The sequence below is a fragment of the Oryctolagus cuniculus genome, chromosome 16 (genome assembly GCF_051225735.1).
Source record: "Oryctolagus cuniculus isolate XC-2025 breed Fujian yellow rabbit chromosome 16, ASM5122573v1, whole genome shotgun sequence".
NCBI lineage: Eukaryota > Metazoa > Chordata > Mammalia > Lagomorpha > Leporidae > Oryctolagus > Oryctolagus cuniculus.
The window spans coordinates 5,423,686-5,535,794 of NC_142882.1; the positions used below are offsets into that span (position 1 = coordinate 5,423,686).

Here is a 112,109-nt window from a genome sequence, read left to right on the forward strand (position 1 = left end):
ATCTCTTCCCTCTCTTATTCCCACTCTTATGTTTAACAGGGATCACATTTCAGTTAAATTTCAACACTTAAGAATAACTGTGTATTAATTACAGAATTAAACCAGTCATATTAAGGAGAACAGACCAAAAAAACTACTAAGAGGGATAATGTATTAAGTTGTTCATTAACAGTCAGGGCTATGCTGATCAAGTCACCATTTCTCATAGTGTCCATTTCACTTCAGGAGGTTTCCTTTTTGGTGTTCAGTAAGTTGTCATCGATCAGGGAAAGCATCTGGTATTTGTCCCTTTGGGACTGGCTTATTTCACTCAGCATGATGTGTTCCAGATTCCTCCATTTTGTTGCAAATGACTGGATTTCGTTGTTTCTTACTGCAGTATAGTATTCTAAAGAGTACATATCCCATAATTTCTTTATCCAGTCTATCGTTGATGGGCATTTAGGTTGGTGCCAGGTTTTGGCTATTATGAATTGTGCTGCAATAAACATTGGGGTGCAGACTGCTTTTTTGTTTGCCAACTTAAATTCCTTTGGGTAAATTCCAAGGAGTGGGATGGCTGGGTTGAACGGTAGGGCTATATTCAGGTTTCTGAGATATCTCCAGACTGACTTCCATAGTGGCTTGACCAGTTTGCATTCCCAGCAACAGTGGGTTAGTGTCCCTTTTTCCCCACATCCTCGCCAGCCTCTGTTGTTGGTAGATTTCTGAATGTGAGCCATTCTAACCGGGGTGAAGTGAAACCGCACTGTGGTTTTGATTTGCATTTCCCTGATTGCTAGTGACCTTGAACATTTTTTCATTGTCTGTTGGCCATTTGGATTTCCTCTTTTGAATAATGTTTATTGAGTTCCTTGGCCAATCTCTTAAGTGGGTTGTTTGTTTTGTTTTTGTGGAGTTTCTTGATTTCTTTGTAGATTCTGGTTATCAACCCTTTATCTGTTGCATAGTTTGCAAATATTTTTTCCCATTCTGTCGGTTGTCTCTTCACTGTCCTGACTGTTTCTTTTGCAGTACAGAAACTTCTCAATTTGATGCAATCCCAAATGTTAATTTTGGCTTTGACTGCCTGTGCTTTTGGGGACTTTTCCAAGAAGTCTTTGACAGTACCTATATCTTGAAGGGTTTATCCAATGCTCTCTAATAATTTGATGGTGTCAGTCGTAGATTTAAGTCTTTAATCCATGTTGAGTGAATTTTTGTGTATGTGTAAGGTAGGGGTCTTGCTTCATGCTTCTGCACTTGGAAATCCAGTTTCCCCAGCACCATTTATTAAATAGACTGTCCTTGCTCCAGGAATTGGTTTTAGATCCTTGATCAAATATAAGTTGGCTGTAGATGTTTGGGTTGATTTCTGGTGTTTCAATTCTGTTCCATCGGTCTATCCATCTGTTTCAGTACCAGTACCATGCTGTTTTGATTACAACTTCCCTGTAGTATGTCTTGAAATCTGGTATTGTGATGCCTCCAGCTTTGTTTTTGTTGTACAAGATTGCTTTAGCTATTCGAGGCCTCTTGTGCCTCCGTATAAATTTCAGCACCATTTTTTCCAGATCTGAGAAGAAGGTCTTCGGTATCTTGATTGGTATTGCATTGAATCTGTAAATTGCTTTTGGGAGAATGGACATTTTGATGATATTGATTCTTCCAATCCATGAGCATGGAAGATTTTTCCATTTCTTGGTATCCTCTTCTATTTCTTTCTTTAAGGTTTTGTAATTTTTATCGTAGAGATCTTGAACGTCCTTGGTTAAGTTTATTCCAAGGTATCTGATTGTTTTTGTAGCTATTGTGAATGGAATTGATCTTAGAAGTTCTTTCTCAGCCATGGCATTGTCTGTGTATACAAAAGCTGTTGATTTTTGTGCATTGATTTTATACCCTGCTCCTTTACCAAACTCTTCTATGAGTTCCAATAGTCTCTTAGTAGAGTTCTTTGGGTCCCCTAAATAAAGAATCATATCATCTGCAAAGAGGAATAGTTTGAGTTCTCCCTTCCCAATTTGTATCCCTTTAATTTATTTTTCTTGCCTAATAGCTCTGGCTAGAACTTCCAGAACTATATTGAATAGCAGTGGTGAGAGTGGGCATCCCTGTCTGGTGCTAGATCTCAGTGGAAATGCTTCCAGCTTTTCCCCATTCAATAGGATGTTGGCTGTGGGTTTTTCATAGATTGCTTTGATTGTATTGAGGAATGTTCCTTTCATATCGAGTTCGCTTATAGTTTTCATCATGAAAGGGTGTTGTATTTTATCAAATGCTTTCTCGGCATCTATTGAGATAATCATATGGTTTTTCTTCTGCAGTCTGTTAATGTGGTGAATCACATTAATTGTTTTGCACACATTAAACCATCACTGCATACCAGGGATAATTCCCACTTGGTCTGGGTGGATGATCTTTCTGATGTGTTTTTGCATTCTATTGGCAAGAATTTTATTGAGGATTTTTGTGTCTATGTTCATCAGGGATATTGTTCTGTAATTCTCTTTCAATGCTGCATCTTTTTCCGGCATAGGAATTAAGGTGATGCTGGCTTCATAGAAAGAATTTGGGAGGATTCCCACTTCTTCGATTGTTCTGAATAGTTTGAGAAGAATTGGAGTTAGTTCTTCTTTAAATGTCTGGTAGAATTCAGCAGTGAATCCATCTGGTCCTGCGCTTTTCTTTGTTGGGAGGGCCTTTATTACTGTTTCAATTTCTATCTCAGTTATGGGTCTGTTTAGGTTTTCGATGTCTTCCTGGTTCAATTTAGGTAGGTTGCATGTGTCCAGGAATCTATCCATTTCTGACAGGTTCCCCTGTTTGCTGGCATACAAGTCCTTGTAGTATTTTCTGATGATTCTTTTTATTTCTGTGGTGTCTGTTGTTATGTTTCCTTTTTCATCTCTGATTTTATTGATTTGGGTCTTTTCTCTGCTTTTTTTTTTTAGTTAGTTGGGCCAATGGGGTGTCAATTTTGTTTATTTTTTCAAAAAACCAGCTCCTTGTTTGGCTGATTTTTTGTAATGTTTTTTGGATTCAATCCTGTTGATTTCTTCTCTGATTTTAATGATTTCTCTTCTCCTACTAGATTTGGGTCTGGTTTGCTGTAGGTTTTCTAGATACTTGAGGTGAATTGAAAGCTCATCTATTTGGTGCCTTTCCAATTTCTTGATGTAGGCACCTATTGATATAAACGTTCCTCTTAACACTGCTTTCCTGCGTCCCATAAGTTTTGGTATGTTGTGCTGTTATCCTCATTTACTTTCATAAAATTTTTGATTTCTCTTTTGATTTCTTCTATGACCCATTGTTCATTCAGGAGCATGCTGTTCAATCTCCATGTGTTTGTGTATGCACTAGGGATTCCTGAGTTGCTAATTTGCAGCTTCATTCCTTTATGGTCTGAGAAGCTGCATGGTAGGGTTCTAATTCTTTTGAATTTGCTGAGACTTGCTTTATGGCCTAGTATGTGGTCAATCCTAGAGAAGGTTCCATGTACTGCTGAGAAGAATGTAAAATCTTTAGCTGTAGGATTGAAAGTTCTGTATATATCTGTTAGATCCATTTGGGCTATAGTGTCGTTTAAATCTACTGTATCCTTGTTGATCTTCTGTCCTGTTGATCTGTCTATTTCAGAGAGTGGAGTATTGAAGTCGCCCAGGACTATTGTACTGGAGTCTAAGTCTCCCTTTAATTCCCTTAACAAATCTTTTAGATAAACTGGTGCCCTGTAGTTAGGTGCATATACATTGATAATTGTTATATCTTCCTGTTGAATTGATCCCTTAATCATTATATAGTGTCCCTCTTTGTCTCTCTTAACAGTTTTTGTGGTAAAGTTTATGTTGTCCAATATTAAGATGGCTACGCCTGCTCTTTTTTCATTTCTGTTGGCATGGTATATCTTTTTCCAGCCTTTCACTTTCAGTCTGTATGCATCTTTGTTGGAAAGATGTGTTTCTTGTAAGCTGCAAATAGATGGGTTTTGTTCCTTAACCCAATCAGCCAATCTGTGTCTTTTAACTGGACAGTTCAGGCCATTAACGTTCAATGTGACTAATGATAAGTGGTAACTTTGCCCTGCCATTTGCCAAAGATAAGTTCTAATATATGTTTTGAATTCCCTGTGATCTTTTGCTGTGAGGTTTCCTTCCTTTACCTTCTTTCATGTTAATTACCATGTTTCTGTTTTTCTGTGTGTATCTTTAAGCATCTTTTGCAGGGCTGGACGATTGGCGACAAATTCTTTCAATTTCTGTTTGCTATGAAAAGTCTTTATTTCACCTTCATTCACAAATGATAGCTTTGCAGGATATAATATTCTGGGCTGGCAGTTTTTCTCTCTTAGTACCTGGGCTATATCTCACCATTCCCTCCTAGCTTGTAGGGTTTCTGATGAGAAGTCAGCTTTGAATCTGATTGGAGATCCTCTGAGAGTAATCTGACGTTTCTCTCTTGCACATTTTAGGATCTTTTCTTTATGTTTCACTGTGGTAAGTTTAATTACCACGTGTCGTGGTGAGGATCTCTTTTAGTCGTGTTTATTAGGGGTTCTGTGAGCTTCCTGTACTAGGATTTCTCTGTCCTTCTCCAAACCTGGGAAATTTTCTGCTAATATCTCACTAAAAAGGCCTTCTAATCCTTTCTCCCTCTCCATGCCTTCAGGAACTCCTAGAACCCGAATGTTGTTTTTTTTAATAGTATCCTGAAGATTCCTGACAATATGTTTTAGATTTCTAATTTCCTCTTCTTTTCTTTGGTCTGACTGTATCCTTTCCTGTTCTCTGTCTTCTAAGTCCGATATTCTCTCTTCTGCTTCACCCATTCTGTTTGTAAGGCTCTCTATTGTGTTTTTCATTTGATCTATTGAATTCTTCACTTCATTATGATTTCTCATCACTATCACAGTTTCCTGTTGTACTAGTTGTTTCATTTTGATTCCTCCTTAATATTTCATTTTCACGAGAGAGATTTTCTATCTTGTCCATTAAGGATTTCTGTAGTTCAAGAATTTGTTTTTGAGAACTTCTTAATGTTCTTATCAATTTTTTGAGATCTGCTTCTTGCATTTCTTCTATCTCATCATCTTCATAATCTTGAATCGGGGTGTCTTTTTCATTTGGGGACATATGGTGACTTCCTTGTTTTTATTACCTCGGTTTTTGCATTTGTTATTTGGCAAATTGGAGATATTTGGTTTCTTCACTGTGGTGCTTTTTCTTGTTATACTATGACTCTAGATTAAGTGGACTGACTGTTTTTGATGGAGCCTTAGAGGCTTGAGATGGATGTGGTCTGAGAGCTCTGTTTGGTGTGCCAAAGGTGACACTCCCAGGTTAGGCATTGCAAATCTCTCTCTCTCTCTTTCTTTCTTTTTTTTTTTGATTCAAAAGGGAAGTAATTCCGCACATCTGAAGGAAGTTGGAGGTAGTGAGCAGGCAAATGATATACCCACAGGAGCCAGAGATGGGAAGCTCTTTCCCAAGGACCACACAGGGAATCTGTTCTGCCCTCAGAGTGGGCTCAAATTCTCCTTCAGTCTCCCACTGGGTCGCCAAAGTTACGGAATTGTAGGGTCTCTGGAGAGTGCTCATGTGAATTCCTGTGAGTTCTCTCCCCCACCGTCTCTTTTTTCACAGTCTCAGCTCAGTAGCACCACAAATTTACTAGGTCCTAATCTCCTGTTAATTCGCCCCACCCACAGTCAGGTTTTTCTGCTAGGCTCAGGGCCAGTGCAGACCTGATATCACTCTGCTTATGACGTATGTCCAAGATGGTGCCTGCTCTTTGTCTTGCTTGCCCTTGAGAGGTGAGCGGAGAGAGAGAAACCCGTGTCCGTACCAGTCACCTTTTTTTTCTCTCTCTCTCTCTTCCACTTAGCCTGGTGAACTTCCCCCTGCCCCGGGGGTTGTTCCCTCTAGTCTCCTCCTTCCGTTTGCCTGCCGGTGTCTCGGGCCTTTGAGGTTCAGCTCACCTCACATTCCAGCGCTGGTGTGTTGAGTCTGCCGCTGGTGTCCCGAACTTTGGGCTCCCACACTCTCCACTCAGGTCCACTGTGAATCACGCATTCCAGAAGAGTTTCTTCTGCTGTTTCCTCCCCTACTCTTCCTTGAACCTGCAGTATCTCCATTTTTATTAAACTGTCTCTCCCCGGACTATCAGTGTGCTCCCTTCCTATTCCACCATCTTGCCTCCTCCCTTCATTTGAGGAATGAGCAGTAAATGGAAGGGCTCTTTCTGACTTGCAAATAAACAAAAATAAGTATACAGACCTTTTCTTAACGTGTGTTGCTCACTTCTAAATGATTTCCCTTTTCACAGTAAAATGCCTAACTGTCCTCTTTAGTAACAATGCATGTTTTGCTCTCCATGTCCACTGCTGAGCTCCAAGTACTGGTAGCTCACCAGTCATGCTGACTGGCCAATGTTCAAGTACTCATCTCCCATTCTCTTTTGGTGGGTCTACTGGAAATAAAGGAGAGTATCTACAGTAATTAATATCTTACTGTTGCTCTTGCTGTCCACCTGCAGGCCTGAAGGATGACCACCTGAATACACACTGTGAAGTTCTGGATGTAGTTTCCAAACTTCAGTCACTTTGCAGCTGAGGGACTCTGTCCTCATCAATCACCTGAGAGCCTGCAGTAGAAAGTCCTGGAGCAGGTACGCTTTCTTCCAGAAACACGGGGAGCGAAGCGGTGAGTGCGGGGAAGAGAGTCCCCACAGGAGGACAATGAAGAGGGAAGAAGCACCAGGAGGCAGGCTCAGGGTGAGCACACGGAAACTGCCTGGGATCACACGTGCAGAGCAGGAGATGCAGTAAATGCCAGAGAAGGAGCAGCACAGCCCCCAGGGCTGACCCTGATCAGGGAATGAGCTCCCTCTGGTCCAACTCAGAGCCCCAGGGACTGGCTGTAACTCCTTTCCTTTTCTCACTGTCTTCACCAGTTAGAGAGATGTAACAAGCTCTCTGCATATTCTCATATTGAAAACATCTAAGAAAGTGGGTAGGTAAGTCATAAAAAATTGTATTACCCCCCAGAAAAACTCATCAAATATGATCATGCTACAGAGCAGTATTTCAATTTCTGTATATTTGCACAAAAATTCATTCTATAGGATTGGGGTTGATAACAATCATGGTTGGAGTCTTCCCCCTAAGGGTCCTCGTGCCCTTTGAACAGGTTTCCATCCAAGAACTACCAGTATCTTCTGGCTCTGGTATTTACCACTGAGGACAGAAGCTGGAACCCCTCTCTTTTGCCCAACATGACTCTGAGATTTGATCACTGTCATGTCATGCACAGTGACCTAAGGACAAAGGAGAGTGTCCTCATCTGATTTCAGGGCTAGACAAAGACATCCCACACTATCACTGAAGGAGAGTGAGACCTCTACTGTAGCAGTACTCTCAGGGACAAGAATTGCAGCCCATATTGGGATACTCCTGGAACTCTACAAATTTCAGGAGAAGAGATTGTGTAAGAAGGGAAGAGAGAGGGGCCAGCACCGTGGCTCTCTTGGTTAATCCTCTGCCTGCAGTGCTAGCATTCCATGTGGGTGATAAGTTCTAGTCCTGGTTGCTCCTCTTCCAGTCCAGCTCTCTGCTTTGCCCTGTAGGGCAGGGGAGGATAGCCCAAATGCTTGGGCCCCTGACCCTGCCTGGGAGACCATGAGGAAGCACCTGGCTCCTGGCTTCAGATCAGTGAAGCTCTGGCTGTAGTGGCCATTTAGGGGATAAACCAATGGAAGGAGACTTTTTGCTCTGTCTCTCACTGTCTAACTCTATCTGTCAACTTTAAAAAAATTAAAAAAAAGAAGGGGAGAGAGAAAACCGACATTCATTTGGGTGACCTTCTCAGGTGCATAAAGAGGTGAAAAATGGAGATTTTCTTTATCCAAAGTTATAATTTGAAGAGGAAGTACTCAGAGATTGGAGTAGCCATAATTTCAGTGTTCTTAGAGAGGAGGAAATGGAAAAGGAGAAAGGGAAGTTTCCTGAAGGTCTGTGTTAGAAGAGTTGTGATATACACAGCTCTAAAACCATGGGGGATTATTAGGATGAACACTAGTTAAATTCATTGTGCCAATAGCTGGCTCTCCCAAGTCCTTGGATTTTGTATTTGTAGCAAATGGCAGAACAGGCTCTGGAATGTTCTAAATTGCATGGGCCATGATTAAGGAAAACTGATTTTCAAAGGAAACTATTATTTATTTTACAAATCACTCTTGGTGAGTTTTTGCACATGGGCCAAAATGGTTCTTTAAATTAGCACATCATTATATGATTCCCTGAACAATGTCAACATGAACATGACTTTGCACAAGGTCATGGGATTGAAAATAACTCAGCTGAGGTCTATGTGGTCAGCAGAGGCAGGATATCTAAGTGTGGACAATGGTGGAGCACAAGGCTTGGCATTTATAACTGTTAAGCCTCTTCCTTATCAAACCTGGGCATCAGCTCCCATCCCACATCAGGAAACTAACTCCAATTCAGAGCCTCAAAAAGGAGAATCATGAATGCAGAACATTTAGAAGACATCAGAATCACTTACTGGGGGGGATTCAAAAGGCACTGCACCTAGTGCAGCTGAATGATTGTCATCTAATTTTCTATGGAAATCTGAAAAGTATGTTAATATAAATAATTACTATTGGTAGCAGTTTTAAAACCAAATAGGTCTTATTTTCTGACTCTTTCCTCCATATCTGCGTGCAGACAGACTTGCAGACACTGACACAAAACTTCCTCAAGGAGAGAACACAGGTGCCCCTTGTATCTCAAGTGTTCTGCGTGTTGTGATGAACAGTCTATTTCAAGTTGATGGATAGTTCATACTCACTGTGTTTCTAAAAGGAAGAGGCATCTTTCAATTGTTGGGCACAAAATTTTATGTGTTTCCAACAAATCACATTGTAAACTTGACTTTTCAAGTATCTTTTTTTTGAAGATTTATTTTATTAATTTGAAAGACAGATTTACACAGAGAGGTAGAGACAGAGAAAGAGGTCTTCCATCCACTGGTTCACTCTCCAGGTGGCCACAACATCCCAAGTTGCACTGATCTGAAACCAGGAGCCAGGAATTTCTTTCAGGTCTCCCACATGAGTGCAGGAGCCTAAGGACTTGGGCCATCTTCTACTGCTTTCCCAGGCCACAGCAAAGAGCTGGATTGAAAGAGGAGCTGCCCAGACTTGAACAAGTGACCATATGGGATGCTGGCACTTCAGGCCAGGGCTTTAACTTGCTGCTCCACAGCACTGACCCTCAAGTATCTTTTTATTATCTATGTTACCATCTAGTGAGGTATGTTGAAAATTCTCCTTCTAAGCAAAAATGTATTTTCTGATCTGTATTCTTCCTCTTCTCTTCTATGTCATTCTTCCATTTTCCTCTGATTCCTCTGTCCTTTTCATCTCCTCCTCATCCTCTGCTCTATAAAGCTGTATATGATCTCTGCCAAACAGGCTTCTGCTGACAGTTTGAAAGTGGAAATGATATATAATTCCATCCTTTATATCTTCAAACAGGGAGTCAGTAATAAGATATGCTGACACTGGGAAATGTAACAGGTGGGGGTTTAAGGTCTAAAGCAGTTATTTTAGATTTAATGTTGTTTGATTCTGCTGTCATCAACAATGGTCTATTTGTCTTTCACGTGTCTAATGAGGCTGCTTTATACAGTCCTTCTTGCATGATTTTTCACCTGTGAAGTACATGTATACTTATCACTATCATTTTCTGCACTTAAGAACTGGGTTCTCTCCTCCAGAAAATTCAGCAAAGTAATCCAAATTATACTGTTTGAAAGAACCTGATGTTTTATGGTAGCTATCCCCATGTTTTCTTTGAGAAGAAAGAGAAGGAAATGTTTTAAAAGAGGAAGAAGGGAAATCCAAAAACACAAGGAAGCAGAATTGGGCAGAGGCTCCAACTCACCACAGGTGGATCTGAAAGCCAAGGCCACCCCCAGGTCTACTATACAGACATCCCAGAGTGTGTCCCAACAGTCTCCTTGTTTCAGTAAGTTCTCAAGGTGATTCTGAGGGTTGAAAAAACAAGGAAACAAATTAACTTCCTCTTCAAACGTTAGAGTCTCCATGAGGTAAGACTTCCTGTTTCAGAATAAATGAATTCCACAATATACTGCACAACTGAGCCTACCTATAGCACTGGATTAAAATGTCTGCATCATTTCTTTAGTTATCCAGTTAACTTTAAAACTGTTGTAAAAGTGTAAACCAGCCCATGGCAGTTTTTGTACATGTTAAAGAACTTTATTGTTCAGTTTTCATGATTATTGTGTAAGGAAGACTGATATAGATGTTCTATGCTGTCCTGGACCATGTTAATTACACTTACGATGTATTTTGGTTCCACATCACAATGATTTGTTCCCAATGACCCTATTATCCTTTCTAGGCACATTTTTTGTTGATGTTGTTGCAGTTTCCCTTTGCATTGTATTGCTTTGACAACTGTAATTTGAATCAGATCTGAAAGAGGACCAGAATAAAATATATTTTGATATTAATATACTGCACAACTGAAGAGGTAAATTTCCAGCCCAAGGGAGACAAGGTGCACTGGAATTATTTTACTTTACTGGATTACTAGGTTTCATCAAAACAGTGGGGAAGAAACTGGAAGGATTCTCCCTACTCATGATACCTCAGGGGAACTCCCACACTCACTCATCCCACTCCTCCCCAGGTCTCACAACTTGGGGCAGAGCCTGGGAGGGCCTGTTGAGCTGCAGAGCAGTGAGGAGCCGACAGGGGGCAGTGGCATGAACACACTTTGCTCCTCTGCAGCTTGGCCCTGGGAGTCATGCACATGAAGCTCCACATCCTCATATTCTGCACCAAAGAAGGAAGTGGGGTGGGGCCTCTTCTCATTCCCCATGCCTCATGACCCATATTCCTGTACAGGACATGGTTCCTGCCTCTGTCCTCTCATGAGAAACCTGTGCTCACAGTGCTGAGGCTCCTGACTTTGCCTGCAGATCAGTGTGAGAGTACTCATTATGGCTGATGTGTGGATCTCTGTGAACATCAGGTTTCACTCTAGAGGAGCTGGCCTGAGAGGTTCCACAAGAAAGAGTCCTTGGGACCACACCCAGCCCCCTTAGGTGCATTCACTGCAGTCTTGCAGGCAAGGACAAATCCATCCTCTGCCAAGGGCACCCTCAAGTGCCTGCGGGTGGTATTGACCCTGACTGAAAGGAAGGGAGACCTGGGCATTAAAAGGAGCTCCAAGTCAAGAGTTGGTGAACTGAAACATCCAAGAATAATGTAAGGGATCTCCGTGGGAACACCAGATGGCCCTGCAGAAATAAAATGTGAGTGAAAAAAAGTTCCGAAGACTATTTGAATAGGAGTTCCCTCTGAGCAATGGGATTGCAGTTGGTTTTCTTTTCTGCTTTATAAATACTTAGATCTATTTGCCTTAAGGATACTATTGAATAATGAGAACAGCCCAGTTTCACGTTAACTGCCATGCCAATGTGTATCATGCTAACCAAGTAAACAAGCCTATCATGCAATAGACAACTCATGAAATGCAAGTAAGCAAAGAATATACTATTCAAATAATACATAAACATATGTTCTAGCTATGAATGATAGAAATTATAATCAGAGATGTCATTGCCACATTAAGCCAGGACTTGGTTTTTGCATGCAACAATAAAAATTTCAGTTCCAGTGATCTTGCCTTTACACACACACATACACACACAATTGTTTTAAAATGCAAGGACTCAGTTACCAATTGACATGGATATTAGAAGATGCATATGCTATTGGCTATTAACACACATTTGAGTATGACTCAGGAAGTCTTTCTATGTTCTTAGACAACCACATAAAGTTATGATATCTCCCATGTAAGTGCTTCTCAGACTATAGGAGCTGAAGACACTGTTGGAGTGTTTGGGGAGAAATAAGTAATTCTATGAGGAACTTACTACTGTGTTTGAGATGATGGGGACATTTAAGATGGCTCAATTAGGGAAATGGCTCTCAAAAGGTGGTTGGAATCAGCATGATCTGGTTCTTCTCCACTTACCTTTTAAGAATAATGGAAATTGGAGCAGGGATGTGGTGTAGTATGTGAACTTTCCACCTTGAGTGCTGGCATCCCACATCTCGATGGCTCCAAGCCCTGGCCTCTCCACATCTGATCCAGTTCCCTCTAAGACCAAAAAGAACTCAACAACAACAAAATAAACATCCAGTTAAGAAATGGGAAATGATATCAACATGATTTTTCAAAAAGAAATTGAAATGGCCAAAGACGCTTGAAAAATGCTCAAGATCACTAGCCTTCAGGGTAATGAAACCAAAACCACAATCAGGTTTCACCTCACCTGTCAGAATGGCTCTCATATAGACATCAACTAACAGCTTTTGCTGGAGAGGATTTGGGGAAAAAGGTACCCTAAGCCACAGGTGGTCGGAATGTAAACTGATGTAGTCATTGTGGAAGACAATATGGAAACCTTGAGAACTGAACATAAATCTTCCATATGTCCCACAAACTGACTCCGTAGAATTTACCCAAACAAAATGAAATCAGCATGAAGAAGGGTCATCTGTATCCCCATGTTTATTGCAGCTCAATTCAAAATGGCTAAGATATGAAATCAACCCAGATATCAACTGATGACTGCACAAAGGAACCATGATTAGATACTCTCATAATATTAATCAGCAGTAAAAAAAAAAGAAATCCTGTCTTTTGCAACAAAGTGTAATGAATTGGAGTGAAATTGATAATTTGCAAGCCCATGTTTACTTATAGCCTTTGTATCCATTTTTTGTGGAATAGTGTTGGTTTCTTCACACCATATGTAGAACATGTTACATATGGTAGGGTTAATTTCATGAGTATAAACTAGAAAATAGTTCCTTGCAGGGCCAGCACCATGGCTCACTTGGTTAATCCTCTGCCTGCAGCAATGGCATCCCATATGGGTGCCAGGTTCTAGTCCCAGTTGCTCCTCTTCCAGTCTAGCTCTCTGCTGTGGCCCAGGAGTGCAGTGGAGGATGGCCCAAGTGCTTGGGCCTCCGCAACCACATGGGAGGCCAGGAAGAAGCACCTGGCCCCTGGCTTTGGATCGGTGCAGTGCCAGCCATAGCAGTTATTTGGGGAGTGAGCCAATGGAAGGAAGATCTCTCTCTCTCTCTCTCTCTCTCTCTCTTTCTCTCTCTCTCACTGTCTATAACTCTACCTGTCGAATAAAAAAAAAGAAAATAGTTCCTTGCAAAAATTAAGAGTGGGAAAAGAGGGGGGGGGAGGAAGCGAGAGATTGTTGACACAAGGGAGTGTTATGTGGGAGGCATCGCTATGTTCCTACATCTGTATATATGTAATTCATGAGACTTGTACACCTCAACAAAAATTTGAAATATAAACATATTGAGTAACTTACAAACAATGAAATATATTTTTAAAATACAAATGAACCAACAAAATATAAGTAATTCTTGAACAATGCAGATAGGATGAGGGGCATTTCTACACAGATAAATATATGACCAGAGGGCATTACAAAGAATGCTAATCAGCAATATGCATGGTTAAACTATTCCACACCAGAAGGAGCCACCACTTCACATTTACTCCATGGCTCAAATAAATTTCAAAATTTTCAAAGCGATGGAGAAGCCATAGGGAATTTGGAACCTTGAAACCATGATAGTGAGAAAGTTACAACACATATGGTACAGAAGACAGTTGTCACCTCCTTAGCAAATTCAACATAAAATTCATTTATGACCAAAATGTTCCACACCTAATAGTACATTCAAAAATTATAAAATACATAAAAATCTTTGTACATCAGTGCTTGTCTCCACACAGCCAAGGTTGGAAACAATGCACAAGTGAGTATATGGTTAATTGGAAACACAAAACACAATGAATTACTACAAGGAATTATCAGTTTGTCATGAAAAATGTAGATACCTGCAATAATGTGGATGCCCCCTGAAAATGCCACGCAAAATGAAAGGTCACCTAAAACCACAGAATCCAATACTTAATTTATAAAAAACCCACAGTAGCATAAATCTATGGAAACAGAAATGGATTGGTGGTTGGGTGACTGGCAAGAGAAGGAACTGAGAGTAACTGTAAATGGATAAGGAATTTGATTTGTAGTGACAAAAAATATTTTAAAATATGACATAGATGATTGTCGCACAAAAGAGTGAAATGTCTAAATGAAATTAGTTTAGTTTAAACTGTTACTTTGTTGAATTCTTTTTTCCTCAAGATTAATGGCCATTTTCTTATGTTTGGTATTGGCAAAAGTAAATTTAAAGCCAAAATTAACAATAAAAAGAAACGAACAGGTGAAAAGAAGTTTGCAGAATCCTTCTACCAACATATAATTAAAACTTGGTGTGTGATTATCACATCATTTTAGATCAATATGAAATGATATATAATTAAAATGATTTAACCTGTCTAATGGTTGCACTGAAAATATGCATTCTATATTATAAAGCCCACTTTAATAAAGACTCTAATGAAGGAAAACAGTAAACAAACATGTAACTCATTTTATTAAAATAAGAATATTACAGTGTTGACTAGCTGACAATGCAAATAAAGAAATAAAATTTTCAAGGAGAGCCTTTATCTGAGATGGGTTTGTGTTTGTGAACATAAAACCCAGGCTAAGACATTTGTACACAGTGCTATTTTGAAGAAGAGAGGAGGAATGGGGCCAGCATGGGGTGTAGTGGATATAACCATCACCTGTAACCCTGACATCCCATGTGGGTGCCAGTTCATGTCCTGGCAGCTCCACTTGCAATCCAGCTCCCTGTTGATGATCAAGAGAAAGCAGTGGAAGATGGCCTACGTCTTTCCAGCCCTGACACTCACATGGACACCTGAATTAAAATCCTTGCTTTGGCATGAACTATCACTATGCCACTGTAGATACCTTTAGAGTCTATCACCAGATGGAAGGTTTCTCCCACTCTCCCTTTCTTTTCTGTGGATTGGTCCTTCAGAACAAAAACATTTGAAGAGAAGTATAAATTGCTCATAAGGAGGTTATATTCTGCAAGTTATTTTATAACATTAGAATGCAAGGTTGGTTTCATAAATCTTGGTTTCTAACCATTGAAAACTGTGAGAGCCTTAAGAGCTACTCTTCAAAACATCTGTTTCCTTGGAAACTATTCTATCCCTTAATCCTTTCAAAGCATTCTTCTCAGGTCTTAGGAGAATAATGTAGCACTTGGGAACAAAGATGCAGCCCAGGAGCCCTGCACTGGAGCACAAGATGGAGAAGACCTCCACAGCCACCATGACCTTCCCCTTGGTGCTGTGGTAGACAGGCAGGAAGGTCACCCAGACACTGCAAAACACCAGCATGCTGAATGTCAGGAACTTGGCTTCATTGAAGGTGTCAGGCAGATTCCTGGCTAGGAAAGCCACAGTGAAGCTCAGCAGGGCCAAGGTACCCAGGTAGCCCAGGACACAGTAGAAAGCAGTGACAGAGCCCTTGTTGCACACCAGGATGATGTGGCCATGCTCAGAGTGTGCATCTGTGTCAACAAAGGGAGGAGAAGTCCCAAGCCAGAAGCCACAGAGAGCCAATTGTATCAGGGAGCAGATGGGGATAATGGAGTTAGGTGCCCCTGATATCAGCCACTGTCTCATCCTTCTCCCTGGGGCAGTGACCTTGAAGGCCAGAAGCACAGTGATAGTTTTGGCCAGGACAGTGGAAACAGCCAATGTGAACACCACTCCAAATGTGGTCTGCTGGAGGACACAGGTGGCTGTGTTGGGACGACCAATGAATAGTAAGGAGCAGAGGAAGCAGAAGATGAGGGCGATGAGCAGGATGTAGCTGAGACAACGATTGTTGGCCTTGACTATGGGAGTGTCTCGGTGCTTCACAAAGACCCCAAGAACCACAGTGGTGAGGACAGAGAAGCACAGAGCTGTGAAGACCAGGGTCATTCCTAATGGTTCATCATAAGCCAGGAAGGCCACAGCTTTGTTTAGGCAGCGGTCTTGCTCTGTGCTGGCATATTGATGATCCAGACACTTCACACACTGGTGCATATCTGGTGAAAAATGTAGAATAATGTTATCCAAAGTTCAGCTATTTCTAATTTACAAGGTCCTTCTTGAACACGCTTGTTTATTTTTATTTTATTTTTTTTGACTGTTGTTTAATATAAATTTCTAAAGTACAACTTTTGGATTATAGTGGCTTTTCCCCCATAACCTCCCTCCCACCCACAATGATCACATCTCCCACTCCCTCTGCCATCATATCCTTCTTTATTCATTTTCAATGATCTTTATATACAGAAGACCAATTTAGTATAGTTTAGGCACATAGTCCTTATTTGATTTTGAAGACAGCACACAAAAATGACATCTAGGACATTATTGGCCATCATTCATGCCCATCTCCCTCATGTTATCCAGAGTTCATACTTCACCTGCCTAAGTCCCTTCCATACTGATGATTACATGCTGTTTTTCTCCTAACAAAGTCCTAAGGCCTAGTCCCTGAGTCTACTCATGGTGATTTAAAAACATACCTTAACTTGTGTCTTGTTTGCACCAAAAAATTCCTTCTTAATGGTTTCTTCAGATTAGGAAGTGGTGATCAAGGTGCCAGAGGATTCCATGGTGGTGAGGGCTACTCTGCCCTTATACATGGTGCATTCTTGCTGCATCCTCACTTTGAACAAGAGCAAGTAGCAGCCCTTGTTTTTTTTTTAATTTTTAATTTTTTATTTAACAAATGCATTTTTTCATAGAAAGAACTTTAGGAACATAGTGGTTCTTTCCCCTAAGCTCACTCTCCCACCCCAACTCCCATCCCACCTTCCTCTCCCTCTCACAATCCTTGTCATTATGGTTCATTGTTAGTTTGATTTTATATGCAGAGGACCAACTCCATATTAAGCCAAGATTTCAACAATTTGTATCAATGCAGACACACAACATATACAGTTTGGGGGAAAATTTGCAGTTGATTCTCATAGTACACCTCATTAAGGACGGAGGTCCTACATGGGGAGTAAGTGCACAGTGACTTCTGTTGCTCCTTTAGCAATTAACACTCTTATGTATGACATCACTGATCACCCGAGGGTCTTACCATGCATTGTAAAAGCTATGGAAGCCTTTTGTGAACATAGACTAAGTCAACATTTTGACATGGCCATAAGCAAAGTGGATGCTCTCTCTGCCCTTCAGAGAAGAGAATATTTTTCTTAGATGACTGTTTCTTTCCATTAAGGACTCATAGAGATCCTCAGCGTGGGTTATTTTTTGCCAGATTCTTGGTTTTCCATGCCTGTAATGAGCCCTTGTTTTAATGGTGCTATTCACTCTGTACTCTCATGGCCTCATCAACCACCCAAGGGCTCAAGTCTGTTTTCAATAAGTATTTGTTTATTTATTTATTTATTTGTAATTTACTTGAAACACTTAGTTCCAAAACAGGAGAATAGGAGGGAGGAAGAGGGAGAAGGACAGGAGGATAGGCATAGAAGGGAGACAGGAAGAGATGGAAAAAGAGAAAGGGAGAGATCTACCTGATGATTTAGACCCCAGATGGCAGGAATAGCTGGAACTGAGCCACTTTGAAGCCAGAAACTGGGAACTTCTTCTGGGTCTCATATGTGGGTGTGGACTCAGAAACTTGGGCCATCTTATGCTGCTTTCCCAAGCATCAGCAGAGAGCTGGACTGGAAGTGAAACAGCTGGGACTGGAAGTGGTGCCCAGTTGGGATGCTAGCATCACAGCCAGAGGCTTAACCTACTATGCCACAGTACCAGCCCCAGGTTCCTACGCTTAGTAAAATGGACTGGGAGATTTACTTTGTGAATTTTGGGTGCACAGAAAGCACACAACCATCTCACTAAAGCACATTTCTCTTAGATAGCGTCTGTATTAAGTCATTCTAGGTGCAAGCACTGATTGAGAGAACACCATCAGCAGGAAGGTTTTCAAGTTCCAGAGAAACACAGAAGAGATGTACACTTGATACTGAAAGGAGCCAAGAGCCACCATAAAAAAAAATGGGGCTCCTGAGACAAACTGTTCCAGAGACGGCCTTGGGAAATGGGGAGTAAACCGGTTCACAGAGAAAGCAGTCAGCTACTAACCAGAGATACACAGAACACCTGCCTTGTAGATAAGCCCCTTCCCTACACTTGCTCAAGGTTAACAAAGAAAGCTACAAGGCACATAGCAACCTATTCCTCTCTCCTAGAAACCCCCTCCCCTAATGTATCCCTTTGACCTAGTACTTTTCCACCGACATTACCACTTTAGACTGCCATACAAGGCCCGCTACTGAAAATTATCCAATGAACTTACGCCAGCCTATAATATGTTAATTTTGTGGTTTTGCCCTTTAAAAGCTGTGTGAGATAGCTGCTCGGGGCTCCTCTCGCTTGCTTGCTGCTTGCAGCAGTAGAGGGCCCATTTGTACAAATGAAATAAATTACCTCCTGTTCTATTGCATCGTCTGGTCCGGAGTCTGTGTTTCTGGGGTCGTCACAAGAGGACACCGCTTTTGGGGTCCTACATCTGGGGGCTCGTCCGGGATTTGGGGGACCCCAGACTCCCACACTCCATCGGCCAGACGGAGGTAAGTTTGCTTATTTGTGTATTATTGTAACTGTGGTTTGTACTGTTTGTCCTTGTCTGCCAGGACGACGTGGAATCCGTCCTGGGGCGCCTGTACAGGCTCAGTACTGACTGGACCAAAGGGGAAGACAGACGTGTCGTGAGGCCCCTGGTCCAACCCTGGAGGACGCTCCAGTGGTGGTCTGGGAAGGAGGGAAAGAGAGCGTTTCCCTTCTTCAAAGGGAGAGCCTGGCCAAACGGCCGCTCCCTTCTGAAATTCTGGTTTTGGTTTTGTCTCAGTCTGTTGCTGCGCGGCTTGTGATTTCAGACGTGTCCTGAGACCCCTGGTTCAACCCTGGAGAATGCTCCAGTGGTGGTCTGGGAAGGAGGGAAAGAGGGAATTTCCTTTCTTCCAGGGGAGAGCCTGGCTAGACTGCCGCTCCCTTCTGATAGTTTCGGTTTTGTCTCGGTCTGTTGCCGCGCGGCTTGTGATTTGTGTTCTGTGTGTCACTGTTTTTGTTGTCCTTTATCTCTTACTGTCTCCCCCATCTGTTTTTATTGTTGTGTTTGATTGCTAGATGTATACTTGTATAAAAAATGTGGATTATATTCTTATAATGTGTTAATTATGTCTACCTCTCAATGCAACTCTAGGGCCAAATGTAAGGACAAATTTTTGGGCTGGAGAGGCTTGTACCTAGATTTGGCTCTGGTAACCAAGAAACTTTGCTGCCAAATGACCTTCTCCTGCTCCTTGGGAGCCTGGCCAGTTCCCAGGGAGGAGGATAAAGGAATGTTTTCTGATAAACAGGTGGGCATGCTTCATGTCTCGGCTCTCTGGCCAAGACCCGAGATGGGACGCACTGCTTGCCTAAAATCTTGGCAATGAGCCATCCTTGTCCTTGGAGGCTTTAGGGGGGAGCCGGAGCAAGCCTCTGTTGCTGCTGTTTCATCCTGGGGGAACACGCAGTCAAGCTGAATGTTAAATGTGCCCGTAATGATTACATGATCAATTGGCTACTGTGATTGAGGTGTTCTGTGACAGTCCCTTTAATGAAAAATTAACAAAATGGATTAATAACAGGACATTCAGGACCTGACGCTCTGCTTGGTATGTCATTACAAAAATCATCAAGGAGGGCTATGCCTGATAAATGAGGGTGCTATAAATGTGGGCAACAGGGACATGTACAAAAATTGTCCAGAAGTCAAAAATCAAAATAAGGCTCTTCCTGGGATTTGCTTCCAGTGCTAAAGGGAAAGGCATTGGGCCAATAAGTGTCACTCCAAAACTGATAAAGAAGGTAATTCATTAAAAAACAGAGTTCAGGAAACTGGAAGCGGGGCCAGCCTCAGGCCCTCCCTACAGGGATCAGTGGACCATCTTGCTATAGTATCATTAAAGCAATGGAGCCATGTTTATTGCAACATTCTGTTAATCTATGCTCCTTTACCATCTTTCCTGTAAATAATTTTAGTGTGCACTACAAGGCTTGCAGCGTATTTCTTGCAGATTAAAAGTAACTAAGTCTGTGCACAGCAGACAGCTAAAAAGTAATTTACTGTCACAAATTGGCGTAGTTGGCAGGATCTGCAAGTATGCAAAGCAATGCCTTTCTTTAAAAGAAAAACTGAAGTTGCATGTGTAACCTGTGATGTTCCTGGCTGAAAAGACCTTCAGTTCGCCTCTTTGGTGAAGGAATGGGCTCTCTGCTCAGAATCGAGTGAGAATTGGGATGGCAAGTTACAGAGTGCACAGCCTCCACAAGTTATTGAGGTTTTGCTATCAGTGCCGGTGGAAAAGGGGGATGAACTATAGGCTTTGGGGAGGTGAGAATGGATTTTGTTATCTGCATACTGATGCATGTGTAAGCAATTGGAAAAATAAGTACAGGATAAATATAAATTAAAAAAAAAATGCTGCCCTTTGGAGTCAAACTGCTAGGTAGTGGTAAAAAAATTATATCAAGCTCCTGTACTGCTGCCAGGGCCAACTAAGGTTATTCAGTGTAAACAATACAGAATTCCAGGTGAATATGAGGAAATATCTAAAACAGTAAAAAAAATTATCTTAGTGCTGGAGTGATGATTCCCATAATCACTAAAAAGAATTATCTAATTTGGCATGTTAAGAAATCAGATAAAACCTGAAAAATGACTGTGGATTACAGGGAATTAAACAAAGTTACTCTCCCATTGACTGCTACAGTCCCAGATACCATCATTTTAATGTAAAAGGTCACAAACATAAAAGCGTGTTCTTAATAAAAAAAGTTAAAAAAAGAAATACTTTTAAAAAATATAATTTATAAAAATTATTTATCTTAATGGCTGGTTTATACTGGAATGGAAAAAAGGGGGGGGAAGAAGAGAAACGTTTGAGCAAGTTACAGAAGGTGTGAGAAAGTCGCAAAATGTTATGAAAAGAAGAAATCTTTGGTTATTTTCTTTGACATAAAATCAAAATCTGATCCTCTGTTAAAGCAATGAGTTAAAGTAATCTATTATGTTCTCTTGATGTCTCTGTTAAATTCTAACTGCTTAAAAACAGCTATAAAAAGAACAATGATAAAATGGAGGGATCCTATCACCAATCAATGGAATGGACCTGATCCAGTACTGGTATGGGACAAGGGCTCCTAAGGGATGGGTTTTTCCATGTAACCAACATGCCTTTCTGCAATTGCTCCCTGGGCCGTGTGGCCCTGATGCTAACATCTGTATTTACAGCAGCGGATAGAGCACGTCAGTGGCGTGCTTTACCTGAAGACTACAATAACAACGTCATCCTAATAGGACAGGACACTGCCCTTGCCATGGCTGCATCAGTAGTAAGTGTTCCTGGACTGGCTTTTAGAAATAATCGTGGACTATGAAGGCTTACATGTTTGGTGACCAAAGCAATCAATCTTACTGCTACTGTGCTATCCAATATAGCCAAAGAATTGGATCAAATTCACTCAGGAGTGCTTTTAAGCCATACAGCTAACAATTATTTGCTGTTAAAAAAATCATATAAGTTGTAAATCTGTACCTGGGGGATGTTATTTTAACATTACTAACAATGTGCCATATATAGAGTCTGTTATTGATAAACTTAAGAGTAAAATGCAACATATGTTTATTACTAACCCACTATTCATTTGAAGGGTTTCAATGGATTCATTGGTTATTAATGTTGGCTGGACTGCTACTGCTTTTCCCACTTTGTATGGGATGTCCTCCGTGTGTTCTGCATTTTATGCTGACTTCCCTACAGTATGAATGGACTGAGATTCATCATTTAAAACTTCGTACCAAGCCTCCTTTATAATCAAAATAATTGATATTTGGCTGTATGTTTCATCTCTCACCTAATGTTGGGCTGGAATGGTACTCAAAGACGGGTAAGACGCTCAGCATCCTGTACCAACCTAAGACAGGGCTCTAGGCCAAGCTGCCAGAGTTACCGATGACGGGTAAGGACAGAGATGACTGAGGGCAACCTAAGACAGAGGCCATTCTCAATTTAATAAAAAAGAATATATATATATATATAAAAACCCATGGCTGGCCATGGGCCCACATGCTAAGGCCTGGCTTGCTGATCATTGGCATTAGTCCTCACGCAACAGTATCAAGCCCTGGCCACCAGTGACCGTATTGAAACCCCTCATTAACGGCACACAATTTTAAGATTAAAATTAGTTCAAAGAGAAAATGGGGGAATGAAAGGAGCCAAGAGCCACCATAAAAAAAAAATGGGGCTCCTGAGACAAACTGTTCCAGAGACGGCCTTGGGAAATGGGGAGTAAACCGGTTCACAGAGAAAGCAGTCAGCTACTAACCAGAGATACACAGAACACCTGCCTTGTAGATAAGCCCCTTCCCTACACTTGCTCAAGGTTAACAAAGAAAGCTACAAGGCACATAGCAACCTATTCCTCTCTCCTAGAAACCCCCTCCCCTAATGTATCCCTTTGACCTAGTACTTTTCCACCGACATTACCACTTTAGACTGCCATACAAGGCCCGCTACTGAAAATTATCCAATGAACTTACGCCAGCCTATAATATGTTAATTTTGTGGTTTTGCCCTTTAAAAGCTGTGTGAGATAGCTGCTCGGGGCTCCTCTCGCTTGCTTGCTGCTTGCAGCAGTAGAGGGCCCATTTGTACAAATGAAATAAATTACCTCCTGTTCTATTGCATCGTCTGGTCCGGAGTCTGTGTTTCTGGGGTCGTCACAAGAGGACACCGCTTTTGGGGTCCTACAATACCAGCTGGATTAGTTGCCACCCTTGAGCATGTTTCCATCAAGGAACACACTAGGATGCTGCCTGTAATCAAAGTCAGTCTGTAGTTCACCTTGAACCCTACTGGCATATTTCTACTTTCTTGCCATTTTATCCTTGAACATGAATTTTCTCTCCAGGTCTGTCAGTATTCTCTTCTTTTCTATATATTACCCCATTGTTGTCTGATGTCTAAACTTGCAGATATCTGCCAATATTTAGTTAGTCATACCTTTGGATATTTCATACTTTTGAGACATTACATGTGCCGTCTTTCATAGCTTCATTTTCCATAACTGGTCAGCAAAAATAACTGTTCTGTGTGTTTAATCTTGTATTCCAGCTCTACTTAACTCAATTATTGATTCACTAACCTCATTACAGCATCCCAGTATCAGCTGAAAACAATGCCACTTGTATATCTTCCTTTTTAGTAAGTTGCATGTCTTTCTTTTTCAATAATATGCACAGATCAGTCTCCTGGTAATTTCCTGCAGAAGTTACATTCTTTTTTCAACTTTGTATCCAATCTTCAGCCATAAGTTCCATGTTTTTTAGCATTCTAAAACACTCTTTAGGATTGAAAACTGATCCTTCTTTTTGGTGTTTTTGAGTTTTTTCTTCTTCCTTTACAATTCTTAGATCCCTTAGATTTTATTAAATGCCTTTCTTCAGTTATGCTAATTCTTCTTACTATTTTCTCAGGGATTATAAACTGAATTACATTGCATGCAATGCTTGGGGCATGATGTAACCTATTTAAAAATACTTTTGGATTTACCATGTTCGATATTTCAAATGTGTGAATTTATTTCAACAACAGTGTCTTACAATTTCATTTTGCACAACTATCTGGCAATATTTGATCAAACAAGTTAAGATGTTGCTGTAGAAGAAACAGAATTTTTGCACTTACCTGTTCTCTACAGGAATTCAGACAAGATTTCCTTTGCTATGTGAATGTTTGGTAAAAGCCGTCTGATAATTTTTTATCACAATAAAAGTATTGGGAATTATTTTAATAACTGTGAGGATATTTGGATTTTTCAAATATTTCTCAATATATTTCATAATATTTTTACCTGGAAATTTCTGAATTCCTTCGATATTCTTCAATGTATCACCATTAAATAATTAATATGTTCTAATATTAGTATTTTATATATCTGAAGAGACTGCCTCAGCTAATCTTGTTTTTTGTACCATTCCCTCTTACTGAGGTTAATAAAATTTGCTTGTTTCTGATTACCAACTTTAAATTCTTCCAATTTTTATTTACTTCAGTTTCCTATAATGTCCACATCCTATCTTCAAGGACTTGTGTTGAATTTGCTGTCACTGACCTTTCTTGCTATGCATAATTTTTACCATTGATGTCAGCCTGTGTTCTTTCAAAATAGATTTTATACATGTGTATATGTCTGTAAACATATGAATGTTGTTGAAGTTTCCTATTTTGAGCAACAGTGATTTTTCTCAAAGGCTAAGGTTAGCCCCATTTATGATATTTTATGAGTATTATCCCTTGATGAAATAATGTCTGATTTCTAAGATTGTTTTTCATGTAACACATATGCATTAGAGTTGTGCTTTCTCACTCCAAGCATGCGACACTTCAATTTGGTGAAAGCACTTTTATCTATACATGAACAAGAAACACAGACATGAATTTACCTATACTGTATTAGTGTATACACCACAGTACTCCCACGGATTGTATTCTGTTGACAGAATCTGTTATTATCACCAATAAGTTTTAAAAAATTAGAATAATACTAAAAATATGGTGAAAATAACTACTCATACAACATGAGCATAAATTGAAAATCTTCACAATACATGTGATGATAGCCTATTGCTGCTTCATGGAACAAATCTTAGAAATCCTACACTGCTTTATGGAGTGAATATTCTCCAATATTGGTTTCATTCATTTTTTACCACACATATAATCCTGAACTCCAACACAGTCTGCCTTCCAGTGACACTAAGTCTTTCATATGATTTCACAAACACTACATGAAGCAGAGTGTAGTGTGGGAATTTTTTTTCTTTTGAGGATTATTACTGATTAAAGGGATTAATTTCTACTGAAGAAGGGAAGAATTTTCTGAGCAGTCATGTTCCACATTTTATCTTTCCATGGAGAATTGGAAATTCTAAGAAACAGGTGTTAACTTCTCCATGAGGCTGTCACTGACTTACCTGTCTGATTGGAAATCTCATTCCCAGGACAAGGTGTGCAATCAAAACAGCAGGTAGGCTTTCCCTCCAGAGGGGCTTTCCTGAATCCAGGGCTGCAACTCACACTGCATACTGAGTGTGGAGTCTGAGCAAAATCAGATGAGCATTGGTCAGAGTTGGGATTATTACTTAAGTTCCAAGTAGAGGGTTTTCAAGTCCTGCAAACCTATTCACTGAAATGGTAAACACCTATTTCTGACACACTGACAGCATGCAATTTGATTTTCTAAAATAAATGGAATCAAAATACGTGGAGGAACGAGGGTGTGTACTGTCCATCCTCAGACACTAAAAACATAAGAAAGTATTTAGATTGGAAGAGGAGCTGTTAATGTCATTAAATGTCTTATTAATTAGCCATGTTGCACAAATCCCCATACCAGTTTGGGGGTAACAGTGTGCAGTGTGATCCTTATGAAGATTCCAACTTACCTCTGTAATTCCTGTGGCCCACTCTATCAAATTCTCAGAGAGAGACAACTGTTGGGCATGTGAAACATATGGGGAAAACTTTCCTACTTTAACCTTATGTCCAACACCATACAGAAAATTCCAAAAGTTGAGAATGTCATATTCAGCTTCCAAATTTCTTTTGTGATTCAAATTCACTAGGTCACCAGCAGGATTGGTAAATTGGAGGTTCTTGAGAAATGGGTGCAACTGAAAAAATGCATCATATTCACATGAAGACTGCCCAAATGATAACACACCAAACCCAGGTTAGAGAAAGTCTCTTTTTCTCTGTGATCACAAATAAACAAAGGAATCTTTTTAGAGCCACCAAACCAAATACAATAAAAAAAACTGATGAGAACTACATCAAAGTAAGTACAACTTCCCTCATTTTCATCCTAAAACAAGGGCAATCAAAAATATCTAGCTGTGATATTCAGAGCATTTCCAACTGTGGAGTCCAAGCTACAACACTCACTTATTTTCTCAGTGTACCTAAGACAACCATCTGTAATGCAGTTACCAGAATAAACAAGTGTGTGCAAATTATATGAGATTGACAGTAAATATAATTATTATACTGCTGAGATTGAAAACAGAATGAAACAGTCTAAGTATTGCAAATCCAAAATTAAATTGACAGGATGGGTGAGTACTCTTTAAGACACAGCATTAATGCTTAGCCAAGTTAATTTCCCACTTGTCAGTGGAACCCTGTCTTTAATGACATATTTCAGGCACAGGCTCATTTATATCTTGTGACTAGAGTAAATATACTACTCTACTTGGTTTGAACACCTGCAGAAGCTCTTAAGGGGATCACTTCAGGAGTACCTGTCAACAATGGAAACCAAGTTACCTGCCAGGGAGAAAATGCCACCTTTGCCCCCTTGTTCCCTGGCTGCATTTCTAACTCTTGTAGAAGCATCTCATGTACGCTGTGGGCCACAGCATGCACAACATTGTATATGTTGTAACTCCCATCACTCATGCTCATATCAAAATGATGTGGAGGCAAGGATTCCAAGGAGGCATTCAGTGGACAGTTCTGCAAGGTGTTGCAGGATGTCCCAGTGAATAAGCAACCAAAAGCCAGTGACCAGAATCTAGAGAGGTAAATATCTTCTGGGTATTTGGAAGGGTTAGCTGTCCGAAGAAAGTTTTTGAAACCAGAGATCTCACTACGGTGGTGTGAAAAAATGAGGGTCCCATGGAATGAGTGGAGCAGGAAATGTCCTTCAGAACTGGCAAAATCCCACTGTGAGGTCGTGACCCAAACTTTCCATGTCATTACACGTCTCCATGTTGCAAAGCTGACACCTATGAGTGAATCAGTGTCACAGAAAAGAATCACCACATTTGCTGATGATTTTATGATTTGGATGTGGTATGGCCAGCGGACTGAAGAATGTGACTTCTCAGTGGCTGGGATCAGTTCCACGAAGTCCACACAGATGCCATTCTTCTGCAACTCTACTTTCAAATCAGTCATAAACTGAATACCTTTTGGGAGGTCTGAGATGGCCAAACCCACCCAGGTCCAGCTGAAATGAAGCAGCAAGGAGACCATGCCAAGGACCAGAGAAGTGTCTTTGGGTGCCATCTGATAGAGGGAAGGAAACTGACCACTGTCACTCAGAAGCGGTTCAAAAGACCCAAGAGTCAGCTAAGGGAAAATGAAGAAATATGTGTAGGGTTATTGCCATAGTGTACAATCTTATTCCTGAAGAAATTAAGCAAATGATGGAAGTGTCGGAAGATTTTAGAATATTTCCTTTTTCTCATCTCCCACTACATGAGATTCCTAGTTCATGAGTCATTAGCCTCACAAGTTGATGAAAACATTTCTCATTTTCACTCACCCACATTTTTGCTTCAGAATAAATGTGGCTAATCCATCAATCCTCTGCATGCCTTCTCTTTAGATCACACACTGTGGCAAATGTAGAAGGTCTCTGTTGCTTAAATTTTTAGGTCTAAATAAGCCACCTAAGTTGATGTGCTTTTTCTCTTTCTTTCCCTTGCACACTCACCTGTGGAATTTTGTAGAGTTCCAGCAGTGTCCCCATTTGGATAGCAACACTTGTGCCTGATATTACAGCTACAGACTTGCTGTGTTTCCTACATGTGTTATTAGGAATGTCCTCTTCCAGTCCCGCAAGCCAGATGAAGGGATTCTCTATCACCATCATGTCACTGTGCATGACATTATAGAGATCAAATCCCAAGGTCACGTTGGGTAAAAGATAGGGGTTCTTGTTGATCTCCTCAATAGCGAAAACCAAGGCCAGAACATACTGGTAGTTTTTGGACTGAAACCTGCATGGAAGTCACAAGGATCTTTAAGGGAAAAGCTTCCAATCCAGATTATCATCTATGCTACTGTAATTACTGTGACAGATGGATGACCATGGCCAAAAATTCATATGCTCTAACCCTTCTCTGTACATTTGCTAAGGACAGAGTGTGAAGACTGCCATATTTGCAGGACCCATGTCCTCACCAGAACCAAAGCTGCTACTACCTAGATCCTGGTCTCCCAGATTAAATGATTCTGAAATATAAGATCTGTTTTTACACCATAATCTTGGGCATGTTATCACATGGCTGCCCATGCATTTTGATTTAAATCATCTCTGGCAACAGCTATATCTTTTAAGTTCTTTATTTGATTTCTAGTGTAAATTATAAATAGGCTCTGGAATGCCTTCTCTAAAGATCATGGACACCTATGAAGAACATTGCAGTTGTCAAAGAAAACATAAGGAAAGGCACATCATCTGGAGCATTGCTTCTATAAATATTTCCTATAATCACAAACTGCAATGATTCTTCATCTTATCACATCATTAAACACTTCTTGAAATAGGAGTCATATGACCATAAGGCTGAAAGTTGTAATGTGCAAAGAGAGTATCTCAACTGAAGGCTATGTGATCCGCAAGAGGATGATATCAGAGCACTGGATGGTAGATGGAAGTCTGGAATTAATCCTGAAAAATATCTTCCCCATCAAACTTACCCATCAACCACTATCACAAGCCAGGAGAATGAAACCAAATTCAGAGCTTGAAAGATGGAAAGCAGTGAAAAGGGAGGAGCACTTTAGAGAAGCCTGAAACACTCAGTAGGTGGACTTGAAACACTGGGCTGTGAGACCTCTGACTCTTTACAACTAAGACAGTCATGGATTTATTTAGAACACTAAGCATATGTTAAAGTAAATCATGACCAGTGGTATCAGTGTTTACTCCAAACAGGCCTTCTTCACTCAATTTTTCCCTACAGAATTGAACATAAATAGCCTTCCATGCAATGAACATGATGCATTTTCTCGTTTCTGGGATCTGACATTTGACAAAGAATGCAAATGTTCAGCCCTTTGTTTTTATTTCAGATGTCCTTTGTGTTGAGTCTTGATGAATAGACTAGGTCACGTACAATGCTTGTTAAGGGTCATTTTGTGCTCCAGAGGAAGTGACAGTTTTTTATTTCTTGGTTCATGGTGAAACATAATATGTATGTATGCATATTATACACCTATTCTCTCTCTCTATTTATATACAGGTGTTCTATAATCATGTTGCTTTATATATATTGTTTTATATATATATAGTTCCTATAAATATGTGCTATCAAATACTTCATTCATACTTTGTAGAATGAGGAAATTTGAAAGACCTTGCTAAATGAATCAAATAATATTCAGTTTTGTATTTCATGTATGTCTGTTCCTCTCCTCATTCTTCTACACTTCCATCAATTCCTCATGCTCTCATTTTATTCACCAGCTCCTGCCAGCACCAAAATATCTAGAATGCTCTTAGACGCACTGGGCTTTTTGAGAGTTGCCCTTTTGATCTGTTTAATGCTCTGTTTCTTGTCTCTAAGAACAGTTTATCAGTAGTTATTTTATGTTCTAAAGTTCATGAATCTAACATTGCAGGGTATAGTGTCTATTGATAGTTCAGTATTGCTTTTTTTTTCCAAGTATCATCAATACAGGTACTTTCTCCCGGGTTTGCTAAGATTTAATTTTGATCTCCCATTTGCATGGCATACATCTTGGAGGAACCTGGGCTCTATTCATAGTATCTTTTCCTGCTACTGGAAATTCACTACCTCCTGGTCTCTACCATTTCAGAGAACATTTAAATGATGTGCTGTATGCAAAAACATGGAGAATACTACTGCTAATATTGTATAAATATTTATAAATGAGATACAATGTGCAAATATCATATTAGGTGAATTCATAAATATCAATGTGAAGTGAATATTATAACAAGCTAGTATCCAAATTAAATATTTTCAGGAGAGATCTTTGGACAAATGCCTAAAATACTTCATCAGTTGCATCACTTTGGTGGCACAAACTATACTTCTCAAATCCATTGGCTTTAATGATACTGCAGTGATCTATGTCCTGATATCTACTTTCTATCAATGATCTATGCAGTGTCAACATAATTCCTGTAGCATTAAAGTAGAAATCAATTAGAAAATTAGAAAAATATTTGTGAAGAAATAAGTACGCTGTCCTAAAAGATAGTATATTGTGTAGGAATGAAATTTATATATATATATATATATATATATATATATACATTAGTATATATATAATGAAACATTTATATTTAGCTAAAAAAGAAAGTATCTGAAAGAGGATCAGAAGCAGATAAAACCCCATCTGAAATGTATTTTCCTGATAAAATGATAGACTCATGGACACATCGTCAATGTTGTGGATTACAATCATTAAAATTTTTGCAGGTATATTCCTCATTAAAATTTAATTATTATTTTATTTGTGCAAAGGTGTTGCCCTGAGATTACTTTTACCTAATAAAAAACTTACTTTCTTGAATATCTTTTCTCCTTTATGACTGCAGAAAAAATGAAGTGTTCTTATGATCCCAAATCTAGCACATATTAGAAAACATTGTGAGCACATGTGGAAGAGCTCATCTAACTCAGGTTTGTTCATTTCAATGCGTGGGTTCTCTAATAATCTGCTACTGAGGCACAATAGGCCCCTGAGCTGATGAACATGCATAGGGAATGACAGGAACATACCAACCAGACTCTCCTTCCTCTTATCAGGTAACATTTCCTGAATTATTCAAGGTGCCAGGCAAGAAGAACTGTCTTTCTCTTGACCCCACACTAACTATCAGCAATTTTTTAGGAGGGACAGAGGATGGACAGGGCAGGAACACAGAATGCATTTATCAATCATTAGCAGACCAAATAACAAGGAGCTATTATGCAAATCAAGGGAAAAGGATTATGGCAAAGAGAACTTACCCTCTGAATATTATATTATTTTTGAAATTATTCATGATTCTATCAACGAGGTATCTGTAAATGGGGAAAAAGGCAGCAATCTCAACATCTCCATCCTTGAAAAAACTCCGTTTCATCTGGAAAAAGCAGTTGTGATCATCATGACATGTCACAAGGAGATACAGCTGCAGAAAGAGCAACAGAAAAATCAAAGGAAACATCTTTGAAATCTGTGAAAAACTTTAAGACACAATTGCAGTGGAACATGCAGCGTTATGCAGGTGCATAACTAGAAAGTGTGTGTGTGTGTGTGTGTGTGTATGTGTGATTGCTTGAGTCAGGCCACATTAATACTGCTCCATCTGACTTCTTTCCACCAGTTGTCCACCCATCCATGGGGGAATCTGAAACCCTTTCTGCCCCAAGGCTTTGCAGCTCAGGTCTTCTGTCTTGGTGAAAAACACAACAAGAAAAACATGTTTGTGAATCATCCTCTTCACCCAGGTGCCAGGATTTCCTCCAAGTCCATGGATACAAAGACTCAAGGGAGAAACTCCTGCTAGCTACATTTGGTCCAAGGGCATTGTCAATAAACCACCCCATAAACAATTATGTACCTGGATTGCATCAGAGGGCATGAAGGGAGGCATCAGGTGAGGTTCTCATTAGTGTTTCAGACCAGAAATCTCTAGTGTCAAAGAATTCAAAGACCCAAATAGCAATGGGCAACCACACATTTTCTTGATGCCACACAGACCCCAAACCAATCCTGTTTACAGAGATACCCACTAGGACGTGTGGTTTTCAATAACTGTGGAACCAATAATCACCCTGAATGCAGAAGTTCCCATTCAGGATGTCAAATCACTTCATCTTTATTTGTAAAACATGAAACCCTTCCAGGTTGCTGTTAACCACAGTAATCCCATGCTGATCTGTTTTTGCACTTACAACCTTGGTTGATGCACTCATGAGAACTTGGGACTTTTTGAGTACTTCTCACTTTTTACTATAAATCTGAAAATACCAGCCAGAATGTAGATTTCAGAATATTCATGGACAATGTGTGTTATGAACCAAACATGCATGAATTTCATCAATATATATTCATTAATTTTTTGCTTAACTATTTCCCTCATAGTCATCACTTTTTATCTTCTGCATTTTTTTGGCAGGCAGAGTAAGACAGTGAGAGAAAGAGACAGAGAGAAAGGTCTTCCTTCTGTTTTTCACCCACCCCAGATGGCCACTACAGTCGGTGCACTGTGTAGATCTGAAGCTACGTGCCAGGTGCTTCCTCCTGGTCTCCCACGTGGGTGCAGGTGCCCAACCACTTGAGCCATCCTCCACTGCCTTCCCAGGCCACAGCAGAGAGCTGGACTGGAAGAGGAGCAACTGGGACAAAACTGGTCCCCCAACTGGGAGTAGAACCCCGAGTGCCAGGGCTGCAGGTGGAGACTTAGCCTAGTGACTCACAGCACAGGCCTATCTTCTGAATTCTTAATGCTGAATTTGATGTTTTTTATAGATTGGGATGAATGCTTCAAATGCAGAATTTCAGTCTTATATGGAAATATATATGCTAACTGCATAAAAGTATAAAAATCTGAGATTGTACATTTCTGTCTAAATTTAATTTTAACAACACTACCTTAAAAGTTGGTAATATTTTTTCTATTTGAGATGTTTTATAATTTCTATTGAAGTCTAATAACGTTTAGCTCACTATACAGCAATTTACAAAAATGAAAGCAAGTGGACATTTGAGTTGGTAAGTACAGAGTTCTCTGCGTGTATAGGGAACACCCACGTGAACTTACACTCAGTCTGCATCGGGAACACTGTCTCCAATGGACTTTATCCTGAACTATCTTCTCAGGCTCAACACACTTCAAATCGAAAGTAGAAATCACTATAAGCCCACTGCAAGAATAATGTCATAGCAAGCAGAAAAAGAAATAAAGCAAATCCACAACACAGAAGTGCTCTAGCACATCAGCATTCACTGTGTCAGTTCTCAGTAGCTCCAAATTAGTTATGCTTGTATGTAAAGCCTACGATGGTGCATTTTTTTTTTTTACAGGCAGAGTGGACAGTGAGAGAGAGAGACAGAGAGAAAGGTCTTCCTTTGCCGTTGGTTCACCCTCCAATGGCTGCCGCTGCAGCCGGCGCACCGCGCTGATCCGATGGCAGGAGCCAGGATCCAGGTGCTTTTCCTGGTCTCCCATGGGGTGCAGGGCCCAAGCACCTGGGCCATCCTCCACTGCACTCCCTGGCCATAGCAGAGAGCTGGCCTGGAAGAGGGGCAACCGGGACAGAATCCGGCGCCCCGACCGGGACTAGAACCCGGTGTGCCAGCGCCGCAAGGTGGAGGATTAGCCTATTGAGCCACGGCGCCGGCCCGATGGTGCATTTTTGTTAAATGTTCTGCATTATGTCCCAGCCAAGAATCCACGCATAATGCATCTTCCAGCCCTACTTAATCTGATGCAACTCTTCTGAATATAACAATACCTAGTACTTTGCTAGTTTTGCCACATATGGTAATCTACCAAGAATCTGTTTCTACCATTATCCATCTTACCTAGGATTAACACTGTTGATTACTGGGGGAAGTCCAAGATGGCTGAAGAGGGAAGGGCATACTGTTCTAGGCTAGGAGTAGACAGTCAAAGTAAGAGTGGAAGAAATGCAGTTGGAATTCTATGGAAGGAAGAAGAATGTTGTGGATCAGTGTGGAAGGTGCAGATCTGTAGTACGATCAAGGACACACACATAATCCCAGCAGCTGAGAGCCGGAGAAAGCAACAGCTTAGGGAAGGTGGGGACATCAGACTGCAGTCAGTGGCCTGGGCCATGTTTACATAACTGGAGGGAGAGCTTTCAAGAGTCAAACACTTGATAGAAATTGGGAGAATATAGCCACACCTTCTTTCAGAAACATGTTTGCAACTTATATTTTAAAAAGCAGAAGGAACAACAACAATATCATCAACAATGGGTATAGCAACTGAACAGACATTCTGCAGAGATAAATGAGCAAAAGGCCTTATCAAGGGTGCTAATCATCAGTAAACTTAGAAAACTTTTCAAAACCACAAAGAGTGACCACCTCACTATGTTCCATTGGCTACAACTATCAGAAATTTGTTGTCAAAGAAAAGAATAACCACGGTTGCTGATGATGTCCTGATCAGTATTTGATATGGCCAGGCTGTTGCTTAATGTCTCTTCTCAGTGACTGAGATTAATCCTACAGCACTTCACAGATGCTATCCTGTCTATCTCTAACTCTCAAACCTGACATAAATCAAATACCTTTCAGGTGATCAGAAATGGCCAGTCACACATGGGCTGAGCTGAAATGTAGCATCTAGGTGCAAGGGTCAGAGATGTGTTCTTTGAGAGAATGAAAAGTGACTATCGTCACAGAGGCTCAAAAGAACAAAAGGTCAGCTAAGGGGGGAGAAAAAATAGCATGCTACATAAGAGGACAGCCATAATATACAATCTCAACCCTGAAATTTGTCAACAATGATTGCAAGTGGTGGAAGACTAGAATATTCTAATTTTCCTGACAATCTACCATGGTTTGAGAGCTTTGTCAATCACAACTCTTCTGACACAGTCATCCATGAAAGTCCCTTTCTCCTTTTCCATTTCCTCTTCTCTACTTCAAACACCACAAATATGGCTACTCCAATCTCTGAGTACTTCCTCTTTAAATCATACCTATGAACAAAGAAAATCTCCATTTTTCAGCTTTCGTGCACCTGAGAAGTTCACCCAAATGAATGTGGGTTTTCGCAGTTTTCCTCTCTTGGAAGCCCCCCTCCATGCCACTCTGGCTGGAGGTCCTTGATTCTAATAAATACTTTTAAATTTCTTTGCCATCCACTTGGAAATTCTTCTTCCATGTGAGGCAAAGAACCAAGGTAACAATAATTTTTGTGCCACCATTTCCCATAATATTTTGGTGCCATTACTTGGAGAGCAACTCCAATGTGACTCAGATTGCAACTCCTACGTGATGTGCATCCAACGTTGGATAATCTCACTGGACTGGTGAGCATGCAGACTGCTGTCACTTTTTTTCAGAGTATCTCTTTCATAGTCACTCTCACTTTCCCTAAAACACTGGGTCCCTGTCAGCCATTTAAAAGTGATTAGTGCTGGCTGACTAAGGCCAGATCAATACCCTGGAGCTGGAATTCTATCCTTTCAGCCTCCCTCCCTCCCTCTTGTGTGGATCAGCCCTTCATGTGGGGCTGGAAGAAGTCTTAGAGATGACTGATGGATTCTGGCTGGGGCTACACGCCAGTGTTTTCAGAAGGTCTCCTGGCTGGGTACCTGGCTCTGAATGCCAGAATAGTGTTGGGCCAAGAAATGCTGTTTCCAGTGGGGAGCCAATCTCCTGCCCCTTTGGACTCCTCACAAGCTAGAAAATCAGACACTCCACTCTTCTTGCTTCTTGTCTCAGCTCTGGGAATGTTGGTCTGGCCCAACACATTTTCTTTTCATGAGGATTTGCCCAACATGTGACACTGGGAGAAAAGTTTGAAATAACCTTGAAATTCAGGCCAGTGACACTCTCTGGTGTTTTTCAAGGACTCCCTGACTGGCCACCAGATCACAATGGCCCATTCAGATGTTGGCTGAAAATTGCATTCTGTTCTTCCTTCCTGGAGATTATCCATCAGTGAGACTGGGCACAGCCTGAAGTGAGGCCATGGGCTCCCAGCTCCATGCCTCTATCAGTGTTTCTTTTACCCCAGATCTGAACAGATTTCTGTCTCTCTCTCTCTCTCTCTCTCTCTCTCTATATATATATATATATATATGTATATGTATATATCCTTTGCTAAATGCTTTCTATACCTCTTCAAACTCCACAATTTCTACAAACTCTTACCTTATTTAAAAATGTTATCTTAATTTAGATTATTACAGGTTAGTTTATTTTATTTTTTATACCTTTTTTTTAAACTTTTATTTAATGAATATAAATTTCCAAAGTACAGCTTATGGATTACAATAGCTCTCCCCCCATAACTTCCCTCCCACCCGCAACCCTCCCATTTCCCGCTCCCTCTCCCCTTCCATTCACATCAATATTCATTTTCAATTCTTTTTACATACAGAAGATCAGTTTAGTATATACTAAGTATAGATTTCAACACACACATATAGATTTGCACGCACATAGAAACACAAAGTGAAAAATACTGTTTGAGTACTAGTTATAGCATTAAGTCACAATGTACAGCACATTAAGGACAGAGATCCTACATGAGGAGTAAGTGCACAGTGACTCCTGTTGTTGACTTTAAAAATTGACACTCTTGTTTATGGTATCAGTAATCATCCTAGGCTCTTGTCGTGAGTCGCCAAGGCTATGGAAGCCTTTTTTTTAACTTTTATTTAATGAATATAGATTTCCAAACTACAGCTTATGGATTACATTGGCTTACCCCACACTGAGGAATTCCCTCTCACCCACAACCCTCCCCTTTCCTGCTCCCTCTCCCGTTCCATTCATATCACGATTCATTTTCAATTTTCTATATATATAGAAGATCAGTTTAGTATATATTCAGTAAAGATTTCAACAGTTTGCACCCACATAGAAACACAAAGTGAAAAATTCTGTTTGACTACTCGTTATAGCATTAAATCTCAATGTACAGCACATTAAGGACAGAGATCCTACATGAGGAGTAAGTGCACAGTGACTCCTGTTGTCAACTTTACAAATTGACATTCCTGTTTATGGCATCAGTAATCTCCCTATGCTCCAGTCGTGAGTTTCCAAGGCTATGGAAGCCTTTTGAGTTCTCCAACTCTTATCTTATTTAGACTAGGTCATAGTCAAAGTAGAAGTTCTCTCCTCCCTTCAGAGAAAGGTACCTCCTTCTTTAAAAATCTGTTCTTTTCACTGGGATCTCACTCACAGAGATCTTTCATTTATGTCCTTTTTGTTTTGTTTTGTTTTGTTTTGTTTCATTTTTTTTTTTTTTGCCAGAGTTTCTTGGCTTTCCATGCCTGAAATACTCTCATGGGCTTTTCAGCCAGATCAGAATGCCTTTAGGGCTGATTCTGAGGCCAGAGTGCTTTGTAGGACATCCACCATTCTATGAGTCTGCTGAGTATCTCGCTTCCCATGTTGGATCGCTCTCCCCATTATTTATTCTATCGGTTAGTATTAGCAGGCAGTAGTCTTGTTTATGTGATCCCTTTGACTCTTAGTCCTTTCATTATGATCAGTTGTGAACTGAAATTGATCACTTGGACTAGTGAGATGGCATTGGCACATGCCACCTTGTTGGGATTGAATTAGAGTCCCCTGGTATGTTTCTAACTCTACCATTTGGGGCAAGTCAGCTTGAGCATGTCCCAAATTGTACATCTCTTCCCTCTCTTATTCCCACTCTTATGTTTAACAGGGATCGCATTTCAGTTAAATTTCAACACTTAAGAATAACTGTGTATTAATTACAGAATTAAACCAGTCATATTAAGTAGAATAGTCAAACAAAATACTAAGAAGGATAACATATTAATTTGTTCATTAACAGTCAGGGCTATGCTGATCAAGTCACCATTTCTCATAGTGTCCATTTCACTTCAACAGGTTTCCTTTTTGGTGTTCACTCAGTTGTCACTGATCAGGGAGAACATATGATATTTGTACCTTTAGGAATGGCTTATTTCACTCAGCATGATGTGTTCCAGATTCCTCCATTTTGTTGCAAATGACCGGGTTTCATTGTTTTTTACTGTGGTATAGTATTCTAAAGGGTGCATATCCCATAATTTCTTTATCCAGTCTACAATTGGTGGGTGTTTAGGTTGGTTCCAGGTCTTGGCTATTGTGAATTGTGCTGCAATAAACATTAGGGTGCAGACCGCTTTTTTGTTTTCCAATTTAAATTCCTTTGGGTAAATTCCAAGGAGTGGGATGGCTGGGTTGAACGGTAGGGTTATCTTCAGGTTTCTGAGGAATCTCCAGACTGAGTTCCATAGTGGCTTGACCAGTTTGCATTCCCACCAACAGTGGGTTAGTGTCCCCTCTTTCCCCACATCCTTGCCAGCATCTGTTGTTGATAGATTTCTGAATGTGAGCCATTCTAACCAGGGTGAGGTGAAACCTCATTGTGGTTTTGATTTGCATTTCCCTGATTGCTAGTGATCTTGAACATTTTTTCATGTGCCTGTGGCCATTTGGATTTCCTCTTTTGAAAAATGTCTATTGAGGTCTTTTGCCAATCTCTTAAGTGGTTGTTTGTTTTGTTTTTGTGGAGTTTCTTGATCTCTGTAGATTCTGTTTATTAACCCTTTATCTGTTGCATAGTTTGCAAATATTTTTTCCCATTCTGTTGGTTGTCTCTTCACTCTCCTGACTGTTTCTTTTGCAGTACAGAAACTTCTCAATTTGATGCAATCCCAAATGTTAATTTTGGCATTGACTGCCTGTGCTTCTGGGGTATTTTGCCGGTACCTATATTTTGCAGGGTTTTTCCAATGCTCTCTGGTAATTTGATGGTGTCAGGTCGTAGATTCAGGTCTTTAATCCATGTTGAGTAGATTTTTGTGTAAGGTGTAAGTTAGGGGTCTTGCTTCATGCTTCTGCACGTGGAAATCCAGTTTTCCAAGCACCATTTATTGAATAGACTGTCCTTACTCCAGGAATTGGTTTTAGATCCTTGATCAAATATAAGTTGGCTAGAGATGTTTGGGTTGATTTCTGGTGTTTCAATTCTGTTCCATTGGTCTATCCATCTGTTTCTGTACCAGTACCATGCTGTTTTGAATATAACAGCCTTGTAGTATGTCTTGAAATCTGGTATTGTGATGATTCCAGCTTTTGTTGTTGTTGTTGTTGTACAAGATTGCTTTACCTATTCAAGGTCTCTTGTGCCTTCATATGAATTTCAGCATCATTTTATCTAGATCTGAGAAGAATGTCTTTGGTATCTTGATTGGGATTGCATTGAATCTATAAATTGTTTTGGGAGAATGGACATTTTGATGATGTTGATTCTTCCAATCCATGAGCATGGAAGATTTTTCCATTTCTTGGTATCCTCTTCTATTTCTTTCTTTAAGATTTTGGAATTCTCATCGTAGAGATTTTTAACATCCTTGGTTAAGTTTATTCCAAGGTATTGGATTGTTTTTGTAGCTATTGTGAATGGGATTGATCTTAGCTGTTCTTTCTCAGCTGTGGCATTGCTTGTGCATACAAAGGCTGTTGATTTTTGTGCATTGATTTTATATCCTGCCACTTTGCCAAACTCCTCTATGAGTTCCAATAGTCTCTTAGTAGAGTTCTTTGGATCCTCTAAGTAAAGAAACATATCATCTGCAAAGAGGGATAGTTTGAGTTCTTCCTTCTCAATTTGTATTCCTTTAATTTCTTTTTCTTGTCTGATGGCTCTGGCTAAAACTTCCAGAACTATATTGAATAGCAGTGCTGAGAGTGGGCATCCCTGTCTGGTACCAGATCTCAGTGGAAATGCTTCCAACTTTTCCCCATTCAGTAGGATGCTGGCCGTCGGTTTTTATAAATTGCTTTGATTATATTGAGGAATGTTCCTTCCAAACCCAGTTTGCTTAGAGTTTTCATCATGAAAGGATGTTGAATTTTATCGAATGCTTTCTCTGCATCTATTTGGATAATCATATGGTTTTTCTTCTGCAGTCTGTTAATGTTGTGAATCACATTGATTGATTTGTGAATGTTCAACCATCCCTGTAAACCAGGGATAAATCCCACTTGGTCTGGGTGGATGATCTTTCTGATGTGTTTCTGTGTTCTATTGGCGAGAATTTTTTGAGGATTTTTGTGTCTATGTTCATCAGGGATATTGGTCTGTAATTTTCTTTCAATGCTGCATCTTTCTCTGGATTAGGGATTAAGGTGATGCTGGCTTCATAGAAAAAATTTGGGAGGATTCCCTCTTTTTCAATTGTTCTGAATAGTTTGAGAAGAAATGGGATTAGTTCTTCTTTAAATGTCTGGTAGAATTCAGCAGTGAATCCATCTGGTCCTGGGCTTTTCTTTGTTGGGAGGGCCTTTATTACTGTTTCAATTTCTGTTTCAGTTATGGGTCTATTTAGGTTTTCTATGTCTTCCTGGTTCAATTTAGGTAAGTTGCATATGTCCAGGAATCTATCCATTTCTGATAGGTTTCCCTGTTTGCTGGCATACAAGTCCTTGTAGTAATTTCTGATGATTCTTTTTATTTCTATGGTGTCTGTTGTTACGTTTCCTTTTTCATCTCTGATTTTATTGATTTGGGTCTTTTCTTTTTTTTAGTTGGGTCGTTGGGGTGTCAATTTTTTTTATTTTTTTAAAAAAAAAACATGCTCTTCGCTTGGCTGATTTTTTGTAATTTTTTTTTTTTTTTTGATTCAATCCTGTTGATTTCTTCTCTGATTTTAATTATTTCTCTTCTCCTACTAGATTTGGGTCTGGTTTGTTGCAGATTTTCTAGGTCCTACAGACGCACTGAAAGCTCATTTATTTGGTATCTTTCCAATTTCTTGATATAGGCACCTATTGCTATAAACTTGCCTCTCAATACTGCTTTTGCCATATCCCATAAGTTTTGATATGTTGTGCTGTTATCCTCATTTACTTCCTGAAAGTGTTTGATTTGTTGAATGACTCAGTGTTCATTCAGGAACATGTTGTTCAATCTCCATGCGTTTGCATACTTTCTAGGGTTACCTGAGTTGCCTATTTCCAGCTTCATTCCGCTGTGGTCTGAGAAGCTGCATGGTATGATTCTAATTCTTTTAAATTTGCTGAGACTTGCTTTATGGCCTAGTATGTGATCAATCCTAGAGAAGGTTCCATGCACTGCTGAGAGGAATGTGAAGTCTTTAGATGTAGGATTGAAAGTTCTGTAGATATCTGTTAGATCCATTTGGGCTATAGTGTCATTTAAATCTACTGTGTCGATTAAATCTGCTGTTTCCTTGTTGATCTTCTGTCTGGATCATCTGTCTATTTCTGAGAGTGGAGTATTGAAGTCCCCCAGTACTATTGTATTGGGTTGCCTAGGCTACTGAATTGTAGTGCCTCAGTTCCTTAGCTCTCCCCTTTTGTTATGTATATCCAGAGTGGGGCCTGCTCTTTGTCTCCTGCTCACCTTTGCAAGGTTGGTGGAGAAACTCCTCTGTACCAGTACCCCCCCACCTTTTTTTTTTGCCTTCTCTCCTGTAGTCAGTCTGGTGAACTTTCCTGCCTCAAAGCCTGCTTCCCTCTAGATTTTGTCCACCGTTTCCCCATGAATGTCTCGGGTTACTGAGCTCACCTCCCCTTCCAGCGCTGATGTGTGGATTCAGAACCATGGGCGTCCCTGCTCTCCCCACTGGTCGTCTGTGTCACATCCACTCCCCTTCCAGCACTGGTGCACAACCCTGCGGCTCCCGCGGCTCAGCTTCCACGCGGTGGGTGACCTTGCTCTCCCCGTAGGTCCTCCGAGTCACAGCCACTAGATCCGGAAGTTTCCTCTGCAAGTTTTTCCTGATCCTTTTTCTGAGGCTACCGTAACTCCACTTTTATTAAACTAAATTTTCCCGGACTATCAGTGTGCACCCTCACTATTCCGCTATCTTGGCTCTACCCCCAATAATGTCTTTAGGTCTGGAAGCCTTTTGAGCTCACTGACTCTGATCATATTTAGACAAGGTTGTAGTCAGAGTGGAAGTTCTCTCCTCCATTCAGAGAAAGGTACCTCCTTCTTTGATGACCTAACAGGTGATTTTAAAAATGGAAATCAAGGAAATTGGAGATGGAAACATCACAAGTATAGAAATGTGTGCCTGGTAAGAAAGGTTAAGAAGGAACGACCTTTGTTATGAGAAAAAGAGAATGTATCCATCAGTATGTAAGGCACTTAGGGAGGTGTAGTAATAACTTTGGCTAACATGAGGAAGTTGGGCATGAATAACAGCTAATAATTTCCTAGATGTCATTTATATGCTGTCTTCAACGTCAATTAAGAATATTCCTGAAATAGCTCAGTTGGGTATTCCAGAAGTACCTTGTGAATCAGAAATAACTGAAATTGGGATGATGTTATTGTACATTTCTCACTACATATGGACCATTGTATGAAGTGTCCAGAACATCAGATGAGGGTCATCTCAAGGGTGTCTTCAAAAAACAGAAAAGTCACTTTATTTGTAGAAGTACTGGTCTCACTCCGTGGTGGCATGGAGCAAGACCAGTGCTTCTGTAAAAAAGTGACCTTTCTGTATTTTGAAGATCCCCTGGGGATGACCCTGGTCTGCACAGCTCTGTGCTTCTCTGTCCTCACTGCTGTTCTTCTTGGGGTCTTTGTGAAGCACCGAGACACTCCCATAGTCACAGCTGTTTGTGGATGCCAGTTTTGATCAGCTGCAAAATGACCATCTTTGTCCAATGTGAAAAAATTGAAAATGAATAAAGCATGTGAGAGCCATTTGTTAGGAGAATGGGCAGGAACCACAAACTCCCCCCCCCCTTTTTTTAAATATTGCTTTAAAGTATTATGTGCACATTTAACAATGCCTTAACCCTTAGGATTATAAGGAATGTCAGTAACATGAGATATAAAAAAGTTACACAAAAATTTTTAAAAGAAGCAAAAATATAAGCAGCTCCATTATCCATTTTAATCTGCTTTGGAGTTCCTAGGGAAGCAAAAGCTTGTAATCAACGAGCAATAACATGTCTTGTAGCTTCACCTGTATGTAAGGAAGCAAAAATACATCCAGAACAAGTATCAATAGACACATGTATATATTTTTGTTTACCCAATTCCATGAAGTGGGTGATATCCATTTGCGATAGTTGATTGGGGAATAAACTGCGAGGATGAATTTGAAAGTGAGGTACTGGTAACTGGATGGAGTAAGTTAAACAGAATTTTACAATTTGTCAAGCTTGTTTTCAAGAAATATTATGTTTTAAGCATAATGTATGAGCATTTAAATGATGTAAAATGTGATCTTTTGTTGCTGTATCAATAGAATATATGCATAGAGCAGAATCTGCCAAATGGTTGCCCTCTACCAAAGGTCCAGGAACATTGGAATGTGCTCGAATATGACCTGTAAAGAAAGGGCAGGTATGCTGTCGAATGACAGTGCAAATGCAAGAAAACAAAGGAGAAGCAGCAGAGGATTCAGGAAGGAATGAACAAGTTAACAATTGAGGCACTGATAGGAACACATATTTGCTATCAGTGTATGTTTTTTTTTTAACTTTTATTTAATGAATATAAATTTCCAAAGTACAGCTTATGGATTACAATGGCTTCCCCCCATAACGTCCCTCCCACCCACAACCCTCCCCTTTCCCACTCCCTCTCCCCTTCCATTCACATCAAGATTCATTTTCGATTCTCTTTATATACAGAAGATCAGTTTAGCATACATTAAGCAAAGATTTCAACAGTTTGCTCCCACACAGAAACATAAAGTGAAAAATACTGTTTGAGTACTAGTTATAGCATTAAATCTCAATGTACAGCACACTAAGGACAGAGATCCTACATGAGGAGTAAGTGCACAGTGACTCCTGTTGTTGACTTAACAAATTGACACTCTTGTTTATGGCCTCAGTAATCTCCCCAGGCTCTTGTCATGAGCTGCCAAGGCTATGGAAGCCCCCTGAGTTCACAGACTCTGATCATATTTAGACAAGGCCATGGTCAAAGTGGAAGTTCTCTCCTCCCTTCAGAGAAAGGTACCTCCTTCTTTGATGACCTGTTCTTTCCACTGGGATCTCACTCACAGAGATCTTTCATTTAGGTTATTTTTTTTTCCCCAGAGTGTCTTGGCTTTCCATGCCTGAAATACTCTCATGGGCTTTTCAGCCGGATCTGCATGCCTTAAGGGCTGATTCTGAGGCCAGAGTGCTGTTTAGGGCATCTGCCATTCTATGAGTCTGTTGTGTATCTCACTTCCCATGTAGGATCGTTCTCTCCCTTTTTGATTCTATCAGCTAGTATTTGCAGACACTATTCTTGTTTATGTGATCCCTTTGGTTCTTAGTCCTATCATTATGATCAATTGTGAACAGAAATTGATCACTGGGACTAGTGAGATGGCATTGGTACATGTCCCCTTGATGGGATTGAATTGGAATCCCCTGGTATGTTTCTAACTCTACCGTTTGAGGTAAGTCAGCTTGAGCATTTCCCGAATTGCACATCTCTTCCCTCTCTTATTCCCACTCTTTGTATTTTTTTCTTTTCTTTTCTTTTTTTCTTTTTTTAACTTTTATTTAATAAATATAAATTTCCAAAGTACAGCTTTTGAATTATAGCATCTTTTTCTCCCCATAACCTCCCTCCCACCCGCAACCATCTCATCTCCCGCTCCCTCGCCCATCCCATTCACATCAAAATTCATTTTTAATTATCTTTATATACAGAAGATCAATTTAGTATATACTAAGTAAGGTTTTCAACAGTTTGCACCCACACAGAAACACAAAGTGTAAAGTACTGTTTGAGTATTAGTTATACTGCTAATTCACATAGTACAATACATTTAGGACAGATATCCTACATGGGGAGTAGATGCACAGTGACTCCTCTTGTTGATTTAAGAACTGACACTCTTATTTATGGCGTCAGTAATCACCCAAGGCTCCAACGCCGATCTTATTTAGACAATGTCATAGTCAAAGTGGAAGTTCTTTCAAGTATCATTTCCGAAATGAAAAGACTTGAAAGTCATTACTCTCCTCATTACAACAATAATAAGCTAAACAAAACAAATATCAACAGCTTCTCTGGGCACACTAAGGAGTTGCAGTTACAATGCAATGAGCACCCAGGAATCATCAAAGGTCATAAAGCTGGAATCACAGCTGGGACCTGCTTATCTGGAACAGAGCCCTGGCTGAAGCACTTAGAGGGTAACTTTGTGTGAAGGCAATTTTACCCAGTGGCTGGAGGCCATTCCTACCATGAATGGGAAACTCCCAGGCAACATGGACTTAGGGATCCAATACTTTGCTTTATCTTGAGGAATCCCACCAACTTTTCACAGTAGAGGGCTTAGAAACATCATTTATTAGCTATGACAGGGAAGAGGAACAGTAACCATTGTGAAATAGGATGAAAACCATCTTCTTATTTAAAGGCTTAAATGTGAATCGTTTAAATATATTCATTAAAAGATAAAGATTGACAAAGTGAGTATAATAACAATATTCGGCTACCTATTGTCTTTTGGACATTCACTAAATATACTGATTCAGACAAGTTCAAATAAAGCGATAGCAAAAGATATGTTAAAACTAATTGAAAGAAAGCTGGAGGTACTACACTAATTTCAGATAAATGGAATTCAAAACAAGGAAAATTATCAGAGACAAACAGGAAGATTGCTTAATGATTAGGCAGGCAGCCATTGCTTTAAAACCTAGCAAATTTGTGTATACACCTAAATTCAGAACTGCAAAATACACTTCAAAAACCTACAGAATGAGGGTAGGCATTCTGGCAAAGCAGGGTACGCCACTGCTTGGGACACCTGTATTCCATTTTGGAGTGCTGTTTGGAATTCTAGATGCTCCTCTCTCAATCCATCTCTCTGTCTTTCTGCTGCATGGTTGACCAGGATGGAATTCCTGGCGTAAGCCTGCCCAGCTCCAGGTACCGCAGCCATTTCAAGTGTGAAACAGTGAATGGAAGATCTCTCTCTCTTTCTGTTTCTCTCTCTCTTTCTCTCTCTCTCTTGCGTGCGTGCATGTGCTCTCTCTGTCTCTCCCCACTCCTGCTCTACCCAGACACCCTAACGTTCAAATAAATAAATATTTTTTAAAAATTGACAAAATTTCAAGGAGAGAGAGAAAGTTCCACTATTATATTTGGGAACATCAATCTTCCATTAATTGGCTGTTCAAAAATGCAAAAAAACAGAAGCATAAACTTGGCTTTAATTGCCTTATCAATTACTTTGGTCTAATAATATTTACAGAATTCTTTGTCCAACAAGATCAAGCTTCCATGGATGGACCACAGTCTGGACAACAAAATACACCTGAAATTGTGAATGTTCACAAAACACATGAAGAATGTTCCCAGATAATAAATTTTAAGAAACTGTAGCAAGAAGAACAATTGAAGCATGAAAAAGAAAAGGAATGAAAATTGGAGTATAAATGAATAATATTGAAAAATAGGAAAACAATATATGAAAATCAGCAAAACCAAAAGATACTTCAGTGAGATAACAAATTCGTAAACCTCTCTCCATGCTCATTAAGAAAAGAGAAAGACAGAAATTACCAGTATCAGAAATCAAAGAGTGGCCATCATTGGAAATGAACATTAATGTTCCATGGAAACTTAAGGATAATAAGGGGCTACTAAAATCACTATGCACAAAAATTTGATAACTTCAATGAACAGAACAATTGTTTGAAGCACAAATTGCCAATACTTACACAAAAAGAAATATAATCAGTCAAGGCCCATTTCCTTTAAAAGAATGGAATCAAAGATGCATACTTCTTCCCACCACCACCAAAAAAAAGGAATGAAAATATCAGGCAAGGGTAACTCATAGTTGAATTCTACCATACATTCCAAGTACAAAAAAGGACAACTCTCTACCATTTCCTCTTGAGATCTGAAGTGTAGATAATAATTTATAACTCAATTGGTGAAATCCGCATTACATTAATAAAAAACTTGTTAAACTTCTAAGAAAGGAAAACTATAGAAAAACATTTCACATGAACAAAGATGCAAAATAAAAATAGAAAGCAAAATAATAATAGGTAAAATCCAACAATTTTATGTAGTACAAGCAAGTGGTATTTATCCCACGTAAGCAAGGCTGTCAGCATTTAAAAAAATCAATAAATTGGACATACTACACAAACTGCAAAAATGTTAAATGATTACATCAACTTTTGTAGAAGATATTTGGCATAAAAAAACTGAGCAAACAAGGAACAGAAGAGAAATTCCTCATCTAGATAAAGAATATCTACCAAAACCAGCTTTAATAGTGAAATTGGACAGTTTTCCCTTAAGTTGGAGAAAGGGGGAAGTGTCTTTTTTCTCACCACTACTTTTCAATATTATGGTGGAATTACTAGACAGTGCAGTAACACAAAGAAAGGATACAAAATGCATACATATTGGGAAGGAAGACATAAAACTGCTAGCAAATGTCATTATTGCATGTATAGAAAATTCAAAAGTACATCATAAGTACCCCTGGAACAATGTTAGTGTATCAAAGTGGCAAATTACATGTACAATTTCATTGTTGTTCCATGTATGGGTAAGAGCTAGGATTTGAAATTTAAAAACAAAATTAAGCATCATTTAAAATTGCATCAGGTTAAGAAGCAAATCCCAATCGGTGTCTTTTAACTGGACAGTTCAGGCCATTCACGTTCAATGTGACTAATGAAAAGTGGTAACTTTGCCCTGCCATTTGCCAAAGATAAGTTCTAATATATGCTTTGAATTCCCTGTGATCTTTTGCTGTGAGGTTTCCTTCCTTTATCTTCTTTCATACTGATGACCGTGTTTCTGTGTTTCTGTGTGTAACACATCTTTAAGCATCTGTTGCAGGGCTGGACGAGTGGCAACAAATTCTTTCAATTTCTGTTTGTTATGAAAAGTCTTTATTTCACCTTCATTCACAAATGATAGCTTTGCAGGATATAATATTCTTGGCTGGCAGTTGTTCTCTCTTACTACCTGGGCTATATCTCGCCATTCCCTCCTAGCTTGTAGAGTTTCTGATGAGAAGTCAGCAGTGAGTCTGATTGGCGATCCTCTGAGAGTAATCTGACGTTTCTTTCTTGCACATTTTAGGATCTTTTCTTTATGTTTCACTGTGGAGAGTTTAATTACAATGTGTCATGGTGAGGATCTCTTTTGGTCGTGTTTATTAGGGGTTCTGTGAGCTTCCTGTACTAGGATTTCTCTGTCCTTCTCCAAACCTGGGAAATTTTCTGCTAATATCTCACTAAAAAGGCCTTCTAATCCTTTCTCATTCTCCATGCCTTCAGGAACTCCTAGAACCCGAATGTTGGGTTTTTAAATAGTATCCTGAAGATTCCCGACAATATGTTTTAGATTTCTAATGTCCTCTTCTTTTCTTTGATCTGACTGTATCCTTTCCTGTTCTTTGTCTTCTAAGTCCGATATTCTCTCTTCTGCTTCACCCATTCTGTTTGTAAGGCTCTCTATTGTGTTTTTCATTTGATCTATTGAATTCTTCACTTCAGTCACTATCACAGTTTCCTGTTGTACTAATTGTTTCATTTCATTTTGATTCCTCCTTAATATTTCATTTTCACGAGAGAGATTTTCTATCTTGTCCATTAAGGCTTTATGTAGTTCAAGAATTTGTTTTTGAGAACTTCTTAATGTTCTTATCAATTTTTTGAGATCTGCTTCTTGCATTTCTTCTATGTCATCATCTTCATAATCTTGAATTGGGGTGTCTTTTTCATTTGAGGGCGTCATGGTGACTTCCTTGTTTTTATTACCTCGGTTTTTGTATTTGTTATTTGGCATATTGGAGATATTTGGTTTCTTCACTGTGGTGCTTTTTCTTGTTATACTATGACTCTAGATTAAGTGGACTATCTGTTTTTGATGGAGCCTTAGGGCTTGAGATGGGTGTGGCCTGAGAGCTCTGTTTGGTGTGCCAAAGGTGACACTCCCAGGTTAGGCATGGTAAACCTCTCTCTCTCTCTCTCTTTCTTTTTTTTTTTTTGATTCAAAAGGGAAGTAATTCTGCACAGCTGAACAAAGTTGGAGGTAGTTAGCAGGCAAATGATATACCCACAGGAGCCAGAGATGGGAAGCTCTTTCCCAAGGACCACACAGGGAATCTGTTCGGCCCTCAGAGTGGGCTCAAATTCTCCTTCAGTCTCCCACTGGGTTGCCAAAGTTACGGAATTGTAGCGTCTCTGGAGAGTACTCACATGAATTCTGTGAGTTCTCTCCCCCACCGTCTCTTTTTTCACAGTCTCAGTTCAGTAGCACCACAAATTTACTAGGTCCTAATCTCCTGTTAATTCGCCCCACCCAGATTCAGGTTTTTCTGCTAGGCTCAGGGCTAGTGCAGACCTGAGGTCGCTCTGCTTATGACGTATGTCCAAGATGGCGCCTGCTCTTTGTCTTGCTTTCCCTTGAGAGGTGAGCGGAGAGAGAGAAACCCATGTCCGTACCAGTCACCTTTTTTTTTTTCTCTCTCTCTCTCTTTCAGTTAGCCTGGTGAACTCTTCCCCCCCGGGAGTCGTTCCCTCTAGTCTCCTCTCTCCGCTTGCCTGCCGGTGTCTCAGGCTATTGAGGTTCAGCTCACCTCGCGTTCCAGCGCTGGTGTGTTGAGTCTGCCACTGGTGTCCCGAACTGTGGGCTCCCATGCTCTCCACACAGGTCCGCTGTGAATCACGCGTTCTGGAAGAGTTTCTTCTGCTGTTTCCTCCCCTGCTCTTCCTTGAACCTGCAGTATCTCCACTTGTATTAAACTATCTCTCCCCGGACTATCAGTGTGCTCCCTTCCTATTCTGCCATCTTGATTCTACCTGCTATCAGTGTACGTTAACCGCTACATCCAAAGTAGACTGCAATGCAAGTGCAACAGCAGCTAATTCAACTAGCTGTGGAAATGAAAAAGGGTGTTAATAACTGTACGGTGACCATCACAAATCACTGAAGCTTGATCAGTGTTGGAACCCTCTATAAATATCAAGCCAGCATTCTCTAAGGGTTGAAAGCTTGTATTTCATGGAAATACACAGGAATGATGTCGTAAAAATGGTATCACTTTATCTGCTGGATAGTTATTATGAACTTGTCCTGAAAAAGAAGCTAATGCAAGAGGCCAGTCTTCAGTGAAAGACAGGAGCCATATTAGCTGTTTGTTAGTATATGGTTGGTTGACATATACATGTCAGCTCTATTCCAAATGTCTTTTTACATGCTAGTCTCCCTTTAGCTATAATCTCAGCTATTGCATTATAATATGGTACAACATTCTTTTTAAAGGTATCCTGTAAATATATCCAAAGTAAAGGGGCCTCTTGCCACAACAGAGCGGTGGGTAAATAATCTGAAATCAAAATAATAAGAATTAAAGGTGGTTTATAATCAATGCAAGAAACAAAGCTCTGAGATAAGGCTTGTTGTACCTTTTCCAAGGCTAGGCATGCTGCACAAGTAAGCACTCATTGGGAGGTAGGGGAACTATCTCCCTTTAGGATATCGAATAAATGTTTAAGGTCTCCTGTTGTGAGGTGGAGATGTGGATGAAGTCAATTATTATCCCCTAGAAGTTTCTGAAAATCATTTCAAGTCTGTAAAGAATGAATTGTAAGGTGACTTTCAGTGGAAGTATTTTTCATGGGTACAAATGGAAGCCTAGCTATTGATAAGGATATTGAAGTTGCATTTTCTCAGAGGCTATGATAAGACCAAAAGCAGATAATTGCTCTTTCATTACTGTCAGACATTGCATCACCAAAAATTCCTCGGGTCCAGCTATCAAAATATCATCCATATAATGTATAATATATAAATTGCTATATATTTTGCAAATTTTTTGAAGAGCAGCATCAATGAATTGTTGGCACAAAGTAGGGCTATTAGTCATACTTTGAGGTAAGATCCTCCATTGGCATCTTTGCATAGGTTCTTTAAAATTTACTGATGGCAGAGATCACATAATCAAGACTAGCATCTGAAAATACTAACCTATAGAACAAAAAAGGGAGAGAACGATCCAGCATGGGAAGTGGGATGCACAGCACACTCATAGAATGGTGGATGTCCTAAACAGCACTCTGGCCTCAGAATCCACCCTAAAGGCATTCAGATCTGGCTGAAAAGCCCATGAGAGTATTTCAGGTGTGGAAAGCCAAGACACTCTGGCAAAAAAATGAACTAAATGAAAGATCTCCGTGAGTGAGATCCCAGTGGAAAGAACAGGTCATCAAAGAAGGAGGTACATTTCTATGAAGGGAGGAGAGAACTTCCACTTTGACTATGATCTTGTCTAAATAAGATAAGAGTCAGTGAACTCAAAAGGCTTCCATAGCCTTGGAAACTCATAACGGGAGCATAGGGAGATTACTGATGCCATAAACAAGAGTGTCAATTTGTAAAGTCAACAACAGGGGTTGTCGCTCCCCCTCTTCGTGGAGGAGCAACACTGAACCCTGCGTTGTTCTTTTGTCTGCTCGGCCCTCCCCGGGTTTGCTGCTGGTTCTTCCCGGGTTGGCTACTATCCCTTCCACCTCCGTGGAAGGGCAGTTCCCCCTGGCCACATTCCCCACTTCCGCAGGGGAGCGGCACACCGCTGGCCGGCTCTCTGGGGGCTGCACAGGTGTTCCTTCAGCTAGATGTTCCCCTTAGATGTTCCTCATAGATGTTCCCGGTGCATGCCGTCTCTCTCCTCCTTTATAGTCCTCCTCCGCCAATCCTAACTCGGCTGCCCACACGCCAAGTACGCTGCTCTCCTCCAATCAGTAGCAAGTCCTACAGTTTATTGGTTGAACTGGAGGCAGCTGTGCGGAAGCTGTTTACTTCTCTCCCAGCGCCATATTGTGGGAGAGCAGATGCATAGAATAAGTCTTAATTCCAGTAACTCAGTCTAGTCCGGGTTGCTCCCCACAGGGGTCACTGTGCACTTACTCCACATGTAGGACCTCTGTCCTTAATGTGCTGTACATTGAGATTTAATGCTATAACTAGTACTCAAACAGTATTTTTGACTTTGTTTCTATGTGGGTGCAAACTGTTGAAATCTTTACTTAATATATACTAATCAGATTTTCTGTATATAAAGAGAATAGAAAATGAATCCTGATGTGAATGGAAGGGGAGAGGGAGTGGGAAAGGGGAGGGTTGTGGGTGGGAGGGAAGTTATGGGGAGGGCCATTGTAATCTATAAGCTGTACTTTGGAAATTTATATTCATTAAATAAAAGTTAAAAATTTACTCATGGAACACTGAAAGCAAATCGGGGACAATCTTCTGGATGTAAAGGTATAGTATAAAAATAATCTTTTAAATCCATTATTTCAGTATAAGAGTCCTTTGGAATTGCAGTAGGCAATGGTAAACCTGGTTGTTAAGCCCCCATAATTTCCACAGTAGCATTAATAGCCCTAAGGCCTTGAAGCAATTGCTATCTCCCAGATTTCTTTCTGATAACAAAAATAGGACTATTCCAACAAGAATCAGAAGGAACTATATGTCCTGTTGTTAATTGTTCTTCCACCAATATCTGTGCAGCATTTATCTTTTCCTGCAGTAAAGGCCACCGATCCAACCCACACATGATTATCTGATTTTTATTTTATTTTATTTTATTTTATTTTATTTTATTTTATTTTATTTTGCATGGGGCACAGGCTGACCAGTAGCCATCAAGGGAAACCCAAGCCTCTCTGGTCATGATTGACAGTTAAAGTAACTGGAGATGTGATGCTTTGTTGTTGTTTGCCTAAACCCTTACCTGGCAAATGACCTTATTGAAGCATGTTAATGGTAACAATCTTATTTGGACTACGCATTAAGGCCCCCATTTGAGTTAGAATATCATGTCTCCATAGATTAACTAGTAATGCAGCCAAAATATAGGAACGACTTACCAATTGAAGGGAAGGGGAGCAGAATCAGTTGAGCAATGCATTGTGCTGTAGTTAAAGTTACATTATTGGCTTGAGCCATAATTTTTATTTCACCAGTAAAGTCAGCGTCTATAACTCCAGGAAAACCCTGTAACCCTTTCATAGTTGTACTACTTCTGCCCAGTAGGAGACCAAAAAACCCAGTTGGCAAATGACCAAAAATCCCAGTAGGGAGGGCTTGTGGGCCCATCTCAGGGGTCAATACCATATAGGACCTGGCACTGAGCTCCAGTCCTGCACTACCCTCTGTGGCTCTGTGGAGGGAATTGATGGATTTAGGGTGTTCTATTGAGGAACAAATGTCATGGCCCCAAAAGTTTGTTGGTTTTCTTGGAATGGGGCCAAGAGCCAGCCCTGCTTCTAGTTTTTTGAACTTTATTCTTTTAATGAATTATCTTTTTTTTAATCAGTTTTGGAGTGACATTCATTGGCCCAATGCCTTCCTCTTTTGCACTGGGGGCAAATCCCAGGAGGAGTCTTATTTTGATCTTTAACTTTTGGACAATTTTTTCACAAAGGTACATGCTGCCCACATTTATAGCACCCTCATTTATCGGGCATAGCCCTCCTTGTTGATTTTTGTAATGACATACCAAGCAGAGTGGCAGGTCCTGAATATCTTGTTTTTAAATTAATCCATTTTGTTAATCACTCATCAAAGGGACTGTCACAGAACACCTCAGCCACAATAGCCAATAGATCCATATCTGCGTTGTACTTATGTTTTGTAGAATTTACAGTACTGTGGGCATTACTAGGCAGTCATCACACAGCACCAGAAAGGGATCCATACTGAGAATCAAACATCATGAGTAATCATTACGGGCACATTTAAAGTTCAGCTTGACTGTGTGTTCTCCTGGGATGAAATAGCAGCAGCAGAGGCTTGCTCCAGCTCCCTCTTAAAGCCCCCAAAGACAAGGGTGGCTCATTGCCAAGATTTTAGGTGAGCAGTGCGTCCCATCCTGGATCTTGGCCAGAGAGCTGAGACACGAAGCATGCCTACCTGTTTATCAGAAACATTCTTTTATCCTCCTCCCTGGGAACTGGCCAGGCTCCCAAGGAGCAGGAGAAGGTCATCTGGCAGACAAGTTACTTGTTTATCAGAGCCAAGCCTAGATAAAAGCCTCTCCATCCCAAAAATCTGTCCTTACATTTGGCCCTAGAGTTGAACCAAGGTATAGGAATAATTAACACATTGTAAGAATACAATAAAAATTTCTCATATAAGTATACATTCAGCAATCAAACACAATAATATTCAATGTGTTTTAAGGATAAGTTGAAACATATCTGAGGGGGAATTAGCCTCTTATTATCTGTAATTGTTATATTTTTGCAGGTTTGTGGAATCTTAACTATTTGTGGCATATTTTGATTTACATTTTTTGTGAAGCAAACCAAGCCTAATCTGTCCAAGCATTCCTATCGATAATAGGGGTAGAGTTAATACATAATACAAAAACAGAATAGGTAGTGCGGACACTTTGTCACCACAATTCCTCATTTCACATAGTAATATTAACTTCACAACAGATAACGTTTACTTCAAATGAAATATTTAAATGCAGGGTGAGGGCTGTCCAGTGTACACTGATCTATATTTTTTACTCCCAGTGTTTCTTATCCTCAACACCCTCTTCTGCAAACCAGGGACTAATTTTTTCAACAGCACTGATAAATCGCTCTACGGTTTGTTTCTTTAACCCTATTCTCTGCATCTGCAATAAAGCTTTCACAGCCTTTGTCACAGCTTGCTTTGCTTCTTTAAATGCACATTTAAATATTTTCCAAGCAAATCCAATGTTGTTCATTCACGACTCCTTCTGCAAACCAAGGACTGACTATTCCTATAGCATTAATGAACTGTTCTATGGCTCACCTTTTTAAACCCTTGCTCCTCGTGCCGTGAGTGAGGCTTTTAGCCCTTCTACAAACATTTCTTGCTTAGTGAGTGTTTGTCCCATAATTGTGTTGCTCTTCTTACCTTTGTGGCCTGTGTCGTGGACGGGTCAGGACACGGTGGCCACTATGCAAGTCTTCACTTGCCTTCTTCGGGCCCGTATCACAGACGAATTGTCCATGGTGGCTGTTATGAGACAAGGCTGTGACCTAAATGAAATGGCCATCTCTTCCAGCAACCTTCAGCTCAATTCCCGTTCCTTGAGCCCCACATTGTGTGCCACTTGCCCCGGCCCGCAGGGTAATCAACTAGGACACGAGGAGGGCAGACCTGAATGGAGAGACAAACCAGACACAAGAAGGGAGACCAAGACAATATTCTGATCAAGGTCTCACTTTATTGGAGAAAGAGGTAGCTTATATAGTACAAGGCAAGGATTGTAACAGTCAAGGGTAAGCAGGGGTCATCTTACAACATAGTTCAAAGGAATAATTTCACAGGAATCAGTATCAATTTGACAAAGGGAGTTACAGCAAGGTTTTACAGCTACCAGACGTGCTTATCAAGGTACAAGAAAGAGCACTGAAGCCAGGTGGCCAAGCACTAACCATATCAGCGAGCTGTACAAATGGAATTTTCTAGTGAATCCTTATGGGAATACAGTTGAAGGTTAATCTAAACAAAGGCCTATACAGGGAAACCAGCACAGTGGCTCCCAAGAGTTTACCATGGCTGTTTCCACTGTCCTGGCCAAAACGATCACTGTGGTTCTGGCCTTCAAGGTCACTGGCCCAGGGAGAAAGATGAGACAGTGGCTGCTATCAGGGGTACTTAACTCCATTATTCCCATCTGCTCCCTGATCCAACTGGCTCTCTGTGCCATCTGGCTTGGGACTTCTCCTCCCTTTATTGACACAGATGCACACTCTGAGCATAGCCACATCATCCTGGTATGCAACAAGGGCTCAGTGACTGCTTTCTACTGTGTCCTGGGCTACCTGGTCTCTTTGGCCCTGCTGAGCTTCACTGTGGCTTTCCTAGCCAGGAATCTGCCTGACACCTTCAATGAAGCCAAGTTCCTGATGTTCAGCATGCTGGTTTTCTGCAGTGTCTGGGTGACCTTCCTGCCTGTCTACCACAGCACCAAAGGGAAGGTCATGGTGGCTGTGGAGGTCCTCTCCATCTTGGCCTCTGGTGCAGGGCTCCTGGGCTGCATCTTTGTCCCCAAGTGCTACATTATACTTTTCAGACCTGAGAAGAATGCTTTGAAAGGATTAAGGGATAGGATAGTTTCCAAGGAAACAGATGTTCTCAGTTGTAAGTCTTAAGGCAATATCAGTTTTCAATGGTTAAAAACTAAGATTGAAAAACTGAATTTGCACAACCATCAATATGTTTATGTTTCTGTGGATTTCATGGTACTCAGTGTTTTGCATAATTTAATATTGGACTCTGTGGATTTAGTTGACCTTTCATTTTTCATGGTGCTTTCAAGGGGCATCCACATTATTGCAAGTGTCTACATTTTAGATGACAAACTGATAAATCCTTGCTGTAATTTTTTGAGTTTTGTGTCTCCAATTAACTATAGACTGATTTGTGTGCTATTTTCAACTTTGGCTGTTTGGATACAAACACTGATATGGAAGAGATTTTTGCATATTTTCTAATTTTTGAGTGTACTCTCAGGTGTGGAATGTTTTGGTTATAAATTAATTTTGTGTTGAATTTGCTAAGGAGATGACAACTGCCTTCCATACCAAATATGCTGTTACTTTCTATCACATTCGAAGATTCCAAATTCCCTATGTTATCTACATCACTTGAAAAAATTCTCAATTTATTGTACCCATGTAGTGGATGTGAGGTGGAGGCTCCTTCTGGTATAGAATGGTTTCTCCATACTTATTGCTGATTAGGATCCTTTGTAATGACCTCTGGTCATATATTTAACTGTGCAGAAATGTCCATCGTATCCTATTCCCATTGTTCATGAACTACTTGTATTTTGTTGTTACTTCTGCCTTTTTTAATTTTTTTATTGTTTGTAAGTTACTCAATGAGCTTATATTTCAAATTTTAGTTCAGGTAAACAAATTTCATGAATTTCATATATACAGATTAGGAATATGGTGATACTTCCCACCTAATCCTCCCTCCTGTCAACATTGTTATGCTTCTTCCCCTCCCTCTCCTATTCCCATTCTTTATTTTTTTATTTTTTTTTGACAGGCAGAGTGGACAGTGAGAGAGAGAGACAGAGAGAGAAAGGTCTTCCTTTGCCGTTGGTTCACCCTCCAATGGCCGCCGCTGCAGCCGGCGCACCGCGCTGATCCGATGGCAGGAGCCAGGATCCAGGTGCTTTTCCTGGTCTCCCATGGGGTGCAGGGCCCAAGCACCTGGTCCATCCTCCACTGCACTCCCTGGCCATAGCAGAGAGCTGGCCCGGAAGGGGGGCAACCAGGACAGAATCTGGCGCCCTGACCGGGACTAGAACCCGGTGTGCCGGCGCCGCAAGGTGGAGGATTAGCCTATTGAGCCACGGCGCTGGCCCCCATTCTTTATTTTTGCAAAGAACTATTTTCTAGTTTACTTTGTACCCATGAGATTAACCCTACCATATGTAAAGTGTTCTACAATGGTAGGAAGAAACCAACAGTATTCCTCAAAAATAGAGACAAAGGCTATAAACAAACATGGAATCTCCAATTGTCAATTTCACTCCAATACATTACTTTTTAGGCACTTGTTATGACAGATAGGAGAACACATACAGTACATGTCTTTTCTGATACTGGCTTATTTCTCTAAGTGTCACGGTTTCCAGTTGTATCAATGTTATTGCAAAAGACAGTATTCCTTTTTTTTTTTTTTTTTTTTTTTTTTTTTACTGCTGATGAATATTCTTAGAGTATAAACCATGGTTTCTTTATCCAGTCATCAGTTGATGGGTATCTGGGTTGATTCCATACTTAGCTATTTTGAATTGATCTTCAATGAACATGGGGGTACAGATGACCCCTTTTCATGCTGATTTCATTTTGTTCGGGTAAATTCCTAGGAGTCAGCTGACTGGGTCATATGGCAGATATGTTTTCTTTCACAGACATTTCCATACTGTATCCCACAGTGCTGCATCATTTGACATTCCCACCAACTGTGGATTAGGGTACCTTTCTCCCTAGTGCTCTCCAGCAGAGGTTATAAAGTGTGTGCACTCAAGGTGGAAACTTAACATACTGCACCACTGCCCAGCTCCAGGTTCCATTATTCTCAAAGATAAGTAGTGAAGCACTAGATTGCAGCTACCTTTTGAGAGCCTTTTCCCTAACTGAGGCATCTTAAATTAAATGTCCCCATCATCTCCAGCAGAGTCATCAGTTCCTCATATATTACTTCTTTCTCCCCAAACCCTCCAACAGTGTCTTCAGCAGCTATAGCCTGAGAAGCACTTGGGTGGGAGGTATCATAACTTTATGTGGCTGTCTCAGAACATAGCAACACTTCCTGAGTCATACTCAATTGTGTATGAATAGCCATTAGCATGTGTGTCTTCTAATATCCAAGTCAATTGGTATCTGAGTACTTGAGTTTCAAAACAATTTTGTTGTGTATGTATGTGTGTTTGTAAAGGCAAGATCACTGGAACTGAAATTCTACATTTTTGCATGCAAAAACTAAGTCCTGAGTTAATGTGCCAATAATATATCTGATTATAATTTCTATCAATCATAGTTAGATCATATGTTTATGTATTATCTGAATAGTATATTCTATGATGACTTACTTTTCATGACTTGTCTGTTTTATTATAGGCTTGTTTATTTCATTAAAAAGGAAACACATTGTGTGCCGGCACTGCAAGGCAGAAGATTAGCCTATTGAGCCACGGTACCAGCCTCTCATGGTTCCTAAGTGGAGGAAAAGATTGTCATAAGGACACAGGTATCTCACAAGTGAAAAGTCATGCAAGAAGCACCTTATAAAGTAACCTCATTAGACACGTGAAGGAAAAATAGATGTTTGTTGATGACAGCAGAATAAAAGAATATTAAATTTACAATAAATGCTTTAGCCACTAAATCCCCAACTGTTAGATTTCCCAGTGTCAGAATCTCTTCTTACCACTGATGACCTGTTTGAAGAGATAAAGGATGGAATGATATAGCGTATCCACTTGCAAACTCCCATAAAGCCTCTTTGGCAGTCATCATATACAGCTTTATAGAGAAGAGGAGAAGGAGGAAATGAAAGGGACAGAGCAATTACAGGTAACCTGGAAGAATGACAAAGAAGAGAAGAGAAAGACTAAATACAGATCAGAAAATATATTTTTGCTTAGAATGGCAATTTTCCACTTATCTCACCCAGAAAGCAACATAGATAATAAAGAGATACTTGAAAAGTCAAGTTTACAATTTGTCATGTTGGAAACATATAAAATCCTATGCCCAACAATTGAAAGATACCTCTTCTGGTCAGAACATACGAGCATGTATAAGCCGTCAACATGAAATACACTGTTCATCATGACTGAATACTCAGGACACTTGAAACACAAAGGGCACCTGTGTTCTAACCTTGGGGAAGTTTTGTGTCAGTGGCTGTAGAAACGCACGATGTGTTTCTTTACCTGCAAGTCAAACTGCATGCATGTCTGGAGTTAAGATTCAGAGAATAAGACCTATTTGCAGTTAGAACTGCTACCAATAGTCATTATTTATATGAACATACTTTTCGGATTTCCATAGAAAACTAGATGGAAGCCATTCAGCTTCACTAGGTGCAGTGCCTTTTGATCTACAGTACTTGAAGTCCCCCCAGTGATTCTGACATCTTCTAAATGTTCTGCATTTAAGATTCTCCTTCATTCAGGCTTTGAATCTGAATTAGTTTCCTGATTTGGGGTGGGAGCTGATGCCCAGTTTTGAAAAGGAGGAGGCTTAAAAGTTATAAATGCCAAGCCTTGTACTCCACCATTCTCCACACTTAGATATCCTGCCTCTGCTAGCCACATAGCTCTCAGATGAATTATTCTTTCCCAAGACCTTGCACAAAGTCATGTTCATGATGATGCTGTTCAAGGAGTCATTTAATGATGTGCTAATATAAATAACCATTTTTGGTACATGATGGCACATGTGCAAAATTCAGCAAGACTGATTTTTATTTAATTCATTTTGCTTTCCTTTGAAAATCAGTTTCTCTTCCTTGTGGAACATGTAATTTAGATAGAACATTCCAGAGCCTGTTCTGGCATTTGCTACAAATACAAAATCCAAGGACTTGGGAGAGCTGTCTGTTGACACAAATGAGAGTAACTAGTGTTCATCCCAATTTACTTGTTTTGTTAGTCATAACATACCATGACTTTTTGACCTAAGAACAGAAATTTATTTTTCAGAATTGCTGAGGCTGGTAAGACTAGGATCAATATACATGAGGTTGGTGTTTGTCCAGGACACGTTTCCTGCCTCCACTAAAGATAGTTTTCCTTTCCTCCTCTTACAGTCTTCACCTGTTAGAGAGATGTAACAAACTCTCCGTGCAGTCTCATATTGAAAATTGCAAGAAAGCAACTAGGTAAGCCATAAAAATTTGCTATTACCACCCAAAGACCTCATCAACTATAATCATGCTACAGAGCAGTATTTCAACCTCCCCATATTTGCACAAAACATTCCTTCTCTAGTAGTTCTAAGTTTGGAGTTGATAATAATCATGGTTGGAGACATTTACCAAAGATCCCTAAGGATCCAAGTCCCTTTCATGGCCAGGGAAAGCAGTGGAAGATGGCCCAAGTCTTTGGTCCTTTGCAGCTATTTGGAAGACCTGAAGAAGCCCCTGGCTCCTATCTTTGGATCAGCTCAGCTCCAGCTGTTGTGATCATTTGGAGAGGGAACCATGGGATGGAAGATATTTTCTCTCTCTCTCTTTCTGACTGTATCACTCACATTCACTCTCTCAATCTTCCATTCAAACAAAATCTTTAAAACAAAAGTTATTGTAGCCAATCGAGCAGATGTGAGGTGATATCTCAGTGTGATTTTGAATAGTATTACAAGTTTACTAATGTTTACTAATGTTTAGCACCCTTGGTAAGGCCTTTGGCTCTTCTATTTGTGCAGCAATGTATGTTCAATTCCTCTATGCAGTTTCGATGATATTTGTACTGTCCCTTCTGTTTTTTTAATTTGTATGTTGGAAACATGTATCTGGAAGGATATGTAGCCATATTCTCCAATTTTCTCTCAGGTGGTTGACTCTTGAAATCTCTCCCTCCAATTACATAACCAGTGGCTCAGGCACTGCAGTCTGATCTCCCCTCCCTCTCCAACACTGTTGCTTTCTCTGGCTCTTGGCTGCTGGGATTGTCTGTTGTGTCCTTGAACATATTCCATGTCTGTACCTTCCACACTGATCTACAGCATTCTTCTTCCTTCCATAGAATTCCCACTGTGGTTTTCTCTCTAACTATCCCAGGAGAATGTATTTCTTCCACTTTTACTTTTATATCTCCTCCTAGATTATAACAGTATGTCCTTCTCATTCAGCCATCTTGGTCTCTCTTCAGTAATCAGCAGTATTATTCCTAGGTTAGATGGATGATGGTAGAAACAGATTCCTGATGGATTACCAGAAATGGCAACACTAGCAAAGTGTCATGTTCTGTTATATGCAGAGGAGCTGCATCAGATTAAGTATGGCTGGAAGTTGGAGGAATTGGGGATTTTTGTCTGGGACATAATTCAGAATGGTTAAAAATGCCATGTTGTAGACTTTGCATACCAGCATAGCTAATTTGGAGTTACTGAGAATTGATACAGTGAGTTCTTACATGCCAGCTCACCTCTGCATTCCTAATTTTCTTAGTTTCCTTTACTGCTTGCTATGACATTAATGTTACCATGTACTTATAGCAATTCCTACTTTTTTTTCAACACTTAAGAATAACTGTGTATTAATTACAGAATTAAACCAGTCATATTAAGTAGAACAGACCAAAAAAAAACTACTAAGAGGCATAATGTATTAAGTTGTTCATTAACAGTCAGGGCTATGCTGATCAAGTCACCGTTTCTCATAGTGTCCACTTCACTTCAACAGGTTTCCTTTTTGGTGTTCAGTCAGTTGTCACCGATCAGGGTGAACATATGGATTTCGTTGTTTCTTACTGCGGTATAGTATTCTAAAGAGTACATATCCCATAATTTCTTTATCCAGTCTATCGTTGATGGGCATGTAGGTTGGTTCCAGGTCTTGGCTATTGTGAATTGTGCTGCGATAAACATTTAGGGTGCCAATTTAAATTCCTTTGGATAAATTCCAAGGAGTGGATGGCTGGGTCGAATGGTGGGGTTATCTTCATGTTTCTGAGGAATCTCCAGACTGACTTCCATAGTGGCTTGACCAGTTTGCATTCCCACCAACAGAAACCCTTCAAGATATTGGCACAGGCAAATAATTTCTGGAAAAGACCCGGGAGGCACAGGCAGTCAAAGCCAAAATCAACTATTGGGATTGCATCAAATTGAGAAGTTTCTGTACTGCAAAAGAAACAGTCAGGAGAGTGAAGAGACAACCGACAGAACGGGAAAAAATATTTGCAAAGTATGTAACAGATAAAGGGTTAATAACCAGAATCTACAAAGAGATCAAGAAACTCCACAAAAACAAAACCAACAACCCACTTAAGAGATGGGCCAAGGACCTCAATAGACATTTTTCTAAAGAGGAAATCCAAATGGCCAACAGGCACATGAAAAAATGTTCAAGGTCACTATCAATCAGGGAAATGCAAATCAAAACCACAATGAGGTTTCACCTCACCCTGGTTAGAATGGCTCACATACAGAAATCTACCAACAACAGATGCTGGCGAGGATGTGGGGAAAAAGGGACAATTTCTACTTTTGATTTGAAGTGTATTGAGCCTGAGAAGATAGTCCAGGATAGTCCATTGGAGACAGTGTTCTCGATGTAGAATGAGTGTAAGTTCATGTGTGTGTTCCCTGTACACACAGAGAACTCTGTACCTACCCATTCAAATGTCCACGTATTTTTATTTTTGGAAATTGCTTTGCAATAACCTACATGATATTGGACTTCAATATAAATTATTAGAAGTCTCAAATAGAAAAAATATTATCAACTTTTATGATGTTGTTGCTAAAGTTCAACTTGACATAAATGTATGATTTCAGATTCCATATAAGTTTATGCAATTAGAATATATATTTCCCTGAATTAAGTCTGAAGTTCTATAATTGAAGCATTCATCACATACTATAAAAAATGTCAAATGCAGCATTAAGGATATAGAAGATGAAAATGTTAAATATAAAAGAAACACTTAAGCAAAAATATTGAATAAATCTGGGTGCTAATTTTTAAAAAAATTCGTCCATAACTGTTTCATAACACATATTTTCCATGAATTTTCTGAAGCCTCCTCATTGCATGGAATTCATCCTCTCCATTCCCAATTTATTTTCAGTGAATGGAGTGCATTAAGATTGACTCTATTTTTAGTTCCTACACATTAGAGAGAACAGTGGATGCTTGCTCTCTGATTTAGATTTATGTTTCTTGTTTAACTGAATAGACAACAAGCTTCATCAATGTACCAGTAATAAGTTTAACTCATCAAGAAATTATATTTTCAATTTTAGGCAAGTCACTGAATTCTGTTGTGTATTTTGTTCCTATACTGCATCTCACTTTGCGTGTACCCCTAATCAAAATCTCCCTAATGGCATCAGAGAAGTGGCTAAGCAATGAAAAATGTGTTTTACTTAACATATTAGCCACCACATTTACAGTAATTTCAGTTTAAAAAACTTTTGAGTGGAAAAATAGAGTTCGCATATATGCCCTTCTTACCCCCCTTATTAGATTTATTCTATTGGCAATACCTCACACAGGTATACAAGCACAAATGATTAGTCAGTGTTGATCCTCATTATTGCCTATAGGACATGATATCCATTTTGTTCACTCTCGTCTTGTACAGTCTGTGGTTTGGCAAAGGTTTAATGGTACCTAGCTGCCCTGATGGTGTCCTACATAAGCATCCTGAAAGTCACTTGCATTCAAGAAGTATAGGTGTCTGCAGGCATGATCCTGACCTTGGTGTTTGTGGTGGTGGGAATAAAGAGGTGACTTCCAGCTGGTATTGTCTGCTTAGAGTAAAAAAGGTATAAGTACTCAAATAGTCCCAGGTTCTCATGTGAGCACCAACCAAGGTTGTAGGTGCAAAAGCAGATCATCATGGGATTACCATGGTTAACAGCAACATGGAAGTTTTTTATGTTTTACAACTAAAGATGAAGTGATTAGAAATGCAGAATGGACATATCTGAATTCAGGCTGATTACTGGTTTCACAGTGATTGAAAACCACATGTCCTAGTGGGTATCTTTGTAAACAGGATTGGTTTGGGGTCTATGTGCTATCAAAGTGATCTGTGGCTACCCAGAACACTGGTTGAGGGAGGCTGCCCTGTTGCACTTTGAGTCATTGTAGTGTGTGATACTGGAGATTTCTGGTCTGAAAGCTTACTGAAAGCCTCACCTGATGCCTCCCTTCATGCCCTCTGATGCAATCCTGGTACATAATTTTCAAAAGTTCATGGAGTGGTTTATTTACAAACCCTTGCAACAAATGTAACTATCAGGGGTTTCTTCCTTGAATCTTTGTCTCTATGGACTTGGAGGAAATCCTGGCACCTAGGTGAAAAGGATGATTCACAAACATGTTTTTCTACTTGTGTTTTTCACCAGGACAGAAGACCTGAACTACAGAGCCTCGGGGCAGAAAAGTATCAGATTCCCCCATGGACGAGTGGACAGCTGGTGGAAAGAGGTCAGATGGAGCAGTATTAAAGTGACTTGTTTCAAGCAGTCACACACACACACACACACACACACACTATGTATCCACCTGCATGACCCTGCATGTTCCAGTGCTCTTGTCTCATAGGGTTTTTCACAGATGTTTTCTTTGATTTTTCTGTTGCTCTTTCTGCAGCTGTATCTCCTTGTGACATGTCAGGATGGTCATGACTGCTATTCCCAGATGGAACAGAGTTTTTACAAGGATGGAGATATTGAGATCACTGCTTTTTTGCACATTTACACATATGATGTTCCCAGAATCGAGAGAAGTTTCATCAAATATCGCAGATTCAGCTGGTAAGTTCTCCTTGCCATAACCATTTTCCATTTATTTACATATTAGCTACTTGTTATTGGGTCTGCAAATGGATAGGCAAATATGTTCTGTATCCCTGCCATGTCCATCTTCTGTCCCTCCTAAAAACTGCTGGTAATTGATTTGGGGCATGAGGAAGACATTTCTTTCTGCCTGGCACCGTGGATGGCTCAGGGAAATGTTGTCTTATCAGAGGGGGAACCAGAATCTGGTCGGTATCCTCCTGTCCTTCCCTGTCCACTTTCATCAGCTCAGGGGCCTATTGTGCCTCAGTAGTAGATTCTTACAGAACCCATGCACTGAAATGAATGAACTGAATTACATGAGCTCTTCCACATGTGCTCACACTCTTTTCTGCTACGTACTAGATTTGGGGCCATGAGAACACTTCATTTCTTCTACAGTTGTAAAGGAGAAAAGATTCAAAATTTTTTCTATGTAAAAGTAATCTCAGGGCAACAGCTTTGCACAAATATAATAATTATATTTTACTGATGAATATACCCATAAGAATTTCAATGGTTGTAATTTACTACATTTATAGTGTTTCCCTGATTCTGCCTCTTCTGGGCAAAATAGATTTCTTAAGGGGGATTATTCTGTTTTTGCCCCTCTTGAAGATCCTTTATTTATAACTAAATATAAATATTTCATATACATATATAGAATATATAAATTTCATGCATGCAGAATATAGTATCTTGTAGGACAGCGGAATTGTTTTCTTCAAACCTGTTTATGAGGGTGCCAATTTTCTAATTGTTTTCTACTGTAAGGCTACAGGAAGTAGGTTGTCTCTGCATAGAACTTTGGTAGAAGGTAGCTATTAGGACATAGATCATTTCAGTATCATTAAAGCCAATGGATTTGAGAAGTATAGTTGTTGCCACCAAGGTGATGAAACTGATTCAGTATTTTAGGCATTTGTCCAAATATCTCTGCAGAAAAAAATCTAATGGATACTAGCTTGGTGTAGCAATATTACTCACTTCACATTGATTTTTATAAATTTACCTAACTTAATATGTGTCCATGGGGTCCAATTCATGAAATATTTATTCATTAGTAGTAGTATTCCCCCTGGTTATGCATGCAGCACATCATTTAAGTGTACCCTTAATGATGGAGATGAGGAAATAGTGACTTTCCAGTAGTAGGAAAAGAGGCTATGAATAGAGCCCAAGTTTCTCCAAGATGTATGCCATGCAAACTGGTGATCATAATCAAATCTTAATAAACCCAGGGAAAATATCTGTGTTGATGATACTTGGAAAAACAAGAAATACTTAACTGTCAATAGATTTAGGTGTTATACCTTCCAATGTTAGCTTCACTAACTTTAGAATATACAACAGTTACTGATAAACTGTTTTTAGAGATAAAGAGCACAGCATAAAAGAGATAAACTCTTACAAATTCCAGTGTGTCAAAGGGCCATCTAGACATTTTGGTACAAGGCAGCAGCTGGAGAAAGAAATGAGAGGATGCGGAACAATGGAAGTGTCATAGTAATGAGGAGAGAAACAGATATATGAAATACAAAACTGAATTTTATTTGATTCATAATAATGATTTTCAAATTTCCTCATTCTACAAAGTATGAATGACATATTTGGATATCAAATATGTATGCAAATTATATATACATAAAAAACTATATATATAGCTACTGTGTGCATGGTTATAGTATACCTATGTGTAGATATATAGAGAGAATACATATATAATATGCGTACATATATCCATATTATGTTACAGCAAGGACCAAGAACTGAAAAACTGTCACTTCCTCTGGAGCACACAGTGACCCTTAACAAGCAGTGTATGTGACCTGGTCTATTCATAAGGAATTAACACACAGGACATCAGAAATAAATACAAGGGGCTCCTCATTTGCATTTTTTGTGAAATGTCAGATCCTAGAAAGTAGAAATGCATCATTTTCTTTGCATGGAAGGCTATTTATATTCAATATTGTAGGAAAAGTTGAGTGAAGAAGGCCTGTTTGCAGTAAATACTGATATCACTCATAATGAAAAGTAGAAATGCATCATTTCCTTCACATGTAAGGCTATTTATATTCAATATTGTATGAAAACGTGAGTGAAGAAGGCCGGTTTGGAGTAAATACTGATACTACTCATAATGATTTACTTTCACATATGTTTAGTGTTCTAAATGCATGACTGGCTTAATTGTAAAGCATCAGGTGCCTCGCAGCCCAGTGATTCATGTTCACCTAGGGAGTATTTCCAGCTTCTCTAAAGTACTCCTCCCTTTTCACTATTTCCCTTCTTTCAATCTCTGAATTCGATTTTATTTTCTTGACTTGTGATGCTGGTTGATGGGTAAGTATGATGGGGAAGAGATTTTTCAGGATCAATTACAGACTCCCATCTACCATTCTCAGTACTGTGACATCATCCCTCTTTTTGAACACATAGCCTTCAATTGAGTTACTCTCTTTTCCCTTTACAACCTGCAGCCTTATGATCGTATGACTGCTATTTCAAGAAGCACTTAATGATGTGGTAAGATGAAGAATCATTGTAGTTTGTGGATGTAGGAAACATTTAGAGGCAGTGCTAAAGATGATACGCGTTTCCTTGTCATGCTTTCTTTGACAACTGGAGTGTACTCCTAGGTGTGCATGAACTTTAGAGAGGGCATTCCAGAGCCTGTTGTAGTATTTACTTTAGATATCAAATATAAAAACTTAGAAGAAGTAGCTGTTGCCAGAGATGATTAAAATTGATGAGGTTTGCATCCAAAAATAAGATCATGCTCTTTGGCTACATGGACAACCATGTGATAACATGCCCAAGACATTATGATGTAAAAGCAGATCTAATTTTTCAGAATCATTTAGGCTTGGAAACCAGTAAAAGTTGGTAGCAGCTTTGGTTCTGGTGAGGACATGTGTCCTGCAAATACAACAGTTCACACTCTGTACTCAGCAAATCTGCACATACGGATTAGAACATATGAATTTTGGCCATGACCAATCCATCTCTCACAGTAATCACAGAATTGAAGATAATCTGGATTGGAGGCTTTTCCCTTAAAGATCCTTGTGCATTTCATGCAGGTTTAAGTCCAAAAACTACCAGTATGTTCTGGCCTTGGTTTTCGCTATTGAGGAGATCAACAAAAACCCCTATCTTTTACCCAACATGACCTTGGGATTTGGTCTCTACAATGTCATGCACAGTCATATGACTGTGATGGAGAACCCCTTCATTTGGCTTGCGGGACTGGAAAAGCACATTCCTAATTACACATGTAGGAAACAGAGCAAGTCTGTTGCTGTAATATCAGAAAGCAGCACTGCTGTCCAAATGGGGACACTGCTGGAACTCTACAAAATTCCACAGGTGAGTGTGTAGTGAAAAAGTGGGATAAAGTACATCATCTTAGGTGCCTTACTTAGAACCAAAAATTAAAGTGACAGAGACCTTATACATTTGACACAGTATGTGATCTAAAGAGAATGCGCACAGAGCTTTTGTGGATTAGCTACATTTCTTCTGAAGCAGCGGTGTGGGTGAGTGAAAAGGAGAAATGTTTTTCTCAACCTGTGAGTCTAATGATTCATGAACTAGGAAGATCTCATGTAGTGGGAGATGAGAAAAATGAAATATTCTAAAATCTGACATTTCCATTATCTGCTTAAATTTTTTCAGGAATAATATTTTACACTACAACAATAACCTTACACAGATTTCTTGCCTTTTCCCTTAGCTGACTCTTGGGCCTTTTGAACCTCTTCTGAGTGACAGTGGTCAGTTCCCTTCCCTCTATCAGATGGCACCCAAAGACACTTCTCTGGCCCGTGGCATGGTCTCCTTGATGCTCCACTTTGGGTGGACCTGGGTGGGTTTGGCCATCTCAGACCTCCCAAAAGGTGTTCAGTTTATGACTGATTTGAAAGTAGAGTTGCAGAAGAATGGCATCTGTGTAGACTTTGTGGAATTTATCCCAGCCACTGTAGAGGCACTTTCTTCATTCCAAAGTATGTTTCATATACAGATCCTAAAATCATCAGCAAATGTGGTGATTCTTTTCTGTGTCACTGAGTCACTCATAGGCACCAGCTTTCATTCATGGAGGGAGTTAATGATGTGGAAAGTCTGGGTCACCACCTCACAATGGGATTTTGCCAGTTCTGAGGTACCTTTCCTGTTCCACTCATTCCATGGGACCCTCATTTTTTCAGACCACCATAGTGAGATCTCTGGTTTCAAAAACTTTCTTCGGACAGCTAACCCTTCCAAGTACCCAGAAGACTCTTACCTCTCCAGATTCTGGTCACTGGCTTTTAATTGCTCAGTTACTGGGACATCCTGTAAAACTTTGCAGAACTGTCCACTGAATGCTTCCTTGGAATCATTGCCTCCGCATCATTTTGATATGACCATGAGTGATGGGAGTTACAACATATACAATGCTGTGTATGCTGTGGCCCATAGTATACATGAGATGCTTCTACAAGAGGTAGAAATGCAGCCAGTGAACAATGGGACAAAGGTGGCATTTTCTCCCTGGCAGGTAACTTGGTTTCCATTGTTGACAGGTACTCCTGAAGTGATCCCCTTAAGAGCTTCTGCAGGTGTTCAATCCAAGTAGCTTGGGAACCTTTCTGCAAAACAGAAGATAAAAATGAGCCTCTGCCTGTAATTTGTCATTAGCAAAAGGGCTCCAAGGAAAAGTGGGAAGGTAATTTGGATAAGCATCAATGCTGTGACTTAAAATACTCTCCAATTTTGTCAATTTAATTTTGACATGTGAAATACCTAGACTGTGTTATTCCATTTTCAACTTCAGCAGTACAGTAATTATTTTCAGGTTCAAATGTCACTGAGGATGTTCATCTACAATGAACATAAGGAATCTCATATAATTTGCACAGTTCTTTATTCTAGTAACTTTATTACAGCTAGTTCTCCTAGGTACACTGAGAAAATGAGTATTGGCAGCTTGGAATGTACTATTGGAAATGGTCTGAATCTGGCCAGTGCTGCAGCTCAGTAGGCTAATCTTCCACCTTGTGGTGCCAGCACACCAGGTTCTAGTCCCGGTCAGGGCACCGGATTCTGTCCCGATTGCCCTTCTTCCAGGCCAGCTCTCTGCTGTGGCCAGGGAGTGCAGTGGAGGATGGCCCAAGTGCTTGGGCCCTGCACCCCATGGGAGACCAGGACAAGTACCTGGCTCCTGCCTTCAGATCAGCGCAGTGCACCAGCAGCAGTGTGCCAGCCACGGTGGCCATTGGATGGTGAACCATCGGCAAAGGAAGACCTTTCTCTCTGTACCTCTCTCTCTCACTGTCCACTCTGCCTGTCAAAAAAAAAAGGAAATGGTCTGAAACTCACAGCTAGATATTTTTGATTCCCCTTGTTTTTGTAGAAAAATGAGTGAAATCATACTTACCTTGATGTAGTTCTCATCAGGTTTTTTTTTTTTTTTCTTCAATTCATTGGGTGGCCCTAAACAGGTTCAATTGTTTATTTGTGATTACAGACAAAGAGAGGTTTTCTCTAACCTGGGTTTCATGTGTTATTACTTGGGCAGTCTTCATGAGAATATGATGCATTTTTTCAGTTGCACCCATTTCTGAAGAATATCCAATTTACCAATCCAGCTGGTGACCTAGTAAATTTGAATCAGAAGAGAAATTTGGAAGCTGAATATGACATTCTCAACTTTTGGAATTTTCCATATGGTTTTGGACGTAAGGTTAAAGTAGGACGGTTTTCCCCATACGTTTCACAGAGTGAACAGTTGTCTCTCTCTGAGAATTTGATAGAGTGGGCCACAGGAATTACAGAGGTAAGTAGGACTGATCATAAGTTTCACATGACACATTGTTACCCCCCAACTGCTAAGGGAGTATGTGCAGTATGGCTTATTAGAAAGACACTTAGAGACATTAAACCACTCCACTTCCAATCCAAATACTTTCTTATGTTTTTAGTGTCTGAGGAAGGACAGTACACACATTTGTTCGTGCAAGTCTTTTGAATCTATTTAAGAAAATCAAATAGAATGTTGTCATTGTGCCAGAAACAGATGTTTACAGTTTCAGTGAACAGGTTTGCAGGACTTGAAAACCCTCTACTTGGAACTTATGTAATAGTCTGAATTATGACCAACACTCATCTGATTTTCGCTCAGATTCCACACTCAGTATGCAGTGTGAGTTGCAGCCCTGGATTCAGGAAAACCCCTCTGGAGGGAAAGCCTGCCTGTTGTTTTGATTGCACACCTTGTCCTGGGAATGAGATTTCCAATCAGACAGGTAAGTCGGTGCCTGCCTCTTGGAGAAGTTGCCACCTGTTTCTTAAATTATCAACTGATCCATGGAAAGAAAATCTGTGGAATATGACTGCTGAGAACAGTCTTTCCCCCCTCAGGTAGCAATTAACCCTTATAATCAATAATAATCCACACAAGAATAAAACTTTCCGCAATACATTCTGTATTATTTAGGAAAGCATACAAAAGACTGAATGTCTCTGGAATGCTGACCATGTTGGAGTTCAGGCTGATATACCTATGGTAAAAAATGAATAGAAACCAAGATTGGAGAATATTCACCCCATAAAACAGTGTGGCATTTCTAAGATTTATTGCATGAATCAGAACTATGCTATCACATGTATCATAAAGATTTTCCAGTTTTTGCTTCTGTTGTATGAATAGTTATTTGTACCATATATTTAGTATCATTCTAATTTTTTGAAACCTATTGTTGATAATGTAAGGTTCTGGCACCAGAGTACAGTCCATGGGAGTAGTGTGGTGTATGTGCTAATTCAGTATAGGAAAACTCATATCTGAGTTCCTTGTGCATGTATAGGTAAAAATACTTTCACCAAATTCAAGTGCACCATGCTTGCAGTGAGAAAGCACAACTCTAAACAAACTGTGTGTTATATGAAAAACTGTCTTAGAAATCATAGAGTATCTCATCCTGGGGATAATACTCATCAAATATCATAAATGGGGCTAATCTTAGCCTTTGACAAAAGTCATTGCTGCTCAAAATATAAATCTTTAAGAACCTTCTTATGCTTACATATGTACACACATTTATAAAATTCATATCAAAAGAACTCAAGCTGACATACACGGTAATAAGTATGCATAGTGGACCTGGCACTGTGGCACAGTGGGTTTAAGCCCTGGCCTGAAGCACCAGCACCCCATATGGGTGCCGGTTCTAGTCCCAACTGCTCATCTTCTGATCCAGTTCTCTGCTGTGGCTGGGATAGCAGTAGAAGATGGCCCAAGTCCTTGGGCCAATACACACACATGAGAGACTCTGAAGCTGTCTTCAGATCAGCACAGCTCTGGCTGCTGCAGCCATCTGAGGAGTGAACCAGTAGATGGAAGACCTCACTCTGTCTCTACCTCCCTCTGTAACTCTGTCTTTAAAAAAATAAGTATGCATACCAAGGTAGGTCAATGACTGCAAGTTCAGCACAAGCCCTTAAAGGTAAAATGTGGACATTATAAGGAAATTGAAGTAAGTAAAAATTGGAAGAATTTAAAGTTGGTGATCATAAACAAGATTTATGAACCTCAGCAAGATGGAACAGTGTGAACAGTAAGATTACTCTATCTGTGTGTGTGTGTGTGTGTGTGTATACACAGAGAGCACTGAAGGGGTCTATTTAGATGTAAAAATACTAATATTAGAGCTTATTAATCATTTAATTCTGATACATTGAAAAATATAAAATAAATTCAGATATTCTCAGATAGAAATATTATGAAATATGTTGAGCAATATTTGAAAAATCCAAATATCCTCACAGTTATTAAAATAATTCCCAATACTTGAGTTATGATAAACAATTTTCAGATGAACTCCTTTCTCAACTCCTATGGAGAACAGGAAAAATGGAAAAATTCTGTTTCTTCTATGGGAACATCTCAAGTTGATGATCAAATACTGCCAGATATTTCAGCAAAATGAAATTGTAAGACACTGTTGTTGAAATAAATTCATACATTTGAAATCTCAAACAATGTAAATCCAACAGTATTTTTTAAATAGGCTACATCTTGCACAAAGAGTTTCATAAAATCTAATTCAGTTTATAGTACATGAAAATTTTAATATTAATTAGCATAACTGAAGAAAAATAGTTAATAAAATCTAAGTGATCTATGAATTGTAAACAAAGAACAAAACCACTCAAACATGACGAAAAGAAGGATTAGCTTTCAATCCTAAAGAGTATTTTAGAATGCTACAAAACATGGAAATTAAGACTGAAGATTGGATACAAAGTTGACGAAATAACGCAACTTCTACAGAAAATTACCATGCATATTTTCAAAAAAGAATGACATTCAACTTACTGAAAAGGAAGATATAAAAGTGGCATCATTTAAAGTGATATTGGGATGGTGTAATGAAATCAGTGAATTGATAATTGAATTAAGTAGTGCTGGTGTACAAAATTGTACAAAGGAGTTAATTTTCCTTACCAATTCTGGAAACCAAAGCTCCAAAAGATGGCACTTGTAATGTCTCAAAAGTATGAAATATACAAAGGTAAGACTAAATATTGGAAGAAATCTGCAAGTTGAGACATCAGTCATCAATGGAGCAATATTTTGAAAATAGGAGGGTACAGATAGAGCTGGAGAGAAAATTCATGTTCAAAGATAAAAAGACAGGAAAGTGGAAATATGGAGTAAGTTTCAAGCTGGTCTACAGACTGACTCTGATTACAGGCAGCATCCTAGTGTGTTCTTTGATGAAAACATTCAAGGGTGAAAGCTAATCCAGCTGGTATCAAGTGTACAGCTGTTCTGTGTCTCTCTAGAACCTGACCATTTGCCTTCTAATGGTGGTTTGTCAATCAGTGCTTTCCCCTATCATGACATAATCCAGATTCTACCTTAAAGAGATATGTTTTAGTGAGATCACTAGGTGATTTCTGTGCAACCCAAATTCACAAAGTATATCTTCCAGTCCATGATTTTAAGAGTGGGAACCTGGGGCCGGTGCTGTGGTATAGTAGGTTAAGCCTCTGGCTGGGATTCTAGCATCCCAGTTGGTCAGCAGTTTCAGTCCCAGCTGCTTCACTTCTAATGCAGCTCTCTCCTGATGCTTGGGAAAGCAGCTGAAGATGGCCCAAGTTTCGGAGCTCACACCAATACAGGAAGCCCAGAAGAAGCTCCCAGTTACTGGCTTCAAAACAGATGAGGTCCAGCTATTAATGTCTTTTGGGGTGTGAATCACTGGGGGAAGATCATTCCCCTCCTCTTTTTACCTCTTTCCCTTTCTCCCTGTCTCTTTCTCCCTGTCCTCTTCTCCTTCTTTCCCTCTCTCTCCATTCTGCTTCTCCTCCTCCTTCTGAAACTCTGACATTCATGTAAATTATTAATAAATGAATACTCACTAAAACAAAGACTGCAACCATTGGGTGGTTGAATAGGCCATGAGAGTACAGAGGGAATAGCACCATTAAAAGAAGGGCTCATTTCAGGCATGGAAAGCCATGACTCTGCAGTAAAAAATAGACTACATGGAGGATCTCTGTGAGACCTCTGTTGAAAGAAAAGGTCATCAAAAAGGGATGTACTCTTCTCTGAAGTGAGGAGAGAGCAACCACTTTGCGTATGGCCCTGTCCAAATACTGACAGAGTCTCTGGTCACAAAAGGCTCCCATAGCCTTGGCAGATCATGGCAAGAGCCTCAGGTGATCACTGACATCATACATACATAAACATGTTAATCATTAAAGTAACAACAGAGGTCACTGTGTACTTAGTCCCCATGTAGGACCTCTGTCCCTAATGAGTTGTACTATGAGAATCGACTGCAAATTTTGTTCCTAAACTGTGCTGTATATGTGGTCTGTGTGTGTGGATACCAACTGTTGAAATCTATGCTTAACATGGAGTTGGTCCTCTGTATTTGAAATCAAACTAAAAATGAACCATAATGAAGAAGTAGATGGTAGAGGAAGAGGAAGAAGGAGGTGTGATGGGTGTGGGAGTGGGAGGGTGGGTATAGTGAAAAGAACCCCTATATTCCTAAAGGTGAATGTATGAAAAATGCAATCATTAAATAAAAACTTAACAATCAAAGGCTGCTGCTTGCTCTTGTTCCAAGTGAGCATGCAGCAGAATATGCCCTGTATAAGGGCAGAGTAGCCCTCACCACACATGGAACCCCCTGGCATCTTGATCATCAGTTCCCTATCTGAAGAAACAATGAAGAAGGAATTTGTGGTGTTAAAATAACACAGGTTAAGGTATGTTTTAAAGCACCATGAATAGTTTCCGAGAATAGCCCTTATGGCTTCGTTAGGAGAAAAAGAGAATGTACTCATCATTATGTAAGGTACTTAGGAAGATGAAGTATTAACTGGCTAACATGAGGAAGATGGACATAAATAATTGCCAATAATTTTATATGTCATCTTATATGCTGTCTTTCACATCAAATAAGGACTATTTGCCTAAACTAGCTACAATGGGTATTCTAGAAGGTACTTGTGAATCAAGAATAACTGAACTTGGGATGATGTTTATTACATTTCTCACCAGATATGGACCAATGTGTGAACTGTCCAGATCTTCAGTATGCCAACACAGAGCGAGACCAGTGCTTCCACAAAAAAGTGACCTTTCTGTCGTTTGAAGATCCCCTGGGGATGACCCTGGTCTGCACAGCTCTGTGCTTTTCTATCCTCGCAGTTGTTTTTCTTGGTATCTTTGTGAAGCACCGAGACACTCCCATAGTCAAGGCCAACAATCGTTGTCTCAGCTATATCCTGCTCATTGCCCTCACCTTTTGCTTCCTCTGCTCCTTACTGTTCATTGGTCATCCCAACACAACCACCTGTGTCCTCCAGCAGACCATGTTTGGAGTGGCATTCACCGCAGCTATTTCCACCATCCTGGCCAAAACTATCACTGTGCTTCTGGCCTTCAAGGTCACTGCCCCAGGGAAAAGAATGAGACACTGGCTGCTATCAGGGGTACCTAACTCCATTATTCCCATCTGCTCCCTGATCCAACTGGCTCTCTGTGCCATCTGGATTGGGACTTCTCCTCCCTTTATTGACACAGATGCACACTCTGAGCATGGCCACATCATCCTGGTGTGCAACAAGGGCTCAGTCACTGCCTTCTACTGTGTCCTGGGCTACCTGGGTTCCTTGGCCCTGGTGAGCTTCACTGTGGCTTTCCTAGCCAGGAATCTGCCTGACACCTTCAATGAGGCCAAATTCCTGACGTTCAGCATGCTGGTGTTTTGCAGTGTCTGGGTGACCTTCCTGCCTGTCTACTACAGCACCAAGGGGAAGGTCATGGTGGCTGTGGAGGTCTTCTCCATCTTGTGCTCCAGTGCGGGGCTCCTGGGCTGCATCTTTGTTCCCAAGTGCTACATTATTCTCTTCAGACCTGAGAAGAATGCTTTGAAAGGATTAAGGGATAGAATAGTTTCCAAGGAAACAGATGTTCTGAAGAATAGCTCTTAAGTCTCTCGCAGTTTTCAATGGTTAGAAACTAAGATTTATAAAACCAATTTTGCATTGTGATGTTATAAAAAAATTACACAATGTAACCATATTATGAATGTTTTATGCTTCTCTTAAAATGTATTTGTTCTGAAGCACCAACTCATAGAAAAGAAAGGGAGAGTAGGAAAAACCTTCCATCTGGTGATAGACGCTGAAGATATCTGCTGTGGCCCAGTGCTGGTTCTTGCCAAACGAAGATTATTTCAGTTGTCCATTTGAGTGTCAGCATCTTATGCCATCTTCTACTGCTTTTTCTGGATCATTAACAGGGAGCTGCATTCCAAGTGGAACAGCCAGGATATGAACTGGCACCCACATTGGATGTCATAGTTACAAGCGGTGGTTATATCCACTACACCCTCATGCTGGTCCCAATCCTCCTTTCTTCAAAAATAATACTGTGTATAAATTTCTTAGTCTGAGTTTCATGTTCACAAACACAAACTGATCTCAGATAAAGTCTCTCCTTGAAACTTTTCATTGCTTTTCATTTCTGTGTTTTCATTGTCACCTGGTGGACATGGTAATATACTTATTTTAATAAAATGAGTTACACGTTTGCTGTTTTCTAAGATTTATTCATTTATTTGAAAGAGTTTACACAGAGAGAGGAGAGGCAGAGGAAGAGAGGTCTTCCATCTGTTCAGTTCACTTCCTATTAGCCGCATTGGATAGAGCTGCACTGACCTGAAGAAAGGAGCCAGGGTTTCCTGGTGCAGGGTCCCAGAGACTTGGGCCATTTTCTGCTGCTTTCCCAGGCCATAGCAGAGAGCTGGATGAGAAATGGAGCACCAGTTCTCAAACTGGCCCCCATATGGAATGGCGGGGCTTCAGGCCAGGGTGCTAACCTGCTGTACCACAGCGTCTGCCCCTGTTTGCTGCTTTTATTCATTCATTAGTGTATTTATTCATTCATTATTCATTTACTATTAATGTCAGCTTTATAATAGAGTTGCAATATTTCAGTGTAAATATTAGACATGTTAAATCATTTTAATGTGTATAATGCATTGTCCTGAAACTCTTGTAGTACAACACATTAAGGACAGAAGTCCAGCATGGGGAGCAAGTGCACAGTGAATCCTGTTGTTGATTTAACAACTGACACTCTTAGCTATGATGTCAGTGATCACCTGAGGCTCTTGACATGAGCTGCTAAGGTTATGGAAGCCTTTTGAATTCACAAACTCTGTCAGTTTTTTATTCAGGGGCATATGTGAAGTGGAAGTTCTATGCTCCCTTCAGCATAAAGTACATCCTTCTTTGATGGCTTTTTCTTTCCACTGGGGTCTCACTCACAGAGATACTTCATGCAGAACCATTTTTGCCACTATGTCTTGTCTTTCCATGCCTGAAATTCTCTCATCATGTTTTCAGTCAGGCCTCAGGGGCTGATTCTGAGGTCAGAGTGCTGTTTAGGGTGTTTGTCATTCTATGAGTCTGTTGTGTTGACTGCTTCCCATGTTGGAACTTTCCCTTCTTTGTAATTATGTCTATTGTTATTATCAGGCACTTGGTCTTATTTATGTGATCCCTTTGCCTGATGTTCCTATGTATATGATCAAGTCCATACTTAATATGATCACTTTTACACATAAGATGGGAACAGAGCCACCCAGCTAAATGGGATTTGGAGTCCATGGAACATTTTTAGCTTCACCATTAGGGGTAGGTTTGTGTGAATGTGTGCTGATCTGTACCGCTCCTCCCTCTTCCATTCCCATTCTTATTTTGAACTGGAATCTATTTTCAATTCATAATACATTTATGATTAATTCTAGCTTAAGTAAGGAGTTTAGCTAATGGTATTAAGTAGAGAAGAAAAAAAGAATGAAGAACTAGATAAAGTGAAATAATAAAGTGCTCCTCGACAGTCAAACCAAGGCCACGGGCTGTTCAAGTAATTGCTTCTCATAGTGTTTATTTCGCTTCTACAGGTTTCCTTTTAGGTGCTCTGTTGGTTGTCACAAATCAGAGAGAAGATATGACATTTGTCCCTTTGGGACTGGCTTCTTTCACTAAGTATGATATTTTCCAGATTCATCCATTTGTTGTAAATGACCAAATTTCATTCTTTTAAACTGCTGATAGTTTTCCATATAGTACATATCCCATAGTTTCTTTCTTTCTTTTTTTGACAGGCAGAATGGACAGTGAGTGACACAGAGAGAAAGGTCTTCCTTTTCCATTGGTTCACCCCCCCCAATGTCCGATGCACCTGGAGCAGTGTGGCTGGTGCTCCAGGCTGTTCTGAAGCTAGGAGCCAGGTGCTTCTCCTGGTCTCCCATGTGGTTGCAGGGCCCAAGCACTTAGGCCATCCTCCACTGTACTCCTGGGCCACAGCAGAGAACTGGACTGGAAGAGGAGCAACCAGGACAGAATCCAGTGCCCTGAGTGGGACTAGAACCCAGGGTGTTGGCACCGCAGGTGGAGGATTAGCCTAGTGAGCTGTGGCACCGGCTCCATAGTTTATCTAGTCTTTGGTTAATGGGCATTTAGGTTGATTCCATATCTTGGCTATTGTGAATTGAGCTACAATAAACATACAGGTGCAGATGTCTCTTTTATTTGCTGACTTCATTTCCTTTGGGTACATTCCAAGGAGTGGGATGGATGGATCCTAGGGTAGGGCTATATTCAGATTTCTGAGGTATCTCAAAACTGTTTTCCATGGTGGCTTTACCAGTTTGCATTCCCAGCAGCAGTGAATTAGGGTACCTTATTTCCCACATCCTCACTGGCATTTTTGTTTGTTGATTTCAGTATGAGAGCCATTCTAACTGGAGTGTGGTGAAACCTCATTGTGGTTTTCATTTGCATCTCCCTAATGGCTAGTGATCCTGAGCATTTTTTCATGTGTCTGTAGGCCACTTGCATTTTGTTTTTTGAGAAATGCCTACATGCTTTGCCCACTTCTTGACTAGGTTGTTTCCTTGGCTATTGTTGAGTTGTTTGATCGCTTTATATATTCTGGTTATTAATCCTTTATCACTTGTGTGGTTTGCAAATAATTTATCCCATTCTACTTGTTGCTTCTTTACTTTACTGTTTGTTTTCCATACAGAAGCTTTGCAATTTGATGTAATCCCACTTGTTAATCTGGGTTTTTATTGCCTGTGCCTCTGGGGTCTTTTCAAGGAACACTGTGCTTAGGCTGATGTCTTGCAGGGTTTCCCCAATGCTCTCTAGTACATTGATGGTATTGGGTCATAGATTTAGGTCTATAATCCATTTTGAATGGATTTTTTGTGTAAGGAAGGGGCCTTGCTTCATATTTCTGCATGTGGAAATCCCTGTCCTTGCTCTAGGGAGTGGTTTTATCTACTTGAATGAATATAAGTTGGCTGTTATAGATTTTTGGATTGATTTCTGCATTTCTATTCTGTTCCATTGGTGTATGCATCTGTTTTTGTACCAATACCATGCTGTTTTGATATTAACTGCTTTGTAGTATGTCTTTAAATCTGGTATTGTGATGCCTCTGGTTGTATTTGTGTTGTCTAAGATTGTTTACTTATCCTAGACCTCTTGGGTTTCCAAACGAATTTCAACATCATCTATTCTACATCTGAGAAGAATGTATTTGCTATTTTGAATGGTATTGCATTGAATCTGTAATTATTTTCAGAAGAATGGACATTTTGGTGATGATGATTTTTCTGATCTGTGAACATGGAAATTTTTTCCATTTTTAAATGCCATCTTTTATTTCTCTTTTTAGAGTTTTGTAATTCTCATCATAGAGATCTTTTTTCCCTTGGTTAAATTTTTTCCAAGGTATTTACTTTTTTGTAGCTATTGTGAATGGCATTGATCTTAGATATCCTTTTTTTTAAAAAAAAAAAAAAACTTTTATTTAATGAATATAAATTTCCAAAATACAGAATATGGATTACAATGGCTTCCCCTCATAACGTCCCTCCCACCCGCAACCCTCCTATTTCCTACTCCCTCTCCCCTTCCATTCACATCAAGATTCATTTTTGTTTCTCTTTATATATAGAAGATCAGTTTAGCATACATTAAGTAAAGATTTCAAAAGTTTGTTCCCACACAGAAACATAAAGTGAAAAATACTCTTTGAGTACTAGTTACAGCATTAAATTTCAATGTACAGCACATTAAGGACAAAGATCCTACATGAGGAGTAAGTGCACAGTGACTCCTGTTCTTGACTTAACAAATTGACACTCTTGTTTATGGCATCAGTAATCAACCTAGGCTCTTGTCATGAGCTGCCAAGGCTATGGAACACCCCTGAGTTCACTGACTCTGATAATTTTTAGACAAGGCCATGGTCAAAGTGGAAGTTCTTTCCTCCCTTCAGAGAAAGGTACTTCCTTCTTTGATGACCCATTCTTTCCACTGGGATCTCACTCACGGAGAAATTTCATGTAGGTTTTTTTTTTTTTTTTTCAGAGTGTCTTGGCTTTCCATGCCTGAAATACTCTCATGGGCTTTTCAGCCAGATCCGCATGCCTTAAGGGCTGATTCTGAGGCCAGAGTGCTGTTTAGGATATCTGCCATTCTATGGATCTGCTGTGTATCTCACTTCCCATGTTGGATCATTCTCTCCCTTTTTGATTCTATCAGCTAGTATTTGCAAACACTAGTCTTGCTTATGTGATCCCTTTGGTTCATAGTCCTATCATTATGATCAATTGTGAACAGAAATTGATCCCTGGGACTAGTGAGATGGCATTGGTACTTGCCACCTTGATGGGATTGAATTTGAATGCCCTGGTATGTTTCTAACTCTACCATTTGAGGTAAGTCAGCTTGAGCATGTCCCGAATTGCACATCTCTTCCCTCTCTTATTCCCACTCTTATATTTAACAGTGATCACTTTTCAGTTAAGTTTCAGCACTTAAGAAGAATTGTGTATTGATTGCAGTATTCAACCAAAAGTATTAAGTAGAACAAACAAAAAAATACTAAGTGGGATAACATATCCAGTGCTCATCAACAGTCAGGATGAGCGCTGATCAAGTCACCGTTTCTCATAGTGTTCATTTCACTTTAACAGGTTTCCTTTTTGGTGCTCAGTTAGTTGTCACCTATCAAGGAGAACAAGTGGTATTTGTCCCTTTGTGATTGGCTTATTTCACTCAGCATAATGTTTTCCAAATTCCTAAGCATGATCACTTCTCAGTTAAAATTTAAACACCTAAGAATAATTGTGTGTTAATTACAGAATTCAACCAACGGTACTAGAACAACAACAACAACAAAAAACACTAAAATGGATACAGTATTACATTGTACCTCAACCGTCAGGACAAGAGCTGATCAAGTCACTGTTTCTCATAGTGTCCATTTCATTTAAACAATTTTCCCTCTTGGTGCTCAGTTAGTTGTCATTGATCAGGGCGAACATATGATATTTGTCCCTTTGGGACTGGCTCAATTTACTCAGCATGATGTTTTCCAAATTCCTCCATCTTGCTGCAAATGACCGGGTTTCTTTGTTTTTGACTGCTGTATAGTATTCTATAGAGTACATGTCCCATAAATTCTTTATCCAGTCTACCATTGATGGGCATTTGGGTTGGTTCCAGGTCTTAGCTATTGTGAATTGAGCTGCAATAAACATTAATGTGCAGACAGCTTGTTTGTTTACCAATTTAAATTCCTTTGGGTAAATTCCAAGGAGTGGTATGGCTGGGTTGAATGGTAGGGTTATATTGAGGTTTCTGAGAACTCTCCAGACTGACTTCCATAGTGGCTTAACCAATTTGCATTCCCACCAACAGTGGGTTAGTGTCCCTTTTTCCCCACATCCTCACAAGCATCTATTGTTGGTAGATTTCTGAATGTGAGCCATTCTAACCAGGGTGAGGTGAAACCTCATTGTGGTTTTGATTTGCATTTCCCTGATTTCTAGTGATCTTGAAAATTTTTTCATGTGTCTGTTGGCCCTTCTCTTAAGTGGGTTGTTTGTTTTGAACTTGTGGAATTTCTTGATTTCTTTGTAGATTCTGGTGATCAACCCTTTATCTGTTGCACAGTTTGCAAATGTGTTTCCCATTCAGTCGGTTGTCTCTTCACTTTCCTGACTGTTTCTTTTGCAGCACAGAAACTTCTCAATTTGATGCAATCCTAATAGTTGATTTTGGCTTTGACTGCCTGTGCTTCTGGGGTGTTTACAAAGAAGTCATTGCCGATACCTATATCTTGCAGGGTTTTTCCAATGCTCTCTAATAATTTGATGGTGTCAGGTCATAGATTTAAGTCTTTAATCCATGTTGAGTGGATTTTTGTGTAAGGTGAAAGGTAGGGGTCTAGCTTCATGATTCTGCATGTGGAAATCCAATTTCCCCAGCAGCATTTATTGAATAGGCTGTCCTTACTCCAGGGATTGGTTTTGGATCCTTGATCAAATATGAGTTGGCTGTAGATGTTTGAATTGATTTCTGGTGTTTCAATTCTGTTCCAGTGGTCTATCCATCTGTTTCTTTACCAGTACCATGCCGTTTTGATTACAACTGCCCTGTCGTATGTCCTGAAGTCTGGTATTGTGATGCCTCCGGCTTTGTTTTTGTTGTACAAGATTGCTTTAGCTATTCGAGGTCTCCTGTGTCTCCATATAAATTTCAGCACCATTTTTTCCAGATCTGAGAAGAAGGTCTTCGGTATCTTGATTGGTATTGGATTGAATCTATAAATTGCTTTTGGGAGAATGGACATTTTGATGATATTGATTCTTCCAATCCATGAGCATGGAAGATTTTTCCATTTCTTGGTATCCTCTTCTATTTCTTTCTTTAAGGTTTTGTAATTTTCATCGTAGAGATCTTTAACGTCCTTGGTTAAGTTTATTCCAAGGTATTTGATTGTATTTGTAGCTATTGTGAATGGGATTGATCTTAGAAGTTCTTCCCCAGCAATGGCTTTGCATGTGTATACAAAGGCTGTTGAATTTTGTGCATTGATTTTATACCCTGCTACTTTGCCAAAATCTTCTATGAGTTCCAATAGTCTCTTAGTAGAGTTCTTTGGGTCCCCTAAATTCTTTATTCTAAATTCTTTAGAATCATATTATCTGCAAAGAGGGATAGTTTGAGTTCTTCCTTCCCAATTTGTATCCCTTTAATTTCTTTTTCTTGCCTAATAGTTCTGGCTAGAACTTGCAGAACTATATTGAATAGCAGTGGTGAGAATGGGCATCCCTGTCTGTTACCAGATCTCAGTGGAAATGCTTCCAACTTTTCCCCATTCAATAGGATATTGGCTGTGGGTTTTCCATAGATTGCTTTGATTGTATTGAGGAATGTTCCTTCCAAACCCAGTTTGCTTAGAGTTTTCATCATGAAAGGGTGGTGTATTTTATCAAATGATTTTTCGGCGTCTATTGAGATAATCATATGGTTTTTCTTCTGCAGTCTGTTAATGTGGTGTATCACATTGATTGATTTGCGCACATTAAACCATCCCTGCATACCAGGGATAAATCCCACTTGGTCTGGGTGGATGATCTTTCTGATGTGTTGTTGCATTCTATTGGCGAGAATTTTATTGAGGATTTTTGCATCTATGTTCATCAGGGATATTGGTCTGTAATTCTCTTTCAATGCTGCATCTTTTTCCGGCTTAGGAATTTAGGTGATGCTGGCTTCATGGAAAGAATTTGGGAGGACTCCCTCTTTTTTGATTGTTCTGAATAGTTTGAGAAGAATTGGAGTCAGTTCTTCTTTAAATGTCTGGTGAATTCAGCAGTGAATCCATCTGGTCCTGGGCTTTTCTTTGTTGGGAGGGCCTTTATTACTGTTTCAATTTCTGTCTCAGTTATGGGTCTGTTTAGGTTTTCTATGTCTTCATGGTTCAATTTAGCTAGGTTGCATGTGTGCAAGAATCTATCCATTTCTGATAGATTTCCCTGTTTGCTGGCATACAAGTCCTTGTAGTAATTTCTGATGATTCTTTTTATTTCTGTGGTGTCTGTTGTTACATTTGCTTTTTCATCTCTGATTTTATTGATTTGGGTCTTTTCTCTTCTTTTTTTAGTTAGTTGGGCCAATGGGGTGTCAATTTTGTTTATTTTTTCAAAAAACCAGCTCCTCGTTTGGCTGATTTTTTGTAATTTTTTTTGGATTCAATCCTGTTGATTTCTTTGATTTTAATTATTTCTCTTCTCCTACTAGATTTGGGTCTTGTTTGCTGTAGGTTTCCTAGATCCTTGAGATGCAGTGAAAGCTCTTCTATTTGGTGCCTTTCCAATTTCTTGATGTAGGTACCTATTGATATAAACTTTCCTCTTAACACTGCTTTTCCTGTATCACATAAGTTTTGGTATGTTGTGCTGTTATCCTCATTTACTTGCAGAAAATTTTTGATTTCTCTTTTAATTTCTTCTATGACCCATTGTGCATTCAGGAGCATGTTGTTCAATCTCCATGTGTTTGCGTATGCTCTAGGGATTCCTGAGTTGCTAATTTCCAACTTCATTCCTTTATGGTCTGAGAAGCTGCATGGTATGATTCTAATTCTTTTGAATTTGCTGAGACTTGCTTTATGGCCTAGTATGTGGTCAATCCTAGAGAAGGTTCCATGTACTGCTGAGAAGAATGTAAAGTCTTTAGCTGTAGGATGAAAAGTTCTGTAGATATCTGTTAGATCCATTTGGGCTATAGTGTCATTTAAATCTACTGTTTCCTTGTTGATCTTCTGTCCTGTTGATCTGTCTATTTCTGAGAGTGGGGTATTGAAGTCCCCCAGTACTATTGTATTGGGGTCTAAGTCTCCCTTTAAGTCCCTTAATAAATCTTTTAGATAAACCGGTGCCATGTAATTAGGTGCATATACATTGATAATCGTTATATCTTCCTGTTGAATTGATCCATTAATCATTATATAGTGCCCCTCTTTGTCTCTCTTAACAGTTTTTGTGGTAAAGTTTATGTTGTCTGATATTAAGATGGCTGCACCTGCTCTTTTTTCATTTCTGTTGGCATGGTATAACTTTTTCCAGCCTTTCACTTTCAGTCTGTATGGATCTTTACTGGAAAGATGTGTTTCTTGTAAGTAACAAATAGATGGGTTTTGTTCCTTAACCCAATCAGCCAATCTGTGTCTTTTACCGGGACAGTTCAGGCCATTAACGTTCAATGTGACTATTGATAAGTAGTAGCTTTACCCTGCCATTTGCCAAAGATATTTTCTGATATATGTTTTGAACTTCCTGTGATCTTTTGGTGTGATGTTTCCTTCCTTTACCTTCTTTCATATTGATGACCGTGTTTCTGTGTTTCTGTGTGTAACACATCTTTAAACATCTTTCGCAGGGCTGGACGTGTGGCAACAAATTCTTTCAATTTCTGTTTGTTGTGAAAGGTCTTTATCTCACCTTCATTCACAAATGAGAGCTTAGCAGGATATAATATTCTGGGCTGGCAATTTTTCTCTCTTAGTACCTGGGCTATATCTCGCCATTCCCTCCTAGCTTGTAGAGTTTCTGATGAGAAGTCAGCTGTGAGTCTGATTGGAGATCCTCTGAGAGTAATCTGACATTTCTCTCTTACACATTTTAGGATCTTTTCTTTATCTTCACTGTGGAGAGTTTAATTACAACGTGTCGTGGTGAGGATCTCTTTTGGTCATGTTTATTAGGGGTTCTATGAGCTTCCTGTACTAGTATGTCTCTGTCCTCCAAACCTGGGAAATTTTCTGCTAGTATCTCCCTTAAAAGGCCTTCTAATCCTTTCTCTCTCTCCATGCCTTCAGGAACTGCTAGAACCCAAATTTTGGTTTTTTTAATAGTATCCTGAAGATTCCAGACAATATGTTTTAGATTTCTAATTTCCTCTTCTTTTCTTTTGTCTAACTGTATATTTTCCTGTGTTCTGTCTTCCAAGTCCGATATTCTCTCTTCTGCTTCACCCATTCTCTTTTTAAGGCTCTCTAATGTGTTTGTCATTTGATCTATTGAATTCTTCACTTCATTATGATTTCTCATCACTATCACAGTTTCCTGTTCTACTAGTTGTTTCATTTCATTTTGATTCCTCCTTAATATTTCATTTTCACGAGAGAGATTTTCTATCTTGTCCATTAAGGATTTCTGTAGTTCAAGAATTTGTTTTTGAGAACTTCTTAATGTTCTTATCAATTTTTTGAGATCTGCTTCTTGCATTTCTTCTATGTCATCATCTTCATAATCTTGAATTGGGGTGTCTTTTTCATTTGGGGACATCATAGTGACTTCCTTGTTTTTATTACCTCGGTTTTTGCATTTGTTATTTGGCATATTGGAGATATTCTTTGGTTTCTTCAGTGTGGTGTTTTTTCTCATTATACTGTGACTCTAGGTTAAGTGGACTGTCTGCTTTTGATGGATCCTTAGAGCTGTGATATGTGTGGCCAGAGAGCTCTGTTTGGTTCTTCAGGGTTAAGGGTGTGCCAAAGGTGACTCACCCAGATTGTTCTCTCACTTGCACGCTCTCTCTCTCTCTCTGTCTCTCTCTCTCTCTTTGACTCAGTTGGGAAGTAATTGCACACAGCTGAGTGGAATTGAGGGTAGTTGATGTATGAAACTGGCTCCTGTGGGTATTCATCTGCTTACCCCTGGGACCACACAAAGAGTTTATGCAGCCCTCAGTGTGGTCAAATTTCTCTGCAGTCTCTCACCAGGTTGCCCATGTAACCAAGTTTGTGTACTCAATGAGTTCTCTCACCCCCATCAGATTTTCAGTCTCAGTTCATTAGCTCCACACTTTCACTAGGTCTTATCCTCCTGTTATTTCTCCCTACCAGCATCAGGTTTTTCTGCTTGGCTATGGTGGGCACTGCTTTACATATGTAAAATGGTGCCTGCTCTTTGTCTTGCTTGGCTTTGTAAGGTGAGTGCAGAGAGAGGCTAATGTCCATGCCAGTTCCCCTTATTTATTCATTTTTTTCTCTCCTCCAGTCAGCCTGGTGATCTTTCCCCCTATGGGGCTTCAGGCCTCATTCCCTGTAGGCTCTTTCTGCCTTTCCCTGCCAATGTCTTGGGCTACCGGGGTTTTTGTCTCACCTCCCCTTCCAGCGCTGGTGCGCAGACTCTGCAGCTCGGTTTCTGCGGCAGCTCGGCGTCCGTGGCTCGGCTTCCATATGGTGGGCGACTTTGCTCTCCCTGTATGTCCTCCGTGTCACATCTACTAGATCCAGAAGAGTTTCCTCTGCAATTATTTCCTGAGCCTTTTACTGAGGCTACAGTAACTCCACTTTTATTAAACTATCTTTTCCCGGACTATCAGTGTGCGCCCTCACTATTCCACCATCTTGGCTCTGCCCCCCAGAAAACCTATTTTTGGCACATCTTTTCTACACCCAGGTGCTTTGATGATATCAAAGTCTATGGTTAGCAAGATCCTAGAGACAAACTGCTCTTAGATTTAATCCAAAAACTTTGCTGTTTAATATGACACAAATAGACTGCCTCACAGGGTGCAATGGGAGCTGTCAGGTGAGAACATGGAAGGGACAGTCTCAGTCAGCACTTAGCCAAGAGCATTCCAGCATCAGACTCCCCAGAGGACAAAAGAGGAGGGGGTCACCTCACACACCCAGTATCCTCATCTCTGGCCTCAAGAATTCTGAAAAATAAATTCCTGATGTTAAGTAAGAAAGTCATGGTATGTTGTTATATTGAAAATCTAGGTGACTAACACAACAATCAAATTAATATGAACACTAATTAATTTTATTTGAGTCAACAGCTGACTCTCTCAAGTCCTTGGATTTTGTATTTGAGCAAATGTCAGAACAGGCTCTGAATATTCTGTCTAAATTGCCTGCACCATGAAGAAGAGAAACTGATTTTCAAAGGAAACCATAATAAATTAAATGCAAATCACTCTTGTTAAGTTTTTGCACATGTTCCATTCATGGGCCAAAATGGTTATTTAAAATAGCACATCATTAAATGATTCCCTGAACAGTGTCAACATGAATACAACTTCGTGCAAGGTCATAGGATTGAAGAATAACTCACCTGAAGGCTCTGTAGCCAGCAGAGACAGGATATCCAATTCAGGAGAATGGTGGAGCACAAGGCTTGGGATCTATAACTGTTAAGCCTGTTTCTTATCAAACCTGAGCATCAGCTCCCATCCTAAATCAGGAAACTAACTCAGATTCAGAACCTGTAAGAAGGAGAATCATGAAATGCAGAACATTTAGAAGATGTCAGAATCACTTTCTGGGGTACTTCAAGTACTGTAGATCAAAAGGCATGGCACCTAGTGAAGCTGAATGGCTGCTATCTAGTTTTCTATGGAAATTTAAAAAGTATCTTAAAATAATTAATTACTGCTGGTAGAAGTTCTAACTCCAAATAGGTCTTATTCTCTGAATCTTTCCTCCAGACTTGCATGCAGATAGACTTGCAGGTGAAGAAAAAACATCATGCATTTCTACAGGCACTTTCACAAAACTTCCTCAAGGAGAGAACAGGTGCCCCTTGTATTTCAATAGCCCCATGAATTCAGTCATGTTGTACTGGCTACTTCATGTTGATGGCTTATTCATGCTTGCTGTGTGCCTAAGAGGAAGAGGAATCTTTCAATTTTGGGACACAGGATTTTATGTTTCCAACATATCACTCTTTTCAAGTATCTTTATATTATGTATGTTGCTTTTTGAGGAGATAAGTTGAAAATCCTCCTTCTAAGCAAAAATGTATTTTCTGATCTATATTGTTCCTATTCCTTTATTTATCATTCTTCCAGTTTTTCTCTAATTGCTCTGTCCTCTTCATCTCCTCCTCCTCCTCTTCTCCATAAAGCTGTGTATGATCTCTACCAAACAGGCTTTGTCTGACAGTTTGCAAAATAATATGATATATAATTCCAGCCTTTATCTCTTCAAACAGATATAAGTAGTAAGAAGATATTTTGACACTGGGAAAGCTAACAGTTGGGGGTTTAGTGTCTGAAGCACTTATTGTAAATTTAATATTGTTTTATTCTGCTGTCATAAAAATAGTCTATTTTTGTTTCACATGTCTAATGAGGCAACTTTATAAGGTCCTTCTTAGTGATTTTTCACCTGTGAAGTACCTGTATTCTTATGAGGATCTTTTCCTCTACTTAAGAATCATGTTGGTTTCTTCTGGACATAGGATGATCCCATGTGGAGTGCTTTCATTTTCTTGACCATACTCATTGATTATCTGGTATTCCCACATTTATGTGCCTCAGTTTGATATAGACCTACACACAAATCTTTTCCTATTAGGATGAATCTTGGCCTTTGTCTGTTTTTGGTTTATACGAAGATGTTCAAGTGTTTGCAATCCACTTCCTTTATTCCTGGGGTTTTCTCCTCAAGCAAATTCAACAAAGTAATCAGAATTATACTGTTTGAAAGAGCTTGATGCTTTGTGTTAGAAACTCTCATGATTTCTTTGAGAAGAAAGAGAGGGGACTTTCAAATCAGTAATTTTGCAGAATTGGGCAGAGGCTCCTACTCACCTCATGTGGGGCTGAACCCCACTGGCCACACCCAGATCTACCAGATAAGACATCACAGAGTGTATCTCAGCAGTCCCCCTGTTTAAGAATGTTCTCAAGGTGATTTTGAGGTTTGCAGAAACAAGGAAAGAAAAAAATAACTTTCTCTTCATACACTAGAGTCTCAGTGAGGTAAGACTTCCTATTCCATAATAAAAACAATCCATAATATACTGTTCAAGTAAGATGTAAATTTCCAGCCCAAGAGAGACAAGGTGCATTAGAATTATTTTCCATTACAGGATTACTAGGTTTCACCAAAGTGGTGGGGAAGAAGCCATAAGGACTCTCCTTCCTCACAATTCCCCAGGAGAACCCTCACATTGACCTATCCTGGCTCCTCTCCAGGTCACACAACCTGGTACAGAGCCTGGGAGGCTCATCAAATTGCAGAGCAATGAGGAGCAGATGGGGCAGTGACAGGAACACATTTTTCTCCTCTGCAGCTCAGCTTTTGGAGGCCACACTCATAAAGCCTCTTATCTTCAGAGTCTGCACAAAAGAGCCAAGGCAAGGTGGGACCTCTTCTCATTCCCCATGCCTCATGACCCATATTCCTGTACAGGACATGCTTCCTGCCTCTGTCCTGTCATGAGAAACCTGTACTCAACATGCTGAGGTTCCTGCCTTTGGCTGAAGATCAATGAAGGCGCATTCATGATGGCTGATGTGTGGATCTCTGCAAACTTCAGGTGTTGCTCTGGAGGAGCCGACCTGAGAGGTTCCACAAGAAAGAGCCCTTGGAACCATCCCCTACCCACTCAGGTGCATTCACTGCAGTCTTGCAGGAAAGTTCAAAACCATCCTCTGCCTCAGGCACCCTCTAGTGCCTGAGGGAGGTATTGACCCTGACAAAAAGGAAAAAGACCTAGGAATAAGAGCAATAGACAGCTCCAAGTCAAGACTGGGTGAACTGAAAAGTCCAAGCATAATGGAAGCAATCTCCATGGGAACACCAGATGGTCCTTCAGAAATAAACGTGTGTGTGTACAGGAAGTCTGAAAGACTATTTAGATAGGAGCTGCCTCCGAGCAACGGGATTGAAGTTGGCTTTCCTTTCTCCTTTATAAATACTTGGCTTTATTTGCCTTATGATACTATTAAACAACAACTGAGAACAGGCCAATTTCACATTGAATGTAAAAATCAATGTCAATGTGTTTCTTTTTAATCAAATAAACAAGCCTATCTTAAAACAGACAATTCATGAAAGGCAAGTCAGCAAAGAATATACTATCCACTATACACTAATTTAATAGCTATGACCTAGCTATTAATGATAAAAGTTATAATCAGAGGTATCATTGCCACATTAACTCAGGACATAGTTGTTGCATGCAAAGAATATGGAATTTCAGTTCCAGTGATCTTGCCTTTGTAATAAAAAAATGACTAATGAGAAGAAACTTCACATGGTGCTACATGCCTTACATCTTGGAACTGCAGAGCCAAGAAGAAGCAGGATTGGGCAGAGGCACCATATCACTGCCAAGGGCAGGTGCTCATCCTCTGACCTCCACAAAGAGTTATTGAATGTGAAGTCAGAGAGTGCATCCACCAGCACTCCTACTGTATCAATACACCTGCCTGGCTAATTCTGATACCAGGTAAGATTTGAAAGTCCTGAGGGCTCCCATGCAGGGTGAAGCTCCTGCCTCTGCTGTTGCCTGAGATGCCTCACCTGAGCCTGTGTGGCCTAGGCTCCTGACTTGACTGAAGGTCCAAGTTAGGGGCTAGTGGTAGTCCACATGAGGGTCTCTGCAAACTTCTAGTGACGCTGGGGATGTGGCAACCCCAGAGGTCACGATGAAGAGCCCCAAATAGGGCATTGTGGTATAGTAACATAAGCCTGCACCTGCAGCACCGGCATCCTATGCGAGTGCCTTTGCTAGAATGAGAAGGCTGTGCCTAGATGGCACTGGTGAGCAAGCAAGACATGCATTCAGCTAAGCTGCTGCACCAACTGAAATTAATGAGTCTGTGTGTTGCTCCCCACAGGCCCACTATCACCTGACTCTCAGGGTCTTTGCTATGACTCCATGCTCTCTTGCCCCCAATGCACTTCTCCTCTTAGAATGAATCCACAGAAACAAGCACCAATGCATGTCCAGCTGCTCCTCTTCTGATTCAGCTCCATGCTATATCACCTGGGAAAGCAGTGCAGGATGGCCAAGTGCTTGGACCCCTACAATCCTTGCTCCTGGCTTTGCTTCAGGCCAGCTCCAGACTTATTGGCCATTTAGGGAGTGAACCAGTGGATGCAAGATCTCTCTCTTTCTCTCTGCCTCTCAAATAAGTAAATAAATGTTATCTAAAAAATTTAATGAAGAGGCCCAGAGGTATCCCTAGGTGGAATTTAGAAAATTCTTGAGGAAAAATTCAAATCCATCATCAGCCATGGGTGCACTCTTAGGGTCCAAAGCCAACCCTGATCCCCTGAAAAAACCCAGACTTGTGCAGAATAACAGGAATAGACTCCCTAACCCCAACCATCATTTAACAGCACAGACAATGTCAATGTGGTTCTGTGCCACCAATGTTTGCCTGGTTTCTATTTTTTTTGAACTTTTATTTAATAAATATGAAATACAACTTTTGGATTTTTCAGGTTTCCCCCCCATAACCACCTCCCACCTAAAAACCATCCCATCTCCTACTCCCTCTCCCATCTCATTCTTCATTAAGATTCATTTTTAATTATCTTTACAGAAGATCATCTTAGTATATACTAAGTAAAGGTTTCAACAGTTTGCACCAGCACAGACACACATAGCATAAAGTACTGTTTGAATACTAGTTTTATCATTAATTTGCATAGTAAAACACACTAAGGACACAATGTAAGAGATACTACAGGACCCCAGAAGATCCAGGAAAAACATATTTGTATACAGCATACTCTGAAATAACATTTTCATAATGATTGCCTCTGAGTAATATGACTGTTTATGGTTTATCTATTTTTTTATATCTAATTTTTGATTTAATTTCCCATGTCTACATCTTGTACAATAAAGGAGTAAATCATGCTTCCACATGGAAAATAAATGCTTATGTGTTTCTACGTAAAATATGAACACTCTTATTTTAAAACAGGAAAGTAAAGAAGCCAAGTCAGAATTGAATAGATCTTAACATAATGAAAACACATATATGCGACACAATTATCACTTGTAGGCAGTTTGGACAAGTCAAGGTCAATCTTGGGTTGTGGAATTCCTGGGATAAGAAAGTCACATACTCCCATCCTGAAGGAGGTTGATGATCAAGAACACTGTGTTAAAATTATCTGTGTTAGCAGAGGCCCAATAAGTTGCTTGCATATGTTGTTAGCTTTTGTGCTTCTTTGAGCTGTGGCTGGTTATGTATAAATATTGATGACACTGGAATAAATGAGCCTTGATCAGCCTTTTTGTCTTGGCTCCATTCTCTGGCCCATGTCCCTCTTTTCATTCCCATTCCCTCCTTTAGGTTCTGTTTGACTGGTGCAGCAGGCCCACACAAGTGGCGCCTGAACAGGGACCTGAATACGAGGGACAATGTGAGGAACCATACTCTATAAGGTTGCACCTCAACATGTCTGTTTAACAAGTAACAATGCCTCAGATCTCCATGCCATGAGATTGTCTAGCCAGTTCTGAGGCTGTAGGCAGCAGCTTGAGTTGTTGTATTGAAACGGTGATGATTTTATGTCCCTCACATGGGTGCCCAAGAGGCTAATTCCCCCTCAGATATGTTTCAATTTATCCTTAAAACACATTGAATATTATTGTGTTTGATTACTGGATGTATACTTGTACAAAAATTTGTATTCTTATGATGCAACGAGCCCATGTTAATTATGCCTACACCTTGATGCAACCCTAGGACCAAATGTAAGGACAGATTTTTGGGATGTAGAGGCTTGTATCTAGGTTTGGCTCTGGTAGACAAGTAACTTGTCTGCCAGATGACCTTCTCCTGCTCCTTGGGAGCCTGGCCAGTTCACAGGGAGGAGGATAAAGGAGTGTTTCTGATAAACAGGTAGGCATGCTTCGTGTCTTGTCTCTCTGGCTAAGATCCAAGATGGGACACACTGCTTGCCTAAAATCTTGGCAATGAGCCACCCTTGTCCTTGGGGGCTTTAAGAGGGAGCTGGAGCAAGCCCCTGCTGCTGCTGATTCATCCCGGTGCAACACACAGTCAAGCTGAACGTTAAATGTGCCCGGGTTGTTTACTGATGATGTTTGATTCTCAGTATGGATCCCTTTCCAGTGCTGTGTGAAGATTGCCAAATGATGCCCACAGTACTGTAAATTTTACGAAACATAAGTACAGAGCAGACATGGATCAATTGGCTACTGTGGCTAAGGTGTTCTGTGACAGTCCCTTTGATGATGGATCAACAAAATGGATTCACTTAAAAACAGGACATTCAGGACCTGCCACTCTGCATGATATGTCATTACAAGAATCAGCAAGGAGGGTTATGCCCAATAAATGAGGGTGCTATGAATGAGGGCAGAAGGGACATGTGTGAAAAAAAATGTCCAAAAGCTAAAAATCAAAATAAACTCCTGAGATTTGCTCCTGGTGCAAAAGTGGAAGGCATTGGGCCAATAAATGTCCCTCCAAAACTAATAAAGAAGGTAATTCATTAAAAGAACAGAGTTTGGGAAACTGGAAGTGCAGCCAGCCCCAGGACCCGGCCCAAGAGGACTGACAAATCTTTGGGGCCATGACGTTTCTTCTTCAACAAAACACCTTAAATCAGTCAGTACCTTGCAGCAAGCCACTAGGGTCAGTGCAGGACTGGACCTCAGTATCCCCATCTACACAGTCCTACCACCCAAAATGGGACCTCAGGCACTCCCTACGGAGATCAGTGTACCACTACCTAAGGGATTTTTTGGGCTTTTGTAAGGAAGAAGTAGTACTACTATGGCCAGATTGCAAGTTTTCCCTGGAGTTATAGATGAAGAGTTCATGGGAGAAATTAAAATTATAGCACAAACTAAAGATACTATTGTCACACTTTCTCCAGGACAGCACATTGCTCAGCTGGTCCTTCTTCCTCTTGTCTTATTTGGAGCCATATTGGCAAATTCCCATGGGGAAGGGGGTTTTTGGTTCTCAGATGCTTATTGGGTCCAGCCTACAGCAAAGGACAGACTGGAATTTCAATTGAAATTAAATGAAAAATTGTTCATGGGGTTACTAGATATGGGAGCTGATATTTCTGTCATTTCTGCAAAAAATTGGCCTAAAGATGGAAAAACGTGTTAACTATGACTCAGTTACAAGCTGTTGGTCAGAGTCAGATATTAGAACAAAGTTCCAAATTGATGCAATGGGAGGATAAAGCAGGTAATGCTGGAACCTGTTGCCCCTGTATTTTAGCTGGGTTACCTGTTAATCTATGGGGACATGATATTCTAACTCAAATGGGGACCTTAATGTGTAGTCTAAATGAGATTGTTACCATTAACGTGCTTCGACAAGGTCATTTGCCAGGCAAAGGCTTAGGCAAGCAACAACAAGGCATAACATCTCCAGTTACTTTAACTGTAAGTCATGACCAGAGAGGCTAGGGTTTCCCTTGATGGCAACTGGTCAGCCTGTGTCCCACGCAGAAAAAATAAAATGGAAATTGGATAGTCCCATATGGGTGGATCAGTGGCCTTTACCACAGAAAAACATAGCTGCTACACAGATATTGGTGAAAAAACAATTGATAATAGGGCATATAGTTCCTTCTAAATCTCCTTGAAGTAGTCCTATTTTTGTTATCAAAAAGAAATCTGGGAGATGGTGGTTGCTTCAGGACCTTAGGGCAGTTAATGCTACTATGGAACTTATGGGGCCTTGCAACTGGGTCTACCACTGCCTACTGCTATTAGAAGAGACTCCTATATTATGGTAATGGATCTAAAAGGTTGCTTTTATACAATACCTTTACATCCAGAAGATTGTCCCTAATTTCCCTTTAGTGTTCCATCAGTAAAATTTTAAAAATCTATGAAAAGATAACAATAGAGGGTTTTACTTAAGGAAATGGCCAATAGTCCTAATTTGTGCCAACAATTTGTTGATGTCGCTCTTCAAAAAATTAGTGAGATATATAGCAATTTATATATTACACACTATATGGATGATATTTTGATAGCTGATCCTGAGGAACCTCTGGTTATACAATGTTTGACGGAAATGAGAGAACAGTTATCTGCCTTTGGTCTTATAATAGCCCCTGAAAAAATGCAACTTCAATATCCTTATCAATATCTTGGCCTCCGCCAGTGCCACGGCTCAATAGGCTAATCCTCTGCCTGCAGCGCTGGCACACCTGGTTCTAGTCCTAGTCGGGGTGCCGGATTCTGTCCCAGTTGCCCACTCTGCCTATCAAAAAAAAAAAATCTTGACTTCCAATTTTACCCACGAGAAATACTTCCACAGAAAGTCACCTTACAATTGGATTATTTACAGACTTTAAATGGTTTTCAAAAACTTCTAGGGGATATGAATTGGCTTTGTCCCCATCTCTGCCTCACAACAGGAGACCTTAAACCTTTATTCGATATCCTGAAAGGAGATAGTTCTCCTACTTCCCAACAAGTGCTTACTCCTGCAGCATGATTGGCCTTGGAAAAGGTACAACAAGCCTTATCTCAGAGCTTTGTTTCTTATATTGACTATAATCAGCCTTTAATTATTATTTTGGTTAAAGATTATTTACCCTCTGCTCTGCTGTGGCAAGAGGCTCCTTTACTTTGGATATATTTACAGGCTACCCCTAAAAAGAATGTCATACCATATTATAATGCAATAGCTGAGATTATAGCTAAAGGGAGATTAGAATGCAGAAAGGTATTTGGGATAGAGCCGGCATGTATATATCAACCATATGCTGACAAACAGCTGATTTGGCTCCTGTCTTTCCCCGAAGATTGGCCTCTTGCATTATCTTCTTTTTCAGGACAAGTTCATAATAACTCTCCAGCAGATAAATTATTGCAGTTTTTGTGACAACATCCCTGTGTATTCCAACAAAATACAAGCTTTCAACCCTTAGAGAATGCTGCCTTGATATTTACTGACAGTTTCAACACTGGTCAAGCTTCTGTAATTCATGATGGTCACTGTACAGTTATTAACACCCCTTTTTCATCTCTATAGCTAGTTGGATTAGCTGCTGGTGCACTTGCATTGCAGCCTACTTTGGGTGTAGCAGTTAACATATAGACTGATAGCAAGTATGTGTTCCTATCGGTGCCTGAATTAGAAACTTGTACATTTATTCCTGAATCTTCTGCTGCTTCTACTTTGTTTTCTCACATTTGCACTATCATTTGACAGTGTACTTGCCCTTTCTTTATAGGTCATATATGAGCACATTCCAATCTTCCTGGACCTTTGGTAGAGGGCAATCCTTTGGCAGATTCTGTTCTGCATGTATATTCTATTAAAAGAACAACAAAATATCACACTTTACATCATTTAAATGCTAATACGTTACATTTAAAACATAAAGAAAAAGCTCAACAAGTTGTAAAATCCTGTTCAACCTGCTCTATCCTGTTAAGGTACCTTATTATGGAATTAACCCTCGCAGTTTGTTCCTCAATCAACTATGGCAAATGGATATCATCCACTTCATGGAATTTGGTAAACAGAAGTATATACTTGTGTCTATCAATACTTGTTCTGGATTTATTTTTCCTTCCTTACATACAGGTAAATTACAAAACATGTTATTGCCCATTGCTTTTAAGCTTTTGTTTCCTTGGGAACCCCAAAACAAATCAAGATGGATAATGGACTACCTATACTTCTACTTCTTTTAAAATTTTTGCACAACATTTTTTATATCTCATGTTACTGGTATTCCTTATAATCCTCAAGGTCAATGCTATGTTGAACACACACATAATATTTTAAAGCAATATTTAAATCAAATAAAAAAGGGAGAATTTGGGCTTTCTGTCCATTCTCCTAACAAATGGCTCTCACATGTTTTATTCATTTTAAATTTTCTCACATTGGATAAAGATGGTCATTCTGCAGCTGATAGACACTGGCATACACAAACAGCTGCAAAAAGAGCAATGGTGAAATGGAGGGATCCTATCACCAATCAATGGAATGGACCTGATACAGTACTGGTATGGAATGTGGGCTCCTAATGGATGGGTATTTTTAATGCAGCTAATATGCTTTTACATCATTAGCCCTTGATAATTTCTGAAACTGCTCATTGGGCCATATGTCCCCGATGCTGACATCCGTATTTCCAAAGAGACGGTGGCAATGTTCATTACCTGAGAACTGTGATGACAATGTCATCCTAATCAGAGAAGACACTGCCTTTACCATGGCTATATCCGTAGTAGGAGTTCCTGGATTGGCTTATGGAAATAATCATGCACTACGAAGGCTTGCATGTTTGGTTACCAAAATAATCCATCTTACTGCTACTGCACTATCCAATATAGCTGAAGAATTGTATAGAGTTCACTCAGGAGTACTTTTAAACCATGCAGCTATCAATTACTTGCTGTTGAAAGATCATATAAGCTGTGAATCTGTGCCTGGGGGATGTTGTTTTAACATTACTAATAAAGTGCCATATATAGAGTCTGTTATTGATAAGCTTAAGAGTGAAATACAACATATGTTCATTAACAAGCCCCTATCCTTGGGAGGATTTCAGAGGATTCATTGGTTATTAATGTTGGCTGGACCCTTACTGCTTTTCTTATTTTGTACTGGAAGTTTTCTGTGTGTTTTACAACTTATGTTAACTTCACTACAGTCTATATGGGCTGAGATCCATCATTTAAAACTTCTTACTAAACCTCCTTTGTAATGAAAATAATTTATATTTGGCCAAATATCTTATCAATCCTTGGCTCTCACCTAATGCCTAGCTGGAATGATTCTCAGAGTTGGGTAAGACACTCAGAATCCTGTACCAACCTAAGACAGGGCTCTAGGCCAAGCCGCCAGAGTTACCAATGATGGGTATGTACAGAGATGACTGAGGGCAACCTAAGACAGAGGCCATTCTCAATAAAATAAAAAAGGAGGAGATGTAGGCAGCCTTTGGACAAGTCAAGGCCAATCTTGGCTTGTGGAATTCCTGGGTTAAGAAAGTCACATACTCCCATCCTGAAGGAGGATGATGATCAAGAACACTGTGTTAAAATTATCTGTGTTACTGGAAGCCTGATAAGCTGCTTGCATATGTTGTTATCTTTTGTGCTTCTTTGAGCTGCAGCTGGTTATGTATAAATATCACTGACACACTGGAATTAATGAGCCTTGATCAGCCTTGTTGTCTTGACTCCATTCTCTGCACCTTTGTCCCTCTTTTCATTACCACTCCCTCCTTCAGGTCCTGTTCCACTGGTGCAGCAGGCCAGCACAACTACTAATAAATAAAAGTATCAATGAGACATCATTTGCACATACCAACTCAGGCCACCTGTTAAGATCATCAACGTGAAGGGAATAATATTGTTATAACTGGCTACTATCCATAATCATAAAAGTGGAGTGCTCTGCGGACATATGCCTACAATACTGTATCACACGAAATGCTTGTTTGCACAAATCATATGGTACATTATCATGGATTCTCGGAATCCATTGGCTTACATCATAATGCAAAGATCGATGCCCTAACATCTATCTTCTATCAAAGATCTATGTACTCCCTTTCTACTGACTGCATTATTAATGTAGAAGTCAGTTAGAAAGTGAGGAACATTCAAAAATTGGTTTCAAATAAAATTATGCTAGACCTAAAAATATATTTAGGCCTGAATAATCATAAAGGAAAAAATATTTATCGTATTTTACTATGAAAGGAAAACCTAAGGTAGGAGTCAGAATAACTTATATTTTGAAATATCTATATTTAAGTAGTTGTCTAAACACAAAAATGTTAATCATCTGTAATGAAATATATTCTATCTTGGTCTATCTTTTATTTTCCATTGGGATATTTTTTTTAAAAATGCATTTCTATAGACCCAAAAACAAGTGCCTTGCAGAAAAGATCAGAGCAAGACGAAGACCTCAAGTAAACACAAGGATTTTCATTTCATGGCATCAGTTGGGAGACAGTGTTTGCCGAGGCTTATAGAATTTCTGAGCTGATCAGAATGGAGAAGAAGAGAAGACAATACCCTCTCTTTTCTTCTATGAGGAGAAGCAGTCTCTCATCCCACAATTCAGAGATAGGTGAAAAAGAAATGTGATCATGAGACCACAAATAATTTATCAACAATTTCTATGTGAGGTAAGGGATGGACAGGCCAGGGACACAGAATTATATCTTACCAATTATCTAAGCATTTATCTAATGATTTTAAGAATCCTCAAGAAGTAACTAACAGGACAACCACAAAAAACATAAAGAAAGCAAAGGACACTTAAACTTGGCATATGAATAAGGGATTATTGATGCTTCTGTTAGTGATATATCTATACATGGGGAAAAGCAGCAAGCAGCATATCTCCATACTAATGAAGGCTGTTTTGCATCTCAAGAAAGTACAAACTATCAACCAGCCAACACACAAGGATGGGAACCTGCAGTAGGGGAATGAGAAAAAGCAAAGGAAGCATTTAGGAAATCTGTACAGAACCCTAGAACTCAATTGTGGAGGAACCTTCAGTGCTAGGCAGGTACACACACATATTGTATTTTTCTGCATTCATGTATGCTCATCTGTGTGTGTTTCTACTAGACTGGAGAGGCTGTTCCAATGATCTTCAATCTAACTCCTTTCTGCCAAGCCACCTCCTCTTCCATGGAGTATAGAATCATTCTTCCCTGGGGCTCTGCAGCTGAGGTCTTGTGTCTGGGTGAAAAATACAAGATGGAAATCCTATTTTTGGCCCATCTTTTCTTCACCCAGGTGCGTTGATGATATCAAAGTCTATGGATAGCAAGATCCTAGAGACAAACTGCTATTAGATTTGATCCAAAAACTTTGCTGTTTAATATGACACAAATAGACTGCCTCACAGGGTGCAATGGGAGCTGTCAGGTGAGAACCTAGAAAGGCCAGTCTCAATCAGCACTTAGCCAAGAGCATTCCAGCATCAGACTCCCCAGAGGGCAAAAGAGGAAGGGGCAGCCCCACACACCCAGTATCCAGGGCAGCCACAGAACATTTCCTTGTTTTCCATACAGATCTCATAGAAATCCTGTGCACAAAGAAACCCACAAGTACAGGTTTCCCAAGTACTGTGGCCCCACTCATCACTCTCAATTCAGAGATTCCTAATCAGTACATCGACATCAATGTATCTTTATGTTCACATATCCATGTATGACACCTTTCCCCAATGTTTTAACATCCACACTAATTCCATGAAGATTTACACCTAAAACCATGGGTATTTCTCATTTAAGCCCTTATGAGGCCATGGGAGCTAAGTGCCAAAGTCTCCATTTTCACCCTAAAGCAGAGAAATCAGCTGGAAATCATCTCTATTCTTACCATGATAACCACCAAGGGCAGAATCATACCCTACAGATATCTATGTATCTGGAGTGCAAGTTGTTTTCAGGACTACTCTCTAGAATACCATCATGGAGAATACATATCATTATTCCACTGCCAAAACTTGTGGATTGTGCAACAAAAAAGCAACCACAAAGTAACCTAGAAACTTTAGGCAAAGTGATGCATCAACAGTGGCTCATCAATTGTCCATTTTATCTTACTATCCTACTGTCATGAGAAGCGTGGGAGTTCAGCAGAGATGGAACAGGACCACACAGAGGGAGCAAAGAGCCACTGAGTGACAGAAGAGGTGTGAAGAAGAACCCAAATGGGGTAACTGATGTGACACCATCCCCCCCACCAGGTGTACCAGGTGTGATGTAATTTTACGAGACCCCAGAGCTGTGGTTAGCAGTGGGCAACTGTTTGAAATTCCCAGAGGGAAGTTAGGGAAAAGGACAGAGAACTAGGGCATACTCCTTCCCACCTATGTCTCCCCCTCCAATCAGCTGGGAGAAGCCATATTATCTGTTTACATCTCCAAAAAATAAACACAGTGCTACCATATTTGCCTTCTGTGTGCATATCCATTGACTGTGGGGCTACTTCACTGCACACCTGCCTCCCAGAACAAGGATCACAACATTTCAGAGTACTTTTGCCCACTACCACCACATGAGCTATATGACAGTGAGAAGTTCTAAAGACTGAAATCCCTAGCTCATTTCACACACCAGAGCCTGGCCCAAGTAGGCAGGGCTTAGTGCACCAGAGCCCTTCTATCGGCCCCCATCACCATCCAGAAGGAAGCAGGACTTCCAGAGGTGGAACTACATATTTCCACTGGCAATGTAGACACATAGCAGAGGGAAATCTTGCCACAAGCACCAAGACACATATTAAAGAGGAAAGAAATTGGAAGTGCCAAAAAACAAGGGGAAAAATTTTAATAAAACTAAGGATGATAGTATTAGCCCCAGAATGGAAGATTACATCAGCTCTTCAGTAATAGAAGCAGAAGAGCAAGGGATTGAAGATATTCCAGAAACAGATTTCAGAAAACTAATCATCAGAATACTTAGAAGCAATCAGAAACACGTTCAAAACCTAATTGAAATGTGCTCCCAGGAAATTGAGATATTGAAGAAAAATCAGAATGAAATTGAGATATGAAGAATTCAGTAAAGTAAATAACAATACAGTGGTCTAGTGTCAGAAAAATCCTCAAAGAGAAAGAACATCAGAACTAGAAGAAGCTCTCCTCAGTAACACATCTTTTTGTAGGTACTTCAGAATTTTCATGAAAATAGAATGAAAAGCTAATTTTAATTTGCTACAAAAATGTACAACCCACAAATAGTTTTTTCATAATATGAATTTTCCATAGTGTTTCTATAGACCCTTGTATGGATACATTTCAAGAATTTTTGCACCAAAGTAAACTTATCTTTTCATTCCATTTTCTTTTTTTGTAACTTTTATTTAATGAATATAAGTTTCCAACGTACAGAATATGGATTACAATGGCTTCCCCCCCATAACGTCCCTCCCACCCGCAACCCTCCCCTTATCCACTCCCTCTCCCCTTCCATTCACATCAAGATTCATTTTTGATTCTCTTTATATACAGAAGATCAGTTTAGCATACATTAAGTAAAGATTTCAACAGTTTGCTCCCACACAGAAACATAAAGTGAAAAATACTGTTTAAGTACTAGTTATAGCATTAAATCTCAGATCTTAAAATGTGCCCAAGAGAAATGCCAAATTACATTCAGAGGGAACCCAAATAAACTCATCCCAGTCTTCTCGTCACAAACCTTACAGGAAAGGAGAGAATGGCAAGACATATTCCAAGTCTTAAGAGATAAATCACGGTCGACCCAGATTACCATACCCTGAAAAACTCTCATTTATGAATGCATGAGAAAAAGGATCGTTCACAGCAAATAGAAATTGAAAGAAACTTTTTTAGTACATGCCCAGCCCTAGGAAACATGCTCAAACATGTGCTGCACACAAACACAGAAACAGGAACATCACTGGAAAAGGACATAATTACCCAGCAAAAGAACAAATGAAATCCAAAGTGCATAAACAGAACAATTTACAGAAAAATGGAAGGGCAAAGTCGGTACATAACAATAATACTACTGAATGTAAATGGTCTCAACTCCTCAGTTAAAAGACACAGACTGGGTGAATGGATTTAAAAAGAAAACTCATCTATTTGCTGCCTACAAGAAACACATCTGACCAAAAAACATGCTTGCAGACTAAAAGTGAAAGGATTGAAAAAGATATTCCATGCCGACAGAAACCAGAAAGAGTTGAAGTGGCCATCCTAATATAAGACAAGATAGGCTTTAACACAAAGACCACCAAGAGAGACAAAGAAGGACACTATATAATGATCAAAGGATCAATTCAACAGGAAGGTGTGATCATTATAAATGTATATGCACCCAACTACAGGGAACCTGACTACTAAAAAGAAATGTTAAAATATTGGAAGGGAGATATAGATTCAAATACCATAGGAATGGGGGACTTCAATACCCTACTCCAGAATGGACAGATCAACAAAACAGAAAATCAGTTCTGAAACATCAAATTTAATCAACACCATAGACCAAATAGACCTAGCAGATATCTACAGAACTTTTCATCCTACAGTTGCAGAATACACATTCTTCTCAGCAGTGCATTGAACTGCATACTATGCCATAAAGCTAGTCTCAGCAAATTAAAAAGAATTGAAATCATACCATGCATCTTCTCGAACCACAATGGAATGAAGCTGGAATTTGGCAACTCAAGAATCTCTAGAACATATGCAAACTCATGGAGACTGAACAACATGCTCCTTAATGAACAGTGGATCATAGAAGAAATCCAAAGAGAAATCAAAAAAATTCTGGAAGCAAATGAAGATGGCAATACAACATATCAAAACTTATGGGATACAGCAAAAGCAGTGTTAAGAGGAAAGTATATAGCAATTGGTGACTACATGAAGAAACAACAAAGGTACCCTACAAATGAACTATCTATTGGGACATGCTCAACCTGACATGCCTCAAATGGTAGAGTTAGAAACCTGCCAGGGGATTCCAATTCAATCCCATCTAGGTGGCATGTACCATTGAAATCTCACTAGTCCAAGTGATGAATTTCAGTTCACAATTGAACATAATGATAGGTCTAAGAGTCAGAGACCATATAAAAAAGACTAGTGTCTGCTAATAATATCTGATAGAATAAAAAGGAGAGAAGGATACAACATGGGAAGCAGGATGCACAGCAGACTCATAGAATGGCAGACGCCCAAAACAGCACTCTTGCCTCCGAATTAGCCCTTAAGGCATTCGGATCTGGCTGAAGAGCCCATGAAAGTATTTTAGGCATGGAAAGCCAAGACACTCTTGCAAATAAAAAAAAATGACCTAAATGAAAGATCTCGGTGAGTGAGATCCCAGTGAAAAGAATGGGCCATCAAAGAAGGAGGTACATTTCTCTGAAGGGTGGAGAGAACTTCCACATTTACTATGACCTCATTTAAATAAGATCAGAGTCGGCAAACTCAAGAGGCTTCCATAGCCTTCGCAACTCATGACAAGAGCCTAGGGTTATTACTGACACCATAAACAAGAGTGTCAATTTGTTAAGTCAACAACAGGAGTCACTGTGCACTTAATCGTCATGTGGGATCTGTCCTTAATGTGTTGTACAATGTGAATTAACACTATAACCAGTACTCAAACTCTATTTTACACTTTGTGTTCTGGTGTGGTTGCAAACTGTTGAAATCTTTACTTAATTTATACTAAATCAATCTTCTATATATAAAGATAATTGAAAATGAAAAAAAAAAATAAATGAACTATCTATCCACGTGAAGGTCTTTGAAAAAAAAGCAAACTAAACCCAAGACCAGTAAAAGGAAAGAAATCATTAAAATTAGACAAGAAATCAACAACACTGAAAGCAAAAAAAAAAAATAGAAAACATCAGCAAAACAAAGAGCTTGTATTTTGTTTTATTTATTTATTTATTTGTTTATTTATTTATTTATTATTGACAGGCAGAGTTAGACAGAGAGAGAGAAAGACAGAGAGAAAGGTCTTCATTTTCCATTGGTTCACCCCCTAAGCGGCTGCTATACCCAGCGCTGTGCCGATCCAAAGCCAGGAGCCAGGTGTTTCCACCTGGCCTCCCATGTGGGTGCAGGGCCCAAGCACTTGGGCCATCCTCCACTGCCTTCCTGGGCCACAGCAGAGAGCTGGACTGGAAGAGGAGCAACAGGGAACAAATCTGGTGCCCCAACCAGGACTAGAACCCAGGGTGCCAGTGCTGCAGGCAGAGGATTAGCCAAGTGTGCCATGGCGCTGGCTGGTTTTTTTAAAAAAATAAATGAAATTGGCACACCATTAGCCCAACTAACCAAGAAAAGGAGAGAGAAGACCCAAATCAACAAAATTAAAAATGAAAAGGAAATGTAACAACAGACACAAGAGAGATAAAAAGAGCTGTATGTACAAAGAGCTGTATGCCAACAAACTGGGAAAGCTAGAAGAAATGAATAGGTTCCTGGACACATACAACTTACCTAAACTGACCTTTGAAGACAGAAAACCTAAAAAGACCCATAACTGAGATGGAAATTGAGTCAGTAATAAAGACCCTCCCAACAAAGTAAAGCCCAGGACCAGATGAATTCACTGCACAATTCTACCAAATATTGAAAGAAGAACTAGCGCCAATTCTTCTCAAGCTATTTAAAACAATTGAAAGGCATGGAGTCCTCCCAAATTCCTTCTATGAAGCCAGCAACACCTTAATCCCTGTATCTGGAAAAGATGCAATAGAGAAAGAAAATTATAGACCAATTTCCCTGATAAACACTGATGCAAAATCCATCAACAAAATCCTGGCCAGTCAATTTCAACACCAAATCAGGAAGATCATTCACCCAGACCAAGTGAGATTTGTCCCCGGTATGCAAGGATGGTTCAACATTCACAAATCAATCTATGTGATACATCACATTAACAAATCAAAGAATAAAATTATCTCAATAGATGTAGAGAAAGCATTTGATAAAATACAACACTCTTCATGATGAAAACTCTAAACAAATTTAGTCTAGAAGGAACAGTCCTCAACATAATTAAGGCAAATTATGACAAACCCATGGCCAGCATCCTATTGAATGGGGAAAAACTGGAAGCATTCCCATTGAGATATGGAACCAGAAAAGGATGTCCACTGTCTCCATTGCTATAAATATAGTACTGGAAGTTTAGCCAGAGCCATCAGGCAAGAAAAAGAAATGAGAGAGATTCAGATTGGTAAGGATGAAGTCAAAATATCCTTATTTGCAGATGGCATGATTATATATATAGGGGAACTGAAAGACTCCACAAGGAGACTACTGGAACTCACAAAAGAGTTTGGTAGAACATCAGGATATAAAATCAATACACAAAAAACTACAGCCCTTGTATACACAGACAATGCCATGGCTGAGAAAGAATTTCTAAGATCAATCACATTCACAATAGCTACAAAAAAGTAAATACCTTGGAAAAGATTTAACCAAGGAGGTAAAAGATTTCTATCATGAGAATTACAAAACTCTAAAAAGAGAAATAAAAGATGACATTTAAAAATGGAAAAAACTTCCATGTTCATAGATCTGAATAATCATCATCATCAAAATGTCCATTCTTCCGAAAATAATTACAGATTCAATGCAATACCATTCAAAATACCAAATACATTCTTCTCAGATGTAGAAAAGATGATGCTGAAATTCGTTTGGAAACCTAAGAGGTCTAGGATAGCTAAAGCAATCTTATACAACAAAAATACAGCCAGAGGCATCACAATACCAGATGTAAAGACATACTACAAAGCAGTTATAATCAAAACAGCATGGTATTGGTACAAAAACAGATGCATAGACCAATGGAAAAGAATAGAAATGCAGAAATCAATCCAACAATCTATAACAGCTAACTTATATACATTCAAGTAGCTAAAACCACTCCCTAGAGCAAGGATAGGGATTTCCACATGCAGAAATATGAAACAAGGCCCCTACTTTACACCTTACACAAAAATCCATTCAAAATGGATTATAGACCTAAATCTATGACCCAATACCATCAATGTACTAGAGAGCATTGGGGAAACCCTGCAAGACATCAGCCTAAGCACAGTGTTCCTTGAAAAGACCCCAGAGGCACAGGCAATAAAAACCCAGATTAACAAGTGGGATTACATCAAATTGCAAAGCTTCTGTATGGCAAACAGGAAAGTAAAGAAGCAACTAATAGAATGGGATAAATTATTTGCAAACCACACAAGTAATAAAGGATTAATAACCAGAATATATAAAGTGATCAAACAACTCAACAATAGCCAAGCAAGCAACCTAGTCAAAAGAAGTGGGTAAAGCATGTAGACATTTCTCAAAAAATGAAATCCAAGTGGCCTACAGACACATGAAAAAATGCTCAGGATCACTAGCCATCAGGGAGATGCAAATGAAAACCACAATGAGGTTTCACCACACTCCAATTAGAATGGCTCTCATACTGAAATCAACAAACAAAAATGCCAGTGAGGATGTGGGGAATAAGGTACCCTAATTCACTGCTGCTGGGAATGCAAACTGGTAAAGCCACCATGGAAAACAGTTTTGAGATACCTCAGAAATCTGAATATAGCCCTACCCTAAGATCCATCCATCCCGCTCCTGGGAATGTCCCCAAAGGAAATGAAATCAGCAAATAAGAGACATCTGCACCTGTATGTTTATTGTAGTTCAATTCACAGTAGCCAAGATATGGAATCAACCTAATGCCCATTAACCAAAGACCAGATAAAGAAACTACGGAGCCAGAGACACAGCTCACTAGGCTAATCCTCCACCTGCGGTGCCAACAACCTGGGTACTAGTCCCACTCAGGGCACTGGATTCTGTCCTGGTTGCTTCTCTTCCAGTACAGTTATCTGCTGTGAACCCAGAGTACAGTGGAGGATGGCCTAAGTGCTTGGGCCCTGCACCCGCATGGGAGACAAGGAGAAGCACCTGGCTCCTGACTTCAGAACAGCACGGAGCACCGGCCACACCACTCCAGCTGCAGTGGCCACTAGGGGGGGTGAAGCAATGGAAAACGAAGACCTTTCTCTCTGTCTCTCTCACTGTCCACTCTGCCTGTCCCCCCCCCAAAAAAAAAAACAGAAAGAATCTATGGGATATGTACTATATGGAAAACTATCAGCAGTTTAAAAGAATGAAATTTGTTCATTTACAACTAAATGGATGAATCTGGAAAATATCATACTTAGTGAAATAAGCCAGTCCCAAAGGGACAAATATCATATCTTCTCCCTGATCTGTGACAGCTAACAGAGCACCCAAAAGGAAACCTGTAGAAGTGAAATAGACACTATGAGAAGCGATTACTTGAACAGCCCTTGGTTTGAATGTTGAGGAGCACTTTATTATTTCACTTTATCTATTACTTCATTCTTTTTTTCTTCCCTACTTAATGCCATTTGCTAAACTCCTTACTTAACCTAGAATTAATCATAAATGTATTATCAATTGAAAATAGATTCCAGTTAAAAATAAGAATGGGAATGAAAGAGGGAGGAGCTGTACAGATCAGCACACATTCACACAGACCTACCCCTAATGGTGAAGCTAAAAATGTTCCATGGACTCCAAATCCCATTTAGCTGGGTGGCTCTGTTCCCATCTTATGTGTAAAAGTGATCATATTAAATATGGATTGGTCATATACATAGGAACATCAGACAAAGGGATCACATAAATAAGACCAAGTGCCTAACTCTACCGTTTGAGGTAAGTCAGCTTGAGCATGTCCCGAATTGCACATCTCTTCCCTCTCTTATTCCCACTCTTATATTTAACAGTGATCACTTTTCAGTTAAGTTTCAACGCTTAAGGATAACTGTGTATTGATTACAGTATTCAACCAAAAGTATTAAGTAGAACAAACAAACAAACAAAAAAAACCTAAGAGGGTTAATGTATTAAGTTGTTCATCAACAGTTAGGGCAAGGGCTGATCAAGTCACCGTTTCTCATAGTGTTCATTTCACTTTAACAGGTTTCATTTTTGGTGCTCAGTTAGTTGTCACCGATCAGGGAGAACATATGATATTTGTCCCTTTGGGACTTACTCCTCATGTAGGATCTCTGTCCTTAATGTGCTGTACATTGTGATTTAATGCTATAACAGTAGCCTAACAATATTTTTCCCTTGGTGTTTCTATGTGGGTGCAAACTGTTGAAATCTTCATTTAATATATACTAAACTGAACTTCTGTATATAAAGAGAATTGAAAATGAATCTTGATGTAAATTCTAGGGGAGAGGGAGAGGGAAAGGGGAGGGTTGTGGGTGGGAGGGAAGATATGGGGGGGAAGCCATTGTAATCCATAAGCTGTACTTTGGAAATTCATATTCATTAAATGAAAGTTAAAAAAAGACCAAGTGCCTGATAACAACAATAGACAGAATTACAAAGAAGAGAAAGTTCCAACATGGGAAGCAGTCCACACAGCAGACACATAGAATGACAAACACCCTAAACAGCACTCTGACCTCAGAATCAGCCCCTGAGGGCTGACTGAAAACATGATGAGAGAATTTCAGGCATGGAAAGTCAAGACATAGTGGTAAAAATGGTTCTTCATGAAGGATCTCTGTGAGTGAGACCCCAGTGGAAAGAAAGAGCGATCAAAGAAGGATGTACTTTATCCTGAAGGGAGGACAGAACTTCCACTTCACATATGCCCCTGAATAAAAAACTGACGGAGTTTGTGAATTCAAAAGGCTTCCAAAGCCTTGGAAGCTCATGTTTAGAGCCTCAGGTGATCACTGATGTCATAGCTAAGAGTGTCAGTTGTTAAATCAACAACAGGAGTTACTGTGCACTTGCTCCCCATGCCTCTGTCCTTAATGTGTTGTAATACAAAAATTAAAGGGAAAACTTGTCTTCAAACTGTGCTTCATATTGTGTGTGTCTGTCTGGGTGCAAAGAATCTTAATAGAAAATGAATGGGAAAGGGACCAAGAGTACAGGTGGGAGGGTGGGAAAGGGCACAAGAAACACTATAACCCTAAAAGCTGTATATATAAAAATTTGTATTTATTAAATAAAAACCATATAAAATAAAATAAAAATAAAAAATAATGGAAACTGGAGGTGGGCTGTGGTGTAGTATAGTAAGTTTCTACAAGCAGTGCTGGCATCCCATATGTCAATGGCTTGAATCCTGGCTGCTTCACATCTGATCCAGTTCCCTGTAAAAGCAAAGCAATAGAAGCAAAACAGCAACAAACTAAACATCCAGTTAAGAAATGGAAAACTACTTCAACACTCATTTTTAAAAAAGAAGAAACTGAAATGGCCAAAAGCACTTGAAAAAAAAATGTTCAGAACCACTAGCCATCAGGGAAATGAAATCAAAACCACAATCAGGTTTCACCTCACCCGTCAGAATGGCTTTCATACAGAAATCAACAACCAACCTATGCTGGAGAAGATTTGTGTGAAAAGGTACCCTAATCCACAGGTGGTAGGAATGTCAACTGATGCATTCATTGTGGAAGACAGTATGGAAATCTCTGAGAGCTGAAAAGAGATCTGCCATATGACCCAGCCAACTGTCTCCTAGGAATTAACCCAAACAAAATGAAATCAGCATGAAAAGGGTCATCTGTACCCCCATGTTCATTGCACCTCCATTCAATATAGCTAAGTATGGAATCAACCTGGATATCCATCAACTGATGAGTGGATAAAGAAACCATGGTATATATACCCTAAGAATATTAATTAGCAGTAAAAAAAGAAATCGTGTCTTTTGTAATAATGAATTCCTACAAGGAATTATTTTGTCATAAAAAATGTAAATACCTGCAATAATGTGGAGGCCCCTTGAAAACACCATGCAAAATGAAAGGTTACCTAAATCCACTGAGTCCAATATTTCATTTGTATGAAGCACTCAGGACCATTAAATCCACAGAAACAGGAACAGATTGCTGGTTGTGTAACTGGCAAGACAAGTAACTGAGAGTGATCATTAATGGATAAGGAACCTGATTTGAAGTGATGAAAATATTTTAAAATATGACAAAGATAATAGTTGCAGAGTAGAGTGAAAGGTCCAAATGTCATTAGATCAGTTTAAAATTGTTACTTTCTTTTGAATTATTTTCAGGTCGAGATGTAAAATCACTTTCTTTTTTCTGGTATTGGCAAAAGTAAATCTAAAGCCAAATCAATAATGAACAGAAATGAGCAGATGGAAAAGAAGTCTGCATAATCTCTTCTATGTATGATGAAAACTTGGTGTATGATTATCACATCATTTGAAATCCATATGAAATGGTATAAAATTAAGAAGTTCCAGGAAAATGCATTATACACATTAAAATGATTTAACATGTCTAATATTTCCACTGAAATACTCCAAATATATTATAAAGCCAACTTTAATAGTAAATGAATAATGAATGAATAAACACACTAATGAATGAATAAAAACAACAAACAGGGGCAGACACTGTGACACTGCAGGTTAGCACCCTGGCCTGAAGATCCAGCATGCCATATGGGGGCCGGTTCGAGACCTGTTGCTCCATTTCTCATCCAGCTCTCTGCTATGGCCTGGCAAAGCAGCAGAAAATGGCCCAAGTCTCTAGGACCCTGCACCAGGAACCCCTGGCTCCTGGCTTCAGATCAGTGCAGCTCTGTCCAATGTGGCTAATAGGGAAGTGAACTGAATAGATGGGAGACCTCTCTCCTTCTGCCTCTCCTCTGTCTATGTAAACTCTTTCAAATAAATGAATAAATCTTAAAAAATAGCA

General features: G+C 39.7%; 3 protein-coding genes across 3 annotated transcripts; 2 read left to right on the top strand and 1 right to left on the bottom strand.

The window, feature by feature from the left end:
- Positions 1-15,148: 15,148 nt before the first annotated feature.
- LOC149121420 (vomeronasal type-2 receptor 116-like) lies at positions 15,149-34,624 on the bottom strand. The gene is made up of 7 exons (XM_089316319.1): positions 34,544-34,624; positions 30,891-31,054; positions 27,617-27,902; positions 26,443-27,249; positions 25,563-25,790; positions 25,092-25,215; positions 15,149-16,083 (listed from the first exon to the last, which is right to left on the bottom strand). Exons 1-7 carry the CDS (start codon positions 34,622-34,624, stop codon positions 15,149-15,151), a joined length of 2,625 nt encoding a protein of 874 aa, XP_089172445.1.
- A 7,471-nt stretch (positions 34,625-42,095) lies between these two features.
- On the top strand, positions 42,096-55,779 carry LOC149121421 (vomeronasal type-2 receptor 116-like). The gene is made up of 5 exons (XM_089316320.1): positions 42,096-42,258; positions 45,562-45,618; positions 48,086-48,097; positions 54,898-54,957; positions 55,172-55,779. Exons 1-5 carry the CDS (start codon positions 42,096-42,098, stop codon positions 55,777-55,779), a joined length of 900 nt encoding a protein of 299 aa, XP_089172446.1.
- A 7,650-nt stretch (positions 55,780-63,429) lies between these two features.
- Positions 63,430-76,167, top strand: LOC100340206 (vomeronasal type-2 receptor 116). Its single transcript, XM_089316321.1, has 7 exons — positions 63,430-63,648; positions 64,481-64,644; positions 67,752-68,037; positions 68,405-69,211; positions 70,262-70,489; positions 70,835-70,958; positions 75,233-76,167. The coding sequence occupies exons 1-7, from the start codon at positions 63,430-63,432 to the stop codon at positions 76,165-76,167; spliced, it is 2,763 nt and encodes a 920-aa protein (XP_089172447.1).
- Positions 76,168-112,109: the final 35,942 nt, after the last annotated feature.

What these genes read in the sequence shown, in the direction of transcription:
- LOC149121420 (XM_089316319.1), bottom strand. Translation starts at nt 34,624, where the DNA reads ATGGAGATTTTCTTTGTTCATAGGTATGATTTAAAGAGGAAGTACTCA. An exon ending in AACTCTACAAAATTCCACAG is followed by an intron (nt 27,250 to 27,616) that starts GTGAGTGTGCAA and finishes ATTTTCCCTTAG; the next exon opens with CTGACTCTTGGGTCTTTTGA. An exon ending in GGGCCACAGGAATTACAGAG is followed by an intron (nt 25,216 to 25,562) that starts GTAAGTTGGAAT and finishes GATTTTGCTCAG; the next exon opens with ACTCCACACTCAGTATGCAG.
- LOC149121421 (XM_089316320.1), top strand. Translation starts at nt 42,096, where the DNA reads ATGGAGCAAGACCAGTGCTTCTGTAAAAAAGTGACCTTTCTGTATTTT. An exon ending in TCCCATAGTCACAGCTGTTT is followed by an intron (nt 42,259 to 45,561) that starts GTGGATGCCAGT and finishes AGTGTGAAACAG; the next exon opens with TGAATGGAAGATCTCTCTCT. An exon ending in GAATAATTTCACAGGAATCA is followed by an intron (nt 54,958 to 55,171) that starts GTATCAATTTGA and finishes GTGGCTCCCAAG; the next exon opens with AGTTTACCATGGCTGTTTCC.
- LOC100340206 (XM_089316321.1), top strand. Translation starts at nt 63,430, where the DNA reads ATGATATCCATTTTGTTCACTCTCGTCTTGTACAGTCTGTGGTTTGGC. An exon ending in GTCTGCTTAGAGTAAAAAAG is followed by an intron (nt 63,649 to 64,480) that starts GTATAAGTACTC and finishes CTCTTTCTGCAG; the next exon opens with CTGTATCTCCTTGTGACATG. An exon ending in AAATATCGCAGATTCAGCTG is followed by an intron (nt 64,645 to 67,751) that starts GTAAGTTCTCCT and finishes CATTTCATGCAG; the next exon opens with GTTTAAGTCCAAAAACTACC.